The sequence below is a fragment of the Tachypleus tridentatus genome, chromosome 1 (genome assembly GCF_004210375.1).
Source record: "Tachypleus tridentatus isolate NWPU-2018 chromosome 1, ASM421037v1, whole genome shotgun sequence".
Taxonomy (NCBI): Eukaryota; Metazoa; Arthropoda; class Merostomata; order Xiphosura; family Limulidae; genus Tachypleus; species Tachypleus tridentatus.
The window spans coordinates 148,853,236-148,988,474 of NC_134825.1; the positions used below are offsets into that span (position 1 = coordinate 148,853,236).

General features: G+C 33.7%; 1 protein-coding gene across 1 annotated transcript; it reads right to left on the reverse strand.

The window, feature by feature from the left end:
- Positions 1 to 14,507: 14,507 nt before the first annotated feature.
- amon (prohormone processing protease amontillado) lies at positions 14,508 to 116,405 on the reverse strand. Its single transcript, XM_076458091.1, has 13 exons — positions 115,951 to 116,405; positions 87,263 to 87,367; positions 74,271 to 74,402; positions 59,581 to 59,689; positions 49,914 to 49,951; positions 46,401 to 46,477; positions 40,855 to 40,943; positions 39,925 to 40,100; positions 35,856 to 36,068; positions 21,497 to 21,597; positions 20,365 to 20,598; positions 19,364 to 19,528; positions 14,508 to 18,013 (listed from the first exon to the last, which is right to left on the reverse strand). The coding sequence occupies exons 1-13, from the start codon at positions 116,167 to 116,169 to the stop codon at positions 17,734 to 17,736; spliced, it is 1,938 nt and encodes a 645-aa protein (XP_076314206.1). The 5' UTR covers positions 116,170 to 116,405; the 3' UTR covers positions 14,508 to 17,733.
- Between the last annotated feature and the right edge of the window lie 18,834 nt (positions 116,406 to 135,239).

A 135,239-nucleotide genomic window follows, 5' to 3' on the forward strand; every position in this document is an offset into this window, starting at 1 on the left:
AATAATAGTAACTCTGAGCTATAAAATAAGCAAACATAACAGCAACTCTGAGCTATAAGATCAGTATAAATAACAGCAACTCTGAGCTATAGAATTAGTAAATAATAATCGAAATTCTGAGCTATAAGATCAGTAAAAAAATTATCGTAACCCTCGCTAGCTACCACAGACTGTTGCTACGCATAAAGAAACTTCTACATAAGAAATCAACCGCAAATCTTCGCTGTGAGATTAACTTACTATAGCAAAATTGTGCAATAGAGAATAAGTAAACAGCAACCCTAACTTGAACTTTATGATTTATAAACATGGGTCGTAACTTTGTGTTAGGTGATAGATGAAATTAGTTTTTCGAAAATTGTTTAATTTCGAAGTCTAAGTTCAAGATAAGTCCAGTTTATTCTACACTTTATCAGTATGTGTTATTTAGGTTATACTAGTTTCGGATAATTCCACTATTCATCACTAACCCTGAACAGAAGTTAACTAAAGAGAAATAAGCTAAACCCATATCACAGTGAAAAATGTCAAATATGCTGTTGGTGTGAACGTGCTTTGCAGTCACATTGAGAACAATCTACACACTGGATAGGTGAAGTGAAGAAAAAGTGGTTTGATTTAGTTTGTTTTGAATTTCGCGTAAAGCTACACAACAACTATCTACGCTAGCTAACCCTAATTTAGCAGTATAAGACTAGAGGGAAAGCAGCTAGTCATCACCACCCACCGCCAACCTTTGGGCTACTCTTTTACCAGCCAATAGTGGGACTGACCGTAACATTATAACGCCCCAACGGCTGAAAGGGCGAACATGTTTGGTGTGACGGAGATTCAACCCGCGACCCTCAGATTACGAGTCCAGTGCCTTATCCACCTGACCATGCCGAGCCCAAGAAAAAGTGTCCGAAACTAATACACCCCAGTGACACACGTTGATCAAAGTGTGGTTTGAACTGGGCATCCTTTGAACTTAGAATTCGAAATTAAACAATTTTCTGAATACTAGGTTTATTTATTATATCTGCTGTTGTGCAACTATTCAATGTGAAGAATTAATAATGGCCAATTATACGTTTTCTTTACTTCACTTATCTAGTGTATAGATGTTTCTCATAGAGACTGCAAAGCACGTTTTCACCAATAGTACATTTGTGTTATATGATTAGTAAACAATGTCCGTAGCTCTGAAATTTAGGATTAGTAAACTGCCCCGTAATTTTGTGTTATAGGATTAGTAAAAGGATTTGTGTTCTGGGATTAGTAAACAGTGTCCCTGACTGTAAAGTATTATAATACAAAATTAAGTTTCAAAGTGCATAGTTGAGAGCAAGTAAACAATGCCTGAAATTTCATATTATGGGATTAGTTAAACATTACCATTACATTTCAATTATAGGACTAGCAAGACGGACTTATCTTGTTCTACAGGATTGGTGAACGTTGACCATAACTCTATTCTATATAAGATTAGTGAAAAAATGGCTGAAATGTCTGAGCTATACGAGTAGTAAACAATAAGAAAATCTATAAAAATATGGGAATAAACAGAACTGGTGTTTCTAATTTTATAATAGAATATAAGTAAACAGTGTTTATAGCTCTGTGGTATAGGATTAATAATGAATGACAGTATCTTTAAAACGCAGAATTAATAAATTATGTTTCAAAGTTTATACTATAGAATTAGTAAATAATCGTTGCAACTCTTATAAAAGATTAATTTACTTACCAGTTGTTGAAATAATACATTTTAGATTCTTAATGCTAGTGTGTAACAATAATAAGCTGTGTTTTAGTACACAACCACTGGAACTTTGATATATGAAATTAACACTTATCATAGAACCGATAGAATTAACAAATGATACTTACTGTAAGTCTTTAATATAGAATTATCAACAAGTGACCATAAGTCTGAAACATTAGATTATTAACCAGTAATCGTAAGTCTAAATTATATAATTATCAACAAGTAACCATAAGTCTGAAATATTGGATTATTAACCAGTAATCGTAAGTCTAAATTATAAATTATCAACAAGTGACCATAAGTCTGAAACATAGATTATTAACGAGTAATCGTAAGTCTAAATTATAAATTATCAACAAGTGACCATAAGTCTGAAATATTGGATTATTAACCAGTAATCGTAAGTCTAAATTATAAATTATCAACAAGTGACCATAAGTCTGAAACATAGATTATTAACGAGTAATCGTAAGTCTAAATTATAAATTATCAACAAGTGACCATAAGTCTGAAATATTGGATTATTAACCAGTAATCGTAAGTCTAAATTATATAATTAGTAACCAGTAACCATAAGTCTGAATTATTGGATTATTAACCAGTAATCGTAAGTCTAAATTGTATAATTAGTAACCAGTAACCGTAAGTCTGAAATATAGAACTATTAACGAGTAATCGTGAGTCTGAAACATAGGACTGTTGATTGGTAATCTTAAGTCTAAGCTGTAGGATTATCAATCAATAATCTTGAGTCTGTGCCGTACAGTTATTAAGCAGTAATCACAAACTTAAGTTTCTTGCATGTTTTTCCAGTGAACTTGCGACTTTATAAATTAAACTATTACTTGGGCTGTCATTACTAATACCATAGCTTGTAAAATATGATTAGTCGTCTAAGAATCACGACGGCGCATAAAGTGAATAAAATATACATAATTGTGTTCGGAGTTTCTAAGTCATTGACTGAGGAGGTTTTCAAGCATTTCTAAATAAAATTATTCCTTTCCAAGCCAGTGCCAGTCAGATGCGGTTGTTTGCCTAAGTATGTTGGGTTTTAAGAGACGCAAAAGAAATATATTGGTCAAATGTACGTAGACAACGTTCGTTTGTAATATGAGATTACGCGCCACTTCATTGAATTAGACATGAAGCTAAAATAATTTATTATTAAAATGAATACTTCAGAAAATCTCCGTTATGAAAACGTTAGTTCATCTCAGCACACACATCTTTGTAAGACGTATGTGCAAATATACACTTAATGTTACTTCCAGAACTATCAACAATACGTTACTGAAAATATGAACGAATTACCCTTTTGGTATAATACAAACAAATACAGCAACGCTATGACTTTGAAGAGTTGTTCCGTACTTGAGACTGTCTCATGTAATGATCTAAAGGTGATATTCCTTAAAATTATGAAAGTTCTGGTTAGGTTTCGTTGTCATTAAGCGGAAAGTTACACAAGGGCTATTTATGCTCTGCTCACGAGGGGTATTGAAACTCAGTTCAATCGCCGTGCATGACAACTGTGTACCGAAAAATTGAATTAGTGATATTTAGCAGTAAAAGATAAAGTGAGACTTACAAAACAAGAATCCTCGTAAATCAGGTCCTTGATGTTATTCGATTTCCTTAAAACAACATTCTCAAAGTGGGTGTTCAAAGTTACAGTAGTTGTGTTAGTAGAACTTTTCTGAGTTGTCGCTAGATGAAGCGGTTAGAGTGGTAGTAGCATTCAGATTCTCGTGTGTTTCTTTGATACAAATTTTAATAAAGGATCAAACACTGCTGTATTGATTTATTTTTATATTTATTTCTTTCGACATACATATTAAGAGGTTCTTCTAGTTTAATATATTTTTAAGCATATTTCTGGCATGCCTCTCAATGTTTTGCAAAATTCTAACGAAACAGAAAGCTGGTCGTTTTAAAAATCTTACTAACGATTATTTGAATTATACTTTTACAAAAACCAACACAATTTTAATGTTTAACTTCACAGGTATGATAAATATCTTGTTTAACAGCGAATCAGCGTTGTGTATGAGCTTTAAAATCTTTGTTTAATGTTCAAGTTCAAGACAGTGGTAAGTTCAGAGACTTCCACTTTTACCATCCAGGCTTTGATTCTCTGCGGTGGAGACAACAGATAGCTCAATGTGACTTTGCCCTAAAAGTAAATAAGTAAACTCAATGTTAAGTAATGTGAGACCTAATACTTTGTGTGACTATTTTTGCCCTGACATTTAGCTCATATTCATCCTATCGTGTTGTTCGATTATTTCTTACCCAACGTTGAAACATTTGTAATACATTGATTGTTTGGACTACTTTTTATTCATCATTGAATCATGGGTAAAGATCGAATTGTAACTCAAGTTTTAATACTCTTCCGAGACAAGTTTTCGGATGACTTCTTTCCCATAACTGAATCACATGTAACTCACAAACTGTTAGAGAAGTTATTACCTTACTCCGAGCCGCAAGTAACACTGTAACTTATTGAGTTATTTCCTACCCATAGTTGAGCGATGCGTCATATTTAAACTACCAGATAATGCTTTAGTCTTACCGTGTTTTATATATAATATACTGATTTATTGGGCTGATTCTTACCCACATTTGACTTATTCATGGCCTCTGGACTTTTGAATACACCTGAATACTGGATCTGAATAATCTGTTATAATAATACTCTCTTTAAATCTCTCCTGAAAATGCCTGCACACTTGATATTTCAGTGGATCTAAACTATATGCGGATATAAATATATTTCAGTAGACATCTTATGGAACAATGTATTAAAATCTCATCAAAGCTCCTAAAAAAGGACTAAATTTAGGTCTAACTAAACTAGAACAAAGACTTACACGGGTTACAGTGTTAATTCATCTATTTATGAAAAATAGTCCGTACTTAATTGAGGTTTAACTAATGTCAAGCGTACGAAAAGTGGACTTGAGAGATTTTGGTATTCGCGACGCGATTGGAATTATTTTAGAAATTCTATATTTAAAGAAGTATCTTTACAATAAAGGGCCGGTATGGCCAGGTGGTTAAGGAACTTGACTCGTAATCCGAGGGTTGCGGGTTCGAGTCCCCGTCAAATCAAACATGTTCGCCCTTTCAGCCGTGGTCGGGTTATAATGTGACGGTCAATCTCATTATTCGTTGGTAAAAGAGTAGCCAAAGAGTTGGCAGTGGGTGGTGATGAATAACTGCCTTTCCTCTAGTCTTAAACTGATAAATTAGGGACGGCTAGCGCAGATATCCCTTGTGTAGCTTTGCGCGAAATTCAAAACAAACCAAATCATTTTAATTCTATTTCGCCCGTCGTTTTAGCTTTATATATGTGACTGAAAAGAAAAAAAAAAGAATCATAAAGCAAAATTACTGTTATATATTAAAATAAATAATGTTTAACTAATTACTGCAATGTTTCATAATAATGAAACAATCCAATGTTTAAACGTATTAGGCATGCATTAGAAATAAATAGCACTTTTCAAACCCAAAGCACTACAGTTAGAAAAAAAATAGGATATTAACTAATACAAAATTTTAAATCTAGTATTATTCATGGTATCGAATTTTTAAATCGATGTTATTTCTTCAGTTTTTATCCGTTTTCTTCGTTGCTATAATCTACCAAAAGTAATCTCAGTGGCGTGACCCGATCAGTATTACGTAAGTAACCTCAGTAAAGGTTTTAATCTCTAATGACGATAATCTGTTCAATACTACGTAAGTAATTACACTGAAGGTGTTCGTCTTTATTGGAGATAATTTAATCAGTATTACGTAAATAATCTCAGATAAGGTTTTCGATTTTAGTGGTGATAACCTGAATAGAAATCAGACGTTTTTTAATAGTCTCGTCTTAAAAGAATCAAATTGTACTGCTCGCTTGGGTCAGGCGTGTTTTGTGTTTGATGCATTTTGTGTTGTGGAGAGGATTGGTTCGACTGTTGACGTTTGTCCGGATGGCTGCTTGCTGAGGGTAACCGTGCGTCTGTTTTTTTATATGTTTCGGATATTTGCAAAAAGCTACACAAAATTAGGTGTTCCTAAATGTGAACTGATGTAAAGGAAGAAAATCAGCTAGCCAAGACCGCCAACTTCTGAGCTACCATAATCGAACAGTGTGATTTGACGTTCACTCATATAACACAACTACTGGCCAAAAATGCGGAATGCAATTTTGCGGCAATTGCACGAGAACCATGGACCTTTGGATTCATTCCGTCTACTTTGAATAAGGATTTTGCAATCTTGTGGTTTGTAGAATTAATCTTAGTGATTACGGATCTTGTAGGACTTCCTGATATATGATTTGTTCTGATAAGTCATGAGTCAAAGAGATATTTTAATGTAAATAATCGACCATTAAAGGGCTATTTTGAGTAATCTTGCAAAATTCAGATACTTTTGTGGAAGAAATCCTTTTCTACCCAACACCGTAAACTTGATAATTGGGCCACTTTCTCGCCGATTACTAATGATATTTTTGTGGAAAATTTTGAAAACAAAATTCTGTTATCATCTTTTTATACTTTATATGTATTAAAATGTTATGCATATGATGCTTTTGTCAGGTGGTAACACGACAACGACATTTTACAATAAATATTTGACTTTCTCAGTAACTAATAGCACAGTTTCTAGTCAAATCCAACTCCTCAGCGTTATCCACTAAATTGAAATATGATTGGTACGTTGTTCACAAGAACTTTTGGCGTCAAGACGACAGACAGGCAAATAAAAAAGTTTTTGTATAGAAATATATACACACACACACAAATTTGTTTATTTACTAGCTACAGTACCTGTCCCCTTGAAGGAAGTTATGTAAATTCATGATTAATGAAAAAAAATGTCTTAGGACATGAAAAAGTTACTTCCCTTATATGTAGTTGCCCCCCGCTAACAAAGCGGTAAGTCTACGGGTTTACAACACTAAAATCAGGGGTTCGATTCACCTCGGTGGGCTCAGGAGATAGCCCGCTGTGGCTTTGCTATAAGAAAACACATACATGTAGTCGTAAATAAACACAACAACACCGATAAAAATTGCAAAACGAAAAGTTGGTTTTGTCTCCCCATAAATCCAACAAATGCTCACGCAACATTTAGTGAAGATCAGTCAACAAGGGTCGAACTAGCGTAAAAAATTCAAAACTAGGAATGCGAAAATTTGTACACATTTCTCTATGGGTCCAATGAATCTTCATACCAAATTTGTGAAGGTACATCTACAGAAGATGAGGTGATGGTAAAAATCGTTGGTAAAAGAGAAGAAAGAAAGTATGTGGAAGGGACTGTTGACTACTTCCTATAACTCCAGTCTATCACTTTAAAATTATGGATGGTTTGCACAGATAGCCCTCGACTAGCATTACATGAAAATTCAAGAAAACAAACAAACACATCTTTGGTGGAGTTACAGCACTGGTCAGCTTCTATAAACTCATATATAGGAATATTTTTGTTTATGTGTATATATATATATAATCACCAAAGTATTTTCTTATTCCCTATAACATCATAACAGTACATTTATCTTTACCGAACATTTCAACTGGCTAAGTTTATAAAATATTTCGATATGTTACCAATGTTGATAGGCTCAGCTTCTGGAAAACACTTTTTCCCCCTTTTTTACAAGTTTTAATACTATTATTCTTTCAGAGATTTAGGTTTTCCTTTAATTATTAAACACGGTATTCTATACAATAACTGGAGGAAACCTTATGCTTAATCTCTGGTTCTCTTCTTTATTCGCCTGTTTACTTTCTGTTTCTTATTTTGTTGGGTTGTATATGTGAGTGTATGGGATTAAATCCAATATTTCATACTTCTAGTAAGAATATGAAACTTAATCAATTAATATCAGTGTTTTTTCTATATTTTTATCTAGAACTTAACCTTCTTGCTTTTTTATCTTTCCTTCTTGTCTTTAATACATTTTGTAGTAGTTTGGCTGGTTACTCACATGAAATAACGTGTATTCCGTTTGAGGTAATTCCATACGATTAAGCCTGGCAGCTTTAATGGTTAGGCCTAGTCGACTTTGCTAAAAATTAAATTTTGTAAAATCATGTTTCAAACAGAAACAATTTTAAAATTCCTGTAAACTTGAATGTTTTTTATCTACTTACGTTTAAAGTTACAAAGGGTTCTAGATAAATTAGATTTCAAAAACGTAAGTATAAACAGAAGGATTTAAAACTCAATAAAAACATTTTTAACCAAATCATCTGCAAGAAGCCTAAAATGCTATGCCACGGAACCGTCCATAAAATCCAACCAGACGAATTTCAATAACCGACTAAATTCTCTCTGTAACCATAAATATAATCTAGACGCAACACAACTAACCTGATAAAGAGAAATGGAAAACTAGAAAACTGCTTTCCTGGCAGTCTGTGTGCTTAGAAACCCACAGCATCAATAAAGAGTAACCGTGTACACGGTGGGTGCTTCATCTTGTGAACCCTTCTAAATTTGAGACGATAGCGATCTTAGTGGTCTCTGGCCTAGTCTAAACGTTTAATTCTTATGTCGTATTTCTAAAGTATTGTCAACGTTGTAAATTACAACCTCTACCAATCAATACAACAACGCTAATGACAGATATATTCCTACATTATAGTCACATTTGTTAACATTATTCAATTTTTAATGTGCTTAAAATTACTCCACTTTACATTTTGTTAAATTAAACTTTAATAACATGACACTAGATTATAAAACAATGTGTCGCAAAAAAAGTTGTTTAAAACCAAGGTTAGATGGAAGACGAGGCTGCCATCTGGTGACGGCAATACCAAGATTGATAGTTAGTTATCTTTATTTTAGTGTTTATGCTTGATACATTACATGAAACGTTTAAGATATCAAACACAACAACGAATAATAATAATATGATATTATATTTAATGACATTGAATGCCTTTTATATTGTGAAAACTAGATTTTGTAATTCGTAATATGTGGGCTAAAAGTATAAAGGTTAAACAAAATTACAGATAATAAATGAAGTATGTTTGATAGTTAGTCTAATTTTCATCATTCATCGTTTTTGTAAATCAATAGAAATTTAATACTCTGTATTTAATAGGTGCTAGTACTATCGATCTACCTTATTACTATCAATAAGTATTCTTATTTCAATATGTCCTGCTATTATCAATAGGTTCTATTATAATCAGAGTAATGTAGATAAATTAATTAATTTACTTAAAACCACATTTCTCACAACTCAAATATGCTCATTTACAATACTTTTAACCAAATTTATTTTATTGTAATTAATTTTTCAACGCTTTATTTATATGGCAGACTTCAACACAAATGTTTGTTTGTGTACTGTTAAGCGCGAAGCTACACAATGCTATCTGTATGGTGCCCAACACGGGCATTGAAATCAATATTTTGCATCCAAGTTTGCAAACTATATTCAAGCAAAAACAAACACGTTTCGTTGAACTCAAAAAAAATTCTTTCTCTCTGCAGTATTTATCTTCATAAATCTGAATTCAGAGGAGTATATTGTTTATTTATGTAAAATCACGTGGAGATTTTCGCCGTCCAAGTGGGGTTCTTGGCGTTATTGTAAGAATACAAAATAATGTTTTGCATATCACGTATTTCAACTTGGAGACTGTCGCAAAATAAACAGAGAAATAAAAGAAATCCCTTATTGAAGTTAACGGGAGGAATAATGTAATATTAATGTCTTAGATCACAAAGTTTAACACTCCTGATAACACTTGGCTACTCGCGCCACCTTTAAAATGACTGAAATGTACACAACACAGTAGTACAGTTATTGCTATTTATTAGTTTGTGAAATAACACGAGCGTCTTAAACGTGCTTCATATAATCGTAACATAACAATAAGTTGTTCACCAGATGGCAGAAGGTATCATAGCACTCTACCACTGTTTATTCTTTTCACAATTACTCGTTTAGTTGAACACCTGTTTTCTACTAGTCTTATGGGGGGAGGTTACATATCTTGTAGACTTAACCATTTGCTTCAACGAGTATGTTTCATTCTGTACTGAAATACAGTATGTGGACTCTACCACGTAGAACTTTGTAAACAACGGAAAAAAAAAGAGCCTACATTTAGTTCACAAAACGGTCACTAGATGATAACAGTGTCTTCTATTTCACTATTTCTAGTTCAGTCAGTTTTGTCGCTCTAAATCAATTTAACACCTTGTTTATAAAGCATTTGATGAAATAAATTTTATTTCAGACACCATTCTAGATAAATTACCATTCTACAGAAGTGATTCCGTATTCTAAGTAAAATGATCATTGATCAATCTACAGTCTGACTGTAAAAAACTGTTCACTTGCTTCGCGAAGAAGAACCAATCGTTCTGTTTATTTGTTGAATTTGAAGCAAAGCTATTGGAAGGCAGATAATATCTGCACTCGCCGCCCTTAATTTGGTGGTGACAGACCACAGTTAACGCTGCTAGTTCGTACTACCTACTGACAAATCTTAGGTTACTCTTCACCAACGAAGAGTGAGATTGACAAGTATATTGCCCCCATGGCTGAAAGGTAGAGCATGCTCGGTCACAAGTCTCGACCCCACGACTCCTAGATTACGCGTTCTATATGATTAAGAATCGACAGAGTAATTGATTCTGACCATCGAACGCAATGTAAAATCTGCAAAATAATGTGAGAACATCAGTTACAACAGTTTGGTTGTTCTTTTGTTATAATTTTTGTTTTTAAGTTATCTACAAAAAATTAGAGGAAAACTTTCTCACCAACTATTGATATCTTCTTAGGTTTAATATTTGTGCTATTTTTCATTGTAGTTTCTTTTAATATTTAAAATACATTTGTAAAGATACCAAACAAGTTTCCCCCAGTAGTACAGTGATATGTTTGCAGACTTACAACGTTTTCGATACTCGTGGTGGGCAGAGCACAGATAGCCCATTGTGTTGCTTTGTGCTTAACTACAAATGAACCAAAGAAGTTCGTGTTTACTCCTTGCGATAATACCATGAACATGTGCACTTGTTGTTTATGATATTCTATTATTTGTATCACAAACATCCTTTTGTGTATATCATATTCAGAAGTATATCGTACCTTAAACTTTATATCTTTCAATATTCAGTTCGGTCGGCATTCCAGGTCGTAGGTCACGCCCAGCTACGTGTTGTTTCAGACAGATTTTGATAAAAGTTTTGTTCCCGAGTTAACAAATAAATGTTTTATAATGATGTGTACTGTTGTTTCTTAATTCAAATACAAAAACAAGAAAACACAAAAATAAAACTTGTTTAGATTATGCTCAACAGTACTTTGACATGATACACCAGTGTACGAAAGGCTGGTTAAGAACGTACAGGAAGTTCGTTAATACGTGGTTAGTCCAAGCTTTCGAGATACAGACCTGTACACATCACACTCGATTTTATATTTCGATCGCGTTACCTCTAGTAACTACAAGTAGGAGTAATTCATAATATTTCAATTCACACAGGATCAACCAAGAAAGTTGGTATTAGAAAATGTACCCAACAATCCCCTAACGTTTTAGGAAAGTGGACTTTTCTTCATTCGCGACTAATAAAGGAAAGTTCACTTACCAAGAGCGTTAGGGGGTTGTTGGGTTTCGTTTTATTTACGTTTTACTATTTTATGTTTCTTTCTGATAACCTAGTCTAGATATTACACTTCAGTTTAGATTTTACCTTGCAATTATTCCTTTAGATCGCTGTTTAGAAATATCAAATGCAATCGCTTGGTCGATCGATTGAATAGTTCTTTTTTAGAGTACAGCGATATAATGGCTTTCCTGCATTCTGTTCATCGCAGAAAATCGAATCCTAGATTTTGTCGTTGTAAGTCCGAAGACTGACTGCTGACCCAAGAGAGGACGTTGTCTGAATAACAAAATCTGAGAAATTTGAATGGATGAATGTGATTTTTGGTACATGTTTAGATCGTTAAATTGAAACAAAAGGCAAGAGAGCTTACTATGTGGATTTCAAAATTGGACTATTTGTAAGAAAGCAGCTTTTTGTTTCTCATTTTATAGAATTTAAATGATCCTTATAATAACGTAGCAGCAAACGATTTGCTTGATAATGTTGTAGCCACGAGTTATGTGGTATTTTGTCCAATTTGTTCATTCTCATAGTTAACGTCAGTTAGTGAAATCGTCAACTGAGCTAACAAAAAGGAAAGAGAAAAGAGATTACGGCAACCATAAAAGTAAACTCAATTTGTTTGTTCTATTCTTAAGTGTAGCTTTAAACATGGGGTCTTTTAAGCCACTGGGAGGCAGATAAGATCTTTTAATTTCTTTCTTTATATTCTTTTATTTAGTGGTCCCTCACTGAGACAGCGGTAAGTCTATACATTTACAACGCTAAAATCATGAGTTCAGTTCTCTTCGGTGGACACACCCGTTGTGGTTTTACTGTAACAAAAACACGCATATTATTATTTTTTATTCAGTATTTGCTAGTTTCTTTAATTGTACTTCTTATGGTCATCTTTTGTTTTATTTAACATCTGCCATCATTGTTTAACTGAATAGCTGAACAATGGATCCACAGTAGATTCCTGTCATCACTGTTTAGTTGAATATCTGATCAATGAATCTACATTAGATCGCTGTCATCATTGTTGAACTGAATAGCTGAACAATGGATCCACAGTAAATTCCTGTCACCGTTATGTAATTAAATAACTGAATAATGGATCTACAATAGATTGCTGTCACCATTGTTTAATGAAATAGCTCAACAATGGTTCAACAGTAGATTGCTGTCATTATCGACTAACTGAATAGCTGAACAATGGATCCACAGTAGATTCCTGTCATCACTGTTTAGTTGAATATCTGATCAATGAATCTACATTAGATCGCTGTCATCATTGTTTAACTGAATAACCGACTTATTTTCATTCACCGGTTAATACGTAGTGAAAATAATACTATACATAATAAAGACGAGAATAATAGTCCGATTAATTATACAATTAGTAATAATATGCATGCATGACCTCAAACATATTATTTTTTATTCTTTTACAAAATATTTTCAAAATAATGAACAATTCTCTGTCACTAATCTTTTCCTTATGCGCTTTACCAGTGTTGAGCTGTGATTTAGTTGTTGTTGTTTGTTTCAGAATTTACGTTCAAAAGTACACAAAGCCGTCTACAATTCTTAAGTGGTAGACTACAAGAAAGCAGCTATTCAATGGCATACATTTACTCTTGTGTGACCGAATAGTGGAATTTGACCGGCAAACATATATCCCATTTACAGGTCGAAAGTGAAAAGCATATTTTTGCAGCAATGAGCCATAAATTACAAACTCTCTGATTTACAAAATGAGCACATCATCATTAGGCCACGCCAGGTCCAATGTGTTATATCGTTTCAGAATATGTGTTGACATTCATTATTAATTCTATGTAATTCCTATTTTCAAAATCTGACTGATGCTTTATTGTTTACTCTAGCTTACTGGCCTTAGATTTATCGTCTTACGTTAAAGTCCCTGATGAATTTTAAAAAAAATGTGGATTTAGAGTGGCTGTAGCTTAGCGTAAGAATGTTTGCTATGTTCGGAAATTAAATTTTGAAATATTGGTCAACAGCTATTCGAGGAGTTATAAGGTAAATCCCCTGTAGGATTTGTTGTAACGTTTATGAGAATAAAATCGTCACATTTGCAATATCATTAGAATTACTTAATAACTTGTACCAGAAGAGTCGCTAGAAATTTTAAGATAATAATTATAATTAACAATAAATAGTTTTAAGTAGAAGTGACAGGCAAACTACAAACACTTTTATAATCAATGTATCTTACTTAGGCCATCAGTTGGACACACTCGCTGCTAGTGATAATTGCGGAACACTTAACCTAATAACTTTCGATTATTAAAATGGAAACGTGATTACTTGGGCCTGTTTATCAACATCACAAAATCAAAGTAAAGCTGTAAGGTGTAAAAACATCTTGTTCCGTGTTTATCCTATTTAGCCACTGTCGCTATTATTAAAGAAGAAATATAACGTTATATATTAATCTAGGTATTACTACAAAAAATTAAAACTTATAATCGGTCCTTTAAATTTGATAATGTAAATCATTATAAATTAAAGAAACACATATAGGTGCATATGTATCTGTTTTGGTAATGTTTCATGCATTCATTACGGTTGAAGCTGCAAACGTTTTGCAACTACACTGGGACCCGGCATGGCCTAGTGTGTTAAGGCGTTCGACTCGTAAACTGAGGGTCGCGGGTTCGAATCCCGGTTGCACCAAACATGCTCGCCCTTTCAGCCGTGGGGGTGTTATAATGTGACAGTCAATCCCACTATTCGTCGGTAAAAGAGTAGCTCAAGAGTCGGTGGTGGGTGGTGATGACTAACTGCCTTCCCTCTAGTCTTACACTGCAAAATTAGGGAAGGCTAGCGCAGATAGCCATCGAGTAACTTTGCGCGAAATTCAAAAACAAGCAACTACACTGAATGTTTTAATGTTTTAGCTCTGTCGTATCAATAAGTTCATGTCAGGTCACTGAAACACGTATTATGTCCATTTGATAACTACATTTCCAAAATATATATTTTCTGGTCAGCTTATATTAAGGTATACTGAATATGATTCATTAGAACTAAACTATACTTATATTTGATGTATGAAGAGTTTTATGAGACTAATTTTCTTAGAAAACAATTTTGGGACAGAAAAACTATTAAATTTATTTCTATAACAGTTTACATTTCTTTCTTTTTTTTACAGTTGTTACAACTCACAAAAAGAGAACAGGTAGTTCCGAATCAGTAAATCTACACTTTGTAAAACAATCAATAGATTCATGATGTTTGAGAATCCTTCCCACCTAATGACAGATGGTGTTAACGTTAGGTAAATTCTTATAAGGAACACATTAGATTTTCCATGTCAACAATGGACAGATGTGCATTCTGTTTGCCCATTTAACAAATTAAGTAAAAATTAACTGAATTAGTGGATTGATTCACATTGGTTTGGAGATGATCACTCTCATCTATGATATATTGGGGTAAAACATGCTTGTTTGATGTGATTTTATTACCGTTTGGCTTTTAACAAACAAATATCAAGCTAGAGTGTGAAAGGAGATAAATTAAGACCTAGATTGTTGGTTCGAGGTCATTTCAGTCTCTGGACTGAAACCCTCATGAGGTCATTTACTTTCCAAACAGGCATATGTAGTCCCTAGACATTGCAAGATCGGCACATTCTGCCCTTTCTAAAACTCATGTGGATACGTCTTGTAGTGTTTGTTGCATGTAATAAAAACAACTAACAAAATATTAGAGGATCCTCAAACCAATCACTTCAATGTTTTCACAATTTAATTCATGTTTTATAATTCGGTTATTCACCACTAGAGCACTTTCTTTTACAGCTGTCAAAACGTTTATAAATACATCATATTTTAGAATACAACTGTAAGCACACTTACAAGAAAGTTACAGATCGAGTAGTAAATGTTCTGTGTATAAAATACGGTTAAAGATCTTCTCTTGTTAAATCTCTAGAATCAGTAAGACTTCAGGAGATAATTGTTTATCAAAAATTTCATAATGTATTTTGTATTTAGTGTAGAGGAAATCCGAAAAGATAATATTAGGTTCCGTGACAAATGCTAGACTGTAACGTGTTGTTAATGAAAGTCTTAGAGGAGGTCGTGGGTGATAAGGCAAAGCTCTTAAGGGTAGTTTCATGTCATTACTATATTGTTGATAAAATATTGCAAAATAATATATCGTTTTAGGATAAATTTATTCATGATAATTATTAAAATTATACTTAAAAGGGTCAATTCTCATCTAAATGTTAACTTTATCGTGAAGGGTCACCCGTAGCGTTCACAGAGGTTTGTCGTTAACCCTTAACTTAAATATTGTAGAAACGAAATGTCGTAATATGTAACTGGTTACCATTCGTGAAAGACTTGAAAGTTTTTTATTAAAATAAAACAAAAAATAATTTTTCGTAACTTTGATAAAAGGATCAAGCGCTTACTTCTTGCTTCATTAACGTTTTACGTTTTTTAAACCCTGATTTCTGTATATAATAATTATGATATGTCTGTTCAATTTCCTCATCCACTAATTTCAAAAATCAACAAGCTATAAAATCGAAATAGACATAGACATAACAGCGCAGATAGTCCTCGTGCAGCTTTGCCCGAAATTCATAACAAACCAAACCATAGATATAATCTCAATATGTTAATATAGTTGAATCGCTATACTTTTTTACAGCATTTTGTTCCTAATAAGACTGGGGAAAAGGCTCACATGGGAAAATTCATTTAAAATATCTAACCTTTATTAACAGTAATTACGTGATTTATAGGTTAGTTCTTCGTCCATAAAGCAAAAACTCATCTGTGTATAGAAGTACTATTTATATACTCTAAGGTACACAACACCTGTATAATTCATGAGTTTCAAAACACGTATAATGACATATCATTAAGACTTCTTCATTAGATCTAGACAGTTACAGATAATATTTGTAACACGTCATATAATCAAGTCATGAAATCAAATTACAAATACAAATAATACACATCTTTATATATATATATAAGTCTTAGTTCATTATTGTGTGTGTATATCCCGCAATTATGTAAAACCTGACAGAAATTTCGACTGAATTAGATAACAAATTTTGTTATTCTAAAATATCATTAAAAGCCAAACATATACGTTCAGGTATCTTACAAAAGTGTTAAATTATCTCTAGCTAAGAACATTCGATCAGAGTACAAACAGTTGACGTAATATGAAATACGTGACAAGAACGTGTGTATTAACTGGATATTTCAACTCGTTTTAAATCATTCTAAAGGTTTTCACGTTCGAGTCAAGTCTGGATGGCAGAAAAGATGTTTGAGGTATTACAACACATGCACAAAATAAAGAGTTATAGTGTTAAGCTAAGCCCTACTTCTATACATATACGACTACAATTCATAAGTTTTATAGAACAGAAAGATCATTTAACGTTCGGAACAGTGTACATTTGGAAAACAATGACTTCCAAAAAATCTCGCGCTGGTATTATATTTCAAGCACGATAAGTATATGTGTATATGTATATAGATAGTATTTAAAGGTGGAACGTAATAACAACATCTAATTTCGTATACTTTCACTGATAAAACAATTCACGTCGTTAAAAATAGTGTTAGAACTTATTTAATGAAGAAGAAAAAAAACTATTAACTTTTTAACCAAAAGTACATGGTCAATTAACCGTTTTTCATAACATATAAATCCAATTATGTTACGTAACAGTATCTACGAAAAAAATAATAGTGGAACACGTTAATTCTGTTTGTAAGTTTTGATCTAATATATTAATTTCTCTTTTCAAGTTTAAATGCCTAGTAATAAATTGTTATATAATAAATGAATGTGTTTCGAGTGATTTTATAAAAAGAGAGATAACTTGGCCAATTTAACTCTGATCAAAGTTTACAATTTGACATATATTAGATGCTGACGAACTTGAAGAACAAAGCTTCTATATACTATAATATATCTGTTTAAACAGAAACAGGGAACTACTTAACTAAACGTTGCATAAATATGCATTTAGAAAGGAGATTTTTTTGTGTGTAAAACATACGACGAATTTCTAGTTAAATTTCTAGTAGCAAAATGGAATCAAAAGGAATTTCAACATAAAATCTAGTAAAACTTCTGTCTTATCCAGTGAAACTTCTGTCTTATCCACTTAGGAATTATTTTAAAATATCGATTTCCTTTTATTCAAATTTTAAAAGAGTAAAAGAATCTGATATTTTTTTATTTCCGTATATAGACAGAAAAAAAAGATTTAAAATGATACTTTCTGGAAAAAAAAGAAAGAAAAGTGTTTCGTTTCACTTGGGTTTTTTTTAAACCTTGTAGCCTGCTTCATGTGCTTTTTTAACAACAGCAAGTTTTGAGTTTTCATCTTCTACAGGCAGATCTCGATAGGGAGGGTCACGGGTTCCGTGAATAACCAGTGTCCACTCTTTCAGGTAGCCTGACTGGGGAAGCTGGCTATCAAATTTTACCTCTAGAGTCCATCGACCTCTAGGATTCTCGGCCCACGTGTGGGTGGTCATAAAAGGCCATTTAGTAAAGCCATCATGACGGTCCTCGTCGTTAGGCCTTCTGCTGAGTATCATAGACCTAAAGCAAAAATAATAATTCAGTTAATTAGCTGGTTTAGCTTATGAAAAACACCCCTGTTTCCAATTTTGTTTTCTAACGAAGGTTGAACAAAAACACATTGTTTCCAAAATAAAGTTAATATACGATAATTAAAGGAAATAAGAAACATGTAATTGTTGTATTAATGTTGTAATCATTCACTGCTTAACAATATACATAGATATAAGTTATGTAATAATCAAATAATTATATTGATGGTATAGTTATATTTGTTATACTGTATTGCTGACTAAACTATATATTGGTTTATATTATTACAGCATATTTTAACATAATAATGTATTACTATACCAGCTGGAGTACCCTTCCTCTGGACGGATGTTATGTATATTTACGATTGATGATAGGTTTTCTCAGGACATGAAGAGTTACTAATTTTATATGTAATTTAAAAAAAACGCACACACACAAAACGCTAATAAAAAGTGAAAAATACAAAATATTAAACCATAACTTTGTATGTATCTCCGTATGGACCCAACAATCTTACATGCAATATTTGATGAAGGACCATCTACAGGAGGTGAAGTAGTGGTAAACAACGCAAAATCACCATAAAAACTGCAAAACTGTAAATTTGTATATACCCACGCATGGACCAAATGAACTTTTATACCAATCTTGAATGAAGATCTATCCACACCTTGCATAGGAGTTAGATGAACAAGCAACAGATAATACTGTTATACTTATAAAGAGAAAGTAAACAAGAGATATAAATAACGAATGAATATGGAGCTTAGATACACTCAACAATGAAAGGAGAGTTGATGTAATGACACACTTATATTCGGAATATTTTCACGAAAATATATATTTTATAACCTTTTCATAATTAACACAGAAGAAGACAGTGACTTCCTATTCATTACTTATATCCTGGCCCCAGGTGGATCAGCCGTAAATTCACGATATTAAAATGCTTAAATTCGAGGTTCGACTTCTCACGGTGAACACATCACAAATAGACCATTATGTAGCTTTGCGTGAAAAACACCAAATAACCAATTTCATATCCTCGTCTCATCTTGTTGCATTCAAAGTAACTAAAGTACGCCTGTTACCTATGTAGCTAATTCAAATTTTCCTTATAAATTTCTTCACTTAAAATATTAATATAAATCAATATAAGCTTTGTGTGTCCATAGAACTTGTGCTCATGGAAAAGTAGAAGGAAATGTAGATGTCGCCACTGGTGGCAGTTAGAGTAACCGCAGATTGTTTTCACTTCATGTAATTAACTTTTTTTTCTTATCTCTTTTACTTTATACTTTTAATGAAGAGATGAAGATGGCGATCCAAACGAACCTTGTACCCATGGGAGAGTAGAGGAAAATGTTGACGTCACCCCGCCTGCTGGCATTTAGAGTAACTACAGCCTGTACGTGTTCGATGTAGTTAACCTCGGTATCTGTTCCTTTGCAAGCGTCTGTATCGATATGGATAAGGAGACTTCTGTTACTGGAAATTTCTCTGAAAGAAACATTAAGTTATTAATGAAAATAAGCGGATAAAATTAAAATTGCAAGGTGAGCAACAAAAGGAAGTCGAGTAAATTAATGGAGGTATTGGAATACGAATAAAATAAGAAAGGGAAACAATGAGCAGTTAAATAATCTAAAGAAATAAGAAAGAAAACAGTTAATAAACAAGGAAAATATTGAGTAAGTTAGTGTGAATAAAGTAAGTAACAAGTAAGGAATTACACAGGCGAAAATAGGTTAGGAAAAAAGGACAAATAAACAAGTAATGTAAGAGCTGGATGGATATGTGATTACGTAAGGATAGACTCCAAATAGGTTTCATTAAGTAAAAACAGAAATGCTGAAACTTTGAAAAAATAATGAAGGACGTTAAGAGTAAAATAAGTAGAGAAACGAAAAGGTGACTGGTTTCATGGATCCGGAAATAAATTACCATGGGAGTGAATTAGGCAATGAGATGAAAGTTTAACCACTCAGGGTAATTCAGTAAAAACAAGAATAAAAATAATTGCAAAGCAATGAAGAAATAAACATCAAGAAAAAGAAATGGATACAAAACGAGTGCATAGATTATCAATGTAAAAAGATGGTAAACAATGAATATTTTCCTGTAACATACAATTCTTTACTGTAGTGTTTTCCTATAATACACTATTTACTACTACAGTATTTTTTTTTGCAGTGTACCATTTCTTACTGTAGTATTTTCCTACAATATATTATTCCTAACTGTAGTATTTTCTACAGTGTACCATTTATTTCTGTAGAATTTCCTACATTATTCCATTTCTTTCTCTAATATGTTTTCCATACAATGAACCATACCTTACTGTATCAAGAGTTCCTGCATCACAGTGGTAGCGAGCAGGTACTGTTTTCCATAAACGAGCCAATGCAACCATGGCTCCAGCATCTAAAACTCCGAATCCAAACAGATGATTAAACTCTAAACCGACTCCATTCATAATCCAATTGAATCTTCCTTTGCTGTCATAGAGGGAATTCCGTTTAGAAGTGAGTACACATAGATGTTGGATATCTCTCCAGGACAGATTAGAGCTACAAGAAAGAAAAACCAGGTCTGAACAAGCCTGTAAGAAAGTGTACATAATCCCAATAGACAAGTGCATATTACAAGTTATGTCTAATTTTAATGAATTAGTTCAGTATAGAACCACAGGAAATCTTGAATCTGAAATTAGCTACTTTGGCTTTTAATCAATTTTCTGAAAAATAAAAATGATTTAGTTTCTTTTACTCTCAGAGCAATTTCTATATACAAGGTGTTTGTTTTTACTTAATTTCTAATCTTGTTTATTTGTTATTATTGTTTGTTTTTATTTTATCATTTATTATTATTTGTATCAATGTTTTATATTTTGTTGTGAATCGGTTGTAACTATGTTTCTCATTTTTTAAAAATCTTATGCTATTTGTAGACAAGTTTAACTGTCACATCCAATTTGAGATTGCTCAGTCTGTTAAATTAACTTGTATCTCCCTTCGTAATATTTTAATTTTCGCATTTTCCTTTTTCACGCCATTCCAGAAAAACCAAAAATATTTTATACATGTAACATTCTCATTAAAAACCAACGTGAAACATAATGAAGACAGTTTTCCCTCATTACGGAAGAATGGCCATGATGTCTGTGTAATAGTAAGTACTAAAACTTATTTTAAGTCTGACCAGCAAGTCAAAAATAACAAACAATGAAATTCAATAATTCGATACTTGAAAAATTAACAAGTGTATAAAACATTTAGAAACATAAATTACGATCTAACAGTTCAATATGCTAGACGTTTCGAAAGCCACTTTTCTGTTCAGTTCTAGAAACTGCAGGACACAATGCTGTGTGCAGCAGGATTAAACTCGAAGCTTTCTGAACTTCTGGAATAGTTTCTGAAAACAATAACGACCACCGCTGATGTTGTGTTGTTCAAAATAACTTACTTTGCTTCCAATGCTAGAGCAAAAACTCCAGCGGCTTCTGGTGCAGCTGCAGAAGTGCCAGAGTGGGTTTTGGTACATTTACCATAAAGGTCGGTGGTAGCCTACAGAGAACAAACGTGAGAAATGTTTGGTTAATAGGCGTCTTTTATTCCTCAGTAAAATATAGCAGACCCGCATGATTATTTGTATTTCTATACATAGCTGTAAATGTATATATATGTTTCAATAAAGTTCGTGCATTTAAAAGTCAAAACATGCATACATAAACACGGAATCTATATTTTAGATTCTATGCATAGCTGTAAATGTATATATATATATATATATATATATATATATATATATATATGTTTCAATAAAGTTCGTGCATTTAAAAGTCAAAATATGCATATATAAACACGGAATCTATATTTAGATCCAACTCTCTGTGTTCTTGTAAAACACAGCATATAATACATCAATATAAATATTAATTACTCTCTTTATAGATTAGTCGGTTAGGGGAGTGTGTCTTGTTGTTCGTTTTTCATATCCACTCAAAAAGTCCACGGATAGCAAGGCCAAGGGATAAAACCTCCGATTTTATATGTTATGTGAATAGGTGACAAACATATGGTATTCGAAGAATCAGACCGGTATGGCCAGGTGGTTAAGGCACTCGACTCGTCATGCGAGGGTCGTGAGTTCGAATCCCCGTCACACCCAACATGCTTCCCTTTTCAGCTGTGGGGTCGTTAAAATGTAACGGTCAATCCAACTATTCGTTGGTAAAAGAGTAGCCCAAGAGTTGTCGGTGGGTGGTGATAACTAGCTGCCTTCCCTCTAGTCTTACACTGCTAAATTAGGGGCGGCTAGTGCAAATAGCCCTCGAGTAGCCTTGCGGGAAATTCAAAACAAATCAATCGAAGAGTCAATGACACAAATAAAAACTCTGTCATTTTGGGCTCAGGTGGCAAGATACTTTGGGTCGATGCAAATTATGGCTTTCATTGAGTTGGAGTGCATTTAAATACGAAAAAAACCTTTTGCTCTAGATGCAAGATATGGATGATATTACCATTAGGTACTAAATTTTGACTTACAGCACCTTTTGATACCAGGTGTTGCATGATAGTACTATTTGATGCTAGGTCTTGTATGATGGCACCATTTGATGTCTGATCTTGCACGACGGAGCCATTTAATGAAATATCACATGAGATAGTGACACACATTGCCCGACTTTTGATCGTAGTACCACTTACCGTAATAAGGTGTTTCTTCCAATAAAGATATTAGTTTGTTTTATCGACGTTTGTCGTGATATGGATTATGAACATATACACAAGAAAGAATGTTTCAGGTTGGTCACACAATGAGATAGAGGGCGCTATTTAAAAAGAAAAGACGTTGCTTGATTGGAATTAAGCACAAAGCTACACAATGAGCTATTTGTGCTCTGCTCACCACGGGTATCGAAATTCAGTTACTTGCGGTGTGAGTCCCCAGATATACCGCGATTTTGAATGTTATTTGGTTTTATTAATTTTTATATTTAGAAATTAGAAATAAATAACACAAAAATAACTAGATTTAGTAAGATTGAGAACTAAAGTAGCAGGTATAAGCTTTTAATTTAGATTTTGGTGGTATAACGTATAAGCTGGAGGCTTAGTTATAATTCAGATTGCAGTGACATTGTAAGACAAATTAAATACACTGTCTTATTTGTAAGTCTAAAAACAAGTTAATCATTAAACGTAGGCTTAACAATGTTAATAACAGGCTACTGGTATTTAATCATAGTATCAAGTGTTTACTTTAATGTTACAAATAATACAATGGTTAGGACTAGTTTGGGGGTTAAGTTTTCCCAGCTTGTTAGGTGCGATAAATGCAACAAATTGGTTTTACTTGAAAACTCTGTACTACTATGCATTTTTAAGGAAGCTAGTAGTGAGGATGTTCAATTTATTTCTAGGGATTGCAGGTTAGATAAAAAGCTGGAGGTTGTTCTAACTAAAGTGGAGAAATTAGATAAAACTATAGGAAATGAGAACAGGACTTCAAGAGGAGCTATAGCTTTACATGCAAAGGAGGTATCAGTTAAGATTAACAATTACATTCAGGAAGTTATAAAGGGTAGTATTAGGGTTAAAAGTAGTGAACTTAACTGTAAATACCCTATTCTATTGAGCAATAGATTTCGTTCGTTGACTTACATAGACGAGGAATTATTAGGGGGAAGGAGAGCAAAAGTGAGAGACAAGGAGATAGATTTAGGTTATATTTACAGGTGTTCTTTGACACGACATGTGGATCGAACAGTCTGTGGAGTAAACAGAGAGAGAGAGATAAAAAAAAAAAGAGTTAGATTATGTTACCCTGAGGCACAGATGGAAGACATAACTGAAAAAGTAAGAAATATAATAAAGGGAACTGGCAACGATGCAGTTTTTGTTATGCACAAAGGGGCTAATGATATAAGAAAGAGTAAGTCAGAATTTAAACAATAAGCTTAAGGCTACAAATTAATTGTGTAAGGGATGCTGGCAATATGTAATTGTTGAGACGAAATTTTGAGCAGGTTCCTAGGGCTAAATGCCAGACTGAACTTAATATGTAAGAATGAGCAGGACAGCTGGTTGGACTTGTGAGAGTAGTTTAGTGAAAGGAGGAAACCTTTTGGGATGGGTAGATTACAGTTATGTAGGAAAAAGTCTGGCATGTTTAGAAGGGCTATTAACTCAGCTACAGAAGAAGTTTTGAACAAGGGTTGTATAGTGGTAAGGGCAAAGATAAACTAAACGAAAGAAAACTACGATGCAGAGGAAAGTTTAGCACAAAAATCATGATAAAAGTAGTTATAAGAGTAAGCTTAAATGTTACTATTGTAATGATAGAAGTATAAGCAAAAATATATGACTTTAGGGCAGTGGTAAAAATAGAAGATTTTGATATAATGGAAATAACTGAAACATGGTTAAAACTAAATGATTTTTGAAATTTCTTTGAAATACATGGATATAAGTTATTTAATATGGACAGAGTAATAAAGAGAGGGGAAGGAGTGGATCTATATGTAAAGTGTGAATAACGTTGTGTTGAAGTTGAAAATATTAAGGATAATAGCAGGGAGATTAAATGGATTTAGGTTTTGTTGGTGGATATCAAGAAAAAAAAAGACTCTTAGTTGAACTTTGTTACAGACCAACAGATGAAACTGATGAAATTAATGAGAAACCTTACAGTGAGGTTAATATTGGAATTATAATTATGAGTGATTTCAACTTCAAACATATTGATTGCGAAATGCTTGAGTCAAACCGTGAGAGTTTGTTTGTTTGTTTTTGAATTTCGCACATAGCTACTCGAGGGCTATCTGTGCTAGCCGTCCCTAATTTTGCAGTATAAGACTAGAGGGAAGGCAGCTAGTCATCATCACCCACCGCCAACTCTTGGGCTACTCTTTTACCAACGAGTAGTGGAATTGACCGTCACGTTATAACGCCCCCACGGCTGAAAGGGCGAGCATGTTTGGCGCGACGGGGATGCGAACCCGTGACCCTCAGATTACGAGTCGCACGCCTTAACATCCTTGGCCATGCCGGGCCCAAACCGTGAGGGAAAAAGAATTCTGGAAACTGTTTAAGATGGATTTCTTCATGTTTAGTGAAGGAAACTACTAGAAATAATATTATTTTGGAATTGTTCTTAATTTCTAACATACAAATGGTTAAGAGGGTATGAGTGATTATTGCTATATTATATTTGATATTTTGTTGCACTTGGAAAACAGAAATAATGATATTTTTATTACAAATTTCAAAAAACAAAATCTGAAGGGATGCAACAAAAATTATCTGTTGTAAATTGTGCAGCTGAGTCATTTGATGACACTGGGCAAACATGGAAAATGTTTGAAGAAAACATTTTCAATATTCAAATAAATATATTTCTTACAGAAAGAAAAGGGTAGCTACAAGTAAAAAAAAACATGTTGCTTTACAAAGAATATAAGAGATAAAATTAAAGAAAATCGTCACAAATTTAATTTGACTGGTATTATAGAAGAATTAGAAAATTATAGAAGATCAAAAGAAAATTAGTTCATCTAAAAGGATATATAAAAATTTGGCTAAAGACATAAAAATTAACAGTATGTATTTTTTAAAGTACATTAGGGGTAAACAAACTTTTGGGATAAGGATAATATCTTTCGGAGATGTCAAAAGAAAACTTGTACCTGATTATTATAAAATGGCTGGGTTATTAAATTCTGCATTTTATTCAGTTTTATTCATAAAGACTAATGAAGGTTTCCTCATTTTGAATAACTGATAGACAAAAACAAAGTTGAACAGGACAGTTTCACATAGTCTTAGCTTCTTAACTTATAATTGAGAAGTTTAAAGAATAATAAGACTCCTAGACCAGATAATATTTCCCTAGGGGATTTACAGAAGATCAAGGATTATATATGTGAGCTACTTAAATAGTAAACAAGCACCAAAATATTGGAAATGATCTAATACCATTCCTATTTTAAAGGAAAATAATAGAAATTGTCCTAGTAGTTATAGTCCTATTAAGCTTACGTCCTTTTTGAGAAAAGTTTCAGAAAGTCTGATAAAAGATACTTTACAAATTCAATTAACAAAGTTTGTAATTTTATCGGATAGTCAGCATTGTTTCACAAAGAGAAAATCTTGTCTTACAAATCTTTTGACATTTTTTGAAAATGTAACTGCACATGTAGATGAGGGAAAGGGTGTAGATTTCTTTTATCTGGATTTTCATACAGTATTTGATAAGGTTCCATATAAAAGGCTTGTGAAGAAACTTACCTCTATAGGTATGGTAATAAATTAACTAATTGGATAAAAGAATGGTTTGATTGAAGAAACCAGAGGATTGTTATAAATAGAATTCAGTCAAATTGGACTAATGTTACAAGTGGTGTACCTCAGGGCTCAGTCTTAGGACGATTGCTTTTTTTGGTGTACGTTAATGACACAGATGAAGGAATTGTCAATAAATCACTTAAATTTGTTGATAATATCAAGTTATTGGGTATTGCTGGCTGTGAATAGGATGCTATTGCTTTACAAAAGAATTTATATCATTTAGTAAATTGGGCGAATCAATAGCAGATGGACTTTAAGAATGATAACTGTACGATATTGCATGTGATTTATCATAATTTGAATTATAAGTATGATTTTGTTGGGTATAATGGGTATAACCTTAAGAGTGCCATGAAAGAAAGAAATATTGGTGTAATGGTTAACCAGATTTTTAAATCATCCAAGCAGTTTGCTGTTGCTAGTAGTGAGGCATATAGGATTTTAGGTTATTTCTACAGAAATATTGAATACATGTCTAAAGAGATTATAATTTCATTGCATAGATCTCTGATTAGGCCACACTTGGAGTTTTGTTTTCAGTCCTGGGTTCTTTACCTCAGGAAAGACAACAATTTTCTGGAAAACGTTTAGAGAAGGGTTACTAAAATGGTACCTGGGATTGAGGGGCTGTCATGTGAGAAGAGATTAAGATCCTTAAAATTGTTTTCTCTTGAAAAAAGGAAGAATAAAAGAAGATCTGATTAAAGTATTTAAGATTGTAAAAGGTATTGATAATGTTGATGCATTAACATTTTTCATACTTTACAGCAATAATTATAAAACCAAGGAACACATATATAGACTTAGGCAAGGTAGAAGTCATCTTTAGATAAGACAATTTTATTTTTCAAATATGGTGGTTGGCCTCTGAAATGAGTTGCTTTCAGATAATCTGGAGATAGTACATCTTAATGCGTTTAATATAATGCTTGATAAGGGCTGGTTTTAATTTGTTCTTAACAGGTCTAGTTTGGCTTAGAGGATGGGACAGCCAAGAAAGACCAAGAATTCCCTTGCTGTACCTAAGCATGCTATGATTCGTTATGTGAGTGAAACTTTACTCCTTGTATGAAATTAAAGTAAAACAGACATTACTGCATTACGAAGATAGGTAATTAAAAATACTTATTGATGTATGGTTTCTAATGCTTGATCATGTTTCATTCTTATGGATAGAGAATACGTGAAACTGGAGTTGTCACATTTGACTTAAATATTTATGTTGTCTAATGATACAATTAGAAAAACCGTTATTTAGTTATTTTTCAAAACTATTCCAATGTTTGTTGAGTGAACACGCAATAAAATATTCTTAATGCAACTATCATAACAGTGTCGATAGCGTTAGTAAATTATTTGTAAAATGATGTGTTTGACTTCGAAAATTGCATTAATATTGGGGCCTGATTAGTTAGTATCTCGATGAACAAAAATAATAGAACTGGTTAGGAAATAAAAGCGATCATCTCACAAATGTATACGACGGGGTAGCAATCTCAATAAGAATCTTTAACAAGGGTAAATTGTGGACGGATGAAACTGCTCCAAGATCAAAACTAACATCAGTTACCAGGGGTTGTAAAGATCAATACGGATTCATTGGTACACCATCGATAATTGATTTAGACCATGAACCAAATTCATCAATTTGAGCAAGAACAATGTGTAAGAAGCTGTTAGAAATGAATTTTACTTGCCTTTCAGAGTTTCAGATCATTTTAAGAAAAAATGGTATGCGAAAAGAATAGGCTTTAACATAAAAATATGATTTTTTTCACTCATTGACAAAATTTGTTAGGGTTTTAAAGGCTGGTTAATTTCATTGTCTAACATAAAGCTACAAAATTATTGGGATCAAATTAGATTTCCCATTGTTTTTTCCCCAAGGGATAATTACTAGTTTATCAAGTTTGCTATAAGATTTGTTTAAGATTACAGTGAAGAACCATAATTATTTTTTCTAATATCTTATATTTAACATACTCTTGAGAAACCATAAATAAAGATGCAGAGTAGTTGCAAAATATAGTTTTTATTGGTTTTATAAGCTATTTTTCCCAAAAACATAAAATAACTTTCAAAATATATGCATTAATATGTTCACTGGCAGATCTGATTTTGGTAATAGTTGTTCTGTCTACAAACCATTAGCCTCAGGCGCCGATAGAAAGGTAAGCTGCTAGTGGTAGAAATACTATAAAGTTTGGTCTGTTGACCTACGAAAAGTCTTTATTCGGTTAGATGAACCTTAATACAGACTATGCTTGCACAGGTTTTCCATTGCGCAAGATACGGGAGGTAAAATAACGGTGTGGGTGCATATAAATGGCATGGTCTACTTCTTGTGGTTTATTTTAATGCACCATCAAATTCAAGTGCATCCTCTCATGCTCCATTTTAATCATTTCTGTGATAGAAATTTTCAAGATAACAAGGCCACCATAGCTCATACTGATGCTGTTTGTAAATGATTTGAATGGCATGAGGAGGGTTCCCAGCATATTTGTTGGTCAGGTTTCAACTTAATCGTAATTCTGTGGAATGTAGTTGACTGTATTGTTACAGTTTGTATTCTCTTTCCTTCAATCCCGAAGGGTTTGAAAACAATATTGTTTGAGGAAAAGGTAAAAACTCAACTTGGCTCAAGGGCGAAAACCTCATTGAGTTCTGCCAAGAGTCTGAAACATACTATAAGGTAAACACTTAAAAGGCATGATAGAAACCGAGTCAAAGAGATAATTATAAATTGGTTCTTCTGTAATAACAACCTAAAAATGAATAGCAAAGAAATAACTAAAAACAAAATATTGTCTCTTAAATACTTCTTAAGAATATTATGTACATTGCTTCCAGTGGCACAGCCTATGCCTCCAGACTTACAATACTAGAAACAATGCATGTAATAAAATACCACATTAATAAGGTAGGAATATCACTAACTGATTTATGATAATATGATCAGATACCTTTAGGTTCCTTAGGCTGGGGAAGAGTTGGTTTATTTTCCTGTTTTAAACATTTAGCATATTAAATATTTTCTCATATTATATCTCTCTAACGAGAGAAAAAAGTTATTTGTCATAGTTGAAGTTTTTCAAAGGGTTCACGATATTGAACCAACTACGTGAAAGTGATATATATATATTACAAACCGATGGGAAACTTTGAAACAATGGATAACAACTAAAACTTTTTTGCATTTGTTTGGGTTCCAGATTGCTAAGAAGGTTTAACATCATCAACATTTCTTACACGTTAGGATAAGGTTTTCTAAACATAGAATGGATAAGATGAGCCTTGAACTTAAACAATCCTTCTTCTAATGTATGTAAACTTTTATGTAATGTGCAAATGTCTTCCTTTTTAATTATTCTGTGAAAAAGGCTGATCAGAGAAGAAAAGAACAAGAGAGATCAATCGTTCTTAGAAGTAACACACAAAAATGGGCCAGATATATCTGCCATCCAGAACAACTTAACAATGGTAAACATTTCATACGTGCGGGTTTCTTCGAAATTGGTATAAGGAAATATCCGCTTTGTGACAACTTAGTAACGCAGGCTTATCTTTCGATGAATCTACGACTAACAGCATCTTGAAGTAGACACATTGACGGTAAACTGCTCAGACACTGGTTAAGCTGGCTTAGTGATATGACTAAGAAATAATCAAATAGAAAGTTCCACCTTGAAAGCTGTGGGACTATGGTATATGTTCCTTTCAGCAAACAGGAGAGAGCTCGAGCTTTTAGTGAATACAGGAACAGTAGCTATATTAATTATTGTTAGTGTTCAAGAAACTAACAAGAAGTAATAGCAAGGGGGAAAAGATACCATTAGTGAACGGAAAGGAGACCCTTTGTTTCTACATCAAACAATTATAAAGAAAATCAGGGAAATACAGCCCATTAGTGAACGGAAAGGAGACTCTTTGTTTCTAGAGCAAACAACTATAAAGAAAATCAGGGAAATACAGCCCATTAGTGAACGGAAAGGAAACTCTTTGTTTCTAGAGCAAACAACTGTAAAGAAAATCAGGGAAATACAGCCCATTAGTGAACGGAAAGGAAACTCTTTGTTTCTAGAGCAAACAACTGTAAAGAAAATCAGGGAAATACAGCCCATTAGTGAACGGAAAGGAAACTCTTTGTTTCTAGAGCAAACAACTGTAAAGAAAATCAGGGAAATACAGCCCATTAGTGAACGGAAAGGAAACTCTTTGTTTCTAGAGCAAACAACTGTAAAGAAAATCAGGGAAATACAGCCCATTAGTGAACGGAAAGGAAACTCTTTGTTTCTAGAGCAAACAACTGTAAAGAAAATCAGGGAAATACAGCCCATTAGTGAACGGAAAGGAGACTCTTTGTTTCTAGAGCAAACAACTATAAAGAAAATCAGGGAAATACAGCTAAAACAAGAAATATTGTAGCTGCTGACCTATAAACAGAGATGATGATAATTAGAACTGAACTTAAGATTTCTGAGGAATAGAAGGACGAGATACTATTGTTACAGTAGCGTAAAAGTATCCATGTGCTATGTAAGAAACTGGGAAGATTGCCACTGATTATCTCAGTTACAGCACCCTCAGAAACACCTAAGATAGTGGAATACAGTAGTCAGATTATGCCTGATAACAAAGACAGTTTCAATCTTTAGAGAGGACATCGATAAAGTTCGCAGAGAAGGGTGTGAATATAGCTGGTGCAATTGTTCTAGGGAAAAGGTGCATCGTTTCTGTGCAACTACAAAAACACACTTGCGGAGAAACTCTAACTGATTCAGCAATTTTTCAACGAAGACTCCCAAGGTCTTAGAAGGAATATACACGATATACACTCCAGACCACACAAAATTACTACTTAAAGATATTTCAAACAACAAGTAATGCATTGTCAACACAACATACACTGATCGTCAAAAACTACATTAAGCTGTAGAATACTTACAAATGAGGCTTGGTGAAAGTATGGCATCAATAACTGTTTTTAATACCAGATAAGCGCTGCATAAGTTAAAACTCATATCATACCAAGAGGGCTGTAGTAAAAACGTATCTTATTTGCATCATAAAAATACTTCCAGTACATTCTAGAAAAGATGTAATTTATTTCTGCGGCTCGGGAAATGTAAAATAAATTTGAAGTCGTCCAACTACAAGATAAAAGATCGCTTTTCCACACAACATAATGAAACAAAATGGTTATCAAAAGTCTAGAAAAAAAAAACTGATGCTACCCCCTCCACCAATGGCACAGCAATATGTCTGTGAACGTATACTGCTAGAAAGCAGGTTTAGACACCTGTAGTTCGCAGAGCACAGATAGCCCTTTGTGTTTCTTTGTGGTTAATAATAAATAACAGACAACAACTATCAATAACTGGTCATGTCTCACAATGAGGAAAGAATTGAAAAGTTTGATTTAGTTTTGGCCCGACATGGCCAAGCGCGTAAGGCGTGCGACTCGTAATCCGAGGGTCGCGGGTTCGCGCCCGCGTCGCGCCAAACATGCTCGCCCTCCCAGCCGTGGGGGCGTTATAATGTTACGTTCAATCCCACTATTCATTGGTAAAAGAGTAGCCCAAGAGTTGGCGGTGGGTGGTGATGACTAGCTGCCTTCCCTCTAGTCTTACACTACTAAATTAGGGACGGCTCGGTGCAGTGGGCTAACAATCTACTCACTTAAATACCTGTTGAAGAATCCGCAAGCGATTCCGGCCCTATGTTCCTTGATGGAATCAAGTGCTGAACGAATGATTTAGTTTTTGCTTCACATTCTAGTCAATTTATCACACGTTTTGCTGCAATGATGTCAGTCAACCACGTTTTGATGCTAGTTTCAAGTAAACTCTGTGATGTGAAATAGTCTTCGAAGCTCCGCGCTAGTAGTTACATCGCTTTAGGTTTATTCTGACCTAAAATATTTATTCACCCTCAATATGGATAGCAATTACGTAGGGTATGAAACTCCACTGTTTCATTTATAGGGTGAAATAAATAATATACTGCAAAATCTTCCCGCTGTCGACATGACGTTTTTAAAATCGTTCTTATTGGAACTAGCTAGTATACCTAACGGACAAAGACAAGATTGTTTTTCTAACAAGCTTTATAACAGAATTGATTTTGTTTCTTTTTGTTTACGTGACACCATTTACATTCGTAACTTTTCTACTTCCATACTTTTTACACAACAATTGGTCTGGGGATTTAGTTTAGTCGTTGAAGAAATCTATTGGCTTCAAAAGAAAACTACGATAAAGAAATAAAAGTGTTCATTGCAGCGTTCTATCTTATCACTTATTTTATAACACAGGATAACCATAGAGCTAAAAAAGAAGAGTTTAACGTATTAAATGCCTAACATTTAGTTATTTAATTTATTTATAATAACAAATCCTTAATGTTTCTGTAGGATCAAACTTTAATCCGAGAATTGCGGGTTCGAATCCCTGTTACATCAAACATGCTTGCCTTTTCAAATGGGGGCGTTATAATGTTACGATCAATCCCACTATTCGTTGGTAAAAGAGTAGCCCAAGAGTTGGCGGTGGGTGGTAATGACTAGCTGCATTTCCTCTAGTCTTACACTGCTAAATTAGGGACAGCTAGAGCAGATAGCCCTCATGTAGCTATGCGCGAAATTCAGAACAAACTAAATAAACCGATGAAACTTTAATAATTAAAAATAATACCGGTATCATATTATTTGATGAAGATAAGTCAGCTCATAACAAATGTAGTTATAATTTGCTTCCAAGAGAAGATTCTCTGTTCATCTACTGTTAGAGACTTATCTGAAGTGAATAACAACAGCAAACCCTGAGACACAGTAACTCTTGTAACCTGTCTTTTGAACTAAACAAAACATACTTTTCTTTCAATTTACAAAAAAATAAATCCAAAAAAAGAAGGCATGGCTTATAAGATGATTGGTCTAGATATCAAAATCCTGGTTTATAACTCACGTTTGAAAAAGGTTAATTCCCTTTGTTTAAACGATAAACGTAAATGAAATAAACCAACTAATGTTTTATTTCATTTGCGTTAAAAAACAACAAATAAAATGTTTAGAATATTAACCTATCGTAGGAATATAAACATTCAACAAAAGCATTTTTAGTTCTAATATATTTTAAAACCTTAACCCATCACTGCTCAGTGAGGAAAGATCCAAGGTTTGAGGCAAGACATCTGACTGAATACACTCACATGTTCAAAGGTACGATCGTTACAGTTAATCCTGCTATTCGATTAAGAGTAGTCATGTATATAGTGGTATCAGCTGACTGGTTGTTCTGTCTCCTAGCTACAGTTCCGGAGACAACATGGCCGTTTAGCTCACGTGTCGCCTAAGATGGCTTTTAGACAGAAACTATTTAATTCTAGCTTGTAGTAGTTTCAATAATGGAGGTCGAACACTGGATGCGTGTGCTATTTATCACTACTTTCTGTCAGTCCTTGAATACCGGAATCAAAGTTACCTACGAGAGGTGATAAAAATTGTGCCAGTAATTACACTGCGTAACACAAATTTTGTTCCTGTATAGTATGAGTTATTTCTTAATTGCTCATGTTGTAAAAGTACAGAAAATGACCATTATTCCCTTCAAACTTTGCTTTTGTGACCTGGATAATGAAATTTAGAAATTAACCTATTTTCTATGTAAAAACAGGCAAATTTGCACGTTTTCATTTACATAAGGTCTGAATAAAACAACATATGAATCAAGATTTACATGCATTTATACTAAAGTTATACAAAAATGAAAAAAATGTTTAGAAGTGAGTAGTTTTTCGATACTTGCAACAGTAATGTAAATCACTTTCATGTATCAGCCCCCAAATATAGTCTCCCATCATGTTTTCGTCATACACTCCCAGGTCACAAAAGCAAAGTTTGGAGAGAAAATTAGGTCTTTTCTATTTACTTTAAGCATAAGCAATTAGGAAATAACACTTTCTGCTCAGGAACAAGAAAAAAGTAAACATTTTGTGACGTAGTGTTATATACCCATTAGTCTCACTTCAGTTAGAAAAGTTTTGGAAAGTCGAATGAAAGATGTTTTTAAAGCTATTTAACAAAATTCAGAATTTTATTAGATAGTCAACACAGTTTCACTAAGGAAAGATTTTAGACTACATATTTTTTGACATTATTTGAAAACGTTAATGCTTATGTAGATTAGGGTGTAGTTTGATGTATCTGAATTTTCGGAAAGCATTTGACAAAGTGCCACATAAAAGGCTTGTAAATAATTTTACCTCTTTAGTTGTGGGGAATAACCTAGCAACTGGATAGACGAGTGACTGAATGGAAGAAAGCAGCAGGTTGTTACAAATAAAGTTCAGTCAAACTGGATTACCGTTGCAAGTGATATAACTTAGAGATCAGTCTTAGGACCATTGCTCTATTTGATTTACATTAATGATATGGATGAAGAAAAGTCAATACATTACTTATAATTAGTGATAATATCAGGGTATTGATTTACGAAAATATTTAGATCATATAGTGAGTTAGGAAAACAAATGGCAGATGGGTTTTAACTATGACAACTGCGAGATAATGCACGTGGGTTATCATAATTTAACTTCCAAGTATGATTTGGATGAGAATAACCTTAAGAATGTTATAAAGAAAAGGGATTTTGGTGTAATAGCCGATCAGTCTCTAATGCCAATCAAACAGTGTGTCTTTGCTAGTAGTAGGGTAAATAGGATTTTAAGTTGGATCTAAATAAATATTGAATACAAGTTTAAAGAGTTTATAATTTCATTGCACAGGTCATTGGTTAGGCCACATTTGGAAAATTGTGTTCGTGGGCTCCTCATCTTAGGAGAGGCATAGAATTGTTGGAAATGATTAAGATAAAAGTTACTAGAATAGTGCCTGAGATATAGCAATTGTGATATGAGGAGAAGCTGATATTTCTTTTTTTTTCTCTCGAAAAATAGAACAGTGAGAGGAGAACTGATTGAGGTGTTTAAGATTGTAGAGAGAACTGATAATGTTGATGCATCATGTTTTTCATATTTAACAGTGGGAAGAGTAGAACTAGTGAACACAAGTATAAACTATGTCAGAGTATGAGTCATCTTCAACTATGACAGTTTTATTTTTTTTAACAGGCTGGTTGGTCTTTGGAATGAATGGGTTGCCTTCAGATGTTGTGGAGGCAGTACATTTAAGAAAAAAAAGCTTAATAATGGATGGCTTTAAGTTTGTTTGCTTTTTAATTAATTTAGGTTGGAGTGTGAAGTAGTCGAGATAGACCAATAGACCCTATGTTGTTATGTTATGTTATGTTAATATTTTATATTTTTCTATAAATTCATTTTTACTTCATTACAATTTATTCTTATTTTTTTAAATTTAAAAGCAAACCAAAATAAAGATACAAGCAACGCCTCTATCTTTTTGAACCTGCTCAGTGATACAAACTTTACATCTATAATGATCTTGAACCTACCACTCCAGTGTGAGGGTCTTTGGCGCCATTGCTGAAAGTAGATGCTAGAGTGGATGAACAGGACTCGTCGTAATGGGCATTCTCTCCATTGTTGATTGCTGAATTGATGGAGATGGTCCACATGCTGGCAGCGTATCCGTCACAGTTACAATCATCGTCTTCTCCGCCATCCCCAGAAGCCCAGACGTAAATATTCCCCAATCCCCGCCGACCCTACAGAAGAGTCAAGAGACATTAAGATCTAATGATTTTTAAAAACATTTTCTAGTGATTTTCAGATGATTCTTGATGTTGATTTAATAAATTATCAAAATAAATAATTACATTCTTTAAATACAGCATATCGAATAATGTTACCAATATTCAAATCTTCGTAAAAACGACAAGGAGTTTGTTCTACTCTGAAAAAACTAGAACGATGTAGTTCATGGTTAATTTTCAACACAAAAAAACAACTTCAGTTTGTTGTGTTATGAGTTTAAATACAGAAGGAGAGAACAATAATGGCTCTATTGCTTTTTAAATGTATTATTCCTGGTTTTTGTATTAAAACGTGGCTTTTCTGTTCAATATGGCAGAATATTCTTACTATTAATTCTTCCAGTTAAACAGTTCAATATTCAAGCAATTCATACCAAATAGTATGTTATTTCTAACTCAACTTTTTTCATTAATTGGAAACACCCTTAACCCTCACAGAGCTCGAGTGAAACAGCGGTATGTCTGCAAAATTACAATGCTAGAAACCGGGTTTGATACCCGTGATATGCAGAACATAGATAAGCCATTATGTAGCTTTGCACTTAACTTCTAACAAACAAACAAAACTTACCCCTCACAAGGAATCGGTGTTCTACCGTTTTGTCGCTTTAAAACATTAGTTGATTAGTTTCTACGTAGAAATTACAACGAAAAACATATGTTACTTTACGAATACATAACTCGTTACGATTGTATTTTATCTGCCTTATCCAATATACATTGCTTTGACAAATTATGCAACAGTCTAAATAAGAGCGACTAAATAAATACTTGGCTGAAATATCTGTTTTCGTATCTTTACTTAAAAGATAAATAAGGAAATGATGAAAATATAGAAAAGTTTTAATATATAAAGAAAGATGTTAAAATATCTCTTCATCAATAACTCAGTGCAGTAAAGTTTGCGAAGAAAATATTGACCACTTTCGAGATACGAACTTTAATATAACACAGCTTATCAAACAAGATAAGGTTTGTTTTGTTTTCTCTGACATTCATCTAAGATTTTTGTAATATGGATTTTGCTCGGTAATTCCTCCTGATTTAATGAATGAGTACTCACAAAGCTATCTTGGGTTTAATTGCTAATCTTATCGTACGACAATGACACTGATTCCTTCTATGTTCACAACTACAAAGCCATTTTATCTAAATTGGTTCAACTCCCTTGTTGACGTCAAACTGCCTGTATTTGACGGTAATTTCCGCTTTGGTTACAACATCTTGGTTCATTTTCCATTTTCCAATTTTCATACAAATTAATATGGATGGCGTAAATGATGGCGAATTTAAATTTCAGTTGTAAAAAAAATAGCTAATTAAACAATAGCATACATTAAATTTCGTTTTTTTCTGAGAGGCTTACAGAAAGTTGGATTACTTAACTATGACAAGGAAAGATTTTTTTAGTAATTAAAATAAGAGCTATAGGTAATTAACAACCTCTACTTTATTCCAATATCAAGGAAACTTTTCGCGGGAAACAGACAGAAAGGTTTGTTTTTAACACCTGTCAATCATATTTACTTACAATGCAAAGTAGTATTACGAAAAGAACATTAACTTTTTATAAATCTTAATAAACTGTAGTCTGAAACGGATTGATTACTGCTAAACAATGCATTTTTCTTCGCCAAGAAATGAAAAACTTTGACTTTGTGTGAACTCATATATTTAAATTTTAATATACACAGGATTAAAACGTTAAAGTGGCTGTATCCCAAACTTTTATATGCTCAAACAGAGTACACTTTTATGCATTTCCCAAAAAAACATTTTTTTAATTCGTAAGCCAAACAATCAATAACGTAATTCAACAGAGATTAAGACTAAATCTTTTTTTTCAGTGCTTTGAACTCCATCATCAATGAGGAAGAAAAAAACAATTCAGTGGTGTCTCCTATCATCAGGATCTTACTTCGTAACAACAATAGGTGCTCTTCTTTAGACCCTCATGAGTATTCAAAGTCCTTAAGTGTAGGTAATATACGATAAAACATTCCTGCAGGATGAATAACTGATTCTGAAGTCGACTTTTTCAATTAAAATATTTTTTTTTTTTTTTTAGCGGTTAATCAACACTTTACAAGTACACGTAGCCTGTATACTGAGCATATACAAAATATTGACAGCTCACGGTCTGCAGTGCGTCAGGAAAGGCCACCACAGGCAATGTTTTAGGAATAAACTAATACGCACAATGCCTACAGCACCTGTCAGTAACATAGTTTAAGAATAAGCTGATAAAGATGAACAATGAATACAGCATCTATAAGTAACACATAATACCTATAGCACCTGTCACTAACACAGAAACAGGAACATTGTTTATGATTTTGGGAACAAATAAACAAATATGCACAGTGTGTTCTGCATCTGTCAGTAACATATATAAACATGGTTATGACTTCAAACCTGCACAATGCCCACTCCACCTACTTGTATCATACCATGCCTACAACACTTACCAGTAACACACATTACTTACCTTCAGCACTTAAAAGTTTATGACACACAACACTTATAGTACCTGTCATTAACACGTAGAAACAGTGACTTACAATCACTGATTTAGAAAAATAATGACAGTTGGGTATTTACCTCTGCGTAACGACAAGTTCGAATATATGGTTGTACAGATGTTAGTGCGAAAATAGGTGAAGCAGAAAAAAATCAGAGAACTTAGACAAATACAACGTATTAGGCCCGGCATGGCAAGGTGGGTTAAGACCTTCGACTTGTAATCTGAGAGCCATGGGTTCGAATCCCCATCGAACCAAACATGCTCGTCCTTTCAGCCATAGGGGCGTTATTATATGACGATCAATCCCACTCTTCGTTAGTAAAAGAGTAGCCTAAGAGTTGGCGGTGGGTGGTGATAACTAGCTGCCTTCCCTTTTGTCTTACACTGCTAAATTAGAGATGGCTTGCGCAGATAGCCCTTGAATAGCTTTGCGTGAAATTCAAAAGCAAACAAACACAACGTACTATTCATTTTACATTCTACAATTCATGCCTACCAGCTTAAAATGGCGAAGCTGAAGTAAAATAAAACTCAAAAAGAAACCAAAATAGACTGGAAGAGAAAACCGGATACTGCCCTATTTATTCTAAAGCAAAGTCACTAGACTATTAACTATATTCACCAAGGGGAGTCGTACTCAACATTTTAACGTTGTAAGCCCATAGATTTGCATCTGTTCTACCAGAAATATAAAATAAAACTGAGATTAGAATATGTCAGTGCGTAGACAACGTATATAATATAGGAATCACACGAAAAAAAACAGCTTAAAAGCGTCAAACCTGCTATCATAATTAACATTTCTCATCTCGCCACCAGTCACAAATAGGTACTTGTGACAATTCTAAAGTAATCTCAGATTTAAAATAGTATTAGGTACTATACACTTATCCCACGAAACAGCACGTGACATGCTTGTCCTGTTAATGTCTCAAATAGTAACATTTAGAGCTAATAAGTGCTTGCTCTAAACTAGAAGTCTCGAAAAGTGCATCCATTATATTTAAATGTATACTTTAGGAGAGTAATAGATGTGATATAAGGTATTTGCATACAATAATAACAAATAATACGCACACACACACACACATGCAATGCTCACAGTGGCTACAATAATATATGGACAAAGATTTAAATGTTTTTTTATATGTGTTGATCAATGAAGCTTCAATATTTATTTTAACTTTCACCGAAACGTAATGTGCTCTTCCATCGATTGTAGTTACAATTGTACAACTTCGTTAAAACGATAGCATTAAACATAAAAACACAAAAACCAATCACCTCATTCACACCACGCACAATTGCCCTCATTGTGGCGTTCCTTGGTCCATCAACTGTTTTTCCATCATCTGTAGGCCCCCAAGAGGCACTGTATATGTCGATAAGGTTTGGCTCGTGACCCATTGAATTTGCTTCGATCAAATCTGTCATGTACGGTTGATCTAGCATTCGTATACCTGAGTAGGTGAGATCACTGTATGAGTTGCATTTATTTAACTAAGTTGCAAATATATTAGGTGCCTAGGTTAATTATTGGCATTCTACCTAATTATTTATTTGCGAATTACAGAAAATTGTCGAAGCAACCAAAGCTGGCACTCCAGCATTAATGTTTTTCTTAAATTCAGTATCGATTTCAATAAGTGAGTATATATTTTTTTAATGTCTTAGGATACCAATTTTTCAGAATTAGGCTTAAGCTATTCTAATTGTGAATAAAATTGGAAACCAAAATCTCCTAGCTAGATTTTGATAATTAAATACAATGAATTTATTTTTATTATCTTTTCAACTGCAGTTCACCAACGTGAAATAAAATGCCACAGTCGTTTTTATACTTACATTTATTATAAATTTCTCCTTACCTATTGCCTTATTTATCAGTTACGTAAAATGAGACAAATAATTATTGGCTTTATCGACAAAAAATGCTAAACTATGAGCGCCCCCTGAGGTGATGTGTGAAAATCCCAATTTATACATTTTTATTTTCACAATAATTATTAAGTTCTTGTTAAAATCAGCTGATCGGAACAAATACCAAATTAAAAGTGTAGCTATATGAATGGAATATAGTTTCATTTTGGTGAAAAATAATAATTATTATAAAACAATTTTAAAACCATGGTTTTGTCAAATACAAAACGGCCACATAAGAACGATTTTTATCTTTTCAAATGAACTAAGGATATAATTCATAGCCTTTATTACCTGCTACCTTTGAATCGTATGCTACTCCAACACCACAAACTCTGTTGTCTCGAATAGCTGCAACTTCTCCTGCACATCGTGTTCCGTGGCTGTTAAAAGAAATCCAGAAAAAGATATTAATATAATGTACATCTCCCAACCTATCTCTCCACACACACAGGGATTCGACTGGAAATGTGCACTGACTGAAATCATCCATCCTTGAAGACAATTAATTAAACTATATGGCTAGTAAACCGAAAAACTAACTGGTCTGTATACAATATAATTACTAGGATTTTTGTGCAGACACGTTACTTGTAGAAACACTTCGTCTGTATATCATGTTCAGTGAAGAGAATACTAAATAAATTGCGATTCGACCGAAGACATGGGCAGTAAGAACAAATCTGTCTATTTACCCAGTCTGTTGATACAGGCAATAACGACCTTTACAAACCAGTCGACTGTATATATCAAATTAAGTCTATAATCACAGTTAACTTATTCATTAAACCAGCCGGATAAGGACAATTTATTGAGACTGTAATTTATTAAACCAGTCGATTATGGAATGTGTATTGGGACAGAGATTTATTAAATCAGTTGACCATGAACCACGTATTTAGACTGCAATTTATTAAACCAGTCGGTTATAGAATACGTATTTGGACTGTAATTTATTACACCTGTTGGCTATGAACCATACACTGAAACTGTAGTTTATTAAAACACGTGGGGGTCGACATTAAACAGAGCAACTTTTTCCACTTGAATAAATTTTTAAAATTTCTCAACATCACTTTTGAAGGAAGCGGGAGTGGGGGAAGGTGATATCCCCTGGTGATATTAGCCCATCAGGTTTAGATGGGCTTAACGCCAAGTAAATCATTATGGAATTTTCATACGCGTTAAGCCTAGTTCGTATGTACAGGTTTGTCATTTCATTTTAAAAAAGGACAATTCGTCAAATTAACGTACAAGATACTTTTCAATTAACTTATGATTTTGGTCAAATTTTGTAAAACTTAATAAACAACAACAACAAAAAAACTCATCCATTTCTATCATTTTAGTTTTGAACCCCCTTCCTATATAAGTTCCCATGTGGAACAGCGGTAAGTCCACGAACTTCCAACATTAAAGTCCCTGGTTCGATTCTTTGTGGTTGACACAGCAGGTGGTTCAATGTGGCTTTGATCTAACATAAATAACAAACAAGCAAAACACTTACGTAAAGGTTTATTTTCTTATACCCTTATTACCATTTGACTTTAAAATAATTTGACTTTTCTCGATCATTAGCTATTTTCCCAGAAATACATGGTGTGAGGGCAGAATAGGATGCGATGATTTACATTAGCAGCCAGACGTTAACCTAGTTTATTCACTAAATATTTTATATAACTCAGAATAATCCAATATAAAATATTTATTATTGTCTAAATCTTCCTATTGGAACGTAATTATGTTACATAACATAACAAATATACAGTTACAGGCTATATAATTACAACTTTTACACTTCGTAGTTTTAGCGTTTTTACACCAGATGAGAGACTGTTTGTTTTTTTCACCTTGTACAAATTACTTCTCAAATAAACTTCTCGTGTTCTGCGGATCCAGTTTATTTTACGAGATTTGGTATTGAATGAAAACAGACCTAAAATGCTATTATTTATACGCATCTCTGATTGTAAATCCGTGCTGGACTGATAACAGGATTGCCAAAACCTACTTCTGCAGTCCAACGTAATGCTTTGCCACATAACGTAAGCCTAAAATAAAACGACTGTTTACAAACACGTAAAAGTTGTTATTGTTTTCAATTTATATTTGTTATATATCTTTAGCTGTTCCGTGAAATTCGAAAAAGGTTAAACTGATACGAGATTTTCAATAAAATGTTGAAACTAACTAAATGGGGCTATTAGTTCAGGCATGTTCCAGTATTTTTATAAATGCTAATGTATAAACTTGAAGAGTTTGCAGAAATCTTAATATGTTTACCAGAACAAGTTCATGCAGTTTTGAAACCTACATAAAAACATCACGTTTTTTCAGCGCAATGAATTGCTTTAAGTACTGGGTTGTGAAACATAATTGTCAGATAGCTCTAGAAGTGTTATATTAGTTTACTTGAAATTATAAAAAATATGTTGAAGACGTGTAATATTAATTTCACTTAACTTTTACACAACTGCATAATTTTAAATTAACAAAAACAAAATACATTTTATCCAAACTTTAATTTAAATCAAAACTACAGGGTGTTCGGAAAGTCACTGTGCACTTACATATTTATTAACAGACATGTTTCAATATAGAATACATGAGGTAAATATGAATAACAATTATAAACAATGTTGAAAGTGGCCCCCGTTGGCATCAATACAGGCTTGGATCCTTCTTATTTTGTTTCTAAACACCGCTATCAGTTGCTGGCTTGAAACAGACTGAATAAAATATGATTACAAAACTGCACAGTGACTCTCCGAACACCCTGTATAATAACAAAGATGAAGCTTACAGTAAATGTTCTGCTAACTAGGTGAAAAATAGAGGCTTAGTTGATTGTGAAAGGTATCTTACGTTACTCATATTAAAACTCTGACTCGTGTTCGAGTAACCCACAATACTCCGGCCCTTTGCAGGGCAATGTCCATATATTGTCTGCAGTCCTTTTTTGATGATTGAATTTTGCATTTTCTGCAGTTTGTGTAGTAGTTTTGTGATATGTTTAACCGAGCTGGATATGCGTATTCAGTTATGAGTCTAATGTATGTTTTATGGATTTTTATTATATTATCAGGAGAAGTGCCTTGATTTTTACCCATTAGGCTTCTTGCATAATTTGTTGTTTTCCAGATTCTAGTCAGTATATTGTTAGTATGCTGTATCCACGTTAACTTGGTATCGTAGAATAATCCTAAAAATTTAGCCGAGGTAGCAGTCTTTAAAGGTGATCCGTTCATGTATAACTTCGGTGGATCTTTTTTTTAGTTTATTTAGTCTGGTGAATAGTATTACTTGTTTTTTGGGAACATTTATTTTTATACTATATTTCTGGCAGTATTCTTCTATATTATTTAGGACAGATTGGAGGTTTGTCTGCTATTAAAGGAGTGGGGGAACTTTTCCAGACTGCTACATCGTCAGCAAATTGTGATGTGAAACCTAAGTTAAGGTCCGATAGTAGCATATTACTCAGATACATAATAAATAAGATAGGGCTAACTACCCCTCCTTGTGGGACACCTGCCTCAGGTGAAAAAGACTCTGAGTAGGCTCTATTAACATCGACTTTACATGTTTTATTGCCCAGAAAGTTATATAGCCAGCAAATAGTTCCCTGGAGTAAATCCATTTCTATTAAGCAGTATCGTAATCCATGATGCAAGACCGTGTCGAATGCTTTCTCAGCGTAGAGAAAGCAAGCGACAGTTATTCGTTCTTGTTAAAAACTATCGGTAATTGTATCCGTTAATCTGATTAGATGGTTTGTACTTTGTCTAGGTTTCCTAAAGCCGTTTTGAATTTCGAGTAATTCTGAGTTTGTTTCTAAATAAATGGATAAGCGGTTACTAATTATTCTGTCTAATATTTTACCTACGCAGCTGGTTAGACTAATCTGACGGTAATTGTTTGGTTTATCTGCTGGTTTTCCTTCTTTCTGGAACATTAATATTACAGCTTGCTTCCAGCTATAAATGATAAGTTAAATAAAGCTGTTAGGTGTTCATATAATTTCTGAGTACCGTTGTTTAGAAGGATGGCTTGTATTCCATCTTCTCCAGGTGTTTTGGTTTTTGTGTTGTTGATGGCTGTTATTATATTATGTGTATTATTTCCTGATGTGGTTGCCATATGTGCGTTGATGTGGGCTGTTTTTGTTTCCTATTGTACTGTGGGCTGCATGTAGTAGGCACTCAGAGATTATATGACCATATGCATCTATATCTGTTGCATCTGCTGCATATTTAAGTATTTCCTTCGGTAAAGTTTGGTCTATGATTAATTGAAATTCTGGCCAATTAGATTTTTTATAATTTAATTTATTTTTTACTTTAATTTTGTTTAATTGTGTGTGTGGGGGTGAGATCGAAGATACACCAGACTGGAAGATGGTCATTCTCTATATCGTGACCACCTGAAAAGTTTACGAATTTGCGACACCTATTATACGAGTACAGACATAAGTCCAGCATTTCACTGGTGCCGTATATTATGGCTATCTGACGCCGTTCCTAATTTTCAACTACTGACGAGAGGCTAGGCAACCCCTCAACAGTACTGTATCACCCTTCTTAAAAAGGATTAGCTGGCACTTTTATAAGGAACACACACGTCAAATGTACAAGGAATGTTTTTTGGTATTGCAGTAATTCGAAACTCGCGATTCGTAACATGCAGAAAGGCTTTTGTATTAATCAATTAAAACCTTCCATAATTTACTGAAGTGAGCCTAGTTTGTACTTGCTTTAGAAATTAACTAATGTTTCAAGAAAAATTGCTAACGAATGGTTTATTGGACATACTGTTGGTATAACTATAGTGGTTTGTACTCTTTTCTGTGGTAAAAAGACCTACTTGGATTATTCAATCTCTAATATCAGGTAAAATTAGGCAAAGTACTTCTAATGTTTTGTTGCCCAGTTTATTTCATACCATTCTGATAAATGAAAAAATTGTATGTTATACAAGTCGTGTGTGTACTTCAAATAGCGACAGTAATAAGAAATACCCAACTCATTCAACTTGTTGTCACAGCACAGTAACTAAAAATAAAATAACTTACTGTTAAAATTAGTCATGTGTGTACTTCAAATAGCGACAGTAATAAGAAATACCCAACTCATTCAACTTGTTGTCACAGCACAGTAACTAAAAATAAAATAACTTACTGTTAAAATTAGTCATGTGTGTACGTATATATCTTAGATAACAATAATAATGGGAAATTTCCTTATTAACTGGGTTATCTGTGTAACAAGGATAAGGGCAATAATGAAAATCTTATTAAATCACTCGTCAGTGTATCATGAAGACAAATAACAATGGTAAACTAACTTATTAAATCACTCGTCAGTGTATCATGAAGACAACAATAGTGATAAAGTAATTTATTAATTCATTTGTCTGTGTGTCATGAATACAAACAACAATGAGAAACTATATTATAAAATCATTCGTCAGTGTATCATGAAGACAAATAACAATGGTAAACTAACTTATTAAATTATTCGTCAGTGTATCATGAAGACAAACAATAATGTAAAAGTCAGTTATTAAACCAGTCGTCTGTGTAACGTGAATTTTAATAATGATGAGAAATATTTCTATTAAATCAGTTGTCTACGTATAATGGATATAAATAATAATGGGAAGACCTGTTAAAGCACTCGTCTGTGAAACGTGGGGAGAGGAAAAGTAGGAAATTCATTAACTGCTAATAAATCGATCATCTGTGTACTTCGGGTGTGTACTTCGGATATGAAGAGAAGAAAAAAGAACTTACTTTTTAACCCTGGTATGTGTACAGTGAACAGAAATATACTAAAATTTACCTGTTAAACCAGTCGTCTGTGTAACGTGGATAAGGAAAAGGGTCGTTACTGCTGAAATCATAGCTGGCTTTTGAGTTCTGTAAACATAAGATGAAATCATTTGGTAAGCGTTTTTACAAATCTTCAGTTGTCATTATTATATATTAATATCACTTTCCAATTTCTTTATTATATTTAAATTGTAAAATATACTTAGGATCATAGCTATCATATGTCTGTCTAATTCTTATGGTCTATCTTATGTATAACCATTATGTGTCTAACATACTATAACACAGTGAGCTGTGAAATGAAAAATTCTAAAACAATTAATGAAATATTAATTTATTAATTATGTAAACAATTTTAGGATATCTATCGGATATAAAACTTATGGTGGAAAGAAATAACGTTATCTTGTGCGGAAGTGAAAAATTTCTGGAACCTCAGGATTGATTGTACTGATTCATGCGGAAAAGGCTGTACATATTTTAACTATAAATATTACTTTTGTTAAAGTTAAAACACAGAATACTATAGTACCAACGATATGGATTATTAAAAAATATTAATATTGGCAAAACACTATATAACAAAATAAATGATATAAGCTAGTCTATTAATAAATGTTTTTTGGTATGTGATGTAAATGACGAAACACGATTTTTAAGCACTTGGTGAATAAATATGTATTCAACTAAAACTCAACAGGCTACTCTCATATTTCAAAGACACTAGAAAACATTATTCGTCTTTTTCTCCTGAAAATGAACATTGGTTAATAACTATTCTTCATCCTGATTCTATAAGGAAACTAAACTTTCGATTAGAGACTTATCTTTTTTCTTGTTCCTGTATTGAAGCTCATATTTAGCTAACAGCATGTTCCTTTATCTTGTTCCTGTATTGAAGCTCATATTTAGCTAACAGCATGTTCCTTTATCTTGTTCCTGTATTGAAGCTCATATTTAGCTAACAGCATGTTCCTTTATCTTGTTCCTGAACTGAAACTGACATTTGGCTAACGGCCTTACTCTTTATATTTTTCCAATAGTGAAGGTGATATTTGGCTAACAACCTTATCCTTTATCTTGTTCCTATACTAAAGCTGACATCTGGCTAACAGCTGTGTTTTTATCTTGTTCCTGTACAGAAACTGACATTTGGCTAACAGCATGTTCCTTTATCTTGTTCCTGTTCTGAAGCTCATATTTAGCTAACAGCCTTATCCTTTATCTTGTTCCTGTACAGAAACTGACATTTGGCTAACAGTCTTATCCTTTATCTTGTTCCTGTTCTGAAGCTCATATTTAGCTAACAGCCTTATCATCTATCTTCTTCCTATACCGAATGTGACATTTGGCTAACAACCTTATCCTTTATCTTTTTCCTGTACTGAAGCTGACATTTGGCTAACGGCCTTATTCTTTATCTTGTTCCTATACTAAAGCTGACATTTGACTAACAGCTGTGTTTTTATTTTGCTCCTGTACTGAAACTGATATTTGGCTAACAACCTTATCTTTTATCACGTTCCTGTACTGAAACTGACAAATTTGCTAACAGCCTTATCTTTTATCTTCTTCCTGTACTGAAGCTCATATTTATCTAACAGTCTTATCCTTTATCTTGTTCCTGTACTGAAACTGACATTTGGCTAACGGCTTTATTCTTTATATTTTTCCAATACTAAAGGTAACATTTGGCTAATAACCTTATTCTTTATCTTGTTCATGTACTGAAGCTGACAAATTTGCTAACAGCTTTATCCTTTATCTTGTTCCTATTCTGAAGCTCATATTTAGTTAACAGCCTTATCCTTTATCTTGTTCGTATTCTGAAGCTCATATTTAGCTAACAGCCTTATCCTTTATCTTGTTCCTATTCTGAAGCTCATATTTAGCTAACAGCCTTATCCTTTATCTTGTTCCTATACTGAATGTGATTTTTGGCAAACAAACTGTTTCTTGTACTGAAGTTGGCATTTGGCTAACAGCATGTTCCTTTATCTTGTTCCTATACCGAATGTGACATTTGTCTAATAACCTCATTCTTTATTTTGTCCCTGTTGTGAAGCTCATATTTAGCTAACAGTTTTATCCTTTATCTTTTACCTATACTGAGTGTGACATTTGGCTAACAACCTTGTTCTTGTACTGAAGTTGGCATTTGACTAACAGCTGCGTTCCTTTATCTTGTTCCTATACTTGAGCTGACATTTAGCTGAAAGCGCTATTACACTGGCGTTGATGATATAATGATAATATTCAGCTCCCGGGTGTAATTACTCATTACACTAATGTTCGAGTAAATATTTCTGAGATAATACATCGGATAATCAATATTTGTCAGTTATGAATCATCTTTCATGTGTTAAAGTACAGCGCTTGTCACGAAATATTCTTGGCATAGAAATATAAAAATTTCGATAAGCACATTAGTTTTATGTATGTAAGTAATTTCTATACAAACTGCAGTGTTTGAGCTCTTAGAAATTCATTGTATCTTGTAATTAGTTTATGAAAATATAATTTCATTAGATGGAATTGGTATAGATTAGTTAAGTCTCACCTAAATGTCAGAGTTTAAAGGTTGTAGCAATTGCAAGCTAAACCTTGCGTACCAATTTCGCTATAAACTTTTTATATCAAATTAAAACCTCCTTAGATAAGTAGGTAACACAACTCTTCTCCGTTGGCACAATGATAAATCAGAGGGTTTATTATGCTAAATATCATGTTTCGATACCTGTGGTAAACAAAGCACAGATAATACATCGCGTAGCTTTGACCTTGAAAATCAGACTAAAAATAACTCAACATTTACATTTTCACTCGAGTGTGCCACGTATAAAACAGTGGTCAGTTTTCAGACTTACAACGCAAGCATCAGGGGTTTGATTCCCTCATTGAACAAAGCATATTGCCTGATTCGGCTTCGCTCTTTAAGAAACAAACAAACAAACCTAGTCGAATAACAACACCTTTACTCACCAAAAATTGTTTAAGAAGAATCAGCAATGGATCACGCACAATGAACAATGTATATTGTGAACAGCCAACAGTTGTTTAGCGACAAATCTGCGTGCTTACGACTCACAAATTGGAGTTTTCATACTCATGGTTGTAGTTATTCCAAACACCAGACAAAACAATACTATGAATAGCTGGTCACCAATACTTTCATTGTTTAAAATAAACAAAAATCGTCTTAAAATCTCGTAAGCCAACACGAGTCTTTACGAGATGTAGTGTTTTTGTGTTAAAGTTTTATCTATATTCTCATTTATATTAAACATATTCGATAAAGAATAACAGTGTTTCTGAATATAACTATTACTCCATCGTTGTTGGCGAGAGAGAAGAATCATTAAGTATTTTGGCTTTTCAAAACAGAAGGTTAAGACACTATTTCCAACTCAATGTGGCAAAAAAAAATTCTGTTATACCAAGTGAGTGTTTGAAAGTCTGAAGGCAGACAGTACAGAGTCCAATGAAAGAGAAAAAATGAATGTTATTAAATGAAAGCACTTACATAATTGTTTCTCAGATCGGGGTGCATATAATCAACGCCTGAAAGGAAGAAAGAAAGTTATACAATGAGAAAGTGTAAAACTTGTAAGACTTCATTGTTAACTTTATCACTAACGCGATGAACGTTAGTTCGCTGCAATATGAAGAAAAGAACGTTAACTTCGAATTGTTTTCGATACATTCCCCAAAACTTAGTATTAAACGAAAGTAGAAAAGTATGCAAGTTCTGTATGATTACATTGTCCTCCACGAATTAACTCATGGAATAAAAAGATTATATTACTTTTGCAAATAATTGTAGAATAAATTTAATTCGTATATTATGATACAACGACTGAGTAATAAAAGTTACGAATGAACTATGTAATAACTATAACTGGATGTTATAATTTGGTAAATTGTCTTTGGAACAGACGGAAGTAAATACCAAATTTCAGAGGTTAATCGGAACTTTGTAGGAAGCCAATACCAAATTTCATTAGTGAATTATAAACAAACAGACGTTAACATTTTATAACTTAGTTCAATCTTCATTAGGCCTAACAACGGAAGTTTTGACACGCATTTCAGAACAAATGAGCTAAAGATGACAGTTAAATAGAAACAATGCTACTAAGTAAAAATATCTCAGAGTTTTAGTTCTATTCAAAATCTTTAATATTTTAATGCATTAAAAAATAAGTCTACCAATCTTACATAAGCGTACTCAGTTTTTTTTTAATGCTAAAGACTAAAGGCTAAAGGCTAAAATATATAGTAATAAACATAGGTGGGACTTGTGAAACGTGTAGAAATATTATAAAATTCACTATATTACTTAAATAATAGGGCTGACATAAACATTAAGTTTTCATGTTAAGATGGAAATATCCATAACTTAGTTGATGACTTCTAGTGACAATGTGGTAAGCGTGAAAATAATTTTTCTTACCGTAAACGCGACATTTTGAGAAAATGCACTTCCTTGGGGATCGCAGCGATACAACGATGTAAGACAGCTAAAATCATTCGTGAGTGAAACAAACATACAACACAGTGAGTGCGGATGTCAATGATAGGAAAGCGCTGTTAACACTTGAGTGTGGTCTTTCACATTGTTGCTGATGTTATTTACACTTACAAGGAGGTTATGTAACTGCAGTTGTTCTTTATGTTTAAAGAGTATTCATATTCTTATAGGTGTCACTTACGTTTGAATGGAGTTTGATATTGTTACAGGCGTTATTCACATTTGAAATGAGTGTAATATTGTTACAGGTGTTATTTATGCTTGAAAAGTGTGTAATATTATTACAAGTGTTGTTCAAGTTTGAATGAAGTTGATATTATTACAGGTGTTGTTTAAATTTGAATGAAGTTTGATATTGTTACAGGTGTTGTTTAAGCTTGAAAGAAGTTTGCTATTGTTACAGGTGTTGTTTAAGTTTGAATAAAATTTGATATTATTACAGGTGTTGTTTAAGCTTGAAAGAAGTTTGCTATTGTTACAGGCGTTGTTTAAGCTTGAAAGAAGTTTGCTATTGTTACATGCGTTGTTTAAGCTTGAAAGAAGTTTGATATTATTGCAGGTGTTGTTTAAGTTTGAAAGAAGTTTGATATTGTTACAGGTGTTGTTTAAGTTTGAAAGAAGTTTGATATTGTTACAGGTGTTGTTTAAGTTTGAAAAAATTTGATATTATTGCAGGTGTTATTTAAGTTTGAAAGAAGTTTGATATTATTACAGGTGTTGTTTAAGCTTGAAAGAAGTTTGATATTATTGCAGGTGTTGTTTAAGCTTGAAAGAAGTTTGATATTATTACAGGTGTTGTTTAAGCTTGAATGAAGTTTGATATTGTTACAGGTGTTGTTTAAGTTTAAAAGAAGTTTGATATTATTACAGGTGTTGTTTAAGCTTGAAAGAAGTTTGATATTATTACAGGTGTTGTTTAAGCTTGAATAAAGTTTGATATTGCTACATGTGTTGTTTAAGTTTGAATAAAGTTTGATATTGTTACAGATGTTGTTTAAGTTTGAATAAAGTTTGATATTGTTACAGATGTTGTTTAAATTTGAAAGAAGTTTGATACTATTACAGGTGTTGTTAGTTTGAAAGAAGTTTAATATTATTACAGGTGTCATTTAAGTTTGACAGAAGTTTGATATTATTACAGGTGTTGTTTAAGTTTGACAGAAGTTTGATATTATTACAGGTGTTGTTTAAGCTTGAAAAAATTTGATATTATTACAGGTGTTGTGTAAGCTTGAAAGAAGTTTGATATTATTACAGGTGTTGTTTAAGTTTGAATAAAATTTGATATTGCTAAAGATGTTCAAGTTTGAAATAAGTTTAATTTGCTTACAGTTGCTGTTTACAATTGAAAGGAGTTTAATATTATTATAAGAGTTGTTTACACTTAAAATAATTTCATATCGTTATAGATGTTGTTTAATTTGAAAGAAGTTTATATTGCTACAGGTGCTACTTTTAAAAGAAGTTTACCATCGCTATTTATTTACGTTTACATTATTTATACATTGCTACAGATGTTTTAAAAGAGCAACTTCGTTTGACAGCAACAAAAATCTTATTTTAGGAATAGGGTGTTTTAAGCATTTTAGTAATAAAATGTAGCCATGATAAAAGTGTGAAAATGAAACGTCGAGAAATAAAATAAAACTTACTGTTTGATCTAACACAGAATTTTGTTAGTTTTCTTTTGATCTAAAGCAGAATTTTGTTAGTTTTCTTTTGAGCTAAAGTATAATTTTGTTAGTTTTTTTAGCTAAAGGAGAATTTTGTTAGTTTTTTTTATCTAAAGGAGAATTTTGTTAGTTTTCTACTTTTGTAAAGTAGAATTTTGTTAGTTTTCTTTTGATCTAAAGCAGAATTTTGTTAGTTTTATTTTGATCTAAAGTAGAATTTTGTTAGTTTTCTTTTGATCTAAATCAGAATTTTGTTATTTTTCTTTTAATCTAAATCAGAATTTTGTCAGTTTTCTTTTGATCTAAAGTAGAATTTTGTTACTTTTCTTTTGATCTGAAGCAGAATTTTGTTAGTATTTCTTTGATCTAAAGCAGAATTTTGTTAGTATTTCTTTGATCTAAAGCAGAATTTTGTTAGTTTTTTTTTTATCTAAAGCAGAATTTTGTTAGTTTTCTTTTGATATAAAGTAGAATTTTGTCAGTATTTCTTTGATCTAAAGCAGAATTTTGTTAGTTTTCTTTCAGCCAAGCATTTTTTTTATGGATTGAACACTTATTTTGTTGGGTTTTTTTTTAGCTAAATGCGATTTATGCAAAATAATACATTTAAATAATTAGAGTGTAAGTGTGTATTTTCTTATAGCAAAGCCATATCGGGTTATCTATTGTGTCTTCCAAGGGGAATCGAGCCCCTGATTTTAGCAATGTAAGTCCGTAGTCTTACCGCTGTAAAAGCTGGGGACTATATTATTGGAAAAAAAAATAGAAGAATTAATAAAAGTAAAAGATGAAAAGAAATTAAATATGTTGCAAAACGCACACAATTTCAGTTTGGTTGTTGTTAATCACAAAGTTACACAATGGGCTACCTGTGCTATGCCCATCATGGTTATTGAAGACACATCTTTAGCGCCTTAAGCCTACAAACTTACTGTTTAGCTATTGGAAACAGATATGAATATAGAGAAAATTATATAAAAATATAAAATTATAATGCAGAAAAATTACCAAATTTTCAAAAATAATAAAAACCCAAAATTTTGCAAATGGTAAAATAGTACAATGTGGCTTTTAAATAAATGATTGTACTTTTCAGTAATGAAAAACTTAAGGAAAAGGGTTACCAGTTACGTTATAAGTTTTTATTCGTTCATGTCATTATACGCTCTTTCTATATTTAGGAAACTTGTATTCCGCCTGAAAGTATTGAGATGACATAATTTGTCCTCCACTGGTACAGCGGTAAGTTTACGGAGTTACAACGCTAAAAGCAGGAGTTCGATTCCCCTCGGTGGACTCAGCAGATGGCCCGATGTGAATTTGCTATAAGGAAACACACACATGACATAAATTTTTCGAGTTTCGTTTTATTGTCAGAGGCGTAGAATTACACTTCAAGACATTCATGTTTTTAACTCTGCTATTATTATACGAAATATCTGCCTTGGGTAATCAACATTACCTTCAAAAATAAATCTCATATGCTCAGGAACATTGTCACGTACGTTTTTTTTTATTTATGCTCCTGTTCGGATCTAGTATGACTCAGTAGTTAGCGAGCCGGACTGTGGATCACAAGATTCACGGTTCGAGTCGTATTCACACTCAAATCACATTCCGCACATTGGGGCCGTTACCGTGTCGTCAAAGTGAGGGTCAAGTCTCACTATTCGATAAGAGAGGGCTAATAGTGTATGTTACTGACTAAGTTTTTTCTCTATTGTCTCTCAGTTAAAAATTAAGAAAGGCTAGCATAGATATAACCCCAGGGTAGCTTTGCAGGAATATCCAAAAAAAATCAAACTAAGTCCTCCTATGTAAGTAAAGCTCAATATTATATACTACGGATACTGTGAACAACATGCTTTAGCTTAATATAGTAGAAATCTCAGTAAACTGACAAGTAAAACTAATGCAGCTTCCACATGAATTTCTGTCATTGTTACATTCAGTGACTTACAACTTCATGACTATGTCATTTAAGTTCTTCTTATGTTCAAACTAAACAGTTGGAGACATGATACAAATGTCGTTCTTGACCCGGAGAGAATTATTCAGCCTGACTTGTGAAATGTCTGTTAAAAAGATCGTAAGTTCGGTTTAAACGTTATCTTCATCAGCAAGGCTTGTTGAATATTTTAAATGAAATAATAACAAATCTTTTAATTTACTGATCTTGGCTCTGTCAAAAATATTAAAAACTTTAAATCATTGATTACACTTGAAAACCATGATCATTACGTCACAAGCACCAAAGCTTGGAGGGCCCGGCATGGCCAGTTGGGTTAAGGCGTTCGACTCGTAATCCGAGGGTCGTGGGTTTGAATCCCTGTCGCACCAAACTTGCTCGCCCTTTCAGCCGTGGGGGCATTATAATGTTACTGTCAATCCCACTATTCGTTGGTAAAAGAGTAGCCCAAGAGTTGGCGGTGGGTGGTGATGACTAGCTGCCTTCCCTCTAGTCTTACACTGCTAAATTAATTAGAGACGGCTAGCCCTCGTGTAGCTTTGCGTGCCATTAAAGATGTCATACACTTCTGGCCTACAGATAGATATACAAGCGACTATTTCGAGGCATCGCATAGGTGAGTTAAATGAATTTTTTGTCTCGCAAAAATCCATTAAAATCTAATGTTAATAAAAACAAATATCGTTTAGAGAATGGAGATCTCCTGGTATTAAAAGGTGCCCGACAAGTGCATTCTCAAGTTCCACTTCATTAGTGGCTCAACACTTCATACGATTTCGCATCATGTTTATTTGTGAATACTATTTAATGCTGAATTTACTAAAAAAACATATCAAGAAATGTTTATGATACAAACCTAGGCCTATCAGCTTCTTTTTACATCTCTAGTGGTATTCCGTGTAATGGCCCTGGTTATGAATTATTACTTTATTGTGCTATTTTCACTGCAGGGGGCCTTTTAGAACACACTCCTCATTATAGGCTTTTCAAAGTCCATCAACCATGCGCGAATGAAGTCTTTCAAGGGCCAATGCAGGCAAACCAAAGACATAGAAGTGCATGGGAGATGTTTATGAAAGGTATACCATTGATCATTGTTTGTACTGGCATTTTACTAAAAAACTAGCATGTAAACTTGTACGTGTGAATAGATCCTCTATATTTACCAAACTATCTTTTCCTTTCTGTCATCAAAACCATATAAAAAAAGAGGGAACCCTCAATAGCCGTAAGATTTGGAATTTTTTTAGGCAAGTTAAAGTGAATTGTTCGAAGGGACTTTTTTCTTTCTGTTAACTACATTTTTGTGCGCTGCCAATGCCAAAGAGTGGGCGCGCATATACCTGATTCGATTTTATTACTCACCAGAATCTATACTAGCCTGACTCAAACAGAAATTCTTTTAGATAGGATTAAATTATATTAACCTGTGAAAACTTGGACGTGTTCAAATACATCAGTCGAAAGGGTACGACCTCTTGAGTCCAAAACTTTAATTAGATGTCAAATCCGTGAATAGACGACGGAGCTATGAGCTGAAACTTTTACTTGAAAAACCCAGAGTTATTCTATGAGCCGCTATATTGTGACTAAAAATGTATTTTTTTCACTATTTAGTTTTGTTATAACATTTGGCTGAAATGTTTTTCCATTATCCGAGTGTTTGATTTATTATTACACAGTAATCTATAGTTACCGTAAATCATTGGGAAAAAATCAAAACATATTATGTATCATTTCTAAATACTGTAATATCAGAAGGACGAAAATATTCCGTCCGGGCTTTGAATACACTTAAGTAGTTGTACGTTCAGTCCTATGTGACGAAATACTAACAACTTTTAGTCCCATCTGATGATATACTTCCATGTCGCATGACGGATATCATTGGCAGTTGATTTTTTGTTATTGTTAAGCTATGCGCTTTAAGAAAGCTTGTGAAAGTGATTATTATTTTACTTTTGTTGACCAAATATGTGTAAATTATCGTGTTTATAGTTCCGATAAAAAATTCTGCTTTACCTGCAAAGGACGAAAAAAAGATTCTTGGGTTATTCATGGTAAGAAGGATTTAAACTTTCTTCGTTGCCTACAGTGCGCAACTGGTAGCCGGTTGTGGAGTAAACTATTTTTCTTTCTTCTTGCTGGTGGCCCGGCGTGGCCAGATATATTAGGACATTCACCTCGTAATCTGAAGGTCGCGGGTTCGAATCCCTGTCGCACCAAACATGCTTACCCTTTCAGGCGTGGGGGTGTTATAATGTGACGGTCAATCCCCCTATTGGTTGATAAAAGAGTAGCCCAGGAGTTGGTGGTGGGTGGTGATGACTAGCTGCCCTCCCTCTACACTTATATGCTAAATTAGGGACGGGTAGCGCAGATAGCCCTCGAGTAGCTTTGCGCAAAATTAAAAAAAACAAAAAAAACAACAGGCAAACAGATACACGAACCAAACCATAGATTAATACAGAATAAATGGAAGGTTGAACAACTGTGTTAGCAAATAATGAACTATTTGTTTACGTTTTATGCGTACATGCTGAACTAAACATTTACATGTCGATTGATAACCATACATCATTTATATATCTACTCGACCTTTTCTATATCTATTACGAAACGAACTTCAAACAAACAAACAAATATTCTTCCTGAAATCATGACTTCCCTTATTTTACTTATATGGTTCAACAAAACAAATACTTTTTTATACGAAACGTTAAAGTTTCAAGACTTCCATACTTTTCTAATTGCGAAATTGAAGTTCGTATTGAAAAGTTCTATAATGTAATCTCATTAGAATAGCATCCGTTCTAGACGCCATACTTTAACTGAATTAAAACAAGAGAATCAAAGCTTTTAATCTGTCTCACAGCAGGCCATTTTTATATATGAGACAGTGATTTACAAAACTTTTATTATAGACTGGTAACAACACTATTTCAGTCTATCTCCTACATTTTCTTTATAATTCCTACCTCAGAAATATGGATAATATTAAAATCCATGATATGCTAGGGTTGTAAAAAAAGAAGTTCATATCCTACAGAAGATATTTACGTAAGTTTACACAGGCGGTGGGTTTTCACACAAAAATGAAGTTTATTTTCTGGTAGGCTCTCTCACAAATGTACTTCGAAATTAAATTGTTCTATAAGGTGGCGCTATCAGAAATGTTGAATATAGACGTTGTTTAGAGTGTTCAAAGTATTGTGTTGTATAATACAGTAATAAGTAAACTTACCAGTTAAATGAGAACACCATCATTACAGTTAAAGATTTAAATTGAAGCCTAATTATCGATTTGTCTGGCGGATTGTGTTTGAATATAGATTTTCGGTAAAATACTAGCGAAACTCTATACTTCTGAAATTATAGTAATTACATATAAAACACCGCGTGTGTGACTATTAAGCTCGAAGTGTATATATAATACTGTAAACATGTGCTTGTCATATAAAATTTACTAGTTCATTATTCTCTGGCGAAACTACCGAAAATATCTGTGTGTGTGTATATCAATATAATTTATAAGACCATATTTATTCTAAATTCTATCAATAACAGCCATAATTTTCAGTTACTTTTTCATTTTGTGATTGCGAAGCTTGGCTTTGTTTTTGATGCTGGTCTAATTGGTTCTAATTATTCCAAAATTAAGGACATTAATTAAATTGCCTTTATTTGATTTTGTTTTAAAAGACAGTAGTAAGAACGATTGCTATCAATGTTTTCAACACTTTCCACCAAAACAGCTAAGTATCAACTGGTGTTTAATTTAATAAGTTGTCCTAATTACAACAGTTTTCATGCAAATAATTGGACAAAAATCACTGTTGTTTGTCTCCTGTTTTCATTACGACTCAGAGATCATATCAACTAAATACAAAGCAATTTACTTTCGACGTGAAACACTTACTACAGTATTCCAGTTTATTCAAGGACTAAATATAATAAACTTGTACGTGCTAAGTAATAATCAGCTCAACTGACAATTTAAAGCATTGTTTGAAAATTTATCAAGTCGGGTTTGTAATCAGCGACCTGACTTTATATTAATTACGTACTTATGCTATTATAAAAGTAATGGTGCGGCCTTAACAATTTTTAGCAAATATTTAACTGGTATTACAGCGTTGAATTAAAATATTTACTTTAAAGTGATATTTTGTGTTTGATATCAAGAGTTATTCAAAGTATTCAGCAACTTCAAAATCGCCCACTCAAGTAGTAATTTAGCACTTGAAAGTGAGTCGGTGTTTTTGTTGACAGGTGGAAACTGAACATAGTTTAAAACAATAGTTCTTTTAAAGACCATCCATGATTTAAAAGCAGTTCTCGCCGGCTTTCGTGCGCAATGTGTTTGATGTTACGTTTTCAAATAAATTAAAAATTACTAGAAAATAAGCAATGATATACATTTTCAGGACAATAATAATATTCAGTTTTGCATAGTTCGTAGTGGAACAATTTTTGTATGCATGCATTTAAATAAATTCTGAAGTAAATTATTTATAAAGACATTCATGTATTAACAGTTAGACAAACCACTTTCACCACAAAAATGGTGTAAAAATGGCCTTTAGAGAAGCTACCTGCAATAATGATGATAAAGGGCAGTTTGTAACGTATAGATTATGTATATGTATTTAAATGCGAATTATGGATAGAAATGTTGTAGAAATATTAGTTATATACGATAATATATACGTCTATCATGGTTTGAGATTTTATTGGACCTGAACCTAATCTGTATTCAAAAATACAATGAGACTTCCATGGAAATGGCTGTAAAAAACAAAATATGAACAAGTAAAAAAGGAAAAAACCAAGCACGCCCCCTATCGCATCGTAAAGTACCAACTTTTGAAAATGGTAAGTTTGTAAACAGCCATAAACAGCATGGAAATAATTATTCTATTTTTTCGATTAACTACTTTAAAACATATATTAATGGGGCGTTACTTTAAAAAAGTAATCAAATTATGGATAAATTTGATAACAATTTCCTACTTACCATCGTCCATGATGGCTGTTGTGACATTCTTACCGGTATACCCTTGAGCCCAGGCTGCTTCAACGTTCAAGTCCAAGCGTCGTTTACCACCATTCTGGCCAACGTTTTTCTAATCGTTTGTGCAAAATCAGAAAGCAAAGAAAAAAACGCATTGCTTTAAAAATTATTACAAAATGTTAATCACCTTAAATTAGAAAAAAATAAACAACACAAGTTAGTCTAGAGAAAGTTTGAAAACGAAATGAAATGAAGATTTTGAACACCAGCTCAATAATGTTTGTATACTTTATTTTGTAAAAGGAAAACACACACGAAAGGAAATAAAAAAAAACAATAAAATAATTTGCAGTGAAAGCAATCCTCGTAAAGGCCTGAATATTGTTATATATATTAAGGGTGTGGCTCGAATGGCATGTTATATTAAAAGCAGTGGCATGCAATAAAGCATTTGGAGGAATATTATTAACTTGAACAATGAAATGCTAAACAGCTTGTAACATCGGTACAATTTTTAGTTACAAGCACATTTTAAGAAGGCGAAGATATATCAGTATTAGACTCCTTTTTTATTTTATCAAAATTAAATATACATGCAAACGATATTCTGAAAGCTGAATTGTGTGTGAATATTAAAATTTAAAGGAAGGTATTTAAAAGCCGTATAAGTGCTATGAAGTTTTACATAGTTAAATGTAGAATGAAACTTTGGTGAAACAGTAAATAGTTCATTCTTTTTTTGAAAAAATGAAGTTCTGGTGAAACGGTGAAGGAGTCATTCTTCTTGAAAAATATTTTCAAAATGTACACGAATTGTTAGGTGTAATGAAGCTCAAAGTGGATTGTATTTAAGCACAAGGTTAAACAATGGGCTTTCTTTGTTCTACCCACCAGGAGTGTCGAAACTGGGATTTTAGTATTCTAAGTCAAGTGGACGTACATACAACAAGAATGAAAACAGCTGAGCTTCTACACAAATAGTTTGAACAACCTTCTCATATTTTCTACGTAGAGCCCTCTGGCGGAATTTTCAAACTTTATTTAAATTATAAGTTTGTTTCAAGCTCTGTAAATAGCTTTAAACTATAAAAGTTTTTTTTTAATTACTAAACAAACAGAATAATAACGCACGACAGTTTTTGAAACTGTTTAAGATCAAAAGACTGTCAGTCATTAAAAGTAAACGTATTTCAGAATGACGGAGATGGTCAATATTTAATTAATGTTTTTATCATACAATTTTTGCATTTTCAACATTTATGTTACATCCAAATAATAACACTAATAGTACTTTAAATATCGTTAAGGCAGGTAGGTAGTTCTTAAAGCAATAGAAAAATACAATAGTTTTTGAATAAATAACGGAGATAAATAAGGAAGAAGTTAAAGTTGTTGGATGTTGAGAGTAAAAACTGGACTTCCGGAAATTCAGATAACGTTTCGTAGTGTAGTACGAAACATAACAAAGTCATGAAATTTTCGTAGAGTTTTCAACTAGACCTTAAGAATTAGATGACTGATTATACACTTGACCGGCACACCAACACTCCACTAAGCCAACGTCTGACATAGGGGTGCATAAATTCCAGCTCTTCCAGCACAGTGCATCACAGAGGTCCTGAGAGAATCAGAAAGTAAAGCCTTGAACATCGTAATGTAACAAGCCTATATTCGATCAAGATGCAGATTTGACCGGCTTGTTGGGTCCTGATTACTTTCACCCTATTTGTTTATTTTTTGTTATTTTGTACAATGCTCCGTGGGAATGAAAGGGCATAGAGATAATTAAAGTAAAGGGTATCATTTTTATTCCCCGTGCCTTTGACAAACGTCTAAAATAAATAAATCACTTATTGCACAACGACTAACAGAAATGTGAGTAAATGTATACCGCTTATCCAACACCTAACATAAATGTGGGCGGATATAAATTTGTTATTTAACATCTAACAGAAATGATATAAATAAACCTGTTATTTCACACCATATAGAAATGTTGTTATAATGAAACTCGCTGTGAAACATCTAAAACAAATATGGGTAGATAAAAACTTGTTAACCAACAACTAACACAAATATGGGTAGATAAAAACTTGTTAACCAACAACTAACACAAATATTGGTGAATATAAATTTATTATACAACAACGAACAAAAGTATAAGTAGAAATAAATTCAGTACACAGCAGTTAATATAAATAACGACAGACATAAATTTGTTGCACAATGGATAACATATGGTGTGAAATTAAATAAGTAATTTAGTATTAAAGGTTCTTATATTAATTGTAATGTTTCGTAAACTAAATAAAACTAATAAAAATTACACTTCACTAATATACTTCAGTTCACGCTGTACCAATTGTTGTCAAGCGATTTCTTAACTAACATACTAGGAGTGTCCAAAAGGATTGTGGCCCGACCTATAAAGAAAAGAGAGATTGGTTAAATATGTTTTATTTTTCAACATAATTTCCTTTTGAGCATTTTATATCTTTCTGAAAGATCTTCTTTGTTCTAAGTCCATGACTCGATCGTATGCACGAGATTATGATCACTCTGAAGTATTCGATCTTTCAGAAAAATGTCAAGATTATGGAAGAGAAAAGAGTCACATGGAGCTAAGTCCGGTGAGTAAAGAAGTGACTCAATAATTCGAAGCCCAATATCGCGGATCTGTAGAATTGTCCTGATGGAAGAGAACATTGTCCTAATGGAAAAGCGCTTCTCTCTTGACAATACCCTTCCTTTTTCTTTTTATTCTTGTCTTCTCTAAGGGTTTAAACCCCTTTCTTACTAATCAACCAGTAAACCACTTTTGAAATCTTCAAAACATTGATGTCACGATCTTCCCAGCAGATGGTTGTAACTTGGATTTCATTAGGGGGGATGAATTTCGGTACTCTCTTTACAAACTTTGTGAATTTGTTTCCAGGTAGAAGTGGTTAATCCAAGTTTCATTCAAAGTTACGAATCTATTGAAACCTCGGATCCCTTTCTGTTCAAGCGAAAACATTTTTTCAACCTATTTGGCACTTACCTTACTCGTGGCCAAATTGTTGTGCAAAAAGCTTACTACAGTACTTTTACCAATTTCCACTTCATCTTCACATTATTGTCTACCACGCTTACACTCAGTACACCACTTTCCCATGTTAAATATGCCAGACCACCCTCTTTTAATGTCGCTTCCATGTTGAATACGTCAGAGAATCCTCTACCAGTGTTGCTTCCATGTTCTGTTGGATTTATTGTGGTATTATTTGCTTTTTTAACAAAATATGTGATCACGACACGTCCCTAATTTATCAGGGAAAGACTAAAGGGAAAGCAACTAGTCATTACCACCCATCGCCACAACTCTTGAGCTACTCTTTTATCAACGAATAGTGGGACTGACCGTCACATTATAACGCCCCTATGCATGAAAGGACGAGTATATTTGGTGGGACGGGGATGTGAACCCGTGACACTCAGATTGCTAGTCGAGCGTCTTAACCACCGTGGTCATATCGAGCCTATTTGTTTTGTACATTTGCACAGAGCAACACCGAGCTACCTGCGCTAGTCACTTGTAATTTTGAGCTGACAGACTTGAGGAAAGACAGCTAATCCACATCAACTATTGCCAACTCTTTGGCTACTCTAATGAATACTGGGGTGTTTATCATCACTGTAAAAACGCACCTACAACCCCAAAAGGGAGCATTTGGTTTTCAAGCAACCCACGCAAACTCCGGAACCTTAAATATATAATTCCACGTGCTAATCCGTTAATCATGCCTAGCTGTAAAAAGTTTAAATTATCGATTAATTTTATGTAATAAAGTCGTGAGATCTGAGCGGTTTATAAAAACATTTGAATTTTTCAGGCCGAAGTTTGCTAAATGAATGAATGAAGGAAAAAATGCTGACTAGTCTTTAAGTTTCACTCAGAAGAGGAAAAAAAACAAACTGCTCTTCAACATATTATTTTTGTAGACACAACAACAATATTCTTTCACACACTCTGAGAATCCACTTTCTTACTAAACTTCCAAATAACGCCCCCATATTTTTGCAATACGTTCCTTTCCTAATACGGGGCCCAGCATGGCCAGGTGGGTTGAGGCATTCGACTCGTAATCTGAGATTCGCGGGTTCGAATCCCCGTCGCATCAAACATGCTCGCCCTTTCATCCGTGGGGGCGTTATAATGTTACAGTCAATCCCACTATTATTTGGTAAAAGAGAAGCCCAAGAGTTGGCGGTGGGTAGTGATGACTAGCTGGCTTCCCTCTAGTCTTACACTGCTAAATTAGAGACGGCTAGCGCAGATAACACACGTGTAGCTTTGTGTGAAATTCAAAAATAAACAAACAATTCTAATACGGCACAAGCATATGAAAACTTATGTCACACATTTTATGACAGTGGGTACTTAAAACTAATAACAACTTAAGCACAGAAGGGATAGTATGTCTAAAAATGTGTGACCTAATAAAATATTTCGGGACTCAAATGTGTGTTTGAATTACTCATAGATAATTATTTTGTGTCTTTAATGACGTTAAAATTTCTACTTCATCGAACATCAGCCTTGAAAACTAGCACACCTGTTTCTCTGAGTATCAAACATGGTTGATTTTCTACGTTCGAATATTTTTTTTTCATAGATTGTTAATAGTGTATTAAATTCAATGTTGATAGTATTGTACCGTTTCATAATCACGTAACATATGAAGTTTAGTTTTTAGAAATTATATGTGCTTGCTCGATAAGTTTTAACAAAGAAAATTATATTGTTGTATTTTATTGTATTACTCATACCAAAGGCGTCGCTAGATACTTAAAAGATGTGAGGTTCAGGCTCGTAGGGCCTGGAATTTTGGGCTATCCAATGAGATGTCGATCATAGTTTTCTATTCTTATTTTTCAAAACATCAACTAGGGATTCGGGGCTCGGGTCCTATGTGCGAGTGCCTACCGTTGCCTCTATCCTATAAATTATTGATCACTGTTTAGTATTTTTGACAATAAAAGGTATCTGTTTGTTATGTTTGAAAACCGAAATTTTAATGAATATTTCTGTGATCGTCCTTGATGACGAGAAACCCACTTGAAATAAAAAATATATCTCAGAACGGCTGGTATGGGTATTAACGCTTTTATTGATAAGGAGAGAACAACGTTTCGACCTTCAGGTTAACCTCAAGATGACCTAGGAAGGTCGAGACGTTGTTCTCTACTTATCAAGAGAAATGTTAATACCCATACTAGCTGTTCTGAGATATATTTCTGTGATCGATTACGGTAATTAGTTTAGCTCCTATTTTACTGGCACAGCAATATATAGATAGTATTTCAATTCTATCACAGAAAGATGCATATGCCTTGGAACTAATGTTGTTGTTGAAATTTCGCACAAAGGGCTATCTGTGCTAGCCGTCCCTAATTTAGCAGTGTAAGACTAGAGGGAAGGCAGCTAGTCATCACCACCCACCGCCAACTCTTGGGCTACTTTTTTACCAACGAATAGTGGGATTGACCGTCACATTATAACACCCCCACGGCTAGGAGGGCGAGCATGTTTGGCGCGACTCGGGCGCGAACCCGCGACCCTCAGATTACGAAGCGCACGCCTTAACGCGCTAGGCCATGCCGGGCCCCCCCTTGGAACTAATACTTACAAATATATCATGTAACTCAATTGTAACAAGACCTACAGATGTGCATCAGATACACAGAATCGGCAATACCGCTGCTTCTAAAATTCCTTATTTCTTTTTTTTTTTTTATAAATATGATCCCAATCTTATGATATTCTAAAATTAAACCAATAATCTTGTTGTTTGAAAAATGTATAAAGTTTCTTATAGTTACATTTCCATAAAATATTTTTTGATTACGACTGAAAAATGATTGGACAAAAGGAAATTTTATACCTCAATCCAAGAGGTTTCACATTTAACGACCAATACTAGTCGTATTTTCTGAAACTAAATATAATAGCTCGGTGTTTTATGCGTTAGTTTTCTAATAAACTAGTAGTCTCTTGAAATTTCACACTTTAATTCTCGTCTTGATACTGTTTTACATTCAAACCGGCGAGATTCATACGTGTGAGGCGAAACTCCATAAAATAGGGCGACAGCATAACTAACACACAGGAGTCGTTTCCATGGTGAGAACGTCGAAACACTTTCCATCAATATTAATAACAAAGAAAAAAACCTTTTTAAAGGACTTCAGTCTTCCTATAACGTACTTTGTTAACTGATTTTAGATATTGAGCAATTTTGTTATGCGACACGGGAGGACATGAATCGTAGTTCTAACTTACTTACCGTGACTTTACTTGCGTCATTATTAGCTTTCTGCACATCTTGAGAAGAATAAATCTTTCTTTTTTTTTCCGTTATGAAAAATAGTTTAAAACAGAAAAAATCAACAGCTATGCAAACTTTATTGGAATACTCTTTTATTAAATATTACTTTCCAGAATCTAAACCCTACTAAATGAATTCTGTTGAAAACAGCGAGTAATGCTGTAATAGTTGCTTAACTTCAGTCTGCTTAAATATTTTTTTAAATTCCTTTCTTTGACACAAAAAAGTAGAATTTTTTTTTTTTTGCACATTTCACCACGTGTCATAAAATAGGAGAAACAGTATTAATCAACCAACTGATTTCTTGTTTTCGTTTTGGTCTTTTCTGTTCGTAAGTGTTCGAAACTGCAACATTCAAAATTGTTTAAATGAAATGTGAAATAAATGCATCATTTCGGTTAGGTGACTCTCGTGCTCCTCAACCTCTTAAAAGTACCGCAGGCTAATTATGCATCTACACTATACTTGGCAAAAAAAAACAACAAATTTTATGGCGGTAAGTGATGGTCAAATCATTAGTCAACTATTAAACACCTGATAATCGGGATATTCTTTAATCTTTGTTGTTTCTTTCTCATTTGTCTCAAACAAGACACAAAATAAATAAATTTTGTATTACGAAAATTGTCTTGATAGTTTATAGTAATTTGTAATTGGAAGTTAATTTCTGTAACATTTTAAAAGAGAAATATCCAGTTTCACGTAATTTTTTATGTATGCATTTATATGTTTTTGAATATTTGTTTTCAACTATTACAGAAAATATAACACTGTGGGATATATTTTTGATGCCTCAATTCGGATATTAGCTGGAAGGCGCTTAATGTTAAGATTAACCAAATTTATTGAAGTAGTCCTAGAATAGCTAGAAAGTTCGAAATATGACGTCAAAAATCTAGTAAATTCAGATGGTAGTGAGAAATAAGAGTTGATAATAAATACGAGAATCAATGAAATACTGAGCCAATTTTTTCAGTTGGTGACGTGCCGGTCGTTCAATGAAGATTTAGGTTCAGTGAATTTGTTGCATTTGTGTTAATTATCGCGTATATTCAGTTCCTTGGTCGATTAGCTTTGAAATTGCACAAGTAAATTTATTTTTACATTAGTGAGTAGTACAGTTAGCGTAGTACTTCAGTTTGGAAATAATCTATAAACTCAAGCCTGTAAGTTATAATAGTGAACAAATGAAGGCAGCTTGTAGAAATTTTAAAGAAAAAATAAACTAATTTGTCTTCATTAATTGATCGCGCCCGAGTCGCGCCAAACATGCTCGCCCTTCCAGCCTTGGGGACGTTAATATGTTACGATCAATCCCACTTTTCGTTGGTAAAAGAGTAGCCCAAGAGTTGGCGGTGGGTGGTGATGACTAGCTGCCTTCCCTCTAGTCTTACACTGCTAAATTAGGGACGGCTAGCACAGATAGCCCTCGAGAAGCTTTGTGCGAAATTCCAAAACAAACAAACAATAATTAATTGGACTGGACTTGACATTATTATTAGCAAATGATTTAAAATAACATGCTCGACGAAAGAAAAAAATGTTACAACACTATATATTGATACTGAACTTTTAATTAGCTATTCATTAGTACGTTTTAGATAAGTAATATTTCCTTTAAAGAGTAATTTTATAACACACAGTGGTAACATTTGTGGTAACAAAAATCTCCGCAAACACTTTCGAATATTTACCTGAGCAAATCTCACTTATCACTATTCATTAAAATTAGTACAGACTTCAAATGGCATGCTATCGCTTTCAGAATCTCCAGAAAAAGAAATTATATCTTCATAATCAAAGTGACAAAAATAGCAACATCTCTATATCTGTGCCCTCCATACAACTGCTATTATATACACTTTGCCTAGCAGCGCAACCAGAGGTTTGACATTTACTGGTTTAAGCTATTTTATCTCTTTTGAAGCAGAATACTGTGCTATTATTACAGGCTATAAAACTGTCTCAATTTTCGTCAAATCATGACCTTCCAAGCTTTTTGTATTATGAGAATTAACTAACAATGTTCGCCTCCAAATGTAATACTGGCAGTTTACTATCTGTGAATGTTGTTTAGGACTGTCTTTACAAGATATCAATCGATCGCATTGTTGTGGATTTTGACAGAATATCTTGTATCTAAGCTTGTTAGTATTTAATGAAACTGTAACAGTCCCCATTGGCTCAGTGGTAAGCTTGAGAGCTCATAACGCTGAAATCTGGAGTACTATTTCTCTTGGTGGAAACAGCTGAGATAACGTACGTTGGATTTTCTGCTCAACATATGACCAACATATTCTACCGCCTCTCGTAGTCTAAACTGTACTCATGTTTTATAATTATTGCTCTAAACTAAACTCAGTTTTTTCTTAATTATTACTCTAAACTATATGCGGGTATTAATAATTATTGATCTAAACTGTATTCAGATGTTTAATTATTGCTCTAAACTATGCATAGAATTTTTAAATTATTGATCTAAATTATACTCAATTTTTCTTAATTATTACTCTAAACAATATTCAGGTATTTTTCAATTACTGCTCTAAACTGTACTCAGTTTTTAATTAATGCCCTAAACTTTAATCAAGTTTTTCAATTATGCTCTGATATATATTTAAGTTGTTTTTTAATTATTGCTCTAAACTATATTTAGAAATTTTTAAATTATTGCTCTAAAGTCCTGAACTATAGGCCTGGCATGGCCTAGCGCGTTAAGGCGTGCGCTTCGTAATCTGAGGGTCGCGGGTTCGCGCCCGAGTCGTGCCAAACATGCTCGCCCTCCCAGCCGTGGGGGCGTTATAATGTGACGGTCAATCCCACTTTTCGTTGGTAAAAGAGTAGCCCAAGAGTTGGCGGTGGGTGGTGATGACTAGCTGCCTTCCCTCTAGTCTTACACTGCTAAATTAGGGACAGATAGCCCTCGAGTAGCTTTGTGCGAAATTCCAAAACAAACAAACCTAAACTATACTTTTCCAATACCAACCTGTATAGAATTAAAACATCAGTATCTGGTGATGAGATGATAGATTCTTTGAATTCCTCGTTTGTTGCAAGACCTTCATTCTTTTATGGCCAGCAAATCTTCCTGATAATATTATACTCTCTGATAAAATTTCTTGAAAAAAATATCATTTCAATAAAGACAAAGTTACTGAAATTGTATTTGTTATTGAAATTTGAAAGAAAAACCTTCTAGTGTTAGATAAGAGCTGGTCTGTAGATTTGTCTCCTCTTTTTCGTGAATTTGCTGAAGCAACGCGCCTCTGTCTTTCTCTGTGTGTTTCTTTTAAGTTTTCGTAGTGATATTTACAGTGACTTTCCAAACACAATATCATTTTATGAAATTATTGTACTTTAAAATTAAGAACCTCACTTTTAAGATGTAGTGCAAAGCTGCACGTAGAGCTGGCAGCATTGCAGCCACCTAGACGAATACAGCCCACGATTTTAGCGTTATAATTCCTCAGGATTATTCCTGAGCCAAAGAGGGGACTGGTGTAGTTTTTCCAGATATTAACAAACTTACTTATAGTTTCTTATATACCAGTTATATATGGAAAAAAATCATTTCTTTTGCAATCATTGATGATCCCTAATCCAAACCCGATAAAAAAACTATTTTTGACTAATAATGATTATAATTTCTGTTTTAAATAAAGAATAAATTTATAAGACTGCTTTCGATTTAAAACAAAACGAAACAATAACTATTCAGTGTGATGTCATAGAGAATTGGTCATTTTTTGGGGCATGCAAGGTATTTAATAATTCTAGCCGATGCAAAATATTTATACACTCAGATCATACGAATATATTTACGTAGTAAATTTAGAATTTCCAAGATTGGATATGTCTTATACTTAATATAAATGAGAAGTAGAGATCAATTTAGGATACTAAAACTTTTAAGAAACAGACCTGTAACAAGTCGCACCCTAACAAAAGCAAACAAAGAGTGTTGGAATTTACGACTATAAAATCTTTCTGCACGTATTCATTTTCGATCATGCAGAAGTCAAACGAGGGGGTGCAACAGGGACACCAGAAGAGTTTACCCCGTATAATTAATTGGAATTTTCTAGAAGTATCAGATCTTCTTTATCATGTATATATATTTATTCAAGACTTTTCGACTGATATAAAAATTTCCTATTTCATCAACAGAGATTTCCAATACCATGTATTTCCCTAAGAGGCACATTCACATTTTAAAAGGTTTACTCAGTACTAGAGATCCAGAAAGCATTGCCTAATCCTATATTCTGATTTTAGGATAATCAATGAATATCTAATCTCAACAATAGTTATCTCGCCTTTTAAGGACATTCAGGCACTATGGGTTCAGATATACGCTCTTAAAATCATATTTTCAAATCAGTAGGATTTTAATTTGAAAACGTTTTCTTTTAAAGGCAGATTTTTACTTAAGTGCCCACTTTCTGACCATTTGATTTTGAATAATTCTGTTTTCCTTTAAATTTGAGTAAGATATGTTGGGAATAGAACTAATCAGAAAAATACGTCATTTTTATTATATATATCATAAAATATAAGAATTAGGCTTGTAATATTTTTAAATACTATCTGTATTTAAAAATCTGTATCTAGTCACTTAGGGATTTTCAAGAGTTAGAAAGGTCTATAATATTAGATATTAGTATTCTAACTACAATGTACAGGGTATGGATGATATAGTGTGTTCGGAATATGGTTGTTACACCCTCTTTTAAATCTTCAAAATCCCAAAGGAACTAGTTAACGAATGTAGTGATTAAAAATATAGTAGGCCTAACACTAACCTCTTATGACAGGTACAACTATAATCATGCTTCGCCAGCTTGTAAATATCAGTATGATATTTTGCTTGTTTTGAGTTTAATGAAAAATAATTAAAACTCTACATGAAACAAAAGATCAATTTACAGACACGTATGTCAGTCTTACGATCTCTAGTATATAAAAATAAGGCTCAGTTGAAAGGACAAATTTAAAATATAAATATATCACAAGAACAGTGCATTGTACGTTTTCCACATAGCAAAACTATATACAAGTTTTGTGTTATTTTGTGTACAATGAATATTGTCTAAGGCCTTGTTGGCTGAAATGTTTAGCATAGTACATTGAATGTAAAGAGATGCTAAGGGGTTCATGCTACTTACTACTCATGAAATACTCCTTTGTATTTCATAATTTTTAAACATTAGGAATTTGATACGATTGTTACAGAATTTTACATGAAGTAGACCACAGATTAGTTTATCCGAACTACGAACCGTAGTTTTTTCAGCAATTATCTTGTAAATCTAGATAGAAATTTCATCCAAACAAAAAAACAAATATATCACCCGTTAGTGAAAAGAGAAAAAAGAAAATAGATGTTAAAAAAAGATAAATTAATGGAACTTATTTTCTTCCCCCCCATTTGATTATGTTGAACATTTTACTTTTGTGAGCGGATACGTCCCCTTACTCGTCTTTTCTTACTTAGTTGCTGGTAATCGTCCTTTAATTAGCTTAAGATGGGATATGAATTTTATAATAACTGCAGTGACATAATACGAGGTCTGATCAAAAAGCTCTAAGGTTACAGGTGCCAGTACAGAGTCAGTGAGCTTCACTGAGGTGTGTATAAAGTACAAATAGTGATCTACTCCACGAAAAAGCCATTTCTCCAGACCTTATACTCGAGTTGCGAAAAACGTGTTTAAAGACAGACGTATTTCTTGCCCCTGTTGTAATACAAATGAACAGAAAAGAAGAACAACGTGTTTGCATCAAGGTTTGTGTGAAAAATGGTGAAGGAGGAACAGAAATCCTCGAAATGTTAATAATTGCCTTTGGTGACGACTGATTAAGTAAGGCTGTTGTTTATCAGTGGATAAAACGCTTCCAAGATGACCGGGAATCGGTTAAAGATGACCCACGTTCTGAGCGACCATCGACATCGTCCATTGACGAAACGGTCGTTAAGGTAAAAGAAAAAAAATTAAATAATCAACGATTAAGTATCCACGAAATTCAGATGAACTGGACATTTCCTTTGGATCGTGTCAGGATTCTGCATTATGGCAATGCGCCTTCACACACTGCTGTATCTGTTCAAGAATATTTGACAGAAAAAAAACATTCCTGTAATACCACACTCCATCTTGTCCAGTGTATTTTTTTTATCTGTTCTCTAAAATCAAGATTAAGTTGAAAGGAAAGAGATTTGATGACATTTCAACCATCTACAATAATGTGAAAGCAGAACTTAGTCGTATAGCAGTAGAAGGTTTCCAACTTTGCTTCCGAAAATGTCAGGAACATTGAAACAAGTGTGTATCAGCTGTGAGAGATTACTTTGAAGGGGATAGTATATAATACTGATGTATGTACATTATTCGTCGGAATAAAAGTGAAGTCTTAGAATTCTTTGACCATACCTCGTACATATATATATATATAGAGAGAGAAAAAAGTTTGTTTTTTATTTCGCGCAAAGGTACTCGAGGGAAGGCAGCTAGTCATCACTACCCACCGCCAACTCTTGGACTATTCTTTTACCAACGAATAGTGGGATTGACCGTAACATTATAACGCCTCCACGGCTGAAAAGGCGAGCATGTTTGGTGCGACGGGGATGCGAACTCGCGACCCTCAAATTACGACTCGCACTCCTTAACCCACCTGGCCATGCTGGGCCTATATAGAGAAAGAGAGAGAGAGATATAACTAGGCCATTGCATTAAAGAAATTACTAATTACTGAATAATAAAATAACAGATAAACATAGATCCTAGAATAAACTTAAACAGTGACATGCATGAACAATTATCTTCTACTTCAACGTCTTAACAAAATTACTTAAAACTAAATAAAATAATATTTTGTACGGTTTGAGCAAATTAAATGTGATATAGCGAAGTTATGGAAGCGTTTATTTTATCATCAGAATGAACTAGTAATGACAACACATTTCACCGTAAGGTCAAACAGTCAAAATATGTTACAAAGAAGGAAATACCGTACTGTACACAGTCTGAGTAAATGAACAATGATGGTACACTAGCAAAGCATATGTGTATAAACTGAATGTAGCTTCAGCTAAATATTAAAGCTTCTTGTGTATAATAAGTAAAGATAAATACAGAATATATCATGTATATTCTGATCTTACTGAAAACTTTGAGCAATGGTGTAGCTAACAGCCTCTTTGTTTTTTCGAAAAAGTTGGGCACTGAAATGACTAATAATGATCTAGTTGAACACTGAAGTGTTTTATCAGACGATCCTTCTGAAAGAATGGAATAACGACATACATAAATAATACTACTCAAGTTTCTAAAAGTGTATATAAAATAAATCTATGTATATAATCGTGTTTCAGCTTTGGAGATTACACACACGTTAAAATGGCATTAAGACATGTTTGTTGTTAAGCTCAAAACTTAAAAATATACTATTTACGCTGTACTCGTTTCGAATATCAGCACCGTAAATTAACAAGTTTAACACTGAGCAATTGAGAGGAGATTAATTTTTGACTGTTTAGGGATTATCTGTGGATTTCAGTGCGTTATCTTGCTTAAAATTTCCATCTCCTTGGTAATTAAAGAAGCGTAACAAATAGAAAGACAAAATAAATATTTTCTCATCTGTATCTTCAATTTTAAACAAATTAAGTAATATAACTGATACTGATGTATCAAAAGTCGGATTATTAAACTCTCTTGGCATTATAGGATATTTCAAATTATCTTCAGTACTTATTACACTTTTTTTATAAGCCTTCCCTATAAAATATTAACGTAATAACAAAGCATCTATAGTGATGTATTAGTAAAATTCGAATGATTTTCTAATAGAAAGAAATGATTGCTGATGATTTCTCAAAATGACAAAACATTGAATAATATTAAATATTCTTATATAAACAAATGCAAAATTATTTTCTCAGTCTGTAGGCACTAAATAACAAGGGTTAACATAGGATAGCATTCAAGCAGGAGAGTACACTATAAGAACGATGGCGGAATCCACTCAACACCAGAAATGGAAAACCAAGATGGCAGAATCCACTCAACACCAGAAATAATGAAGTTCACCAGAAATGGAAAACCAAGATGGTAGAATCAACTCAACACCAGGAATAATGAAGTTCACCAGAAATAGACAACCAAGATGGCAGAATCCACTCAACAACAGGAATAATGAAGTTAACGAGAAATGGAAAACCAAAATGGTAGAATCCACTGAACACCAAGAATAATGAAGTTCACTAGAAATGGATAAACATATTTTGTACGAGTACCTACAGTGTGGTGAAGAAGTACTTACCAAGTACCACTGGAATGGGAAGTAGGGATCGCTGGGCTCTTTAAGCGGAACTAGGTTCTCAGCACCGAGTTTCAACTCACGATATCCTCGCTTCTGTCTCTTGAAGCCAATCTGTTGAACAGCCAGCTCCACCTGCAACATAACGAACACGTTTTTAAACAAACTCTTACAGAGTTTAACAATAAAAATAACCGAGGCATTCACGGGTCTTAACCTGCTAAACAGTAGCTTCTATCACCAAGATAATAACACTATTTGTAGATACGCTGATCGACAGTTAGTTCAACCTTTAAGGTGATGAAGACATTTACAGACAGGTTATTAAACAGCTGGTCTCCAAGATAGTTAGAACAGGTTGTTTTTTTTTAACAATCTCATCTATTTACAAGATTATAAAAGCTCTCTAAATAGGTTATTGAAGAGTTACCTGTTCTTGGGATATAGAAACACCTTTCCCAGATCGAATACTCAACAGCTAGGTATATCTCTTAAAGAGATAATTATTTTAGACAGTTGTGGTCAACTAGTTGTATCTATGAAACAGAGATAACTTCCTCAATTGATCTGTTGAGCGAAAAATTATGTGTATAAGAGGTATAACTATCTGTTTGTGTAAAATATACTTGAAAACAGCTGTCAGTATGTAAAATAATTATTTGTATGTATAAGAATATTTTGATCAGCTGTTTGTGTGAAACAGAGAGCCAGTAATCGTCAGTCTGTTGAACTACCGTTGTTCATGTAAGACAGATAGAACAATGGTAAACAGTATATTAAAAAGTCATTGCACAATTATGGTAGATAGCATAATGGTAAACAATATTTATTAAGACTTCTTGAACGTATGTGTTTTTCTGATATTATGAATAGACGCATCTGTAAAATAGTGTGAGAACATTCACATCTGGTAAATAGTGTATGAACATTTATATCTGTAATATAGTGTGAATATATTTATATCTGTAATATAGTGTGAATATATTTATATCTGTAATATAGTGTGAGAACATTTATATTAGGTAAGTATTGTAAAAACATTTATAACTGTAACATAGTATGATAATATTTGTATCTGTTAAATATTTGAGCACATTTATGTCCAGTAAATAGTGTGATAAAATGTATAGCTTTAAATATCTGTAAGATTGTTTGTGAACATTTATACATGGCAGATAGTGTAAGAACATTTATAACATATCTGAAAAATAATGTTGAGTAGATTTATATTTCTTTGTTAACGTTTATATTTTTAAATATTTTTGTTATTTTAACTTTTAAAGTGTGTGTTTATCTTATAGCAAATCCACATCGGGCTATCTGCTGAGCCCACCGAAGGTAATCGAACCCCTGATTTTAGCATTGTATTAACTTTCAATTATAATAGTTTTATTAATATTTCAGTTGTGTAAACTGCATTCAAAGTTCTGAATAAAGCAGATTGGAAGTCAGTCACTAACTATGAAACAGAGAGATTGAAGCAAATGTTGTTCATAGTAATAATAAATGTTTTATTATGAAGAATATTTTCTGGTACTTCTATTATGGTGTGCATGTCTTTCGATTTCATCACTCTCAAAAGTGACCTTATGTTTGGCTTAAATAACACTGGGACGTGAACTGATTTAACCAGCGTATTTTTCTTCCATTATTAAGGGTAGCTGAGAAGATGAGGACCTTCATGTAATTACGAAAAGATGAAGCGAGAGTGAGAGAACACAGCCGATGGGAATAGGCAATTCCCCAATGTATTAATTCACTTTCACTGCTGAGACGTCTGTGAATGGTAATACACCAGGCCCAAACACATTTTCAAAGTCACTTTCACATAAGCTTAACACATTGTCTGAGTGTGACGTCATAACATAAGTCCTGATGTCACGCACTAATTATGATCGAGATGAAGTTACTCAAACTTTCGAAGTTTTTAAGTAAACTTTTCTCTAGTGATTATTTATTTATAAACAAATGAGGAACAAATGACTTTCTCTATGGGCGAAATGTCAATTTACAAATATACATTTGTTTCCATAGCAATAAGCAAATTAGAATATGAACGTCATCAGCTGATATCTTTGCTACTTGAAACCACAAAGTATAACAAAATATTTCTGCCTTGGAACACTGTCTGGGATCTTGTAAGACTTAAGTCTGAATCTGGTTAAACAAAATTTTGGATGAACCGCAATTTTAAATAAAAACTTAGATAATAATTTCTGTGGCATACAGTTAACAAATTAGGATTTTAGAATATATCTTTAATATAATTTATGTAATTACAATCTCCATGGTATATTGATAATAAATTAAGGTTTCATAATACACCTTTAATAAATTTATATATAAGATAATTTCTGTGGCATTTTGTTAACAAATTAAGATTTCTGGTATATATTTTTTGTTTGTTTGTTATAAAATTTCGCGCAAAGCTACTCGAGGGCTATCTGCGCTAGCCGTCCCTAATTTAGCAGTGTAAGACTAGAGGGAAGGCAGCTTCTCATCACCACCCACCGCCAACTCTTGGGTTACTCTTTTACCAACGAATAGGGGGATTGACTGTGACATTATAACGCCCCCCGGCTGAAAGGGCAAATATGTTTGGTGTGTCCGGGATTCGATCCCGCGACCCTGAATATATCTTTTAATATAATATATATAATGATAATTTCTGTAATATACTGACAACATATCAAAATTTTCTAAATACGTCTTTAATTTCATTTATAAACACTTTTTGGTATACTGATATGAAATTAGGATTTTCATTATATGTGTTTAATTTCGTGTATATACTCTTTGTGCCATGTATCTTTCGTAATATACCTACCATATCAGTCATATTTAAAATATGTTACTAAGAAATTAGCTTGAAAATAAAGTAAATGTTTTAATTAATGTTGAAATAGATTCACACAGAAACCAATGTACCAGTTGTGTATATACTTGACGTAAATAAAATGAATAACCAGACTGTAAATTAACAAAGTGTGTTACGTGTTTTTAAGTCTTAGTAATAGATAAATTGCAATTTTTTAAAATTCTGTAGATGGCAGCATGCAAACTGTATATTTGGCAAATAAATTATATAATTAAAAGTGTGACTAGCATGGATACTATATAATAATTAAAGTGAAAACCCCAGACTATATGAATACAACATGTATTGTGAGTCGTGCATACAAACTTCGCTTTGTGACTTATGCAAATAGATTATTTATTATTTTGTGTAAACTGACCTTTCACTGTAGCGTGTGTAAACAGACCACATAAACTGTGTTAAGACACTATATATTCTGAATCATATGAACAGACCTTGTATTGGAAGTTATATAAATAAATGAGGCATTATACATATGATTAAAGACCCATGAATTGTTACTTGTGTAAATAGATAAACAGACCATTCGTTTAATTTCTGTAAATAGTTCACATTATGTATAATTTTCCCATATAAATACATTTATATTATCAAAACCCAAATTCCCTCATTTTTAACCAGGCGGTTCCACCAAACTAGTCTTCGTTTCAGTGGTTTCGTAGCATCACAGGCCACTCTTTGGTAATTTAGATGTTTATTAAACATACTGCATATAACTCCGACGAAACATGTTGGTTGTTCAGGGCAAATTTTTATACTGAAAAGTATATTTTGATTCTACAAAACTTTTAAATAAAAAATAGTTTGGTAATGAAAGACAGTTTGTTGAAGAAAAAACGATTTGAGTTTTCTTTTCTACATAATATATATATATCACTTTTGTTGAAGTGAAACCACAACAAATTAGAGTTTCTATATAAATATTTAAAACCTCATTCGGTAAGCTACTTTCATAAAGTTATCATGGGATGTAAGGCTCTTCTTGTCGCACACAAAATATGGCGCAGTATTTCAACATTTTATTAAATTCTACGCCTCCAGTAGAAATAAACTGATAAAGAAAACCATTATAGCACCACTGTTCCTTTAACTTTCCAAATTTACGGTACTTCTTCCGGTCAGAAACTTACTCACATTTAAACTTTCGGTCTTGAAATATAAAGAAAGTGGAACAACGCTTAATCTAGATTTCTCGTAGCTATTAAGGAAATTACATTTCCTATTTTCTAAAATCCATCACATCCATTCAGGAACTTTGTTCCACTGTTAATATAAGATTTACTGTACGGCTCTGACAGATTCTTCGCGATAAGATTAGTTTCATCTAAACGTTTTATTTTTAATGTAGAAAAAATAGGAAGGAGTTTAAAAATTCAGCAGCATTTTTATACAATGTGTGGGTTGTTGGTGTAAAAATAAATAAAAATCACACTGCATAACACGTGATCAGGTAACAATATCACATATTACGAGACATAAGGTGAGGATTATACCACGCATTGTGTGATCTAGTGATACTAACATGTACTACTAGATGTAACGTGAGGATTAGACCATGCATCGTGTGATATAGTGATACTAACATGTACTACTAGATGTAACGTGAGGATTAGACTATACATTATGTGATTCGGTGATACTAATATGTACTACTACAAGATATAAAGTTAAAATTAAAACCACGAACCATGTGATCTCACGATAATACCACGTACGGTGAGACTCAATGGTTACACTCTTACCATTGATTTTGTGATTAAATCATGCACTGATAGGCTGGTGGTTATACCATGTTCAATGTGATTCAGGGATTAAGTTATTTATCGTGTGACTTAAGGATCAATAATGGTGAGAGTGTGACCCCGCAATTTCAGGTGGGGAACAATTATAAAGTGAGCCAGCAGAGCCTGACAAACTTAAGAATTGCAGACAGGGAATCCTATTCCTTTTTATGCGTGACGGCCCATCTTTTGTATTTACGTAATATTTGGTACTCGCACCAAGTATCGTGTGACTCAGTGATCAGATTATATTATATATTTACCGAAATGGAGACTAACACTGTTTTTCAATATTAGAACTAATGTCGCAGAATTTGCCAATACAAGCAGGTGCCACAAAAATGATAGTTGATAATTCAGAACATATCAGGATTCAGTGTAACAATTTTCATTCCCTTACTGGTCAGACTAGCTACCTAAATTTTACTGTATATTATAATATATAGCACTTAATTTTAGGGTTAGCACATTCTCTTTGTTTCTTAATTAACAGAGGTTAAAACGGAAATATTGATGCCTTTAGGTAGTCCCTCAAAGTTATTAACAATTTTAAAAGCAATATATGTTTTTAACACTAGCTGTGGTCAATGCCGGACCAGGACGATCGTAGTGCTTAGGCGCTTTCTTTTTGTAGGCCTACCATCCGTAAAAGTTAAACCAAAAGTAAGCTATATTATAGGTATATAAATTATAAATTTTGATTTGAAATGTAAATATTTATATGCACATGATGTATACTTGCTGTTTATATGTGTTAATACACTGTAGTTAAATATTGACATGTTAATGTTAATGTACTACATAAACTAGAGCTCATGAACAAAAATATATCGTATAACATAAAGATATAGTAAAGTTTTTGCAGTAAAATGTGTGTTTCATGTCTTGTGCTTATTAATTTTTGGCCCTCTAAGTTCATTTGAGGAAAATTTTCGTGGACCCATAGTTTTTGATACTATATGTATTCCAAATTTGCTTAATGTGTCTAATAAATAATCCGACCCCGGCTGTGGAACGTGATTTATAAATTGAATCTTATACAAATGGTAATCTTTAGTGCGTTGAATTAACATAATATTTTAAAGCTTAAACTTCGTCCAGTTATTCGTTTGACAGATGATGAATGTTTATAATGTTTTTAGTCAAATGTATTTCAACAATCCACTTTGATAACTAATACATAGGAAATTCAAATATATTTAAGATATAGGTCACCAGCGTATTGTAATTTCTCTAGAGAAACATTTTTTTTCTTAACGATGCTCTGGTTTAACGATGAGCGTGTTATCGTTAAAGGAGCCAAAAAGACGATCGATTTTTATATCATCAATACTTGCTTATTAACAACAAGCTAAAACTCTAGCTTTAAGAGTTTAAGTTTAAGAGAACACATTTTATGACGTAATGAATATAAAACGTTCTGATGACGTAAGTAAAATTTCTCGTAGATGAAGACTGAAAGCTGGCGACACATTAAACCATTGCGGATGTTGTAGATGATTTTTTTTAAGACGAAGTGAAATTCGATGTAGTGCACATTTAAGGTAAACACTTAACATGATTAATGTCATATAGTAAATGGTTAGGTTATGAAAATGTTTTTATATCTACGAAATTTCAAATCTTTTCAGGCCCGGCATCGCCAAGCGCGTAAGGCGCGCGACTCGTAATCCGAGGGTCGCGGGTTCGCGCCCGCGTCGCGCTAAACATGCTCGCCCTCCCAGCCGTGGGGCGTTATAATGTGACGGTCAATTCCACTTTTCGTTGGTAAAAAAGTAGCCCAAGAGTTGGCGGTGGGTGGTGATGACTAGCTGCCTTCCCTCCAGTCTTACACTGCTAAATTAGGACGGCTAGCGTAGATAGCCCTCGAGTAGCTTTGTGCGAAATTCCAAAACAAAAAATCAAATCTTTCCTTCGTCTTTGTTCCTATTAAATAGCCGAATATGAAACGCTTGAAGACAAAAATTAAACAAAAATTTTAAAGCACTGTGCTCTCTTTGAAATAATCTGAATATTAACATAATTGAGAACGTAATATAGATATTTTTTAGATTATAAAAGTATTTTTGAATTTTCTAACTTGAAATTTTTCATCATTGTGAGAGGAATGACTTCTGTAACCATGATAATTATGATAAAACTTATCAAACCAAGTAGTTGTGATAAACATGTTACATGTGAAACTCTTTAAATTTGTTTTAGTACTGTTGAGTAATAAAGAAAAATAAAACAACAATTTTGATAGTATTAACTAGAAATATTTCAAAATACTATTTTGCTTAAAAACATAAAGTTGTATATTTTTACTGAATATCTCAATTACTGGTTTTCTTTTCTCTGTTGACGAGACGTATTAATTATATGGGAAAAAAAACTACATTGTAATTCTACTTTTTGACTGCTATAATATAATATTTATATTACTCAATGGAATAGACTTTCAAATCGAAAAGTATCAGAGAAAGAAGTAGAGAATAATTTACAATACTTTAAAACAATCAATATATCTGATACAACCATACAAACCATACGTATATGAATATTACATTATAGCTATATAATTTGTTCGGCAAAACTTCAGTAGAATTAATGAGATATTAAGCACAGCCGCAATTTAGAATTGTTATTGTGTAGTTAACAATCTGAATAATAATACAACAGACAGAAGAATTCAATAGAAGTTTCTTAACATTCAACACGAGATTCCTTAATATTGGTTTGTTCAATGTAAATTAAAAGTGACGCCAGAATTTGACCATGTAGTAATAGTTGCATTAATAGAGTCGTATCAGAAAGTATTGAAAGTAACCTAACCTAATTAGAATGTGTTTTTCATATAGCAAAGCCACTAAGGGCTATCTGCTCAGCCCACCGAGGGGAACCTAATTAGAAAGAGCTCGAACAAACTCACAACCTCAAGAGATGAGTTGAGTTTTGTTGACTTAGGGTTCAAACTGGTAATCACGAGCCTCTCTAAAACCTTAATTGAATTTCATTCTCAATTCTACTTACTAAAGTAAAGCCATCCACTTCAACTACAAGACGGCATTCAGTAGACACAAGTAACTTTATACCAGCTTCATTTCCTAGTCTTGAGTTAGTTCGTTTATTCTAACGAATTTAATGGTTCATTCTTTGTACAGCATGTCTATTATGATTAATATCAAACAATAGAATGCTTTTCCTGGGAAGCTACATTCTTAAAACTACAAAATACGTTTTCTTAAAAACAGTTTTCCAAATATGCCGACCATACGTCTGTTGGTAATATGCTAAACTGGGTACATAATTAACGTTTTCTTTACAAAAATTATTTTGCTTATCCTGTGGAACAGTAAACACCAAACTCTGTAAGACAGGTTGGTCACGGGCTCAAATTCCCTTCACGGAAAATGCTCGCACTTTCAGCCCTAGAGACGTTGTTATGCGACAACTAATCCCACTTTTCGTTGATAAACGAGTAGCCCAACAGTTGGTGGTGATGGTATTGACTAGTTGCCTTCCGTCTATCTGTCTCATAAATTATGGAAGACTAACAGAAACAGCTCTGGAGCAGTTTTTTTGAAATTCAGAAACGAACAAACTAAAAGATATTGAGTTTATTTAAAGATATGAAGGTAAAGTTATCTACGAAAACTATACAAAACTCATTGAATTTCAAGAAGTAATGATGCAGAGTTACTCACATCAATGAAAAATTTAACCAAGTAAATATGAACAAAAAGTATAAACATACTATACAATCCATAACATGTTAATGTTGAGCTAAACATAGTTGAAAATTACGTTGTTCATTATTCATCATAATTTCTAAAACAGTGTTAGTTTTATTCTGTGAATTTGATATTTGAATATTTCTTGTTCAAATAGTATGAAATCTGATTCCCGTATTCTTGTACTTGAACGGAAACAAATGTATCATTGATATGAGTCCACAATAGAATGATTTTAATAAGACCAGACATTTTTCTCCCTCTAATAATTGTTCTTGATAATTTCCTTCGGTTTCTGTTATTTGACGGATTTAAGTAATAATAACAGTATTAGTAGTAGTATATTTGTTGGATCTCTTTTAGAGGTTATTTGTCATATACCTAAAGTTCATAATTATTTGTTGTCTTCCAAAATGTGTAGTGTATATTGGAACATTTTACACATTTTAAAGATTTTTATTATCAAAATGTCTAAAATTAATAAATCAGATGGATCTCTGAGACTAATAATATGAATTATTGGTATTTATAACCACTGTTTGGGAGACTTTCTAGTCTAATGTTTTGAAAGCTTTACAAGTTTTGAATTCACTGTTAAAGAAACTTTGACCTTTCATATTCAGCAGAGAATGCCATAACGATGCGTTTACGTTTGTTAAAATATTTGTGTAAAACTACATAAGAATTACCAACGTTAGCCATCACTAATACTGAACTGGTCGACTATAGGAAAGGCAGTTAGTAAAACTACACAAGGGTTATCTACGTTAGCCATCACTAATATTGAACTGGTAGGCCAGAGGAAAGGCATCTAGTCTTGTCAGGTCTTGGTCTATTCTTCTGTGACCGAATAGTGGGATTTGATCATCACTCTTGTAACGAATCCATGGTCTCAAAATGGATTTGCGATTTTATAACTTGTGTCAATAAGGTTCAATCTGTATCGAATCCACTATCCAGCACACCAACGACTGGACCAAACTCGATCTAGGTATGAAGTAGATTGATTCATTGCCCACCAAGAACTCTTCCTCATAAACTACTGACTCACGTCAAACCTATTTTATATGTTCTTCATTTGTTGTACATAGTCTAAATAAACATATTTTCAAGTTAACATTTTCATTGCTGTTTAACAATCAATTTATTTGAAATTAGTAGAAAAATGAAAATATGAAATTGTGAAGAAAATAACACAAGCATTAAAAACGGGTGAACGTACTTCCGAAATCATTATCATGCGTTAGTTCTTATAACGTCCTATATTAATGTTTACAGTTATTACTCTCGTCCCCAAAAGGAGGGGAGGAGACGAAGGTATCGCAGTTGGGTCAACGTGTGTGTGTGTGTATGTCTGTGTTTCTGCGCGCATATCTCGAAAATTTTTTTTGAATTTCGCACAAAGCTCCATGAGGGCTGTCTGCGCTAGCCGTCCCTAATTTAGCAGTGTGAGACTAGAGGGAAGGCAGTTGGTATCAACATCCACCGCTAACTCTTGGGCTACTCTTTTACCAACGAATAGTGGGATTGACCGCACATTATAACGCCCCCACGGCTAAAAGAGCAAACATGTTTGATGTAACGGAGAATCTCTAAAGTGAATAAACCGATGTAGATGTAAATTTTACACAAGATGAAAAGTCAGTGTGGGAAAGTCCTCCATAAATTTAGTACGGATCCGGATTCTGGATTACTTTCAAGTACATTTTATAACGGGAAGATAGGATATTGTCTGTATGTTGGGTTGATAACTCTGTAAGTGTGATCGGATTTGTAGCAAATCTCATGGGTATATTACGGTTGAGATCCCTTATCACACTACAAAAAAATAACCAAATCGTTGATCATTTTTGGATCTAAGAAGGATTTTCTGTATTCTCTAAAGTGAAATTTAACGTAATTTAATATAAAAGCATGCAATCTTGAAAGGGAGCGGCGGGACAAGGCTATGTAAGCTCTCTGATTCCTCTTGTTTCAGTTGAAACATTAGAAGACCTTCAAATGTGTCACTAAGAATACTTACATACATTTCAAGTTGATTTAGTCTAGACTTCCATCTGTTACAGAAAAATGTTTTCGAGTTATTCGTATAAAAACAATTGCAGAATAATATTTAGTTCCATTTTAACCATCATATCATAATAATTGAGTTGAAGTTACGTTTGTCGTTTTTCAGATACAAATAAATTTAAATCTGTTTATACAGAAAACAAAAAATATTAAAATGTTGTTGAACTTGATTGAAGGTGACTATTTTTTATATTGATGTGTAATTTCTAACGTTTCCTCAGAAGCGAATGTTTATTCATAATTAACTACTATGTTTGCTGTTAGTTAATTTTTACAGTCAGGTGCATTTGTTTTTGAGCTCTGTTATATTACCAAATAAAAAGGTTGAAGAAAATCTTAAAACTGAAATAATTTCTTACTAACCTAGTTTGTAACGTTTAAACAAAGCTTCTAATACTGAGATTTTGTAAATTTACTTCTCTCCAAAAACTCCCAAATCTTGAAAGCTTACTCTTTGATAAACAACATCTTGTACTAGTAGAAGAAAAACCAGCTATTCTCCTTGGCAGGATATATGCATATAGACAGGTTAAATGTATTTTAAAACCTGTTTTTGAAATAATGATTTCTTTACTTTTTTTAAGATTTAAAGATATCGTTTATGACAGTGAGTTTTAATTTGTTATGTATAAGTTACATAAAGAATTTAGACTTCAATAGCAGGTAGTTATCCATTCGAACAAAAACACACGATAACCTATGATTAAACTCTACAAGGCCGTTTGGCAAGCTAATAAAACACGTGCTATCCTATGATTCATTAAAGTCTGTTTGGTCATATAGTAAAATACAGAAACAAATATTTTTATAGATCCAGTGATAGATGTGAATTCTGAAGAATAAAAATACAAGCACCCACATACTAGTTAACACTAAATGGTTGTTTATTAAAATGATAACAACGCATATAATAAAAAAAACAGTACTAAACTGTTATCCACTACAATAAAGAACAACAACATACCAATCATGAATTCACTGCTAGATGACCACATACTGGAATAAAGAAACACATACTAACCATGGATCTAATACTAGATGGCTATTTTCTATAATAAAAAAACACGTTAATCTAGGATTTATTGGTAGATGGCCATTTATTAGAAAAAAAACGAGCTGATCTAGGATCCAAAAATAAATGCCAATAGAATAAAAAACATGTTTCAAAAAAAGACTGGAAAGTAGGCCTAAAATGCCTTAGCACATACAGTATATTCAGGTTGAAACTCGCACCTTTCTACAGTTTTTTTCTTTGTTACTTGGTACCTTTATTCTTATGGTATCACATAGAGGAGGTACAAACAAAAATCATTCAAGACTTCTTATGATAATGGCTGTACTTCTCTGGATAATAAAGAAATATTAATTAAGGTAATTACCTGAGATACATGCATAGAAAATTAGTAGTAACAAAACAAAAAAATTAAAATTATTACCAAACATGTTAGTAATCAGATGAACTAAAATAAACTGAGACACAATAAAAATTAAAGAAATTATCATTCGAAATCTGTGTGGGGTATATAACCCTGTACTCCCTCACTTAACAAATGCCCAGAGTCGCGATAAATACTATATAAATCTAATAGTTTGTCTTGAAACCAAAACTGTAATATATCGAAATAAAATTTTGCTTTAAGTTATAAAGATATTCACGAAATGAACACCAATATTTACTCTTGTTAGCAGAGCTGATGAAAAAGTTTGACTCAAAATGAAAGAGAATTTTGTGAAGGCCAATCTAAAACCAACCATGGACGAAGAATAATAAACCAACCATGTTCTTCTCGTCGTAGATTTCTCATTTTACAATAATATTCTCGCGACAGGAACAAAATTCAAATAATTTGAAATAAATGGCATTCATTGCTTTACATACAGAACTGAATCTAATATTGTATATTACTTTATAGTGGTTTTAAAATATTCTAAATAGGTTTGAAGATATTAACTATAAGTTATTCTTTTTCTAGCTCTTGAACGTGTACGAAGAAAAAATACATCCAGTACGTCATAATCCACATCTGCATTATCTTATGTGAAGTTAAGAAAGTTAAACAATGGCTTCCTGCCACGTAAAATTAGAATCAATATAACAAGACAACACTTAGTATCGTCTGAGATCAGAAACACACAGAAATATGTGTATATATTAAAAGTATTATAATTTATCTCTAAAAATATCTACTTGCAGGTTGATAAAAAAGACGCAGCTTCGTCAAATGTCGAATATTATCCGATATGTATTTCGTAAATGTTAGAGGTAAGTACATTTATTTAAGTAAGCCTTAATTAAGTTATTTTTCTATTACTTTACTTGACTATCAATGACTCACGTGTTGTTGTTGATCTTCTGTTTCTTTTTGAGAAATTTACCTGTGTTATCAGAACTCCCTTAGAATGTGTACATCATTGTAAAACAGTAAAGAAAATGTGCAATATGTTTTTAAAACACTAGTTATAAAACAATTAATAGTTGGATTTCTTCCAGGCTTTAGTTTAAAATAATCTTACTTATTACTTATTACTAGTTCGTGATTAAGAAGGACTTACCAGAGGATCGGCCTTCAACTGTCTGGTGTGAGGAATACTACGCTTTGTTCTAATATGTGGTAAAGCTCGATGAATAAAGTGAAATTCTTTATCGGAACCTAAAACCTTAAAAAAGAAGAAAGAGAAAATCTTTCATATAAATAGGTCAGTAAAAACATTTCAAGGTTGTAAGAATTTAATTTCTTTAACCTGCATAACACTTAACAAAACAATATGCAGCAAGGGATGTGTAAGTTTTCGTTTATATGAGATGAAAAACAGAACAAACAAGAATAATCTTGGCATTTAAAACAAATAAAGTTAATTAGAAAAAAAAGTTCATATCATGGCAGAATGAACCAGAAGAAGTTATTTATTATTACAGCAAACAGAGTAAACCAGAAGATCCTTCATGTTAACTTAGAACTAACCTAAAAAAGAAATCCTATTACAACAACTACAGTGAACCTGAATAATCTTAGATTTATAATAAATAGTGAGCTAAACCGTGCATAAAACTCTTAAGTATTAAACTTCAGAAAAATTTTATCAGTTCCTTTTCTAACATCTAAATCTCTCTCTATTTTGTAAGTTTGCGTTTTTCCTGTTCGATAATTAATCTCATTACAGGGGCTTAATCCGCAATTTATATGAAATATTAGAATATATTTATATAGCAATATGACGCCACATTAATATGCGTGTTGTTTCTTTAAAGCTGATTTACAATGTTCTGTTGACTATTAGACGGTGCAATACCACCCCGGTTAACTCATGGTGGAGATAAATATGGATGTTTCTGAGGTAAGACATTTGTGCAGTGATATTTTTAAATTATGTAAAACCAAAGACACAACGTTAAAGTAAAGAATTTTTTGATAATCTTAAAAGAAGTGAAAAACATCGCATAGTAGACTGTTTAGAATAGTAGGGGGATCTGAAGCCAGATATGAAGTCAATCCAGTGTAACACTTTCAATTATAAAATTACAAAGAACAGCAATCCGACGTCACTGTGATAAAATTGGTACCGTTAAGAGTATAGCAAACAAATATTTGAAGCTGACGAATAACTACAAGCCAATACTGCAATGAAACTGGTCCCGTTCACAATACAGTAAACTAATATCTGAATCTAACGAATGATTACAGGTCAATATTGCACAATCTTCTAGCGAAACCTTCAGCGTATATATATCTTTTAAACATGTGTCGGTTAAAACTAATCCCACAGAAACTGTTTCAGTTGAAGTTTTAGTGTTGACAAGAGTATAAACTCATTACCTTCATTCTGGATAAGATTGACAGTAGAAGAAAAGTTTTATGTATAGTATGGGAGCTGGAACCTTTTTCATGTAACACGCTATCAACCCCTTTATGATAATGTAATAATTAATACCCCTCAGAAGATAAGTGTTATTAAACTTGCTTTCTCAAGCAATATTTAAGGATAATTCAAAATTTGTAACAAAATAAATGCTTTTTAATATATATTAATTTTACTGTTTCACATACATCAAAATATATCAAGAACGCTGAATTTTGTTTTTCACTTTCAACAGTTGCAGAACTAACAGACAAAACCGCAACTAGCTAAATACAGAGTTACGTCCACGTAGTGCTTTTTCTGCACTAACATGATTAAGCCCACCTACTTTACGTTGCTACGCAACTCAGTCTTGGTATTTCATAGAAAATAAGTAAGACGTGAAGTTCATAAACATCAACAGTGCAGACTTCGTTAAGGTGTAGCAAACGGTCTCTGTAATACCGCTTGTAAACTAAAGTACATTTCGACAATGTCAAACTGCAATTCTTTCTAACATCAAACAAACAATCTTAGATATTTCAAGTTAAAAAGGACCTTGTATCTTCTTACGTAATCCCACACAAATATTAATAAATTCATTGATACTTTGCCAATCATTAAATACAAATTCAATTTTCTCTTAAAACACAGAAAAATTAGAACAACCCATGGGTACATAGAAACATTAGAACAATCCATTAGTATATAGAAACATTAGAACAACCCATGGGTATATAGAAACATTAGAACAACTCATGGGTATATAGAAACTTTAGAACAACCCATGGGTATACAAAAACATTAGAACAATCCATGGGTATATAGAAACATTAGAACAGCCCATAGGTATATAGAAACATTATAACAACCCATGGGTACTCCAATTTATTATATACCTGGCTTTCTTCTCTGCAGCGTCACAGACACGACAAACAATGTATAGATATTACTGTTTAACTAGCATAATGTGTGATATGCAAACATTTATTTGGTTATTTTCTGTTTTCTTTGACTGGTCACGAGGTATACTCTTTAATGACACTACTGTGAACTTAAAAGTTTGAAACATGAAGGAATCCCAGAACATGTATAATCAATGAATGCGACTCCTGTGTGTTGAGTGACTAGGATGCAACAAACCATAGTGGTAGTTCAATTCGCGCATACACTCGTCTAGCTGTTCGTTTTGATCAAAGAATTCAGTAGGGGGAATGTGGTTAACTTCGTTTCGCTCTAGCCGCTACAGTACAGTAAAATACACTACGTAAGGGTGGGAAGTGTTCTTTTACACTAGTTGTGTTGGAGAAACGAGTATAGGTATAAAATATATCATTTAGTTTGTAAAATAAATTATCTTAGTATAACTTAAAATACACCGAGCTACAACAACTATTCCCAACAACTAGAAACATATTGAGTAACCTAGGGAGAAACAGCTAGAAACACATTGAGTCGACAGGTGTACGTACACTTATAAACGTACTGAGTCGCTGGGGGTGGGTCACCTTGAAACTTAAAGAAGATGTAGAACCTTATAGAGTAACTTAATAGGTGATTTTACCTGAAATAAAATATTCAATTTATAAGTAAAGTTACGTATGAACAATTGGCATTAATGAAATATAAGACGTATTCATGAAAATCAGAAAATGCATTGGCGAGGAGTCCAAGTTGCAACAAAGTTATTATAAAATAAGTTTAAAAATACAAGTTGTTCTTGTATGTGAGAGTACAAACTAACACAAAGTTATTATAAAATAAGTCTAAAAATACAAGTTGTTCTTGTATGTGAGAGTACAAACTAACACAAAGTTATTATAAAATAAGTTTAAAAATACAAGTTGTTCTTGTATGTGAGAGTACAAACTAACACAAAGTTATTATAAAATAGGTCTGAAAATACATGTTGTCCTTGAGTGTGAGAGTAGAAACTAACACAAAGTTATTATAAAATAAGTCTAAAAATACAAGTTGTTCTTGTATGTGAGAGTACAAACTAACACAAAGTTATTATAAAATAGGTCTGAAAATACATGTTGTCCTTGAGTGTGAGAGTACAAACTAAAACAAAGCTATTATAAAATAGGTCTGTATATACATGTTGTCCTTGAGTGTGAGAGTACAAACTAAAACAAAACTATTATAAAATAGGTCTATATATACATGTTGTCCTTGAGTATGAGACAGAGGAATATATATATATTTTTGAAGCTTTTTGAACTTTCAGGTTTTCTGGGAGGTGATCCCTATATTGCAGTAAAAGCTTATTAGGTATTTTTGGAATAATTAGGGTTTGTAGAATTACAGATAAATTTATATATCTTATCGTCGTTTGGAAAAAAAGTATAATTTTTCGTGGAATCTTACTTTCACAGAGGGTGTTTATTCTTAATAAGAACAATATATTTTATTTATGTATTAATATAATTTCTAAAGTTTCAAATTAATTTGTTTTAACGATTAAACGTAGTAATGATTGTCGTTGTTTTGAATTAAGCACAAAGAGTACACTACACAATGGGCTATCTGTGCTCTGCCCACCATGGGTATCGAAACCCGGTTTTTAGTATTGGAGGTCCGCAGACATACCGCTGAGCCACTGGCGGGGGTAGTAATGATGTTAGACTTCCTATACCTGAAGACAAAATTCCAGATTACGTTTATTTATGATGTTAAAAAATTTTTGAGAATTCATCTAAACTAGTGGACCTGAATACCCATTTTCTAGCATGTAACGATTTTTTCAACACATCCATTTCGCTTACATATGATACATATAAACCGAAGTGTATTTATTTCCAGTGTACGCTAAAACCCTGTATGCCTTTGCCAATACAAGACTCAGTTATTGACCTTTGTCAACGGGATTAATATAATGTGAGAAAATCTTAAAGCTTATTGGCTTATTCTGTGATTTACGCATTCGCGATACGTTTATAAGCACATGACGTCATTATCTTATCGCTAACCGGATATGTTATATTGCTGTACCAGATTAGCCCACTAGAGCATAAAACAATTATGTTTTGTAATAGAAAAACTGTTAAATTTGGTTAACTTCGCCAGTGTGTCTATAATTAATAAGGATATGAAAAAATATAACACCATAAAGCTATACTCACACAGTGATGGCCCAGCATGGCCAGAGGGTTAAGGCGCTCAACTCGTATTCAGAGTGTTGCGGGTTCGAATTCCCGTCTCACCAAATATGCTCACCCTTTCAGCCTTTGGGACGTTATAATGTGACGGTCAATTCTACTATTTATTGATAAAAGAGTAGCCGAAGAGTTGGCGGTGGGTGGTGATGACTAGCTGCCTTTTCTCTGGTCTTGTACTGTTAAATTAAGGACGGCTAACGCAGGTAGCCTCGTGTAGCTTTGCGCGAAATTTTTAAATAAACAAATAAACACATAGTGATGTAAACACTTTCACACTGAAATCATCTACTGAGAGACACAAGAAATTCAGTTTATTTTTCGCACTCAAAGTTTAAAAGTAATGAGAAATACGTTCCAAAATTTAAAAAATTTGGCTACCCTTTTGCCATTTTTTTACTAAAGAAAACGTCATATTTTTGATGAGGTTGTCTTCGTGAAAGCAGAGACTTTATAACTGGTCTAGAAAATGATATACTCGTATTTATTAGTCCTCACACGTTAACGTGCCAAGAAGGTGTTAATAAGGTTTCATCTTCTTCCTATGTACAAGAAATATGTCATAGGGTTTCACCCTCTTCTATAGACAGAGATACGTCAAAGGGTTTCACCTGTTTTCCTGTATGCAGAAATATGTTATGGGTTTCACCTCTCTCTTATATAGAGAAATAGGTCAGAAAAGTTCACTGCCTTCTTATGTACAAAAATACGTCTGAGGGTTTTACCTCTCTTTTTTTTATACACAGAAATATGTTAGTAGGTTTCACCAATTTATTATGCACAGAAATATATTGGAAGATTTCAACTCTTTCGTGTTCACATACATATCAAAAAGTTTCTTCTACCCGTATCCTAAACACATTTATTTAAGAAAATGTCATTACTTTCCTATGCACATAAGCATGCCAAACAATACAGCAAATCGTTCAGTTGTTTTTTAGTGTCTAGAAGCTTACTGACCATTTACTTATTCTTTGTCGTTTTTAGTGTTAAGAAATAGAGGACCACGGTAGTCGACCTTCAAAGTGTGGAGAACACCATGATTGGCTGATTATTAACCAAAGATTCACTGAAACATTTCAGATGGCCCTGTACTGTTGAACAATCAAGAAAAATATATTTTATTAACAAACAGTTGCTCTACATTTTTGAATATTCTGTTGCCAATAAGCAACCTCAGGGCTTGTACAGCTTATCCCTGGGTTTCAACTCCCGTGATGGCAATGCACAGATAGTCCATTGTGCAGTTTTGCGTTTAACAACAAACAAACCACTGAGTTTTTTATCACATTCAAAATTATTATCACTACAAAAACAGCTAAATATGCAATCAAATTGTTCCTATAAACAAGTATGAATAGTAGGATTGACCAACACATTATAACGCCCCAAGGCTGAAAGGGTGAGCATGTTTGGAGCGACGGCGATTCAAACCCAAGACCTTTGGATTACGAGTCGAGTGCCTTAACCACCTGGCCACACCGGACCATACTGTTGTGATAAAATAATGCTGAATATTCATAAAGACGTTGTTATAATTAACAATTCATGTTAAACATGTAAGAATTGCTCGTTGTTATTAATAATCTTGTGAGAGCAGGTTAGAGATAGAATGAGTATTTTTATCTTCACTGTAAAAAAAATCCTGTAAAAAATATATTAATTTCCAATGTTAAAATTCTTATTTAAAAAAGTTTATAAATATCAAAATAACGTGAAAAATAATATAAAACTAAATATATAAATTTTACTTTTACCCAAATTATCAGTAAGTTTTTATTAATGTACAGAACCATTTTTCAAAACACTGTCATATCTATTGATCTCACTGTGAAACCGTATATAAATAATTTAACAACAAAAATATGGTATTTTTAAAGTATTAGTGAAGTAAGATATAAACCTATATGTGAATATACATTTGTATTTTCTATACTAATGATTAGCACTTTGGCCCTGAAATACAGCTGACCTGGTTGAAATTTATTTATACATTTTTCTAAGTACATACATAAACTGTCTTTAAAAATGAAAACTTTAAGTTGTTTTTTTTTTTTTACAATTAAGAGTTTCAATATAAGGTATTGTTAATGTTCTGAAATAAGCACAAGGCTACACAATGGTTTATTTGTGCTCTGCCCACCACGAGCGTCAAAATCTGGTTTTCAGCGTCGCAAGTCCGCAGACATAACGTTATGCGACTGGGGAGCTGTAAAGCATTAATTTGATATATTTTATGATTAAATGGCAGTGAAGGATAATCAATATCCATTTTAAAATTAAAAAAAATTCTGATATTACCTTTATATTAAACTTATGAAAAGTATTCTTTTTTTAGAATAAAAATTGTTTATGTGTTTTTAAAAAGGACTCAGAAGAAAGTTTGCAAATGTTCAGCTATTATACCCATCTGCCACGATTATAGGAAAAACGATGCCGTTGTTGTTTTGAATTAAGCACAAAGCTACTCAATGGGCTATCTATGCTCTGCCCACCACGAGTATCGAAACCCGATTTCAAGCGTTGTAAGTCCACAAACATACCGCTGACCCACTGGGAAACAGGAAAAAAGCTACTATTTCTGTGATGTTACTCAAAATGTGTGTATTATTTATCTAAGCAAAGATAAGCTTAAAAAACAAAGAACAAACTTTATGTTGAATTAAAGATCGAACTACTTTTGATGCACTACTCATAATCTATTTACAATTGACGAATACTGCACATGCGTGGAAGCCATTTTGTTTTGTGGTGACGTATGAGTAGCACTGACTAATGAGCATAAAAGTGAAAGACAGAAATAGCTCAGGTAACTCTGCTCAGGGTACATAATGTTATCAGACGTCTTCAGAGCACTGAATTAATCAATTATTTTTAATATCATTATTATTAGGTGCCACAAGTCAAGCCTTAAGTCAGGACAGCTGGACTTGTTAATTCAAAATATACAGTTGATGTTTTTTAGTAGTCGAACAAACACCATTATGATATTTTTCAGTGCAATGTTTTTAATGATTTTATCCAAGTTTTTCTTCCGTGTTATAACTTGATTGCATTTTTCTGCCTCGAGTTGATCTGGTCATACGTTGAAGTGATGTTATAGCACAGTCATGTTTTTCATGTGTTTTATTTATCGAACTTTACTGCATTTGACACAAAAAAATTGATCGAATTAGATTCGAGTACATTTGTACATATGCTGTCAATTAAGAGAGTTTAATGTTTTAACATTTTTCCCATATGTTTTAACTTGAGCTTTTTATAACATATTTTAACAGGTATGTTTGTTTGATGCGTTTTGTCTGATTTTGATTTATAAAACAAACTGGATTGCGACTCTCCAGAACAAGAGCAGAAATCCACAGGACTGAAAAGAGTGACGCATTGTTGCTAGTTTTAGGATTAACCACTTCTATTAGTTAATGTGTGAGATTTATTCTAATTAAAAACTAGGCATATACAGTTCAAATGTTTACATACGGCCCGACCCGGCCAGGTGGGTTAAGGCGTTTGACTCGTAATCTGAGGGTCGTGAGTTCGAATCCCCGTCGCACCAAATATGCTAGCCCTTTCAGCCGTGGGGGCGTTATAATTGACAGTTAATCCCACTATTCGATAGCAGAATAGTAACCCAAAAGTTGGCAGTGAGTGGTGGTGACTAGCTGCTTTCTCTCTAGTTTTACACTGCTAAATTAGGGACGGCGAACGCAGATAGCTCTCGTGTAGCTTTGCGCGAAATTAAAAAACAAACAAACAGATGTTTACATGTAAATATTGTATTGTTTGTTCGTATTAAAAGAAACCCACAATGGGCTCTCTGCTGTGTCTACCGTGTGGAATCGAATCCTAGATTTTATCTCTGTAAAACCTTATACGTACCACTGTCCCAACAGTAGACCTTACATATTGTAAGGTATTCTTTGTACCTTCAAAACTTGCGTACGAAACTGTGGATTTCACAAAAGTCAAACCGTGCACGTTTATCGTGTGGTTTGTCAGTTTGGTAGCGGGAAATAACTAAATACATTGTATTCAAAAGTCATGTTTATATAAATCATACTCTATATTCTGACAACACAGAAACAACCATTGAATAAAAACATTATATGGGGATAAATCACTTAAAGTATTTTGTATGGAATTGAAGAAAGGAAAACTTGAAATATTTATATAATAAAACCATTGTTTAATCTGGATTACACATTAATTTAAAAGTATTCCTTTGTGAACTGGCAATATAAAAGCACTTGAAATACATGATAAGACATTAAAAATCCGTTAGTGTAAAAGCATTTCCTTGTACAATAACAGTAAATAACACAGAAAATGTAGGAAGTTATTTAAGATAAATTCTTGTGAAACTTAATTATAAATAACTATGAACATAACGGAAGACAGTGTGAATTAATTTAAGGTTCTGAATTTAATTTTACGATAAAAAAGTCTGTCCTTATACCGAAATTATCTGTGACATTTTTTAAAGTAGGATATTGATATATTTACAGATAAATCTAAAAATTATATCTCAAATACTGTCAGATAAGGTTGGAAATAGAATGGTCATTTTTATCTTCTGTGGTTCATTTACAGGTCAGTCGAGAAACTCTGACTGAAATCCCCCCCAGTGGCACAGCAACATGTCTGCGGACTTTAAAAAATCCCAGAAACCGGGTTTCGATACCTGTGGTGAGCAGAGCACAGATTGTCCACTGTGTAGCTTTGTACTTAATTTCAAACAAACTAACTAACTGAAATCCTGTAAGGCAAAATTTTAATGAAAGTGGATGTTTAAATTTTCTTTTGATTTTGGGACGGGTAGGTTCAGAGATTGTAGTTAAAATCCTAATGATAAAGTTGGAAAAAAGGTGTTTCATCTCTTAGTCATATCTTTGTAAATGATTTCAAATATCACTGGTTTACAAAGAAATTGAGGCAAGCACAAAAATAGCTGTTTTAACCTAATTTGGGGATGCTGAATTCAGATTTGAAATCCGTTTTTTACTCATCACCTCTAGTTTTTTAGATATGCATACTGTACATTTTGTACACATACTGTACATAAAGGCGTATATGCATTCAGGGTTAATTTCTAATATTGTGTGACTTATGTCTTCTTTTTTAGTTATTATGCAATAAATGTAAGTGATAGCATTACATTATATATATATATAGCTATATATCAAGACGGATTTTGGCAGTTAAGCGTAGCCAACACGTCTCAATCAACAGCCAGTAGTGCACTGGCAGTCAGCGCAGGAGGTTGGTGTCCCTCGACAATTGTGTTACACAGTCTTTTGGGTATATATTTGTATTACAATTTCCAACGACGCACATAATTATTATTGCCTTACATATGATTTAATTTTGCTTTGTTTTTTTATCAGATTCTCCAATGGCTTCAAGCTCGTCAAAACACCGAGGATGCCTCAACAAGGCCAATTCTTTCTGCTACGTGTGTGGGGACTTCACGACAGTTGCACAGCGTCGAACCATCACTTCCCTCCTCAGAACTGCTTACTTTCATTATTTTGACTGTAAAATTGGTGATCAGGACAAATCTTGGGCTCCACACATCTGTTGTAAACCCTGCTACAATGGACTAACTGCTTGGTTTAATGGCAAGAAAGCGGCTTTCAACTTTGCAGTCCCGATGGTTTGCCAGAGAGCCACGAAGCCATGCAGATGATTGTTATTTTTGTCTAACAAATATAACTGGTTTCAATGCATCTTCTAGAAAAAAGATCAAATATCCCAACCTTCCATCTGCTATGAGACCCGTTCCCCATTCAGATGATCTTCCTATCCCAACACCTCCAGTAAATAAGGATCTTCTTTCCTCATCAGATGAAGAAATGCCTCCAAGGGAAGATTCTGCCAAGTCAATCTCTTCCGAAGATATTGACTCTTCTTATTCAGGAACAAGTGGCAACGAGCCACACTGGATCACGCAAGAAGACCTGAATGACCTTGCTCGTGATTTGTATCTGTCAAAACAGCAGTCAGAGCTCTTGGCTTTTCGGCTTAAACAGTGGAACCTAGTCCAGGAAGATGTAAGGATCACCAGTTTCAGGAATCGGAACAAAGACCTTGCTTCATTTTTCGACATGGAAAACAAGTTGTGCTACTGCACAAATGTACCTGGCTTGTTCACTTTCCTTGGTTTGCCACACAATCCTTCAGACTGGGGTCTTTTCATAGACTCTTCCAAGCAAAGTCTCAAGGCTGTGCTTCTGCACAACGGGAATAAATATCTCAGCATTCCCACTGCACACTCTGTCCATCTAAAGGAGTTCTATGACAATATGGAGCTTCTTTTAGAAGCTGTTAAGTACAACCAGTACCAGTGGAGTCTGTGTGGGGACCTCAAGGTCATTGGTCTTCTTATGGGTATGCAAGCGGGCTTCACAAAGTACTGTTGCTTTCTCTGTCTCTGGGATAGTCGAGCCCTATCCCAGCATTACAAGCAGAAAGACTGGGGGTCTAGAAGCATTTCGTTCCTGGCGAACACAGCGTCAAGGAGAATCCTCTGGTTGACATGAAGAAGGTGCTTCTTCCTCCTCTTTACATCAAGCTTGGTTTGATGAAGAATTTCGTGAAGGCTATGGACAAAAATGGTGCTGCCTTCCAACACTTGTCTACTGTGTTCCCAAGTCTCAGTGCTGCTAAGCTCAAATAGGGCATCTTTGTCGGACCTGAAATCCGAGAAGTGCTGAAGGATACTGATTTTGAGGAGCTTCTTACCTTAAAGGAACTGAGAGCATGGGAAGCATTTAAGTCAGTCTGTAGTGGCTTCCTTGGTAACACACGCGTACCAAATTACCAAGCCTGTAGTGAGAAGTTGCTAAAGACTTATGAGGATATGGGATGCCGAATGTCACTCAAAATTCATTTTCTCCATTTCCACCTCAACTTCTTCCCTCCAAACCTTGGAGCAGTGAGTGATGAGCACGGAGAAAGATTCCACCAAGACATTACGAAGATGGAGAGCAACTACCAAGCAAGTGGAACCCCAGCATGATGGGAGACTTCTGCTGGATGCTCTTGCGTGACATCCCGGAGGCAAAATACACCAGATGATCTAAGAAAACACACTTCTAACTGTTTGCGGTACTATGAATTGTGTACATTGTGTCATCCAAGTATGTTTATTCCGTCAATGTTCTTTATCTATTCTGTTTTATCTGTAATAAGCTGCTGCAACTGTTGAAATAAGCACGTATATACTCTGTATATACTAAAATGAGACTATTTAAAAGCCAGAAAACTAGAGGTGATAGAGCAAAACTGTTTATAAATTTGAATTCAGCACACCCAAATTAGTAAAAAACACCTATTCACATTCTTGCCTCAGACAAAAAATATTTTTTTGTAAACCAGTGTATTTAGAGATGTCGAGAAAACCCACTTGTAGAGAAAAATATATGTAAAAACGGCTCGTTTGGGTTGAGAAAAATGTTTACGTACAGGTTCTTTGTGAACATGACGATGCTCCAAGAAGGTCGTAACGTTGTTCACTTCTCTACGTAAAAATAATTTCTCAACCCAAACGAGCCGTTTTTACACATATATTTCAAATATTATTATTTAACTTATTCATATATATATATTTGAAGAAAGTTTGTTTTGTCTGTTTGTTTTGTCCTAGCTCTGCTGTATTTGGTTTGTTTTGAATTTCGCGCAAAGCTACACGAGAACTGTCTGCGCTAGCCGACCCTAATTTAGCACTGTAAGACTAGAGAGAAGGCAGTTAGTCACCACCACTCACCGCCAACTCTTGGGCTACTCTTTTACCAACGAATACTGGGATTCAATTTGGAGAAAGAGAGAATAGTTGTTTCAGACTTTCTTTGACATGAATACACTTAAACATTTTTAAAGTAAGCTTTGTGTACTTCATAATACGTTTTAGTTCTTTACTTTGAAGCTCAGATTAGACAACATACCAGAGAGAACGGAAGAAACACATCTAAACTTAAAACAACTACATCATGAAGGTTAGATATTTCTAAACTATAAGGTAAGATATTTATTGTATTATATGGATCATTTGTTATTACTGGTGTTTGACCTACAACGGTAGAAAATTCAAAATATGTAACGTACATTTGATTGTATTTAACAATCGCTTTGATGAAGATATCTAGTTACGTTCTTGTTAAAAGAACCAGAACAGAGTAACAACTTGTGAATATTATTGAAACCAAGTATCCACTTAAATGTTTAATATTTCGAAATCCTAACTAATTATCTGATTAAGTACAATACGATGATGTAAATTTTAATGAATAAACTTCTTTGTAAAGCTTTAAAAATACAGCATTCAAGTTAATTATTTAACATTATTTTTCATCCTTTGTTATTATTTATTAATTAATTTAACAATTCATTCTTGAACTTTGCATTCAAATGATATGAGTGCCTGAAGGGAATATCACAAGTTACTATTTTGATCATCTATTTATTCAATATAATTGGTTTACCTGATACTGATGCATTTATTGTAATATATTTACGTATGTCCACGTAACACGCACACACACACTACTATTGTGTCTAACTATTTCTAACTTATATTTTTGTGTGCACACTTTTTAAGCCTTTGACTGAGATATTTCTGCATATAACAACAGAGTGGCCTGGCATGGCCAGGTGGTTAAGGCACTAGACTCGTAATCCGAGAGTCGCAGGTTCGAATACTTGTCACACCAAGCATACTCGCCCTTTCAGTCGTGAGGACGTTATAGGATGTAGGTCAATCCCGCTACCCCGTGGTAAAATACTAGCCCAAGAGTTGACGGTGGGTGGTGATGACTAGCTGCATTCCCTCTAGTCTTACATTGCTAAATTAGGGACGGCTAGCGCAGATAGCTCTCGTGCAGCTTTGCGCGAAATTCAAACCAAATCAAACAACAGATTATCCAACACATAATGTACGTTGTTTCAACTAAAAGTAACATACAGAATTAGTATACTAAACAACTATAAAATTTAAATATTTAATGTTATTGCATGAAAGTTTTGTTTTGAATTTCGCGCAATGCTACACGAGGGCTATCTGCGCTAGCTGTCCCTAATTTAGCAGTGTAAGACTGGAGGAAAGGCAGCTAATCATCACCACCCACCGACAACTTTTGGGCTACTCTTTAACCAACGAATAGTGGGATTGGCCGAACATTATAACGCCCACACAGCTGAAAGGGCAAGCTTGTTTTGTGTGAGGGGGATTCGAACCCATGATCCTCAGATTAGGAGTTGAGCGCCTTAACCACCTGTCTTTGCCGGGTCTTTCATGAAAGAAGGGAAGAACTTATAGTAATAACAACAACAAAATCATTCAACAGTGACACCTTTCACCCCAAAAACACTCACCACCGCAACCTAACCTCTAAGTGTATACCACCTTACACTTTCTAATATTTCTCAAAACACAGCCATAAAACATTTATAAACCTTTGTTTTTCTTTTTCCGAAAAACGTTTTCGTATTTTATCTTTATATTATTTTTTCTTATCCTCTAACACGTATAAAATGTAACGCTAACGTTACATTGCGTCAGTGTTTTTTTTCTTCTAATTTTGATAAACAGTCTGCTTCCATCTTACGTTACAAAAGTACAACTCCCTGTACGACTTGCTGTTTCAATGTCTTTTACTATTTTAGTTCTATTTGGATGGTTGTACCAATTAGGCGTTTTGTGACGTTTTGCACACAGTCATTTCCTCCATTGAAAGCAAGTTGAACTCTGTCGTATTCTTTACATAGCTTAACCATACTTCTATTTTCCGTTACTCGTATTTTGTAACAATGTTATAATCAGCTCCTCTTATAACTTTCATTTCACTCGAAGGCCAGTATTCTTTCCTTACCATTATTTGCTATGTAAGAAGAAAGTAAATTTTCTTTTATATATATATTGTGTAAAGAATAATATGAACAAAGTAAAAGTACTCGGCTGCTATTTTATGTAAAAATGAAAATAAATGAAATAAGTAAAAAATTATAGTAAAACTCGACACCTAAATCTAACCATGGTATATGCTTGCTGTGTTTTTAAGACTATTAGGTGGGCGAATTTCGATTCCTCGCTAGGTTAGCGGTAAAATTATGGCTTTTATGCTAACATCCAGGGCTCGTTCCCTGCAATGGACACAACGTGCGCTTAACAACAGACGGTATTAGGGATTCGTAATAGTGAGAAATATATTAATGTTTCTCAAACAAATTGGTTTTTGTTTTTTGCGCTTAACAACAGACGGTATTAGGGATTCGTAATAGTGAGAAATATATTAATATTTTTTAAATAAATTGGTTTTTGTTCTTTCTCTTTGATTAATATAAACATTTCTTTAATTAATTTTTTGAATAATAATGAATGTAAACTGGGAAATTATTTAGCTTACGGCAACACTTGGTGTGCTCTGCAGAAAAATTGTAACATTAAAACAATTTCATTTAAAAACAACTACAGTTTAATTTTTTAACCAATCATACAAGCATTACGAGAAAAGTTTGAAAAATTCCAAAGATGTGAGATAAGTTTCTCAATTTCCTTTTTGAAAATTAATATTCACAATTTTAATTTTTTCTAGATTTGTATCTTCATCCCGTTCATCGTTACACATAACCAGTTGTGCACACGACTGTTGACCATATTTGCGCAGAACTTGTATATACAACTATCAACCATATTTGCACGACGTACTGTATACAAACGATCTGCACATGATTTGTCGTATAAATAAAAAATGTACAGTGTAACTTAGAGTAACGAGACTCCTGCGATCATAAATACGTGTTTTGTATTTCATATTTACCTGTGAATTATATTTTCTGCCGATCTATTAAAAAAGCTCCCAAAATATTGAAAGTCTAAGAGCAAAGAAGTTAATTTATAGCTTGTACACGTATTACAAAATATGTGTTACGCTTTTTAACTTAGCTACAACAGTAAAGACTCTTCATTGTTTAACAGTTTATCTTACTTTATTTTTAACCACCGCATGGCGGCTCATAGAATGACTCTAAGGTTTTCAAGTAGAAACTTCTTTTAGCTCATAGCTCTTTCCCTCTAATGGCACAACGGTATGTCTGTGGACTTACACTGCTAGAAAGCGGGTTTCGATACCCTTGGTGGGCAGAGCACAGATCTATACCCCATTGTATAGCTCTGTGCTTATTTACAAAAAAAAAAAACAAGCTCATGGAGATCTAATTATAGTTTTTGGACTTACCACGACCACTGTCTCATAGATTAAGTTACTCTAATCTTGCCTAAATGAATTTCATGTTCCACGGTTGTTGAAAATCTACTTTTATTTAGGAATTTATTACTGACAAATGTTACCTAATATTGTTTGTTTGTTTTTGAATTTCGCACAAAGCTACTTGAGGGCTATCTGCGCTGGCTGTCTCTAATTTGGCAGTGTAAGACCAGAGGGAAGGCAGCTAGTCATCACCACCCACAGCTAACTCTTGGGCTACTCTTTTACCAACGAATAGTAGGATTGGCCGTTACATTATAACGCCTCACGGCTGAAAGGGCGAGCATGTTTGATGCGATGGAATTCGAACCCGCGACCCTCGGATTACGAGTCGAACGCCTTAACCCACTTGGCCATGCCGGGCCTTTGTCTAATATCTCACGCTGTTGAACATCTCTACTTTCGTTGTGATTTATGTTGTAAGTTACTTTCCAGTTCTCTCAAACAACATCTCGTTTTGTATATTCGTTTTCTTATAGCAAAGCCACTTGGGACTATCTGCTGAATCCACCGAGAGGAATGGAAGCCATGACTTTAGCGTTGTAAATCCGTAGACTTATCGCTGTACTAGCAGAGGACAGAACATCTCGATGTTATGAATGAAATGTGTCTTGGATTAGAACTTTGTCGAAAAAATATTTATTACAACTAAATAAGCTTAAAAGTTACACATACATACATATTAAATGAAATAATATTTTATTGACTATCTCCCTCTTAGACCCGACATGGCCAGATGGTTAGGGGTGCTCGACTCGTAATGTAAAGATCGTGGCTTCGAATCCTCGTCACTTTATATATTCTCTCCTTTTTAGCCGTGGGGGCGCTATAATGTGACGTTCAATCCAACTGTTCGTTGGTACAAGAGTAGCCCAAGAGTTGGCGGTGAATGGTGATACCTAGCTACCTTTCTTTTAAATTAGGAACAACTAGCGCAGATAGCCCTCGTGTAACTTCAGGCGAAATTCAAAACAAATAGAAAAACTCTCTTATTTTTTACCTAAATAAAAGAAACATATGGTAAAAATCAGCTAACAACCGGTTTATAACTGAACGTTTGACATATTTTTTGTTGCGTATGAATCTAATTATCTGTATTTCATAAGCTGTTATAAAAATGTTGATTTTAACCACGGTTGATTTGTTTTTCAATCTCAGGGAAAACAGATGAGAAAAGAAAACATAAATATAGATGTCATAAGAAATAGTTACACACAGTAAAAAACGATGGAGTATATACATCAGAGATTAAAAACAAACAGAGAGAGATGTGAAATGAAACTGTATAATAAATTATGAATAGTGGTTGAAATGAGATGAAAAAATTGTCTTCCCGATATACATCGCAGCCTTCTCTATGTTAGTACAGCCTGATTCTCAAGGACTCCGAATTGATCCTGCCTTGGCTATAGGTCAGATCTTGTATTGATCTGCTAAGCAGTATATACTTCAGTTCTTTGCATCGTTGCTGGCCTGCTTTTCTCCTGGTTATAATCGATTAAAGGTAGACGAATCGTGCGTCACGATAGTCTCAAAATTTCGTAAAATAAAGAACGTGCGTTTTTCGCCGGCAATTTAAGGGTCAGGCCGACGAGCAAACTTTTGTAGCAAATATTATTTGACATCAAGAAGTGATATTCTTGGATACATCTATTCGTGAAAAAATAAGTTTTTTTTTAATAATATACAATGACATTAGGCATGTAAGTCGGATATGGAGTGTACTTATGTTATCCATTTCCCCCGCAAGTACAGCGGTAAGTCTACGGATTTACAACGCTTAAATCAGCGGTTCGATACCCCTCGATGGACTCAGCAGATAGCCTGATGTGGCTTTGTTGTAAGAAAAACACACGCATGTTATTCGTTTGGATTCTAAAATATAAGTTCCTATAATATAGTTTTTAAATTGTAGGCATAAATGTAAAAGTCAAAAACAGAAGGAACAGGGCCCGGCATGGCCAAGCGTGTTAAGGCGTTCGACTCGTAATCCGAGAGTCGGGGGTTCGAATCCCGGTCGCACCAAACATGCTCGCCCTTTCAGCCGTGGGGGCGTTATAATGTTACGGTCAATCCCACTATTCGTCGGTAAAATAGTAGCTCAAGAGTCGGTGGTGGGTGGTGATGACTAACTGCCTTCCTTCTAGTCTTACACTGCTAAATTAGGGATGGCTAGCGCAGATAGCCCTCGAGTAGCTTTGTGTGAAATTCAAAACAAACAAACAGAAGGTACGTTATCAGATAATTTTTAAAGCATATTTAAGATAAAAGATTCTGGATTAAAAATATTTCGTACTCAGCAAATGTTGCTGACATGTCTGAACAAGTTCTAAACAAGCGATGTCATTAAGAAGTTCTCAACAATGTCCACAACGTATTGTTACTGTTGAAACAAATTACATTTTTTGGGGGAAGAATATTCTTATGATATAAACAAGAAAACTATTCTACGTTTTTGCCATGATTGACAATTTTTTTAACGTGCGTTATATATCGTTATTTCATTTAATCTTGAAGTAAACGTCGAAAATAAAACTGGAAGTTTCTCGTATTTCTCATATTTAAAACGATATATAAATCAAGTAATTGATCCAACTTCTAGGTATCGAAGAGAAAATTATCTTGACATCCATTTTTTTACATCTATTCGTATTCTTCAGTGTTCAAACATTATTCAACAATAAACCAAGTCACACCAAACATGCTCATCCTTTCAGCTGTAGGGGCGTTATTACATTATGTTCAATCCCATTATTCGTCAGCAAAAGAGTACCTCTAGAGTTGGCGATGGGTGGTGATGACTAGCTGTCTTCCCTCTAGTCTTACACTGCTAAATTAGTGACGGCTAGCGCAGATAGCACTCGTGTTGGTTTGTGCGAAGTTCAAAACCAAACAAACAATCTACATAAAATTATTATTTCAATAACAGCCAATCATTAGATTTAATGTTAAATATTAGTTAGAAATTAGTCAGTAGTTTACAGCATCAAGTCTTGAACAATGAAATACATTAACCCCAACCGCGATAGTTTTTATCGATGATTTAAGCCATCGTGGTTGAGATCAATGTACCTCACCAGCTAAATATTACTGTAATGTAAGAAAGACAAACTTTTTTTTTAGAATTTTAAAATATCGTAATGTTCCATAAGAAAGATAAATATGCTTAAATTTATTTTTTCGGCACTCTTACATCAGTCAAATCTTTTATAAGTAGACCGTTTGTATGTTTTTGTTTGTTTTTGAGTTTCGCGCAAAGCTACTCTAGGGCTATATGCGCTAGCCGTCACTAATTTACCAGTGTAAGACTAGAGGAAAGGCAGCTAGTCATCACCTCCTACCGCCAACTCTTGGACTACTATTTATCAACGAATAGTGGAATTCACCGTCGCATTATAACGCCCCCACGGCTGAAAGGGGAGCATGTTCGATGCAACCGGGATTCGAACCCGCGACCCTCGGATTACGAGTCGAACGCCTTAACAATAAGTAGATCGATACTAGTTCAATTGTTATGTTTGTTTTTTTAATTTTGCGCAAAGCTACACGAGTGCTATCTCAGCTAGCCGTCCCTAATTTAGCAGTATAAGAGTAGAAGGAAAGCACTAATCATCACCACCCATCGCCCACTCTTGGGCTACTCTTTTACCAACGAATAGTGGAATTAACCGTAACATTATAACGTTTCACAGCTGAAAGGGCGAGCATGTTTGATGTAATGAGGATTCAAACCCTCAACCCTCAGATTATGAGTAAAGCACCCTAACCCCCTGGTTCCTATCTTTACTGTAATGTTTCGCACGTCTCGGAAAAACGTTTATTCACCTTCTACGGACACGTCATTTTTCATTCCTGTTCCTACGTTTTACATTTTATATTGATAGATTTCTTTATCAGTAACTTACTAAAACTTATGTCAGAATTTCTCGTAACATACATCATTAAAATACTATATTGATAGTTACTACATTTTTAAAATACTTTTTTTTTTGCTTTATCTGAAAATTACTACACTACTGGCTAGAATACCCCTTCCCTGGAATGAAGTTACGGATATTTATGATTAATGAAAGGTTACCTTAGGATCTGAAAAGTTGCTTCCTTTATATGTAATTGTAAAAAAAGAAAAAAACGCCAAAACTGAAATTTTGGTGAAGATCCATCCATCCCCTTTGAACTGGTTATAAGGATGCAGAAGAGGCGCTATTGTTTCTTACAGTATCATTGCATTGTATTACAATACCAACATATACTGCTGCACACCCCTGCTAAAACAACATTGCTATTGAATGAATGGAATGTATTTCGTATTTGTATTTTTCTGATAGTAAAGCCATATCGGATTATCTGCTGTGCCCACCGAGGGGAATCAAACCCTTAATTTTAGCATTATAACTTCGTAGACATACCACTGTACTAGCGGGGTAAGGAATGTATTTCGATACGTTCCTTTCAAAATTATGCTGGAAATAATTGAATGTAATTTATTATTGCATGTTTCTTCTCAAGAAGTACCTGTTTCCCTTTTTGCTGATAAGCTGCTATACCACAGAATGTTTGCGAAACTTTAATTATATCTATTGATAAAACGCCTGTCAAAGAAATGTGACACTGGCAGGCTTGTACTATATTGAAAATGTCAATTATTTTCATTTGTCTACCAACGACGTAGAAATAGAACTTACGCTTAATTTCGTTAACAAATTGCGCTACTAATGAACATAAGAACGAATGTGTAAATGTGACACGTGTAAAAAAATATTAACATTATGATAATATGAAATTGACTATATAATGTTCCCCATCATTAAAAACTGCAAAAATTATGAGTCTTTTTTCTTAAAATTTACCTCGATAAAGAGTTATTTTTTTTTACATCTAATGTTTGAATTCAGCGCAAAGCTACACGAAAGCTATCTGCGCTAGCCGTCTCTAATTCAGAGGTGTAAGACTAGAGGAAAGGCAGTTAGTCATCACCACCCACCGTAACAACAGAATAGGACAGTATACTTAATTAATTGAAAAATTCGACTTCTATGTTAACAACTGGCGTGGAAATATATATTAAATAAGATGAAAGCAATTCAACTATCATGATAAAAACTAAGGTAGAATGTAAGGGAATCTTCAATAGCTACAGCACTTGAAATTCTTTTAAACAGGATTAGAATAAACTATTTTTCCCTCATTTTTATTAATTATATTTTTGACCGCCAGCAGTGCTAAACATGGGGTTCATTTACACCCGATTCAACTTTATTACTCATCAGGCTCTCTTCTCTACCAACCCACCCTCGGTCAAGAGATGATGGAGCTATGAGCTAAAACTTATTCTAAAACTCAGAGCCATTCTATGTTACAGCTCAAGATACATTAATTTACGATATGATCTAATTTAATTAGTAGACTCCTCTTTTTGTTATTTTTATAAAGATGCCTTCTTTTTATATGGAACAATGTTAAAATCCCATCAACTAAAAGTTTATATGACGGGCGATCTATTTTAAATTATTAATGTTTGCGATTATCTTTCTTTGTCTTAGTGATCTTATCAAAGAAAGTTGTGAAGTCTGTTATTTCAATATCCCTAAAACCTAATTTGGAATTATCTCGTGCTGTCATTAAATGATATGCAAGCTATAAAGTCACGGAGCTCTTGGAAACCGAGAGCAAATGTTACTAAGAGACTACACTACTCAATTCCTCAGCAAAGTGGATTAAGATGTTGTTGTGGAAACGGTCCTCAGAGTCGGTTTTGTTCTTTCAGTAAAGTTTAATACGTCCATGTTGCAAGTCACCCAAGATTTGAAGAAGTTATTTGATTTGTCACGAATAAACTGCATTAGAGAGCCATCAGGACTTGACAGGTTATTAAACTGTCGCTGTTATAAGAACCAAAAGCAAAAGAAAAAATAGAAGAAGTAACACATGTTACTCAAAAATGAATAGCAACCACTTTTTTTTCCACAAGGTGATGCCGTTAAAGAAAAAAAGGGCCACAACCACCTTGATATTATCATACGTTGAGTTTATAACAATCAAATAAACTGATAATACTGTTTAAACACACCAAAACGTTCATGCGCAGTAGGTTTTTACTTTATGAAGATTAATTTTTTCGTTTATTGTAGCAGTGAAATTCATTGGCAACGATAATTATCGAGTAGAATATTGGTACCACCTCCAAGAATCACGATACTTATATAGAAATACGATAGGATCACGCACAGACAGATATATAAAAGTTTTATTAGGAATATTTGTAAGACTCATAAAAATAAAACTATTTATATACTGCAATATTATGATTGTCATATTTGTGTAAAACTAACTATATCTCACAGGAACCATTACATTTTATGTTGACTAATATTATTTATTTGAATCATATCTGTCGAGGTTATATCTTCTTATGGAAATAATAACATGAGAAGAAATCATGACACATATTACAACCCGCAGAAAGCATATCCTTCGTTCATAACACTAGTACCTTAAACAGGAATTAATATTCATAAAAGATTATGGTTTCTTCAATATAAATTAAAATCTTTATAAAAGATGACAGTTTTAGTGTAAATTAGAACCATCGTAAAGGATTATAAGATCTTTAATTTAAATTAGAACTTTCATATGGAACGATAATTTATTTCATGAAAATCTATCCTTTTTACCCCATATCTAGGGTTTGTTTTGAACTTCGCGCAAAGTTACACGAGGGCTATCTGCGCTAGCCGTCCCTAATTTAGCAGTGTAAGATTAGAGGGAAGGCAGCTAGTCATCACCATCCACCGCCAACTCTTGGACCACTCTGAATAGTGGGATTAACCATTACATTATAACGCCCCCACTACTGAAAGGGCGAGCATGTTTGGTGTGACGGGAATTCAAACCCGCGACCCTCATATTACGAGTAGAGTGTCTTAATGGTGGGCCGCACATGTAGGGAAATAAAACTGTTGGTTCAGCTTTGGTCTCAACATTTCAGCTATATCTATCAAAAACGTTAAAATACTGTGCATTTGTTTTGCTGTGGTAGCTTATTAATTACGAAGTTTTCAAGTAAGTGTTGTTAAATCTGAATATAATTTATTGATCATACATATAGTAGCATACTTTTATTTTTCAAAAATGCGATCACCTTTGAAAACGAGATGCTTCCCGGTTAGTTGTTAAGTCAATTTTTTCATAGATATATGGCGTTTTACATATCTTATCTGGAAGTATTTGTTTGTTTGTTTGTTTGTTTTGAATTTCGCGCAAAGCTACACGAGGGCTATTTGCACTACCCGTCCCTAATTTAGCAGTGTAAGACTAGAGGAAAAGCAGCCAGTCATCACCACCCACCGCAAACTTTTGGGCTACTCTTTTACTAACGAACAGTGAGATTAATCGAAACATTATAACGCCCCCACGAATGAAATGGCGAGCAGGTTTGGTGTGACGGAGATTCAAACCCGTGACTCTCGGATAATGAGTCGAGTGCCTTAACCTCCTGGTCATATCGCGTCTATCTGGATGTAAATCAGTAGCATATTTTGCTACTTTGCGCAGGCTTACTATAATTTTTATTTATGTGTGTCTTGTAAACACAGTCTTGCATTTCCTTACCATTTATTGTAATTTATATTCTAATATAATTTTACATGTTTCATAACCTAAAGGAATAGAGAAAATTGTTAATAAATGCAAAAACATTAGAAAAGCAAAACACTGAAATTCGAGGCCTACGTGTACTAAAGTTGATAAAACTGATCTGTCTTGTATGTTATGTGAACTATCAGGTCATCCTATAAGTAATGTCCAAAAATTTTAATACAGAATGTGCATCATCATTTCTGTCTTTGTAGAAGACTTTAATGACTAAAATATGTAGTATGACGTGTATAAAAATGTTCAGACAAATAAAAGAAACAAATCCAACTCTAATCAAATAACCCTTACGAAGATGGATGTGTCTGAGAAGCACATTAGGCATATAATGCTTTATGAGTTTTAAAAAGATAATGGTGCAGCAGAAACTACATGAAACATTCAATGTGTTTATGATGTAGAGTCTCTCAATGAAAGAAAATGTGAAAGGTGGTTTCAGAAGTACAGATCAAGTGACTAAAGCTCAAGTAATGCACCACGTTCAGGCCTTCCTATTGAGTTTAATAATGACTTTCTGCTGGCTGCACTTGATGGAGATTGTGCTGTAACATTTGAAAAAGTAGCATAGAAGCGTAATTCAACTCATTCAACAGCTTGGAAAGGTGTCAAAACTTGGAAAATGGGTTCCCCATGATATGACAGAAGCCAACCTTACAGCAAGAGTGGACATTCGCACTTCTCTGCACTCCCGTGAATGCAGCTCACCTTTTTTGACAGGTTAGTGACTGGAGATGAAAAACGGATATTTTATAAAAATGTTAAGCGCCGCATACAATGGCTCAGTGCAGGTAAACTGGCTAAATCACAGCCCAAAATGGACCTCCACCCTAGGAAGGTATTGTTAAGCGTTTGGTGGGATATTGTCGGTGTGATCCACTTTGAGTTGCTACCACTCAGTGTAACAATTACATTAGACTTCTGTTGTCAACAGTTAGAGCGCTCGAATGTTACACTGAAAGAAAAGAGGCCTGCTTTGATCAATCATAAGTGTTGTGTTACACCAGGATAAACGCACAGCCCCATACAACAAGGATCACATCTACGAAGATTGAAGAACTAGACTGGGAAAAACTTCCACATCCTCCTTATTCTTCAGACCTTCCCCATCTGATTATCATATATTCCGAAGTTTGCAGAACTATCTTGATGGAAACGAGCTTAAACTACATGAAGATATGTAAACTTCCCTCTCTACATTCTTTTCCTCCAAACCCCAAGAATTTTATAGAAGTGGCATTCAGAAGCATGTGAATCATTGACAGCAAGTAATTAATAATAAAACATACATTATTGATTAAATAACATTAAAAGCACTTGGAATTCTTTCTCTTTTTCTGAACCTAAAATCGGACATTACTTAAGGGATGACCTGATATTTTGTTTGTTTGTAGTTGATCACAAAGCTACACAAAGGGCTATCAGGGCTCCAGCGATGTAAGTCCGAAGACATTCTGCTATACCACTAGAAGGATGCGAACTAAAAAAATGAGGAAATGATGAGACTTTATAATATACTTAACTATTAATTGTCTGCTTGATTTGATATAAAAAAACCTTGAATGTTTTTACTTCGTTTATAACAAATAAAACTTTATTTATAAGTTCTACATCATTTAAATCCAGTTAGAATTTAATCGATAAATGTCAAAATTGTGCCGACACAAATTTAATGAAAGTTTCTAAACAGCCATATTTATAAATCGGTCCCGAAATGTTTTGTGAGTTTATACTTATGTATTTTTTAAACGTTTAGAGAATTTTTACTTTGCTGTCAGTTAATTTCAGTTTGGAACTCTTGCAAACAAGAATAACTAATATTATTGTAAATTGTTGTCGCATGAAGATACTGTTTTTATATATAATTAAATATTTAGTTTGTTACGTAAGTTTATGAGGTCATATTTCATATTTAATACATTGTATTTAAAGTCTTCAAAATCTAGCAAACGAATTTCGAGTTTCTAGAAGAACGTATTATTATGTAAACTTATAAGTCATTTTTTTAATACATCGTTTTCAAAGGTTTCAAAATCTAGCAAACAAATTTTGTGTTTCCAAAATAATGTATTACTTCTGTATAACTTTATGACGTCATATTTCTTTTTTAATACATTGTTTTTAAAGTAATTGAAATCTAGCAAACAAATTTCAGGTTTCTAGAATAACGTATCATTTCGATAGCCGGATGTAACTAGGCGTGAGAATGCTAGGAATAAAACGGTTTTCCAGTTTGTGCCCTATTACGACCAGCAAATTCAAAAAATCGTGAACTGCACTTTGAGGCAGAAGAGCCTACGATATATAATGAATGTTGTCGATTATCTGCGTTCTGTCTTGTCCTATCAGTTCAGAATTAGGGACGGCAATGCGCCGATAGTCCTCGTGTAGTTTTGCACGAAACTTTTGAAGCAAAACAAACATTTTTTTCGAAATATTGACGAACATTATGTTTTTTGGCTTGTTGTGAAATCTCTCTCATCCTCGATGCATGAAACGTCAAATAAGATGCGATAAGTAGCTAGCCAATGAAGACAACTTTACTTTATTCAATTTAATATGAGCATTGAAAGCATTTTAAAGCTGCGATGCTCACAGTACTTTCAGAAGACCCCCAAGGCTCAACCATTAAACCAGTTTTGCATTTCTTAATTAAAGTTAACGAGCCATCATTATAAATCAAAAGTAACCTGATATAAAGAAACATGTTTGTTTTCGACCAATCGACTTAGTAAGTGATAACGAAAGAAACACGGTTTGACGTTAAAAATACGTATAATTTACTTAATATTTTATCCAAAAAGCAAAATCCCCTTCTACCTTGACATTATAATTCAGACAAATTTTATTTTCATTGGCTAAGTACGTTTAGGGCTCATAATTATGAAGCTCCAATGTATTATTAGACTTCTAGTTAAAAAGTACACTGTATGGTAGTAAATAGTGCATTTTGAGAAAAATTTAAAATTTAAAATAACAACATTTTCATTTCTTTTTCCGATTTGGGGCAAGTGAAACAAAAAAGATTATATTTTGAAAAATATCTCATACTTTTTGGAGCCACTAATAGATAGAGAGCAGAAGTTTGGTTGTTTTAAATTTCGCACTAAGCTACACGAGAAATATCTGGGCTAGCCGTCCCTAATTTAGTCGTGAAAAGCTAAAGGATAGGCAGCTAATCAGCACTACCTACAGCCAACTCTTAAACTACTCTATTACCAAAAAATAATAATTGATTGTCGTATTAGAACGCCCTCATGGCAGAAATGGCGAGCATATTTGGTAGAAAAGGGCATCGAACTCGCGATCCTCAAAGCGCTCTAATCACCTGGCCAAGGGCAGAAGTAGCAGTAGTGATGTAATGTTAATTGGAAGTATGAAACCATAAACATTATTGCTAAGAATCATAAAAGGAACACCTCCCAGTGATACAGCGGTATGTCTGCAGACTTTCCACGCTATAAACCGAGTTTTGATACCCGTGGTGGGCAGAGTACAGATAGCCTATTGTGTGGCATTGTGCTTAATTACAAGCAAACATGAAAAGAACCATAAAGAAGTAAAAGGAATATTTTGATTTACTTTATTAAAAATTGGTAAAATAAACTACCTCTATAATAATGTATAACTAAAATAAAATTTAATCAGTAAGAACAATAGAAAGGAGGATATATTTGACAAGTTTCAACTAATTAATTTTCAATTTTCAGTGCGTTCTAATCCACTTAATTTACACTAGGATTGTATTTTATGTTTTGCAGATTACGAAAAAATACGCGCTTAATCTATATTGTTTATGATGGTCGAAAAACGTTAGTTAAATGTTTGTATTAAATCATATATAAATATATTTCACTTTTGAAAATTATTCTTGCAGTATAATACTGTGTTTTGTACAAAGTACTTAGCGCGGGAAAAGACGAGTGATATTACTTACTGTAAGACAATGTTGGAAAGAACGTTGACAAAATATTTCCCTTTCATGTCTTCTGACGTACAAATAGTTTATTAGAATTCCACACGTATTTTATCGGACCCTCTAGAGCAATCACATATAACAGCTATTTCATTTTCTATTACTGGCAAGTGGTCATTCAGAGTTTATTTGATATTATGCTTGCCTCAGTATATAATGTTAGCGTTGCTCTACGGCTGGACATAGATGACATCTTTTAGCTGCATACACAATATCACATTAAGGAGAAGGACATAAAAATAGTACCATGAATAGATACTTTGGTAAGTTTTCTCAGTACAAACCACGCCTATGTTTTTCAAGGATTATGTAAATATATGTTACTAAATGTGTATTCCTTCTAAATGTAACAATAATATAATGAATTTTAATAACTCATGTGTTCATGTTTAAAAAAATATTCGGATTAGTATCGTTGGCTTTCTCAAGACCATCTTAGTATTGATACGATGAGTACGTTATGAGTTGTTTAGGCTGACGTCACAGGTTTTCATAGTTTAGAGATGATTGTCCAATGAAATTGTTATACTATACCGATATATGTTCTCCCTTATCTGAGATGTAAAAATACGTAACGAACTAAAAAACATTAAAGTGTAGTAAGTGATTTGCAGCATGATCACCAAGTCACTACCTTTAATTGGCAAACCTCATAGTTTTATGTAGCCAACACCTTAGAATAATAATAATAATTTATCCCAAGTTCATAGTGTCAGTTGTGTTGAGTTTGGCCAGAACAGCCATGGCAATTGTTTTGTGTTTAATATAATCTGGCCAGGACAGCCATTGTAAGTGTTCTGTGCTTATTTGATAGAGTATGACCAGAACAGCCACGGTAGGTGTTCTGTATTTATTTGATAGAATTTGACCATAACAGCCACTGTAAGTGTTCTGTGTTCATTTGATAGAATCTGACCATAACAGCCACTGTAGGTGTTCTGTTTTTATTTATTTGAATCTGGCTTGAACTTCCAGACATTTCATTGCTAAGAGATGATTAAGTTAGGGCCTAAAACTGTATATTTATGATAAATACGTAACACTAATTATACTAAACTTGGTGTTGAAAGGTCAAACATCCATAGCACCAGGAATATTATCGATTGGTTCTTTGTTTTACTTTTTCAACTTCATCCACCTCTAAAGTTTGTACTTAGAGGGATAAACGTGTAACAGCTGGCACGAATCAGGATAGTAAGTCATGTGATACTGTCGTTCGTAACTGGAAAGAAGCTCCGTTATTAGAATGGATTTCCACAACATCCTTAAAACTTGTATACCATTGTACTACTATACAATCAAACTTGGAAAGGACAATTACTTTTACGTAATTTATTGAACATGTAAAACTTTACTTACCGGCCCCAGATTGGTGAAACCGTTACGCTTGGCTACTTGATGTGCTACATCGTTCCCATGATCACCGATCAGCCTGACTAAAAAAGAATTGGTGAAAACATCAGGTGAGGCTGCTCCCATTTCAATCGGGCCAGCTAAAAGTACGACCAATACTGCAACAGCTGCTAGGCCTAACAGCGTAGCGTGTGCTGGAATACATGAGGTTTTACAGCTAGGCATAGCTTTTTCAAAGGAAGAGACTGAGCTTCAGCTGATCCCTCTCTTTGCAGTAGAGTTTTTTATCAGAGCTGGCAGCCTTCGTTAACTGAATGTCAGTGGACTGCTAGGTCCTAATAACGAAGGGATGTCTTTCTAGCCTGTTTTATACCGTTAGGACCTGGTGTCGAAAGAGAATAATAAACTGATGTCAAACACAGACGAGAGTATTTCTTGATCGATAAGGTCTGGTCCTCAAGCTTCGAATGTAAATATGCGCGTGCAGTAACGTCGTGCAAACGTCACACTAACATGAAAGCCGAGGCTATTGATCGATATGCTGGTTACATGTACCTGACTACAGTGATTAACATTGGAGCTAATGTGCAGCAGAACACTTTTCTCCGACAACATGCTACAATATTTATTTAGAAAAGATATTTACACTATAGTTGTTAAAAATAGTAATTGTGCCAACATACAGTAATTGACACAAAAAACCTAGTCTTCTTGAATCCAACCTTTACGTGTGAAAAGAAAAGATTGTTTTGCATACAAGTACTGAAAAACAATTTGACTATTCATGATACATATATTTGTGTATATCATTATGCGTTATGTCCGAAAGAAATATACATTTTTAGTAAAAGTCGAATCAATTTTCAAAAGATCACAAGTCATTTTGAGTTTGTTTCTTTTTTAGATTTCGCGCAAAGTTATTTGAGATATATTTGTGCTATCTGTCCCAATTTAGCAGTGACAGACTAGTCAACATTACCCCCTGCCAACTCTTGAGATACTTACTTCTTTATCAACGAATAATGGATTGACCATCACATTACAACGCCCCTCGATTAAAAGAACGAGCATGTTCAGTGACAGGGGGCTCGAACCTGAGACCCACAGATTCCAAGTCGAGCGCACTAATCAACAAACCATGCCAATCTTTTTTCTCAGTGTAATTAATACGACTCTCATTTCCACCTACTACTAAATATAAAATTCATAAAATATACAATTTTATGATATATATGTTATTTTTATATTTCAAAATAGCTTGGTGATACCTTACTACCTTTAACAGCAACAGTTCGATAGTATTTTCATAACTTCTCTAAATTGCTTGGTTAAGCTGCTATAAGCCATATATCCAGAGTAACATTTCTAAGTCATCACCATGAGTTAGAATTAGTTCTAATAAACTAGTTGGGAGAGATCAGTGAAGGTAAATTGAAATTTGTTAATGAAGTATCATAAAATAGTTCAAAAGTAACGAACATCTTTCACTTTCACTGGTGAATAACATGCCCTTGGAATCACAACCATTGCATAATTCGATTCGGTTCGTACAAGTGTAGAACATTTTAGCAATCATTGACGAGCAGCTATGCCAGTAGAAACACAATCAAACCGACTACCTCAGCCAAATTATCACCTACATTTGTAATAATGTAAGGTACGGGCAAAATTGCGTCAAAAAGTTTATCATTATAAGAAAGACAATCATTAAAAGCGAGCGAGACACCCTGTAAAATGTGTTTGCTCGCAGAGCTGCTGTGTGTGTTAAAAGAAAAAACATAAAGGAAAATTTGTTGTTTTCAGACAGCAATTAGAATTTTCCGGCCTGAACGGCACCGATGCACTAGTGAGATAAACGTCAGCGACTCGCAGGATTTAGGTACATCAGTTTCTAATTATGATTTGCTGACTAGGAGGAAGGAAGCCAGCCAGCAGTACCCGCCCCCACAAGATTTTGTCCGGCTCTCTCAATCGAATAATGAGATTGAATAACACTTTTATACCGCTTCACAGCTGAAAGCGCTTAGTACATTCTGTGTCATCTCGTCCTCAACCATACGATATGCAACCTGACACGACAGACCTTTCTCAAACAAATATAAGTATAAAAAAAGATGTACAGCTTTCACCTAAACTTCTCACATCATCGGTACATAAAATACTTTTTATTTATTTAGAATTAAGCACAAATCTACACAATGGACTATCTGTGCTCTGCCTACCACGGGTATTGAAACCCGGTTTCTAACGGTGTGAGTGCGCAAACATATCATTGTAACACTGGTGGAGGGGTAGCGGCTGAGAAAACACTTACTAGACGCTATCTTATCTTTAGAATGCACGCATCCTGACTTTTATTAGTAGCACTGTCATAAAACGTATCTTACAGAAGTGTCGCGCAAGGAACTATTTATTTAATTTCTTTTACGTCAAGTTTTATGTTGTATAAAAAAAATATGTTCATATATTTTAGAAATCAATGAATTTCGGGATGTCAAAATGCACAGTGAATCTATGTACATATAGATAAGTCGTGATATTACTGCTACATCACTACATCTTCAATATAAGGTATTAGACCTGATTCATAAAACTAAAAGCGGAAGCTATTCATGAGAGCATTTCTTATTCTCGAAGATTGTATGCATAAAGGTCAACTATTCGCGAAACGATTTAACGCTCGAAGAGCGAAGCTTGATCCTTTGTGCTTTAACTGTAAGCTTGATTGTATGCGTTTTAGCTGTATATTCTTCGCTTTTTCAACTTCAGGCTTAATTATTTGTTTTGTAAATGCCAGTCTGTTTCAAGGTGTTTAACTGCATGCAGACTTGATTTTCTTTGTATCACGTGTAGGTTTATTACTACATGATATAATTATCAATCTTATGAGACTTTAAGACAGATTTGTGCTGTTCTAAGCTGCCGAGAATTGTACACTTGATTTGACAGGCCACAACTTCTTGTTGAATTCATTAATTATACAAGTTACAAATGTCTTGGAAAAGCGACTTTATTATATGGACGAAAAGTGCCCAGAGCCTGAAATATACATTCCAAAAATAGTCATAAAATATCTGAAATCTGAATAAAGACGATTTGTAGTGAGAAGATTAGCCTCACAAACTATAACACTATGTAACACAAATTTTGTTTCTGGGTAGTTTGTGTTATTTCTTAATTGCTTATGTTGTAAAAGTACAGAAAATGGCCATTATTCCCTTCAAACTTTGCTTTTGTGACCTGGATAATGAAATTTAGAAATTAACCTGTTTTCTATGTAAAAACGGGCAAATTTGCACATTTTCACTTACATAAAGTCTGAATAAAACAATATATGAACACATGTATTTATACTAAAGTTATACAAAAATGTTTAGAAGTATGTAGGTTTTCGAGATTCGCAACTGTAATGTAAATCACTTTCACATATCAGCCCGCAAATATAGTCTCCCATCATTATTTCGTTATACGCTCCTTGGTAGCGGCGTTTAAAGCCCAGTATATCTTGGTGGAAGCGCTCACCTTGCTCCTCTGAGTATGCTCCCATGTTCTCCTTGAATTTATTAAAATGAGCGTCACGGATATGGACTTTCAGGGACATCCTGCAGACCATTTTGCCGTAGTTTTTCACCAAATCCTCAACGTTCGGCCTTGTGATTGCCAAAGAAGCCCCGAACCACTGCGACAAAGCTGCCCCAAGCTTTTTTTTCTTTCCTACTGAGCTTATTGGGGAATTCTGTGCACTCCAGGATCTTTTTTATTTGTAGTCCAACGAAGACACCAGCTTTGACCTTTACATCAAGCGTCTTAGGGAAGAAGTCTTGGAGGTACTTGAAATCTGTAGACTCCTTATCAAGAACTGTGAAAACTGTTTCATAAGACCCAATTTTATGTGCAATGGTGGAAACAACACCTTCTGGAGGTCCACTAGTGGCTCACACTTGACGTTGCGCTTCCCTACAGAGAACTCGGTCCGTTGTGGCCAATGCTTCCTGTTGTAATGTGCTGCGGTGTCCCTGCTGTCTCAAAGGCAAAGATAACAGGGAAACTTTGTAAAGCCTACTTGGAGATCCATCAGGAATGTCACTATTTTGAAGTCTCTGATAACTTCCCAGCCATACTGATCATACTTCAAGGCTTCTAGCAAGGTCTTGACGTTGTTGTATTCCTCTTGGAGGTGCACCGAATGAGCCAGGGGAAGAGACGATACTTATTCCCGTTATGAAGCAGCACAGCTTTGAAGCTTCTGGATAAGCTATCAATGAAGCGGCGCCCCTCGTTCGGGTTACAGGAAATTCCAATTGCTTCGCATAAACTGGATACATTGTGGCAGAATCAGAGCCCATCTTGACGAGTGAATAAGCTTGAAAAATGTAGGTTACGTTTCCACTGACTTGCGACTTGCACACTTTCATCTAACAAATTCTACTCCCTGAGCCTAGATGTCAAAATCTCGGCATTCGACTTTGTTAAGCCAAGATCTCTGACCAAGTCATCGAAGTCTCCTTGATTGGGGTAGTATGGGTTTCTCTCACCAACTGCACCTCCGAAATTGTAATCTGGGTCTTCAACGTCCACCTCCTTTTCTAGAAAATTCTTGTAAGTTCTATAACATTCTAGAAAGTTTTTAAAAATTCTTGTAATTCAAGAAAATTCTCTATCAGCTACTCAGCACTGAATTTATTTGAAATGTTCTGGAAAATGGGTAAATTTAAAATTTCATTACCCAGATCACAAAAGCAAAGTTTGAAGAGAAAAATAGGTCTTTTCCATTTACTTTAGGCATAAGCAATTGTGAAATAACATTTTTTACCCATGAACAAAAAAAAGTAAAAATTTTGTTACATAGTGTAATTCCTATAATATGTGGTGCTACTCTTTGATCATCCACTGTTAATAACTCTAACATGAAATAAAAATTGCTTTCGACAGCTCGAAATTTAAACTGTAATGCTTGGAATTGGCTACTTCATTTTATAGACTAGAATAACTACCCATAGAGTTAGATACTTTGTTCTAGGGTAAACAACCGTTTATTGAGCCACTTTATGTCAAAGATTCAACCGTCAGGAATCGACGAATTGTACAGAATACAACTGGTCAGAATTATCAAGTACACTTTATAAGCTGCAACTGTTTGGTGTTAGCGACTTGGGAACAATGATGTATTAACTTGTTTTTAGTGATCCACATACGTAATCTGTCTAATTATATGTTAAATAAAATAAGACAGAGGGCGTTGTTACACGTACCACCTCATAATTACTTGTTGCTCCTTCACCTAAACAGATTTCTAAACGGGTCTGAGATGGTAGGAAAGAGCATCTGATTTTATTGTTAGAACTCAGATTATCGAAACAGATTTATCTACTTTATAAAAATATAATTATAATTACTCTAATATTAGTGAAGAAGAACTAGATGTTGTTAGGAAATTAAATACAAATTAGAGTATTGTATTAACTAAATTGGATGAAAGGAATGATTTTGTCGTTTTTAAAAAATCTAATTATATTCTAAAAGTCTAGTTATTTTGAATGATTTTAGTAAAATCAAAAACTTGAAAGTGACTCTATAAAAACTGAAAAAAATAAGTTATGAAAGTTTTATTTTTAAAATTGAAACAAATAACAGATAATTTATTGATACAAAATAAATATCGTAAGATAAGCTTTTTCTGGATATCAATCTAGTGCATTATATGGCGGTTTCAAATAATTATAAAGACGATTGTCCGCGTTGGCCTAAAGTGTCGAACATAGGTACTTATAAACATGAACTTTAAGACTGTTTGAGGGAATTTTTTGCATAAGTTGACTCATAACGAGTCCAACACCAAATACAATATTTATATCTTCTAATTAGGTGGGTAACCCAAGATAACGATAGAAGTATGTACTAGTTTGAACATTATACAAATAGTTTATTGAAGAAGACGTAGCAGTTGGAAACGAATTTGATTCATGCACATGGAAATAACATTACGAAATCTTCCAAACCAGATTTCTGGAACGTTTGAAAGTTTCCACCAATGAGTTCTACTTTCTTTTCGATACTAACATCTATGATCAAACCACTGGAGTTGCTATCGGTTTCAGATCGGTTTTTCCATTAGTTCACCTATCTTTGTGCTATATGTGAAGCAATGGCGGAAGGATTATCCTAAGAGATTGACATCCCTATACTATCTAAGCTATGTAGATAATACGTTCGTCATTTTCAATGAGTTGGAGCAGATAAATGAGTTCCTTGAGTATCTGAATAGTAGACGTAGTAATATAAAGTTCACCGGGGAACATCAAGAGAACAAATAATTTGCTTTAGTGGATGTTTTAACACACAACAACAAGAAAATGAAAGAATTTGAAATTTCCATTAAAACCCTTCACAAAAGTTGAATTCAGTTTGTTAGCTTTGTTACGAATAAGTACAAAGATAACCACAAGTAATTATTAATATTTTCATAAATAAACAGATAATATAAAATGTTTCTTGAACAAAAAATAATTTTTTTTATTTATACAATACTGTGTAAAAATTTTAAAACAAGAAAATATTTTGTCATTCTTTTAATTTTATCGAGACAATTCTTCCATGTCAATACAGAATATAAATATCAATACTATGGTAATTCTTCGCTGATCCTTGTTGACAGTTGAATGAACCAGGGTGAGAATACTTATCAGTAAAAGTACCATCGGATACTACTCCGTATTAGTATATCCAGTGATTTGTGTATTATTGGTAAGGGATTCTACTACCAAGAGGATAATGACCTCAAAGACTCATACAACCTATACATAAATTACTTAGTTAAGAAAGAAGCTGATGGAGTCATTCAAGTGATGCAATTACTTCCATACAGCCTTGATCTGAACCGAAATGAGCAGATTCGGAATTTGATAAATTAAAAACTTGATAAATCAAAAGTTATTTTCAAAAAACACCACCCGTTAGTACAGCGGTATGTCTCCGGATTTACAACGCTAAAATCAGGGGTTCGATTCCCCTCGGTGGCCTGAGCAGATAGCCCTTTGTGGTTTTGCTATACGAAAAACATACATTCAAAGAAACTTTATGGTTGTATATTAGAGACATTTGGAGTAGAATACCAAAAGACATTTTGATTAAATATGTTATAACTATAACAATGCCTTAAAGACTGTCTACAGTGATTAAAGCAAAAGTGGACACAGAACATTAACTATTTGCTGAACTCAAGCACAAGTTTCTCTTGTATTAAATATGAAGATTAATAAATTTTGATGTTTCATCTGTGGTTTATCTTCCACTGTTCTTTGAAAGTACAGAATTATTGTATTAGTTTTCCGTTATGCCTTAACAAATCACATTTTAAACTTGCAGTTTTTTGCATTTATTCATTCACATCTGTATATTTACAATACATACATAATAACATGTCATATATATAGCATCATTGTATTAGTTTTCATTTATATTTTGCCCCCAGTGATACAGCAGTTTGTCTGAGGATTTACACTGCTAGAAACCGGGTTTCGATACCAGTGGTGGGAAGATCACAAATAGCCCATTGCGAGTTTTATGCTTATTTAAAAACAAACTTTTATCGTTAAATGTTAAGCATTGGTAACATGAGACATTTGAACAACAGGCAATGTATTCTGTTTCCACAATACTGCAAATGCAAAATAATTTTAGAATGAAGAACTTATGTAATACTATTTTGTATTTTTACCGATACAAAACACGTGCTTGTGTTATCAATGCGCCTTAAGGTGCGTAATAATTGGTTCCAATGATGATACATAAAATATTCGTTTTATTCCGCCCCAGTGGAACAAGAGTAAGTCTGCGGATTTATGATGCTAAGAACCTAATTTCGATACCCGAGATGGGCACAGTAGAACTAACATGTTTTACAAAGCAAAACAAAAATACATTTCATTCACTGTCTTTGCTTACAAACTGCAAGAATAGTAAAGTCCTTCGGTGGGTCAATGGAAAGTTCAAGGACTTACAATACTACAATAGGGGTTTCGATTTTACGCGGGGAACACAACAGATTGATTCTGAAACAAACAATTAGAAGAAAGTCAAAGTATATCTTTTTTTAAAATAAAAGAATGGAAAATATATAAATTTATCAAGCCTTGATTTGTTGGTGAAAATAATTGAAAGAATGATTATCTTGTGTTAAAAAATTTGGAAATATTCTGATAAGTAAAGTCTTACTAAAAGAATAAATATAAAACCTACAATATTTAAAATAGGCAGTAAAGAATGAGTAATATTTAGTAGGATTATGAAAAGCATTTTCATCCATTTATTTTTGTTGTTTAATTTTATTAACATGGAGAAAATTATCGAATCAGTTTCTGTATGGTAGTTTTTAGATTCGTTGTATGTATGTATATATACATGTTAATCATTTTAATATAAAGCTATTTATTACCCTCTCTTCGGTTGTTTTGTCAGTAGAGTTAAGCTATTTCTCGACAGTTTTCTATGAGAAATAGATTCTTTACAAATATACAAAACTCTGTCTTTAAAAATAGTTTTTACACTTCGTTTGTTTGATGTCTCTCTTGATTAGCATTTCCACATCCAGACTTCATGAGCTCTAATAACGTTTTCAACCTTCTTTGCGAATTCTAATTGATTAATCAAGTACTGCTAATGTATATCTTAGGTTTTGCACTTGTGAAACTTCCTTCCCACATGTAGTTTACATTAATTTAAACTAGGCTGTAAATAAGAACTGACTTACAAGACGATAGGGATACAGTAGACACGTGTGAAATTACCCTCTATATTTACAGAATCACAGATGACGAAATATAGTTTTAGGCAGAGAATACCAAATATCCCAACATATACTTCAAACTTCAAAGACGGATCGACCATTTTAAGAAATGTATCATTTAATGAAAAGCAGAGAACAACGTTTTGATTTTCTTAACAAAGATAGAGTGTGCAACTGACTGTTGCATGGCACATGTGTTAGGAACGAGAACATGTTCAGAAATAGACAAGTTAACCTTCTGTAATAAAGTTGTAAAGTACTTGTCAAGAGAAGATTAATGAAAATTGTCTACTGATATTACGTTCCCCTGTGAGAGGCGATGAGTTTATAAACTTATACAAAACACCAAAATTCGAGGTTTGATTTTGCGTACTGAATACAACGTAAAGATTGTTTTGAATTTCGCGCAAAACTACAAGAGAGGTATCTGCGCTAGCCGTCCCTAATTTAGAGTTGCAATACAAGAGGGAAGGCAGTTAGTCGCCACCATCAACCGCCAATTCTTGAGCCACTCTTCTACCAACGAATAGTGGGATTATAACGCCCCCATGGCTGAATGGGCAAGCATGTTTGGTGTGATGTGACCCTCAGATTACGAGTCGAGCGCCTTAACCAGCTGGCCATGCCGGGCCACATCGTAAAGCCCAATGTGTTTCTTTTTCTAAAACTATTAATATTACAAGGAACGAATAGTAACTTCTTCCTTTGCTAAAAGCATAATAAAAAATATAAATATTTCAACAAATAATATTCTCTCATAGTAAAAAAAGTCAATTCAGTAAAGAGTGAATTAATATCAAAACACCTTTAAATCTTCTCTAACTGATAATCATTATGAAATACAGAAATACCTTTTAAAGTATAGGAAATTATAGATTCCATCTGAGACAAAGTAATCTGAACAGTTGATTTCAGGTATTGGGACGAGAACCATACGCATAGACAAAGAGAACGCTACAGGGCTTTAATCCTATACATTCTCGAAACTTCAGATAAGAGAAATGTTTATAACTTTGTTTTATTTCTTTGTTTGTTCGTTTTATTTTGCTGTAAGCGCTTTACTTGGATTACAAATATAACAACCTTTCCTGAAACGTTTCCTAGCTTTGAGTTTAATTGGTCTCATCTATGGTTGAATATTTCGACCACATTCACACTTTAATACCAGTAACAATACGTAAAGTTTTCTATAGCTGAAACATCAAAAAAGTAAAGTTTTGTTTGAAAGCGAAATTAGGATATCAGCTGATAAAAAAACAGCATGTCTTGAAAACTGCAGTTTTGTAATATATTTGCATCTTAACGATGTCTTGCAAGCGATTTCTCAAACCAATTTAAATAAATACACTATAAATATCTTCAACAAAGAATTACTCAGCGTGTTTTGAAGAAATTAAACCATTTTACTTGCATTTCCTTCCTTTCTTCTGTGAAACTGTTCTAATCCGGAATACTAATATATACCACCAGTTATTCTTTTCCTGGAAGAAAGCCGTGATTGTACAAGAAGTAAATTAATAAATCACAAAAATATTTACATCAAAATAAGGCTGATATTGCCCTACGTAAAGAGGATGTTTACACAAACATTGTAAAAAATAAAGTAATTTTAATGAAATTTTCAAAGTGCTTTGAAAACAGTTTTAAACAAAATCTGTCCAGACTACCATTACCATTGTTTTTCTATAATAAGTGATCTACTTGCACTCTTTCGGAGTGGACATACAGAACCTAATACTTCAAAGAAGGTTGTTTTATAAACACTATCAAGTAATAATGATGTAAATCAAGACAATTTTTTTTATAATTTGAGTACGCGAGTAAGTTGCGTTGGATGGACTGTTTCACACTTTTACTAAAAGCGACCAAAGTATCTACAACACACAAAACAATATCAAAATGTAGTTCTGATGCATTCCATTTCTGTGTGACCTAATATCTATTGTCCATACGATCTGTTGAATGGCGTATTCAAAATCATTTTAGCATAAGGTGCTCAATCCAGTAATATAATTTATATTCATAGTTTTGGATAGTTGATGTGAAAATTAACATGGTAGGCTTCTTTATGCCTGTGCCCAGCATGGCCATGTGGTTAAGGCGCTCGACTCATAATCCGAGGGTCGCGGGCTCGAATCCCCGTCGCACCAAACATGCTCGCCCTTTCAACTTTGGGAGCATTATAACGTAACGGTCAATCCCACTATTCGTTAGTAAAAGAGTAGCCCAGGAGTTGGCGGTGGGTGGTGATGACCATCTGCCTTCCTTCTATTCTTACACTACTAAATGAGGGACGGCTAGCGCAGATGGTCCTCGTGTAGCTTTGCGCAAAATTCAAAAACAAACAAATAATTTATTATTCCGCTTTGTACTACTTTTCGGTGTTTATTGTTACCGTTTTACGGCGTTTCTCTTCTCCAACATTTACATTCTGTAGTGGTAATGAATGTAACATTTGAAATATTTAATGCTAAGTCTCACTTAAGCGTCTGTAATACCTAGTGTTAAAACAACTTTTAGATTTTGAGCTAAATCTTTCTTAGGTGTATTGTACTTAGTGATAAATCACTGATGTGTTTCCATGTTAACGATAAAATACAATATTTTCTGAAATATTAGCTTCATCTATTTCAGTTACATTACATAATATACACAAAATATCCATAATTAATTCAACATAAGGAACAGGTATTGTCCTCCTGGTGACATAAAGGGTTCAAATTGGAGGGGGCTACCGTTCTATGCCGCTCCTCCACGTGGGTGCAAGTGTACGTGCCAAATTAACGGCAATCGGTCCAGCAGTTTGCGAGTTAATAGTGGACACACACACAAACGTTTGTTGCGTAATGGTTTGAATATCATTCTTTCGTAAAATTAAAAAAATCTGCTCACCTCGACACTAAAATATACAACATTAAACTATGGAACAGCTTCTACTTTGATTTGCTTCTACTCACAGTTTGAGAATCGCGAGTTCGAATTCCTATCCCACCGAACATGATCACCCATTCAAATGTGTGGGCGTTATCGTGTTTCGGTCAATTCCACTGTTCATTGGTAAAAGAATAGCCAAACAGTAGGCTAGCTACCTTCCACTGCTAAATTAAGTGGTAAAACTTGAGTGATGATATAAGTATATGCATATATATATTTATACTGGTTTCAATAATAGAAAATCATCTTCGGTAATATCATTTTATTACATATGTGAAATACAAGGACAAACCTTAATAGGTTATATGAGTGTTACACGTTTGTTTCCTACATAAAAAGAAAACATTTAGTTATTCGACACTATTAGATTTTGAGGTTTTCTATCGATATCACCACAGCTGTAAGCAGTATAAGTTGTCCATCGCTTGCTGTGCGTGGGTGTGTATTTTCGAACAGTTATAAATATATAATATACGATTTTAGCGCCATCTCGTGAACCCTGTGTTATAAATCTGAAACTATTCTTCGTGACTCTTTGTTTTTAGTGCCATGCACGCTCTGTCCATCGAAGGGAACCTAATCAAGGATTTTAATATTGTAAGTTCAGAAACTTACCATTAACCTTTTGTACGACGCCTGTTTTGTAATGTGGAAATCTTCGAGCAGTAAGAATTTTTTTTTTTAAGATTCAAGTGAATTTTGTTTTTCTACTGTGGTTGCATGTGCATGCCTTCCTACAGAGGTGTAAGGGTAGTTATCTGTAGTTTTATATTTTAGCCTTTTTCTATTAAATATTTGTTGTTTTGAATTCCACGCAAAGCTACTAAAGGGCTATCTGCGCTAGCCGCCCCAAATTTAGTAGTGTAAGACCAGAGAGAAGGCAGCTAGTTGTCACCACCCACCGCCAACTCTTGGGCTACTCTTTTACCAACGAATAATGGGACATATTATAGTCCCCATGGCTGAAAGAACGAGTATGTTTGGTGCGACCAGGATTCGAACCCGCAACCCACCTGGCCATTTCGGGCCTCTATTAAACATAAATATTTACATTACAAAATAAGACATTTAAATTTTTTTAATTGTCATTTGTTTCTGCAGACGAAGATAAATATATACATTGAACATAGAAAAGAAAGAAAAAAATTCCTTTGTTGAATATTTATTCGTGTTTTCGTATCTAGTAGAAGAGGTGTCGCATGAGTCTTAAATAAATAAAAAAAAGACTAATTTCTCAAGCCCGTATGGTGATATTACTCATATAACGGGTTGTTCTTTTCCTGTAATTCCCTATTCAAGTGCTGTTATTTGAAATAACAAAATGATTAAGAATCAAAACTTATCGAAAAGTATAAGCGAGAATTTAAAATACTTTCAACTAAAAACTTAAATAAAAAACTATAAGTTATTTATCTTTTTTTTTTACGGAAAAATTAATATTTGAACTCAGCATAACCTGTTAACCTGAGACGTCTGTAGGAGACTTCTTCTCCTACTGGTAGCAGCAAGCATACAAGGGACATTCCTTTGATCTACACTTTTTACAAATCTGTAATACTTTGTAAACGACCCACATTTCTTACGTAGCTACCAAATGAAAATAACTATTCCTAGCTTTATCGTTAAAAACGCCTAGCTGAAAAGAACATTGAAATAGAAAACGCTAATACACTTTTAACTGTATTATTTTGTTGAAACTTTACGTAATAGGTATTAATCCCCGCTAGTACAGCGCTATGTCTTTGTATTTATAACGTATTTTTGTTTATACCCCCTCTTTGAGGTGAGATGAATAAAGAGACACAAAAATTTGTATTTATAACGCTAAGATTAGGGGTTCGATTCTCCTCGGTGGACCCAGCCGATAACTCGATGTAGCTTTGCTATAAGAAATCACACTTAATAGGTAAATTCAATGCTTATAAAAGGTAATCTTGAAGATGTTAATTTTCTTTTAACTTTACAATTTGATTAAATACTTTCATCATTGTTAAAAGTTCATGTATGGACCAAAGTTATTCACGTTGTATTATTGTACTTTTTGTTAAGAGCAAGTCTTCAGTCTTTATTTGTATTAATTTTACGAACAGCAAAAACGTAAATCGTTTTGGAATGTATCGCTTATATATTGATCTTTGCAATTTAGTTCTGCTGAAAGTGTTATAAAAATGGACGTTCGGTAGAACTAAATTGCAAAGATCAAAGGTGAAAGGTATGAGCAATACATTTTTAAACGACTTGCGTTTTTACTTTTCGTAACTTTTGCCTTTTGACGCTTCTAGAAAACAAATTGAATAACAACCTCTTTTGAATTAACGCCAGAGGGAACTTAACAAATGTATACTTTTTTACCTTCGCTATTAGCTTTGTAAATATTACATGAAATGTTAAATATACAATTTCGTTTGCTTCGGATAAAAGAGTGATATTAGTCGTTGCTAATTGATGAACCTGAACATAACGTTTACATTTTGAAATTATAGAAATTTTAAAAATTAGTTTTATTAATTCTTTATTTATAAACTATTCTATAACTGTGAATTATTGTGCCAATCAATGTTTTTAGTTAAAAACTTCAGGAAGAATTAAATAAGTGCTTTAAGTTTCACAAAATTATCTAATAGATCTCAAAAACTATACTTTAGGCCTAATGATAAATTCTAAATACTCTGAACCAATACTTCTTGCGATTTAAGACTATGTTTATATTCTATCACAGAGGGACGGATGTAGTCTAATGGTTAGTATGTTCGGGCTGTTTATTGAAGAAATGATGATTTGCAGCCCTTTTTCGCAAAGGAAGTGCTTCACACTTTAGGGTTCTATGTGTGTTATAAGAGTAAATATCAAAACCCGTCAGTTGAAAATTAGAGATTGCTGTATACAGATAGTCCTTGAACAGCTTTGTAGAAAATTTACTACAGAATTATGTTCTTCTACGAATATTATAAACATAAGACGTTAACTTGACACAAACCAACCGTTTAGTCTTGCGGTTGTTGTTGGATGAACTCATGCACATCGATCATTGTAGAACTTAATCATTCTATTTTTCCTGGCCTGGCATGGCCAAGCGCGTAAGGCGTGTGACTCGTAATCCGAGGGTCGCGGGTTCGCGCCCGAGTCGCGCTAAACATGCTCGCCCTCCCAGCCGTGGGGTCGTATAATGTGACGGTCAATCCCACTATTCGTTGGTAAAAGAGTAGCCCAAGAGTTGGCGGTGGGTGGTGATGACTAGCTGCCTTCCCTCTAGTCTTACACTGCTAAATTAGGGACGGCTAGCAAGATAGCCCTCGAGCAGCTTTGTGCGAAATTCCAAAAAACAAACAAACAAATCTATTTTTCCTGTGGACGTTGTGGTGAAGTCTCTCACGGGGAAGGGCCAGATATCATATCAATAGGGAAAAGTATTTATCACCCAAATATGAGTATATCTGATGAACAACCTGCAGATTCCTGTTTATTCTTGATGTCTTTGTTGCAAACGGCAATTGCTTATCCTATTTGGTTTTACTGGGATTAACAAACTTTTCAAGTTTTTCCTCAGTAATCTGCATTGCCCATTTTACTAACCTACCAGACTTGGAGTGGGTGATAAGATGAAGTACTTGTCTTCCACACGTAAAAAAAAACACTGTAAACAATTGCCAAAGTGTTAGCTGTTGAAATTCTTTCCATAATCTGTATGGATTGCTTCCATACAGCCTTGTAAAAGCCCAGGCTGATGTTATGATATGCTTCTTAGTTCAGAGTGATTCGTCAGGCTAAGGTTCGCACTGAACAATCATGGGTGTCTGCTCTCTTTTCTGACAGATAATCCATACTGACTGGTAGAAAACATCCACTAAACACATATTCAAATCTTTTCATTTAATTTTCCAGTGGCCTGGATAAGAGTTTGAGTTAAAGTACTCTAGATGGCAAAGTTCTGGAGGTCCTGTAGAAACCTTTCCAACTGGTCTTGCACTTGGTAGCTATAAGTTTACGTAAGTGACACCTCAGTATTCCTCATCTTTCATGTCCCAATCTCTATCTTCAGGAGCAAATTTTGGGTGCTCTAGACGTCAACAATTATAAGTTGAACAATCTTATGCACCTTTAAAACATGGACAAATTGCCTGTGTCCAAGAAAGGACTTCTCACAGATCGACATTTCTCTAATGCAGTTATCTCTGTCCACTAGCAATTTCTCTGTTTTCTACATCCAAAATAAGCTATTTCTTCAGTAAAAGCATTTCTTTAAATTCATTTAACGCGAGAGATCAAGAAAGGGCCAGTATATATGTAAAAAAAAGTTTTAATAATACTTTCTGGCATTACAACACCAAATTTATTTCATCCTATCTACTTGTGATATTGTTAGGTCAAATTGGTTTCCCACAGGTGTTAATAGGCCCTCTTAGTAACAGCAGAATTAAACAGAAAATTTTAGTGCAACACGACTTTGAAAACTCAACTGAGTTTTAAGCTGTGTGAGAAATAAACAAATTGGACAACTGTGGTGTTAAGTGAAACAATCCTTATTTACAACTTGACAAAAACTATGTGCATACTTGCATAGATAAGACGAAAATCGCCTCTACTGTGTTGGAATTAGCAGCTCCCTTTCTCCCAGAATAGATCTCTCTTAAACCAAATACAATGATAACTAAAAGAACTGCGTAAAACTAAGGCTTCGAAATGATAAAATTGTCATTAGTTCATTTATGTCGTGACAGTACCAGTGTCTGAATGGCCATTCTCTCACAGTTTTCGTTTGCTGTGGCATACAGTCATCACTCATTTGGCCAGCAAAAGACATTGCAACTGTTGACCTTTACAACATGGACATACAAAACATCGCTTTAGACAGAGTATATGCTATTCGCTACAAAGAACAGAAGCACAAAAGAAACTATAACAAGGTAATTTTATTTGCTTGCTAGATCACGTGTTTATGTTGTTGTTTTTTTTCGTTTTTGGAATTTCGCACAAAGCTACTCGAGGGCTATCTGTGCTAGCCGTCCATAATTTAGCAGTGTAAGACTAGAGGGAAGGCAGCTAGTCATCACCACCCACCGCCAACTCTTGGGCTACTCTTTTACCAACGAATAGTGGGATTGACCTAACATTATAACGCCCCCACGGCTGGGAGGGCGAGCATGTTTGGCGCGACTCGGGCGCGAACCCGCGACCCTCGGATTACGAGTCGAACGTCTTAACACGCTAGGCCATGCCGGGCCCTACATGTTTATGCCAAAACTTCACACCTGTAGACTAAATGTACATCTTTATAAATTGCTTTCCAATAAAAACAAGTATAAAATATGCCTGCATATCATATAACTGCATAATTATTCAGAAACAATATTAAAAATTAAAACGTTATCAGTATGTCATCAAATATAATTCATAGCAAACCAACACCTGGAATTACATTCAAGTAATATTTTCCACATCATATTGAATTTCTTTCCACTATCATCTTTTGGTATGATGTCTAATATCTATATTTCTATTACAAATTACTTAGACTAGAATCAGTCATTCAGAAACTAAGATATTTTCCTACTGTTTCATCTGAACCAGCCCCCCAGTGGCTCAGCGGTATGTCTATGGACTTACAACGCTAAAAACCGGGTTTTGATATCCGTGGTAGGTAGAGCACAGATAGCCCATTGTGAAGCTTTGTCTTAACTCAAAACAACAACCATTTGAACCATAATGCAAAGATTAAGAGTTAATCGTACTCTTCGTGCTTTAGTGGTTCATAAAGGTTCACCCAGAAATTTCACAAAAATATAATGAAACATGGGGCAAAAACTTAAAAAGTAGACCACTTCTTTCTATGTCAAAGGTTAAGGTTACTAAAATATTTATGATAGCAGCACAAATGTTGATTTTCCGATGGCAGACAAAATTCAAAATTCATCCGCACGGCCTCTATATTATTATTACTTATATTTTACAAGCCTACAGAAAAAACAGATTTGAATGTTTTATTAAAACCGGGACAAACCTGCTAAAACAACTCGTTCACAGGTCAAAGAACTATTTTAACGATGCTTCTTGAAACGCAAGAAGAGATTTTATCAGTCGTTCATCGCTACTGGCCAAGTTTTTCTTCAAAGTCACTTGAGTACTGAAATCTACTGCAAAAAAGTATACTCTGCCAAAAACTATGCATAACTACTAAACAAAGTGTTGTGAAGATTATAGGGCAATTTATTTTTTTTTTTTTTTATTTTTTTTAATTTCGAGCAAAACTATACGACAGTTATCTGCGATAACCGTCCCTAATTTAGCAGTGTAAGACTAGAGGGAAGGCAGCTAGTCATCACCATCCATTATTCATCGGTGAATGAGTAGCCCAAGAGTTGGCGGTGGGTGGTGATGACTAGCTACCTTCCCTCTAGTCTTACATTGCTAAATTCTAAATTAGGGACGGCTAGTGCAGATAGCTCTCGAGTAGCTTTGCATGAAATCAAACAAACAAACAAAAATAATTTATTCTACTGATTTTGATATTTCGCTTGTTAAACTCGTGTTTACATAAAATCTTACTCGTAATCTGAGAATCGTGGGTTCGAATCCCCGTCGCACCAAACATGCTCGCCCTTTCAGCCGTGGGGGCGTTATAATTGTACGGTCAATTCCACTATTCGTTGGTAAAAGAGTAGCCCAATAGTTGGCAGTGGGTGGTGATGACTAGCTCCCTTCCTTTTGGTCTTACACTACTAAATTAGGGACGGTTAGCGGAGATAGCCCTTGTGTAACTTTGAGCAAAATTCAAAAAACAAATAAACAAACAAGCATAAAACCTTTGGCACAAAACTACCTGGCTCAGTAATATTGGTTAGGCAGAAATACAGCAGTAAAACTGTTAAAAGCATCTAACGTTAAACTTAATGCATATATACGTATGCAGATTAAAATTTATTTCCTATATATGGACATCAACTTAATGGAAAAGATAATTTAAAAAGATATTAGTCTAAAAAATAAAATAGGAATCGTCAAAAAGTATGGAAAGAAGTCAATCAAAATGCAAATATCATATGTTCAAGTCTACAACTAGGGACTCTGAAAAAAGTAAACAAACAAGGCTAGAAATAGTGTCTACATTATTTTTGCAAGTTATAAATACGTATTTAGAGACCCCCGCTGAGATAGAGCGGTATGTCTCCGGATTTACAACACTAAAATGAGGAGTTCAATTCCCCTCGATGGGCTCAGCAGATAGCCCGATGCGGCTTTACTATACGATAGGAAACAAACACACACAAAGGGTTATCTGCGGTAACCGTCTCTAATTTAGCAGTGTAAGACTAGAGGGAAGGCAGCTGATCATTACCACCCATCGCCAACTCTTAGGCCAGTCTTACACCAGCGAATAATGGGATTGACTCTCATATTATAACGCCCACAGAGCTGAAAGGACTATCATGTTTGGTGCGACGGGGATTCAACCCGCGACCCTTGGATTACGAGTCAAACGCCTTAACCCACCTGACCATGTCGGGTCTAACGTGTTTGAATTATCTTGTTGTGAAATACGATAAAGATATGTTTATATTGCTCAAAATCATCCCAAATA

Excerpts from the sequence above, each read along its gene's own strand:
- amon (XM_076458091.1), bottom strand. The coding sequence starts at position 116,169 with ATGCCTAGCTGTAAAACCTCATGTATTCCAGCACACGCTACGCTGTTA. Across the intron at positions 74,403-87,262 it reads AGTTGAAGGCCGATCCTCTG|GTGGAGCTGGCTGTTCAACA; the intron begins GTAAGTCCTTCT and ends GTTATGTTGCAG. Across the intron at positions 40,101-40,854 it reads ATACGATTCAAAGGTAGCAG|GTATACGAATGCTAGATCAA; the intron begins GTAATAAAGGCT and ends TCACCTACTCAG.